The sequence below is a fragment of the Corylus avellana genome, chromosome 1 (assembly GCF_965113065.1).
Source record: "Corylus avellana chromosome 1, dhCorAvel1.hap1.2, whole genome shotgun sequence".
Classification (NCBI taxonomy): Eukaryota; Viridiplantae; Streptophyta; class Magnoliopsida; order Fagales; family Betulaceae; genus Corylus; species Corylus avellana.
In genome coordinates, this window is record NC_142490.1 from 28,658,520 (window position 1) to 28,784,758 (window position 126,239).

At 39.5% G+C, this 126,239-nt stretch overlaps 3 protein-coding genes and 1 pseudogene across 4 annotated transcripts; 3 read left to right on the forward strand and 1 right to left on the reverse strand.

Annotated features, from left to right (window-relative positions):
• Positions 1 to 14,847: 14,847 nt before the first annotated feature.
• Positions 14,848 to 85,575, reverse strand: LOC132172946 (uncharacterized). Of its 2 annotated transcripts, XM_088518924.1 has the most exons (11): positions 83,974 to 84,163; positions 83,426 to 83,506; positions 83,299 to 83,340; positions 83,148 to 83,192; positions 64,974 to 65,060; positions 64,408 to 64,534; positions 64,229 to 64,309; positions 38,152 to 38,277; positions 31,587 to 31,651; positions 30,178 to 30,274; positions 14,848 to 15,742 (listed from the first exon to the last, which is right to left on the reverse strand). In XM_088518924.1, exons 1-11 carry the CDS (start codon positions 84,130 to 84,132, stop codon positions 15,615 to 15,617), a joined length of 1,038 nt encoding a protein of 345 aa, XP_088375050.1. In that variant the 5' UTR covers positions 84,133 to 84,163; the 3' UTR covers positions 14,848 to 15,614. The 2 variants fall into 2 exon arrangements, with proteins under 2 accessions (XP_088375050.1, XP_059440492.1); XM_059584509.2 differs by lacking the exon at positions 30,178 to 30,274 and having other exon boundaries at positions 15,655 to 15,742; positions 83,974 to 85,575.
• Positions 57,759 to 59,411, forward strand: LOC148588214 (uncharacterized). The gene is made up of 2 exons (XM_088512437.1): positions 57,759 to 59,015; positions 59,252 to 59,411. Exons 1-2 carry the CDS (start codon positions 57,926 to 57,928, stop codon positions 59,278 to 59,280), a joined length of 1,119 nt encoding a protein of 372 aa, XP_088368563.1. The 5' UTR covers positions 57,759 to 57,925; the 3' UTR covers positions 59,281 to 59,411.
• On the forward strand, positions 73,235 to 76,765 carry LOC148588215 (uncharacterized). Its single transcript, XM_088512330.1, is given in 3 exon segments — positions 73,235 to 73,711; positions 73,714 to 74,067; positions 76,728 to 76,765. Coding segments are annotated over 3 exon segments (810 nt in total). The 5' UTR covers positions 73,235 to 73,293.
• A 21,025-nt stretch (positions 85,576 to 106,600) lies between the features above and the next one.
• Positions 106,601 to 108,632, forward strand: LOC148588216 (uncharacterized; annotated as a pseudogene).
• Positions 108,633 to 126,239: the final 17,607 nt, after the last annotated feature.

Here is a 126,239-nt window from a genome sequence, read left to right on the forward strand (position 1 = left end):
TTCAACTTTACTCATATATATATATATATATATATATATATATATATATATATATGAGTAAGGGGAGTTTTATGAGTGCGTCAAAGATGAAACCTAGGTAGCTATAGGCTACATGGGCATGGACTATGGTGATGATTATTGCTTCCTCACTATAATTATCTTCCACCTTTGGCGGAAATTCTAAACACGTCTCTCTATTTGGACACCGATATTATGCTCCTTTCTCTTTTCTTTTATAATTATTTCTTCTTTTTTCTTTTTCCATTATATGATGCTATTCGTCTTTGAATTTTCTTCCTGAACCTGGACTACTTCTGGTGTATTAATTAAATGGATTTATCTCTCTTGGGAATAATCTCATTCAACCGACACATGGAATATTAATGAGTAACGCACAAAAATTGTAAGGATTCCGATTCTAGGCTAGGATAATTCCATAGATGAATTCAGAGTTATGTAGGCCCATTAGTATGATCGATTTATCTTAGTTAAATGGATCAAAACAACTTTAGAGTATATAAGGTATATTTTGATCATTTAAAGGTTTTGTCTCAAATGACTTGGTTGGCTTAATAGTTAGTATGGTGTAATTTTCCTAATATTTCATGAGTTTGAACCTCCATATAACAAAATTGTGTTTTTAAAGTGAATTTTTCAATACGGAAACACTACAAAAAAAAAATGAGTTTTTAGTGACGTGGCAACTGTTCACTAGTAATTGCAACGTTACCATTTTGTGACGTGTTAGTGGCCGACACGTTAGTATAGAATTCTTAATAACGTGTCATTTTTCACATGTCACCATTTGGTGACGTGTTAAAACTGCCATGTTACCATAAGATGACGTGTTAAATTGACACATCATCTTATGGTAACGTGTGCAATTAACACGTTATTAAAAAGTAACATGTCATTTTGACACGTTACCATATTGTGACGTGTCAAGTTGACGCATTACCATATTGTGACGTGTTGAGCTAACACACAATATTGTAACGTGTTAACCATATTGTGACGTGCCAAATTGACACGTTATCAAAAATTGTTAAAAATTTTAAAAATAAATTGTTTCAGAAATTTGATGATGAAAAAAATTAAAATTGTTTGAGTCATGCATTCATATATATATATATGTTGAGATAAATAAACATGCATGTTGAACATGCATTCTCAAAAATAAATTGTTTGATAATACATGCAGCTATTTTGGCTATTTACAAAGATCAATTTAACACGTTACCAAAATTGTTAAAAATTAAAAAATAAATTGTTTCAGAAATTTGATGATGAAAAAATTGTTTCAGTAAATAAATTTGAGAATGCATACAACTATTTTAGCTATTTACAAAGATCAAAAAAGTTTAAAAATAAACAAAAAAAATTAACGGTTTGAAACATTACAAAATTAATATTTTCAAATCACCACCTAATTAATGAGAAGCATTTTTTAAAAAGCTAGACATAACAAAAATAATTTCAAATTTTAAGTTCTTTACAATTTATGTTTTGCACATTGAACAATGCATGTATCATCAATTTAATTTGAACAATGCATATTTAAAATTAATTTTCACTCATCTTATAAAATTTATAATGAGCTATAATAAGAAAATTTCTCTTGTATAATTTTCTTATTTTTTAAAAGTCAAATTTAGTCCTTTTCTTTTCTATTTTTGGCAAAGAAAGGTTTGAGAAAAATTAAGCATTATATTATTTTTTATTTTTAAGCATTAATTTAAATATGCATTAAATTATATATATATATATATATATATATATATATATATATATATATATATGTGTGTGTGTGTGTGTGTGTGTGTGCGCGCGCCTTATGTGGCACGTTACTACTAGCCTCGGGAAGGCGCACGCAGCTGGCCATGCCACTGCATGCGCCTTTATTTCTCTTTTTTCCCCCTTCTTTCTCTAGCTTTTCTTCTCCCTCGGCCCACGCGCAGTACTCCTCTGCAATCCAAATTTTTCTCTCTTCTTCTCATATAGCCACCTTCTCTTCACTCACCTGCGAACTCAGCTCCGATTTTGTAGCTGATCCGACAAGACCTAGCTCTGTTCTTCTTCCTCAGGTAGCCACCGTCTTCTCTTTCCGCCAGCGAACTTAGCTCTGGCCGGCGAACTCTAGCATTTTCCGGCCATCTCCCGCCTCATCATCGATCAGGTATATATATATATATATATTGATAGTTTTTTTCTCTACAGTGTATATATATATATGATCAAATTTTTTTGTTAGCTAATTAACTTATTAATTTGTTTGAAATATATGATTTTTAGGGTCCCATGTTTGTATGATAGGTACGTACGTAGGAATGTAGGATTGTTCAATATGAGCATGCATGCAAAATATTTATATCTAGATTTTTAGGTAAGTAGTTTGAAATTAGCTAGATTTTTTTATTTTGTGTAGGTTTTACGAACCTATTATATAAATGATTATATATATATATATATATATATATATATATATATATATATATATAATGCAAAAAAAAAAAAAAAAGCCTAGCTAACTAGCTAGATGAATTTTATTTAGGGTCCCTATATAAAGTTCAAATTATGTAACTGTATTTTTTAAAAAAAAAAATTGAGACAAAAACATAACTTAGATTTATTTTATTTAGGGTCCCCGTAACAAATTATGCTTTTCAATTTGTTTTATATAATTTGGTTTAGGTTTTGCAAATTTAGATTAGAGTACATGTTATTAAATAAACAACGAACGTAGATTTTTTTTATGTACGGTACCCATGACAAATGCTTTTAATTTTGTATTATAATGTAGTTTAAGGTTTGGAAATTTAGATTTCGTAAATTACATAAAATAGATAAGGATAATAAAAAAATGTCTTGAAAAAAAAAAAAACAATTGACCTAGATTTATTTTATTTAGGATCCCCGTAACAAATGCGATATAAAATATGAAAATATAAAATGTAGATTAAGTTTAGGGTTATAAAAAACCTATAGGACACAAACAAAAAACAAATAACGAACCTATATTTATTTTATTTAGGGTCCAAATATATACATAACAAATGCATTTACAAAAATCGGCCACAACATACGTAGATTTAACTTATTTAGGGTCCCCGTACCAAATGCATTTAAGTTTTGGGCTTTAATTTTGTGTTTGGATTACTTGCAAATTTACTTTATGTAAATATTAAGAAAAAAAAAAAAAAAGAATAACAAAAAAGTAATGAACCTAGCTTTACTTATTCATTTTTAGGGTCCCCATGCAAATTTACATACTAATGCATTTATGTTTAAGTTTAGGGTAATTCTTATATATTTATGTTTCTAATGTACGTAGTAACACTATGGACAAGATGATCATGCTAACTATCACGAGAGTGAGCCATTCCTTTTAAACAATAATCAACAGTACGATTCGCATGATGACATTCAATACGTCCGACCTAACTTCGCACCAATCGAAGCGTATGTCATTCTATACAAATTAAATACTGTACATTGATTGGTTTGTTATTTATTTGTACATTGATTGTCAATTTTTCTTCATATAAGCGGTGAATATTTCTTACACTATACACATAACTAATTGGGTGTGTGCTGTATTTCGCAGGTTGATATGAGTACTCGAGGGAAGACAAGAGGACGGAGGACACAATCTTCTGGGTCGAGATTGCATTATAGCCTTACTGACAGTGAGTCACAGGAAGCTGCTATGCTTCTCCAGCAGCAACCAGGGTATCGACCGATACTTCTAGGACATGTGGAAGGATAGACACTTGCGAGAGACGATTATGTATTTGACATTCCCGGCTCTTTGATTGATATAGGCCAAGTACTCCATGACCAATCCCGTCCGACGGGCCTTACCCAGCTAGGGTATCGATATGAGCCTAGTCCTCGCGACCCTGATGACTCCCTGCATTTGCCATCCCCGCCACCCACATTGACCCAGATGGGTGTATTGCCGCACGACTATTTCAATCGGCCGCCACACAGTAGCGCACATGTGGATGATAGTGAAACATAGGCCGACGATGACTTGGATGATGGGACAGGTGACTCGCACAATCAGCAGCACGATGACCCTGCTTGGCCAGTATTGGCTATCAACCAGGTTCGAACGATAGGTATGTATGTATGTTATTTAGAACCATAAATATGTACATATTTACACATGATGGTACATATAGTTAGTACATAAATTCAAATAATATATGTTTCACCATTTGTGTGTTAATTAAACATCATTGCAGATAGCCAGGACAACTTTGAAGTGTTGATCGTAAATAACTCCCACAAGTTGTGGGATATTCCCGGTCGGAAAAGGATCGTCATGGAGTATAATGGTGCGTGGCAGCCCGTAGGACTAAGCACGGGAAAATTTAGACAGATGATGGGCAAGACTGTCAAGAGCAGATCCTTTATCAGGCTATCCGGCGACTGGAATGAGGTACTAAAAAATACAAAGGAGGATTTATTTGAGTCATTGATGGTAAGTGTAGATGAGATGTTCTTAATTTATGATATGTAGCATTTGTATATTAAATTTTGTAAAACAATCAGCGTTTTAATACCCTAGTTTTTAACTGATGCAGAATCACTTCTATATCATGCCTGGGTTAGATATGACCAAAATAAAAAAGAACGCATTCAGAGACATGGGCGAGAAGATGAAGCTTTTGAGGCACAAGTTAAGAAAAAAAGCTCATGATTCAGAGTGGCGATACTCCTACGACAGTGGTGGCAAGGATGTGCCAGACAATTGCAAAGTACAACCCCCCAGACGTGGAAAAATTGTTGATGAAATGGTGTGATCCCGCTTATCAAGTAGGTCACTTCAAACTATTTGTGTTTCGTTAGTTGTAATTGTTTGATGGCTTAGCTATTAATAACGTCTACATGTTATGTTCGTAGGAATATGCTCAGCACATGAAAGACATACGAACACAATATCAAACACCATACTACATCGGCTCGAAGAGCTACACAAGGGTGGCACATGAGGACATACTACTCTAATTTACCATAACTATATGTATATGTCATATATTGCGTAGTACATATACGAATGTTTCATTGATGGTTTGAACTTATTGCAGGTAATTATTTCGGGCAAGGCTCCTACTCGAGCGAGGGCTTACATCAAGACCCAAAGAAAGAAAGATGGAAGTTGCCCAAATCCGGTGGTGGCAGAGAGAATTGTAAGTGCCTTACACCTTGTCATGAATTTTTGTTTATGTATTAACTTATTGAGTCTTAACAATTATATATATAACAATGATCATGTACAGGCGCGAATGGAGGAGTTATTGAAAACTGACCCTGTGGAACTGGTAGATGGGCCCTAGGGGACTATTAGGTGGACACCGAATGCCGCTTATGCCTAAGTGCATGGCAATAAGCCTGAGTATGCGGGTCGTGTTTGAGGGGTCAGTAAGAATATTATGCCTACACGTGGCACCATCCACTCATACTATACACCGTCCCAAGCACGGTCGCAAAACCCTGGTGGCTCGATGGTCTCCCGTGCTGAACTTGAAAGAGCCATTGAAGCTAAAAGGGAGAAGCACAAGGAGCAAATGGATACGATGCTGGCGCAGCAGAGGGAGGAGATTACTATGGCGGTGACTGTGCAAGTGACTCAGTAGATGGCTTCTCAGATAGCGGTGTATGAGACGCTCGATTTCGCAGCCATGAGGGGTCGAGACGTATGAGCTCCGAGCTTGAGGTGACGACTATCAGGACTCCGCAAGACGCGGAGTCCCCAGCCTGAGTGATTGTTAGATCCTCAGTTGATAGCCGATCAAGTAACACTATATTCTTATTGTTTCTATTTTAGTAACATGATTATCTTACGAGATGACTATCATTTTAATGGCTAGTAATTTTGTTCGGTAAATAAACTTTGTTCGTATCTTTATATGACACATGCATGTATATAACACAATTGCAACGTAATATGTGTAGATGACGTAAGAGTAGAAGTTGAGGACGATGATCACAATGAAATCCAACACCAGACGCTGGCTGGACAGAAGTCTCGTTTGTCAAGACATTATACTCGTCGTTCAGTAACCCCATGAGTATATATATAATCGAGTAGCTTATATATATACTTAACTCAAAATAATCTACTTTGTTGTTCTTGGTTGGTTTGGTTGTGGTTGGAGCTTTGCATATTTAATCTTACCAAATTTGTTGAAGCCGCCTCATTGAATAAATGTATGTGTAGATGTATATGTGTTTGTGTATAGGTTGTGCAAATATATATGTTGAGGTTGTTTATGTGACAATCATTCAATTTTTTCTCATTTACTTGGACGTTGCTGATCCCTTAGGACTTGATAAGATTCTATTACAAGTGTCAATTTACTGATTGATTGTTTGTTTTATCATTTGCAGTTAGTGCGGAGAAGTCGGGAGATAATGATCATGATGATGTTCACTCAGATTTCGTCAGACTAGTATTTGTTTGATAGTTTTTTGTGTATAATTTAAGGCTTAAGTTTTTTGTATTCGTGTATAACGTAAGTTGTATTGTATTTTACTATTTTCTACGTTATTGTGTATATATTTAGAGTTGGATTATTTATATATATATAGTTGAATTACTATATTTAGATTGATGTTGGATTGATAGATTATTTATATATAGATTATTGGAATATTGGATTTTGGATTAGTTGGATTATATAATGTAAATCGTATATCAGGTGTCGACCGGAGAAAATGAGAAAAAAAAAAAAAATTCCTGCCACAAATGGTGACGTGTCAATTATGACACGTTACCAAATGGTAACATGTCATTATTCACACGTTACCATTTGGTAACGTTTGAATAATTAACACGTTACAAAAAAATGACAAGTTACTAAATGGTAACGTGTCAGAATATGACACGTTACTAAATTTCAAGTAGTTACGACCAATTTTTTAACCTGTCAAACATGTTACCATAGACACGTTACTAAATTTTAGTAACGTGTTAACACCATATACACATTACTAACGGTTCGTGGCCAAAAAAATATATTCTTGTATTGTAGGCATTTATTTTCAAAAACTTTCTTTTAAAACTAACTTGATTAATTTTGTGAACGCATGAATGGAGTTATATATATATAACCAAAAACAAGAAACCCTAAACAAAGAGTATCAAATTGCCGCCCATCTCTTTATTCTCTCATTTTCTCAGAACTTTTACCTTATCTCAGTTTTCTCTCAAGAACCCTAGCATTGTGAACATTGCACGCAGCCGTCTCTCTATCTCCCCTCTTATTCTATCATTTCATCTTTTCAAGAGCACCAAGAACACGACCCTTGTATTCTTCAAGAAATTGTACAACTCTCTCTCTCTCTCTTTCCCTACATTGCCTCACGGCCACAAAGGATCATCAAATAGATTTTCTCTCCTATCCAACTTTTGTTTTATAACGTAAGTACCTCTTCTTGACTTTCTCTAGCAACTACTTTATATCTCATAAAATTATATGTATGAGATAATAACACACTTTCTTCATTTTAGCCACACTTTCTAGCATGATGAGTTATTTTCATAGTTTCATCTAGTCATGCGTTTTCCTTGCATATTTTCTTAATTTCACGAGTGCATGAGAAAATATCAAAACATCTATATTCATACCAAAAAATTACATTATATATAAATAACACTTCTAAATAAAAGTATCATATTTTCGTAGATCTTGGTTATGGTTTATTGTCTTCAAAATCATGATTTCGTGTATGCACATCTACGTTTTTGCATGAACTGAGTTCATTATTTTCATGACAAGAACATTAGAATGCAAAATCTCCTAAAATAAATATGTTTCATATTCATGGAAAGTTTTAATCACACACTCTCTATATATATATAAAATGCATTTGATCCATTATACTAAAGTCTTGGGCCTATTAGTAGTCTAAGTTAAGTGGGTTAGTTGGTCTATCCTAACTAGGCTAGCACTTGAATATTAATATGACTGAACATTTGGTTTAGGTAGTTAGCAGTCAAGAGTCATCTTATGCAACAGTATCGAGGTAAAGGAAAATCCTTAACCCTTTCCAAACCTTATTTCATTGCATGATTTTATTGTGAAAACTCTTTATTACCTTATGGAAAATGTTATGTTATTCTGATGTTACTTAATAATTATGCTCACATGAAATGATTTTATAAGAGAGTTTTGAATTCCTAATATTTTTATGTTACTCAAATTAAGATGGGTATAATGTTTGATATTCATGAGATTTTTTAAGTGAAAGATATCCCATTTTAATGGGATCCTATTTTGGAAATTCCTATTTTTGGAAATTTCTAAATTTTTAAGTTTCCAAGACTTCTACTTAAAGGTAAGACCTTTCATTTATGGAAAATTCTAAGTAAGGAAATTTATGGTGAAGTAAGAACTATCCCACACGTAGTCTAAGGGACTCATGATGAGTAAAGGATTGAGAATAAAATGTCTATGACAAGGACACGTGTGTGGAGGAGGTAGTTTTGGCTCGAGAGATACTTACAAAGATATGAGCTCGATACCGTTGCTTGAGATGGAAGCACAACCGCTGAAGGACAATGAGAAGGTGGCAATCCATTGCTATGTCACGCTGAGTGCACATTGGTTAATTAGCGGATGGGTAGAGCTGCGGCCACAGTTGCTACCATGGTCACAAGGACCACGCAACCCTAGTACACGAGGCTAATGGTGTACATGGGCCCTACTATGATAAGTTGTTTCATAAGCAATTGTGCATTTGTTTTAAGTGTTTGGATAATGACAAATATTGTTTATATGTCTTAAGCTTATGAAATTTAACAAATGTATTTCAAGAGAAATTTTTAGAAAGAGAAAAGGATTTCTTTTTAACATTGTGTTAAAGAAAATGAATTTTAACTCAACTGTTTTATGGTTGAGGATCTCTTACTGAACACTTTTTTTGGCTCACCCTTACTCATTTTGTTTTCAGGTTTTGAGCAAGCAATCTAGGAGGTCGGGATGGGGATATAGGAAAGGAGTAGGGTCATCCCATTAAATTCCATTTCAATAAGTGCAATAGCACATAGTTTGCATTTTCTTCGAACTTTATTTAAACCATTGGATAATTTATGTTGCTATGACCAAACGTTTCCGCATTAAATAAATTTTGATTATGCATTTATTTTCATATTTAGTTAAATGCTTTGGTAACCTTATAATACTTTGCGAATTTGAGAGAATTTGTTAATAAACCTAGCTCTAATGGGTTGGGGCATTACAAAAATATTGAATGATCCCTTAAAAGGGGAGCCGCGACAGCTCATTGAAGGACTACGTGTGTCCCAAATGTGCTCTGACCGTGTGGGAATTCTGAAACCACCGAGAACTAACCAAAGGATGATTGACACGTGGCAGGGATCAAAGTGACGCCTTGTGCAGTATTTAATAAAAGCTATCATTTCCGAGGCACTCTTTCGACAATCATAATGTGGGCTCTATAACTGCCCTTGTCATTTGAACATCCTACAATAGCTATAATCCAGTTGTCAAAGACCAAGGCACTTGTAAAATTCCTCTTACCCAAGTATCGTGGATAAGGGAATTGGGAGCTAACTGTTGGGAATAATCTCATTCAATTAACTCAATTGATTATGGACCTCAAAACCAGCAATGGGCCCCCGGCCTAGGTAGGAAGACCTCCATCCTTGCACATCACGGGAAGACACGTCAAGTATTCCAAGAACGATCTCCGGGACAAACATCTCTCGAGATCGTCAGGCACTCCCAGGACAAACATCTCTTAGGAGTACCCGTGCTACGCCAACACGGAAGATCACAAGGATATCTTTTATCCCCACGACAGAATTGAATCCCATACAAACTGGATAAAGATCTCATATCCAGCTAAATTAGGAGATAAATCAGAGTCCAAATCAGAGTACAATTCCCAGTCCCAATCAAGTTCCAAGAATCCTAATTTGAGCAAATGTAGAAGATCAACTCTAGGTTGGAATAAACTCCTTAGCCTATAAATAGGCCACGCACTAAGTATAAAACCTAGACTGAATTATTGTGCATTACGCCGATATTACTCATAAATATAACTTAGGCATTGGAGGGAAATCATGCCTACACACAGGGCGAGCTCTCTTGGTTGTCTCTTATTTTGCAGGAAGTAGAAGAAGGAATTGGAGCGCAAAAGGCAAATCGAACGCTTACTTCATACTCGAGGGGCGTGTCAATCACACTAGACCTGAAACTGTACCAACAATCTCAATGCTGGTTGCTTTTTTCTACATTTTCTTTGTTATTTTTCTCTTCTTTCTAATACATTTTGAATACAAATACGTGCTAAAACCATGCACCATTTTGATTTTTCAAATCATTTTGTTGTAAAGATTCACATCACCTTTATTTTTAGGAAATATTGCTAAATTAGTCTTTGTAATTCAAGCTATGACAGATAATTTTCTAGAATTTCAAAAGTGATAGTTTTTATTTTTTGGTATGTGATGTGATCTTTTTGTGTGCAAAAATATCAATAATAAAATACCACTCGCAATAGAACAAATCCTTATATGATAGGGCTAGTCAAACCTTAAGGACTGCACATGTGTTGTTATTAAGCATGTCAAGATTAAATCTAACTTAATTTAAAAGAGATTGTTTTGTTTTTGTTTGAAAAGTAAATGCATAAAAGTAAAAGTAAAGATAAATAGTAATGAGAGAAAGAATAGGGGGTCGATTTCACCGCTAACTGCATAACAATGGTCAATCATAAATTAACAAGAAAAATTAATACTATGCATGATATATGGCTTGTTTCACTCAAGTAGTCAAGAAAATACTATAATTAAGAAATAAGTATAATCCATCTTTGATTGGCACGGACCATCTACCTAACTTCTAGATGCGGAATGGTCCGTCTTCCCTAGGTATGGACTATCAAATCGCTTAATCAGTTACACACAATCAAGGGATAAGCATAACTCATCTTCGGGTCGTACGAATTGTTTACCTAAATTACACTAAGCTAGGGTGTAGAGTAATTCACTTTTCCTAGGCATGACCTATCAAGCTCTCTTGATCATGTGTCAGTTAAAATCGTTATATAACAATCATTCATATAATCATAGAAAATATGAAGGATTGAGTTCAATCAAGATAAAAAAACTTTCTAAGACAGGAGAAGAATTTCATAATAATTAAATATAAACTTTAAAACCAAATCTCTAAGTTATACAACCATCATGCATATAGAAAATTTTTAAATTAAAATACAATCAAATCATTGTTACTTGGAAATAGCTACATCAACACCCCATTATGATTTTAGCCACTCATAGTGGTGCTAGAATGGCCTCTTGCCATGTTTATTTTCTCTTCAACTCTTTAAGCCTCCAAGAAGATATTTTCTATATAAAACTAAGCACCCCTCTCTTCAATGCTCAAAGGCCTATTTATTGGGTGTAAAACAAACCCTAGAAGCCCTAATCCCAAGAAAATTGTACTTCAATCTCATAGTCAAATTACGAAGCAATCCTAGTACAAATCGGAATATGATTCGTCCAGATTTGCAATCTTATATTGCGGGACGATTTTGGCATAGCAGACGTCCGAATTAAGAAAATATTATTTTGTAATGATTTGTATTACTTTTAGTTATATTTCTAATGCCGCTAATTTCACCTCAATCCGATACTTGACCAGAAAGTTACGGTCAAAATACTAAGACGTGTGTAGAATCCAAATTTGAATCCAATCCGATTTTAACTCTAATTAGAGAAATTCCGATTTAATCATTTCTTTGATTTGATTAAATTTAATCACATCATATAGGTTCTCTATTATGATTGGTTAGAGTTAACTACATCTTCTAGGTCTTCTCAAAGTGTGGTTTCAGCCCAAAATCAATGAAATTTATTGCATATTTATTAAAAACTTGAAAACAATAAAACAACATAAAATCAAGGGAAAAATCAACTTTACTCTATGAAATTTCAGGTGTTTTTCAATTTGAATCCTAAAGTTTAAAAATTGGCAATGTACCCCCCTGATGTTTCAAAAATTTTCAATTTAAACATTCCATTACTAATTTCCGTCGAATTGGACGAAAATCTATGAAATTACGTAATTATCGTCAGGCTTTTTTTTTAAAAAAAAAAAAAAAATTTCCGTCCAATTTAACGGAAATTAGTAACGGAAGGTTTAAATTAAAATTTTTTTTGAAACATTAGGGGGGATACATTGCCAATTTTTAAACTTTGGGGTTCAAATTGAAAAACTCATGAAACTTCAAGGGATAAAGTGGATTTTTTCCTAAAATAAACAAATAACAATGCTAAAGAATTAAGATATGCAAGTTAAGGCGTTTGAATGTGCAACATTCAACAGTTATCACATTCCTAAACTTACATATTGCTAGTCCCATAGCAATTCAAAACTGAAAAAAATAGAAAAAAAAAAACAACTAACTAATTCTTTTTTTCGTGGGATGTACGATTGCATTTAGCGTATGCAAAAAATCATTTTAAACCCTAGGCATCCCTAGAGGACGAGTGAAGTCTCGTGAGGGTTTAACATGAATGGTACTCACAGACATTATCAGCATTATGGTATTCAGAAGAATGAAGCATCATAGAAGTAATGGTTTTCATTTATTGGCAAGCTTAAAAAGACAAACTCTGTTTTCAAAATTCCAGGAAATCACAAGTCAAGTCACTTACAAATGGAATTTTTGAGATACAACAAGTTCCAATTAGTGCAAAGTGAACTAACACATAATCTTGAGGCTTCAAAATAATTCAAACATAAATGAATCAGCATCTTAGAATTTATTGGACTTCCTATTAGATGAAACAATCAAGGCATAATTTTTTTTTTCTTTCTTTCGTTCTTTTTCTGCGGGCCGTGCAATGCTTAGCTCTCTTAACCTTTCTAATTGACCCATGTATCAAGTGTTAAGCCAATGAGTCTCAAACCAAATGGTTTTAAGGCATCAGGTATAAAGACATCCCTAAGGACTTACTAACTTGAGTCAAAAAGGCTACGAAGCTAAGCTAGCCATGTTATCAATCAAACCAACTTCTTACTTTTTGATGCGAACATTCACTTCTTAATGAGGTATGAGGTCACTAGTTCAAATCCCCCCTCCCCCTTCCCTTCTGTGGACATGTCAAAAAAAAAAAGAAAGAGGCATGAGGTTCGATTACTTAGTGAAAAACTTAAACTTTATCAAATGTTTTTATTCTTTTATTATTATATATATATATGCCAAGGTTATTCATCTAATAAGTCACCCAACTGTATTCAAGATATTGAAAACAAACATAATTGGTCTCAAATTTTATGCCTCACAAACATGTGCCGGTGTGCTCATTGTAAATCAAATTGAACACGAAGAATGTTGCCAAAAGTAAGTAACAAGACTCAAATTTCCTAGTCAGATGATCATGTGTTCATAACTTTAAGTCCACCAATGAAATTTAAATCAAAATCAAAGCTCAACCACATGCTTAAGAATAACATAACAAAAATTTGGAATAGTGTTGTTCTTCCATACCCCAAACTTGAATTACATAGTATCCCAATGTATGTATAGAACTGAAAAAACAAGAGCAAGAGAATAGAAATATCTAAAGGATGTGGGGCATATTATACCCCCAAACTTGTATGCCAAAACACATGTCCTAAAAATGAAAGTAATACTCCAACCAAATAAATAGTCAAATACAACACATTGTTCTCAAAATATAATCAAACTGTAAAAAGAAAACAACAATGGAAAAGATAAAACCTGGAAGGAGATCATGTACCCTGGTGGAGGACTCAAGCACATAGGGCTTGCGCTCAATCCTATGAATCTAATCAATCCAAATCTGCATTCCAAAGGATCTTCCCTCAATCCTTCATAAGTCTAGTCAGTCCTTTCCAACCCTTTCTCTTTAGCACAACAAGGCACTCCTCAAGAAATAGGACTCCACTCATCACCTCCAAACTTATTTTGTCAACTTGATTTCGGAGTTCCCTATGAGGATTCTTTATATGTCTCTCTCAAAAGGGGTTAGTGATCAACTCTTCTCCTCTAAGGGGGTCCTCCAAAATCTCATCATGTAAGGCGGTGGGAGGTGGGTTTGGTGTCCAGAAGGAAACATTCCTTCTCATCCGGCGGCTGGTGTGCAACATTGAAGATGTTCAACTTGGCTTTCAAAAAAAGCTTACAAAAAATATTCACTTTTTTTTTATGCAGAAAATACTTTCTATTTATAAAAAAAATAAAAAGATGGCGCTTGGCCTCCATGGTTAGTTCCTCCTACCTCCATTATCTACCTTCACCCGCAGGGGAGAGAGGGGGGTGATGGGGGGGAGGTGGGCGTTCTATCTTCCACCTCCGCATGGAGGCGTGTCTTCCACCTCTACTGTTCACATAGAGTCACAAGGATGAATCATCCATCCACTCCCACAGTGGAGCGTGGAGGTATGCCACCACCAACCCTCCGATGAAGGGGTGCCAACTTTCATTCGGCGAAGCCAAACTCCATTTGTCTTTTTATGTTTTTATGATTAGGAAACTCTTTTCAATTTTATTTTTTAAAAATACTTTCCAGTTTATTAAACAAATTTTCACACATGGACCCGACAAACAATTCTTTTTAAAATACAAGCCCCATGGACATTACTTCTCAATTTTCACATTTTCAAACCTAAAATCGAAAAACTCTCTTTGAAAACTTCATCAAACAAGCATACGTGTTCAACTGAATAAACTACAGTTTTCAACGACATTCTTGTGCATTCCGACATTGAGAATAGATTTGCAATAACCTGGAACTGATTTTGTAGAAAGAATACATTCACATAGTATATAAAAACCATCATAATTCTAAGTTGCAGGGTTGAATGGCTGCCCATTAAATTAGATTTCCACAATCCATGCCCCATCATTAGCGTACATCATCCATGACGGCACAGTTGCTGAACATAATAATCACCCTAATTCAATCTCATCAATACGCATGCGTTGACAGGGTTTTGTATGTTATTATTATGAACATTGTTGAAGCAGTTTTCTGAATGATGACGTGGAAAAAGGGGCCAGCACAATATTTGATTACCGAACGTTGAGCTGGGAATGAGATAAGAAAAAGGGATCAAAGCTGCCGGCGTTGTCCGGCCGGTGTAAGCTCCGATGCCTAAGTTAGTCAAGTTGTTCAAAGGGAAGATGAACTGGGAAATTATATATCAAGGAAAAGATAAGCAAGTATTTAAATCTGAGGGTCAAAAAAGTTACCGAAATAGTGAGAGGGGACCCCCCTTTTATAGGCATTGGATTGTACCTGTTCATCTGACACTGTGGACTTTTTCCGAGGGTCCACATGTCAACAATATATCGGGGAACATCAAATAGGATATTTATTCAGATATGTTCATCATTTCCTGAGGGTAACGCTCGGTACCTGCCTCAGGCTCGGCTAACCGAGCCTGATAACCGAGTGTCGATAATATAATCTACATAAGCCTAAGTCTGCCGAACATGAATTTATTCTGAACAGTAAAAATGACCAAGCGTGGGGAATGGGCCGGTAGGTTTGAACTGGGCCCAACCCAGCCGAAATATGACCCAACAAACATATATCTTCCAACTCAAATTTTCTCTGGTCCACAATCCATGTAGCCTTTTGATGCCCCCCCAAATTCTTCTAAAAGGCGTTCAATGGTCTTCCTAGATGTAACCTTGTTGACCTCAAATGCTTTCATCTCGTCTCTAATACCTGTATAAGCACCACGTTAAGGTTTAATTCCATTCCAAATTATTGAGAATAAGCACACAGGCATCTTTGGCAAATATGCCAGTGAGATTTGTTTGTAGCGTCATTTTTGAGATTAAGGAATAGAAAACTGCAATGAATGGTTTATTCAACTGTACTAATGAGATCATTTCAGGTAGGTTGCAATTTGGACTGCCATGTCAATCCGAAAAGTTAACAATTTGTTTCAACTATACAAACTGACATCATCCTCCTTCAGAAAAAAAAAAAAAGGAATAAGAAACACTTAACAATTGGTTAAGCATGTCAAAAGCTCTAGCTGCAAAAGTTTCCAGTCATGCCAAACCCATGATTTAAATTTATATCATCCTGAAGATGTCATTCATTATAGTGTCATTTGGTGACAGACTAGGTCAAACCCAAAATACCATCACACTTTTTACTTTGGGTTATGTATTTGAGGATAATAATCTCGTTGTCTCGGATCTCATTTTAGAATCATTACTTAGGAATTAGAGCTAGGAATATTAAAAAACATGAAGTTTCAGTTCATTATAAATAGAGCTATCATGGATAAATCATTTATTTTATTTATTTTTTAATTTGAATGAATCGTGGATGATTGGAATACATATGCCATGTGTTTGAACAGTTTTCCGAATGATGACGTGGAATGGGCCCTGCAGATGGCTTGATGACCGAGGAATTAATTGGGTATGAAAAACAAAGAAACATGATCAAAGCTGTCGGCGTTGTCCGGCCGGGAAAAGCTCCGATGCCTAAGTTAGTCACAGTGTTGAAGAGAAACATAACTTGGAAGATTATGGAAGGAACAAAGTGTATGCAAAATATTCAGTTCTAGAGGGAAAAAGAAGTTACCCAAAATAGTGAGAGGTGACCCCCCTTTTATAGGCATCAGGTTGTTCCTCTTCATCTAACACTGTGGACTTACCGAGGGTCCACGTGTCAACAATATATTTGAGGAACAGTAAATAGGGCATTTATTCAGATATATCTAATATTCCGAGAGTACTTTTCGGGAATTCATATTCATGTGAGGTTCGGTTTACCAAGCCTTATAATCGAGCATTCTTCACTGGGCTCGGGTGGGCCTAAAGTTGCCGAGTGTAAACATGGTGAACAGTAAAATGATCGAGCCATGGGGATGGGCCGGCAAATTGTTTTACCAAGGCCAACTCAGCTGATCCATGACCCAACAGTTACCCCCAAATTTCCTAATATAACAGATATTTGGAAATTTCATATTTCCTAAAATGGGTCAGCTGTTTTATAGGTTCAGTTTTGTTTTTGGCAAAACAAAACGAATTTGGCTCCTAAATTCCAAACTTTTGAAATTTCAAATTTTCAAAAAATAGTATTTAGAACATTTTAAGGATTTACCTCTGCCTTTTGAGAACCACGCGTCGAATTCTCTGTGGTTTAAGCTTTGTAGTGGCCACGCGTCAGTTTCTGCGCGGAGAATAAGAGATGAAAAGGCGCCCCTTCGACGAACCCTATATCCTAGGGCATTAAATGCGTCGATTCGGTCTTCTCTTTGAAAATCTTTTAAAAACCTCTCTTCCCCTTCGTTCATTCTTCACTTTTTCTTCATTTGAAGCCATTGTTGCCCTTCTGAGCTTTTGTTGACATCCCCTCTTTCCAATCTGGCACTCCTTCACTCGGACCTTTTGGCCGAGTATTACTTTTTAAGAGTAGTATATTTCAGAACCTCGGTCGAGTCTGTTCCTTCGGCCGAGCCTTTTATCCACCCAAACTGCCCCGTACTCCATTACCTTGATTTCCTTCTTCCTTTAATCAAACACTCAGTCAATCGTCTTCGCTTGAGCGTTACCCACATATTGTTTCAACAGGGCCTTACTTCCATCCCTCGTCTTATATTTCCTTACCATCGATACTTGATGAGTCGTAGGGTTGAGGATGTTCCTAGTGTATTGGGTGCTTTACACCCAATCACTTGGGAATCAAAGCTGTCAGAACGTGATGAGCCTGAAATTCGTGAAAGTTGGCACATCCCTGATTTAGTTCAGCTACGCTTTGACACCAACAATGTTGGAGCAATAGTGGATGCTGACAGTAACGAGATTTGTGTCTATTTGGACATGTTCCGAATAGGGCTGAGGCTTCCCCTCCCGAGGATAGTTCAGGAGCTATTGAGCTATATTCGGATGCTATATTCGAATAGCTCCTCATCAGTTAGCTCCGAATGGATGGAGGGTATTCTTTGCCTGCATGGTCGTTTGGCTAAAGATTCTCGGAGTGGAGCATCTACTCACAGTCGTGGAATTTCTAAAAATTTACCTGCTAACAAAGTGTTCCAGAACCGAATTTTTGTTCACCTTCCAACTTCGAAAAAAGATGAAGCTCCTCACCTTCAGTCGTACCTACTCCAGCAACAAGGGGTGGAAAGACGAATTCTTTTTTGTCCAAGGTGATTGGGAATTTTCACCTTCAGAAGTAATCAGGGACCCAAGTGTCCCTCGGGAAACTATTGCTCCCTCAAACCGAGGTAAAAACCGAGCTTCACATTTATTTACTATATCTTTTTGCAGCAAAGCTAATCTTGACATCTGCTTTCAAGTCAACAAGAACCGAGTTTAAATAGGGAGGAGGCGAAGCGTGTAAGGGACGTATTGGATCATGCCGAGCTTCATCCTCTAGAGATGGATTACGATGCCCTCATGGTTGATGAGAACCTGAGGCGATATGTGTGGACTCCTGCACCTGCAAGACTGGTGGAAGCTGCCCCACTGAGAGTTCCAATTTCAGAGGTGTCGAGAAGACCAACTGCTAGGGCTGCCGAGTCTCCCAAACGAAGGACTGTCGGGGTTGGAGGGTCCTCTAAAGGAAAGGGCAAGAGAAAAACCGAGGATGCTTTCCCGAAAAAACCTTCTGCACCAATTGCTACAAGGGTTTCCTTGGTAATTGCCGACGAGCCAGAAGATCCTGAGGTCCCTTCTCTAGAGAAAAAGAAAAAGAAGAAGAAGAAGGGAACTGAGGGTAGTTCGCAAGCAACAAGGCCAACTGTCGAATTGGAGGTAGAGAAGACTGAGGCACACTCGGTCCCTAAAGCAGCAGTAACGGTACCAGATACAACTCCTAATGTTGAATAGCCTGCTCCTCACATCCGAGCGTATTCCTCGGTCCTTAGGGGAGTTAGGGAATTCCTGGGAGGACAAGGCACATCAACCCGAGACGTTCTTCTTGCAAACTGGAGTCCTCCATCTTCTTCTCTCACACTTGTTAGAGCTGAAGTTCCTGCTTCTGAAGTTCTGGATGTTACCCCACTCTCGGCCGTCCCTCTTTCCTCCACTCCTACCGAGGCTATACAGCTAAGCTCTTCTGACTCCGAGGAAGAAATCCCAATTGACGTTGGTCATATCCTTAAGGATCTTGCCTCCAACATGCCACTGGAACAGCCTCTCGTTGTGATTTATCCTGGTCAGACTGAGGCTGAGAGCTTAGTCATGCATCCCGAGTATGCACATACAGAAACCTCAAGTGCTGGAGCTCAGGATGCCGAGGACCTTGTGACTGCTGAACCCTCGACCATCGAGCCTGCTGCTGATGTGCAAACAACCACAGAGCCCATAATTGCTGAGCATAGAGTTGCTGAAGAGGTGGTTGGTGTGTCTGAAGATGCTGAGCAGCCAGATGCAGAACTTGTAGCAGCCGCTGGTGGAATTGCTGGAGCTGATTTCAACTTCCCAGCTGGTGGGGAATTAGTCCCTCTTGGAGAGTCATCTTGGCCACCGAGTGTTCCTATGGAGAATTTTGCTGATGCTTCGCGAGCAGCTGATTCCTTGGCAGAGCGTACACCTGATCCAATCACTTGGTCCTTTGGGGAGCCCCTTTCTCGGTTAAGTGACAACTGGCTCGGGAACCCTTTTGCTGCTCTGGTGAATCTGATTGCAGCTAACAGTTCGCCAGAAGTTAGGGCCCAGCTTCCGAAAGAAGTGATGGAACCCATGCTGTACCACTAGCTGGAGGTAAATTGGGGGATAAATTGCTTTTTGTTTCTCTATTCCCTTTAAAGATAATATTAGTGATTTTAACACTTTTCCTTTTAAAGGGATCAATGCACAGTTTGAACTACTATCTCCACTTCAGAAAGTTTGCAGAGAACTCGGCTCTAGAGACCGAGGATACTAAGAGGAAACTTGTAGATGCTGAAGCTGAAGTAAAACGACTGCAAGAGTTGTCCTCTCGGCAAGGGAATGAGCTCCTTCTCTCGGGTGAGCAGGTTGCCAGTCTGGAGGCTCAAAGTGCTCAAGCTGTTTCTCAGTCTCAAGAATTGGAATCCGAGCTAGCTGTTGAGAAGGTAAAATATGAGAGTTTACTGGCTGATTTTTCGACTCTCGAGGATGGAGCTACCCGGCTTAAGGAGAGTCTTGCTGAGAGCTCGACCCTGGAAATCGAAAATACCAAGAAGAAACTTGAAGAGGCCGAGGCTGAGCTAAAACGAGTTCAAGAGCTGTCCTCTCAGCAAGGCAACGAGCTCCTCCTTGCTAAACAGCAAATTACCAATTTGGAAGCTCGGTGTTCTCAAGCTTATTCTCAGATTCGAAAACAATGAGCCCAGTCGGTAGCTGAGAGAACCAAAAATAGAAAGTTGCTGATTGATTATTCTGCCTTGGAAGATGAAGCTGCTCTTCTTAAAGAAAAACATGCTGAGGCCGAACTCCAATGCCGAGCTACCGAGTCTCGCATTAATCTAGTCTCTGAAGAGCTGGAAGCAGCTCAGAGATACTCGGCTACTCAGTGTACTAGAGCTGAGGTGGCTGAAGGCAAATCGAAGGTAGCCGAAGAGCAACTTCTAGTGGATAGAAAGAAACAAAAATCAGCTGAGAAGAAAACTAAACTTTCAAGGGAAAATTCTCTCGAGCTAAGGAACAAGTGATCAGATACAAGGAGAAAGCTCAGAGTTTTTATAAGCAGCTTTCGTTTGCTTCTTGGGGCCGAGACTATGCTTGGGGCATAGGTTTCATCTCAGGTTTTGAAACTTTCCGCAGTTGATCGAAGAATCTTCCCGAGGGTGTCGACCTTAACACAATCAAACCTGAAGATGTTCCTCCTACTGAAAAGGCCATTTCAAAGATTGCTATAATTGGTCAGGAGCAGATGCCCGACTATAAAGGCATCACAGTTTTTGGCTTCAATCCGTTTGCTTGGCGTCAGACTAGGGAATCTTCTACTGTGGTCGAGCGTGCTGAAGCACCTGATGACTCGGAGAAATCAGTGGCTGCATCTGACGAAGAGTGGGACCATGCACTTGCTTGATTTCCCAATTATAACCACCAAGATGACATATCTCTTTTTGTAACTAACTACTTTAACTTTGATAATAAAAGAAATTTTTGTTTATTCGTCGAGATTCATATCAATTATGTATATTGACTTAGTTATTGATTTTAGCAATTTCATGCTATGTATACCCCCTTGATTCCCATAGGTTATAAATTTAATTTATACTGATGGAAATCTTAATGAGGTGTAAAATCTCGATCCTCTTGTAAGTGTGAATTACAACTTGCTGCATGTTTTACTGAGGATGCATTGCTTGTAAGAACATCGCGTTTTGAACATGATGGTTGAATATTTCGCTTTAGGCTAGTGCTTGGGGAAAAGGTTTTAAACTTGGAAAATGCTGTGGTTTAGTTAGGCCTATGAACTTCTTCCTCGGGAAAGCGCCTTAGTGATGTGTTCGCCGAACAAAGTTCGGGAAATTCTCTAGCTATATTTCTCCGAGGTGGAACCTTTTGGAGTAAAGGCTTATGTTCGGGAAAGCGCCTTAGTGAAACTTCACCAAATGAAATTCAGAAAACTCTCCGGCTATATTTCGCCTTAGTATAGTCTGATTAGATTTATGAACTTCATCTTTGGGGAAGCGCCTTAGTGAAATTTCTCCGAACAAAGGTTGGGAAATTCTCCGGCTATATTCCTCCAAAGTAAAACCTTTGGGGTAAAGGTGATGAGTTCGGAAAATGCTTGTTCAGCTACATTCCCGAATTTTTCCTTGATGAAGGTGCCTTAGAGAGAATATACCGAGTGATGTTCGGGAATTCTCCGGCTATATTTTATTGAAGGGTTGGAAAGTGCTATAGACACCTTTCCAAAGGTGGCTTTTTGGAGAATGCTTTACTCGAATGTTTTCTCCGAACGTTAATTAAAATCATGGTCTGCCACATACTTAAGATTTCTGCATGATTATAACCTCAGAGGATCCTTCATTCATATGCATTTATTCGTTATAACAAGAGTACAACAAAAGTGACGCTCTGAGAATTATAATTTTATACAAAATACTTCTTAAGATGTTCAGCATTCCATGGTCGGTGGAGTTGTTTTCCTTCGGAGTTTGTGAGATGGTATGCTCCTGCTTTGCCACATTTGATCACTTTGTACGGTCCTTCCCAGTTTGGTGCTAGCTTTCCATCAGTTGCATCTTTGGTTGCAAGGATGACTTTTTTCAAAACCAAATCTCTAACTTGGAAACTGCGATGCTTAACCCGTCGGTTGAAATACCGAGCTAACCTCTGCTGGTATGCTGCCATAGTAACCTGGGCCTAATCTTGTTTTTCTTGTAGCAAATCTAAATGCAGCTTCAGACCCTCGCCATTGAAATCGAGGTTGAATGTGTCCACTCGAAAACTCCTCGACCCAACCTCAGCAGGGATGACAGCTTCGGTTCCGTAAGCTAATGCATAAGGGGTTTCTTCAGTAGGAGTTCTTTTGGTGGTTCGGTATGCCCATAGAACCTCGGGAAGGTCTTCCGCCTAGTTTCCTTTGTACTGACCGAGCTTATTTTTCAGGATCTTAAATATGGTTTTGTTCGTTGCTTCTACCTGTCCATTTGCTTGAGGATGTCATGGGGATGAGAAGTATTGCCGAACATGAAGTCCGGCACACCAGCCTTGAAAGGAATCACAGTCAAACTGCTTGCCATTGTCTGTAACAAAGGCATGAGGAATCCCATATCGAGAAATGACACTCTTCCAGAGAAATTTCTCGATGTTTTTTGCTGTAATACTTACCAGAGCTTCCGCTTCTGCACACTTGGTGAAATAATCAACGGCGACCACAGCAAACCGAACTCCCCCCTTTCCTGCAGGTAATGGCCCTACTATATCCACCCCCCACTGTGAGAATGGCCATGGCGAGGAGACCGAACTAAGTTCCTCGGGAGGCTGCTTGATAATGTTGGCAAAGCGTTGACAGCTATCACAAGTTTTGACAATATGTATGGAGTCTTGATTCATACTCGGCCAGAAAAATCCTGCTCTAACTGCTTTGTGTGTTAATATACGGGCCTCTGAGTGACTGCCACAGATTCCTTCATGAATCTCCCTGAGGATATAATCGCCCTCTTCTTTGGAAACACACTTGAGGAGAGGCAACATAAAGCCCCGTTTAAAAAGAGCGTCATTGACCAAGGTGAACTGAGCAGCCTTTCGTTTCAACTGTACCGCCTTCCTCTTATCTCCCAGAAGAATTCCCTTTTCAAGGTAGCCGATAATTTCTTCAGCCCAAACGGGCATGACTTCGATAGTCAAAATCAGAACCTTCTCAATGATGGAAGGTTGTTGCAAAATTTGTATTGGCTGGTCGGATTCTCCCACTTCATCCTTGGTTGAAGAGCCTAACCGAGCTAGATGGTCCGCTTTCTCATTCTCTTCTCTTGGGATTTTAACAATGCAGAATTTCTTGAAAGCTTTTTGCATATCTTGAACTTTAGATAAGTAAAGCTTCATCTTGCTGCCCTTAGCTTTGAATTCACCACGAACGTGGCCGACAATAACCTGAGAATCACTTCGATCTTTTACAAATTCCGCCTCCATCTCTTGGGCTAAGCCGAGTCCGGCTACCACAGCTTCATACTCGGCTTCATTGTTAGTAGTCTTGAACTCTAACTTTAGCGAATTTTTTAACTCCCTTCCCTCCGGTGTGATCATAACCACTCAAGCTCTGCCGCTATTCTTGGTAGAAGAACCATCCACATAAATTACCCACGTCTTCTCTTTCGGCCAATCCTCCAGGTCTTGCATGTTGGTGGATTCTACCACAAAGTCTGCAAGAGCTTAGCCTTTGACAGCACTACGTGAGATAAAATGGATGTCGAATTCGCTAATTTCGATTGCCCAGTTGACTAACCGACCAGACAAGTCCAACTTCCGGAGTACTTTCTTCAATGGATACTCGGTCAAAACATTGATTGTATGAGCTTGAAAGTACGGTTGGAGCTTTCTGGAGGCAATTACCAAGGCGAAAGCAAGTTTCTCCATCTGTACATATCTCTCCTCGGCGCCATGCAATGCTCGGCTGATGAAGTAAACCGGCTTCTGAACTCCCTCTTCTTCTCGAATCAAAGCTGCACTGACCAGATACCTCTTGAGTTGCTTGAATGCTTGTTCGCATTCCTCGGACCATTCGAAATTTACGTAAAATTTTAAAGAATGGGAGACATTTATCTGTGGACCGAGAGATGAATCTATTGAATGCCGCAATTCTACCACTCAACTGCTGAACTTGCTTTGTATTCTTCGGAGATTGCATATCTAATACTGCTTGGATCTTCTCTGGATTGGCCTCAATTCCTCGGCTGGACACCATATAACTGAGGAACTTCCCAGATGAAACTCCAAATGCACACTTTGTGGGATTCAGCTTCATTTTGAAACGCTTCAATGTCTTGAATGCTTCCTACAAGTCTGTCACATGATCTACCCGTAGCTTGGTCTTGACCAGCATGTCATCAACAAAAACCTGCATGTTCTTCTCGATTTGTTCTTGAAACATCTTGTTTACCAACCTTTGATAAGTTGCACCGGCATTTTTCAAACCAAATGGCATGACTTTGTAACAGTACAAGCTCGGTCAGTGATGAATGCTGTCTTTTCTTGATCGGATGGATGCATGAAAATTTGATTATAGCCAGAGAAGGCGTCCATAAAGCTCAGCAACTCATACCTTGCTGTTGTGTCAACCAACGAGCTGATATGGGGTAATGGAAAACTATCCTTTGGGCAAGCCTCGTTAAGATCGGTAAAATCTACGCACATCCTCCATTTCCCAGAGGACTACTTAACCATCACCACATTGGATAACCAATCAGGATAATGTGCTTTCTCGATAAACTGAGCTTTAAGCAGCTTGTCTACCTCCTCAGCAATTGCCATGTTTTTCTCAGGCACCTTTAACCTTGCCTACCCCCTCGGCTGTTGGGAATTTCAACTTTAAGTGATAGGTAGAAGTCACAGCCCTCAGTTGATTCAAAGCTGGACGACCAATGATTATATTGTAAGCTGACGGCCGGTCAATCACCAAAAAGTCCACCATGATAGTGGATTATTTAGGGGCGGTTCCTGCTATGACTGGAAGAGAAATCATTCCGATGGGTTGGACATGCTCACCTGCGAACCCTATCGATGGTGATAGGAAGGGTATCAACTTGTCTCGGCCGATGCCCAATTGTTGAACAACGGTCCAATAAAGGATATCAGCTGAACTTCCATTGTCCACCAAAGCCCAGTGAACAGCATGATTAGCCACCGTTAGAGTTATTACCAAGGCGTCATCATGTGGCATGGAAATATCTTTCGCATCTTCCTCTGAGAATGTCAGGATGCTCGGCTCCTTTTTCTGTACCTTTGAGGGTTTTTCAAGCGCAAATATTTCTTCCATTCTCGCTTGCTTGATGTAGGCTTTCCTTGTCGAACTTGATTCTCCTCCACTTGCAAAGCCTCCTGAGATCGTTCGGATTTCTGCAACTATGGTTTGATTTTGGGGACTTTGTTGCTTGTTCTGAGATACCCTCAATTCATCTAGTCTCTGCCTTTGGTTGCGCAGTCGGCCATTGTGCTGTCCCGATTGTTGACCCTGACCATCCTGATGATCCTTCCTTTTGCCATTTTCCTCAGCTAAGAAGTTTAGCAACTTTCCATTCCTTAGGAACTTTTCAATCTCGAACCGAAGACTAATACAATCCTCAATTTGATGTCCATGATCATTATGATACTCACAGAACTTCTGAGTGCTGCGGTTTTGGGGAAGAGCCTTCATCTTTCCTGGCCATCCGAAACTCGGGTCCTTTCTACCTTCCATGAACACCTTATAAACAGTTGTGTTTAGAGGTGTCCATCCCACATATTGTTGATGCTGACTTGGTCTGGGTGGTAGATCAATCTTCCTTTCCAGAGTCTTCAAATTCTACTGATCTCTTTTCTTCTTATCGACAAAAGTCTTTGGTTTTGTTCTAACTGAGTCAGAGGCAGGCTTACTCTTGGCAGCTTTAGATTTCATCAAAGCTGAGATAGTTTCTTCTTGATTGATGAACTTTTCAGCTTTGTTGTTGAACTGTCGAAGAGTTCCTGTTTTCGGTTTTTTGGCTAATTCGGCCATCAAAGGCCCTTCAGTCTTTATGTCGTGCATCAATGCTGAAAGAATTGTCTGTTCATTTGGACTTTCTACCATTAGTTTCTCCCGATTGAACCGTAACATATAATCTTTCAGAGACTCGTTTTTTCCTTGTACGAGAGATAGTAGATATGCTGGGTTCTTCTTCCTTCTTCGAACGGCAAGGAATTGTCCTAAGAACTGCTGCCCAAGGTAATCAAAACTATCAACAGACTTAGGACTCAGACTTCCAAACCATTCTTTGGCAACCCCCCTTAGAGTTAAAGGGAAAGCTTGGCAAGTGATTTCGTTAGGAGTTTCATGAAGGATGATGTGAGCTCGGAAACTTTCCATATGGTCGGATGAATCTCCACTTCCATCATACTCACCAACCCGAGGAACCTTAAAACTACCAGGCAGCGGAAATCTCATCACCCGATCAGTAAAAGGCAAATTGGTGTGCTACATAAGATCCTCAGTGGCAGACCAGTTTTCTCAATTTTCAATTAAGAAAGCCATTTTTTCGTACTTTTCTTTAAGATCCTCAACATCTTTATTCACAGCCACCTCCGCAGGTTTGACATAATGTGACCGACCATGATGGGAATGGCTACACTGGGAATGACTATGATGGGTTTTGACATGACTAGATTCCCCATGGTGTGATTTGCCACTAGGTTGTGAATCATTGTTGGGCCCTCATTGGTGAGAGTTCTCCTTGGTTCGGGCAGTACGGTGACTTCCTCGTACTGAACTTCCAGCGTCTTGTCGAGTTGATTGTTGTCGGGTTGATGGTGGTGGCTCCCTTAAAGAGTCCTCTTGCCTTCTTTTTAGTGCCGAATCTTCTCTAGGAGGTAATCTAGAGACGATCTCTTCATCTTGTTTCTTCATAGCTTCGATAGATTCGGCTATTCGCTTCATGAAACCTTCCAACAAGGCTGTCTGGGGATTTGGATCGTGTGATGTTCCAGGAATATCTGTTTGGACATTTGGGGTAGGATGTGGAGGTGTATCAGGGTGTGGGGGTGTGTTCACCATATCGGAATATTTGAGATTAGTAAGAACCGATAAAAATCGAATTCCCACAGATGGCGCCAAACTGTTTGAGCAGTTTTCCGAATGATGACGTGGAATGGGCCCTACGGATGGCTTGATGACCGAGGAATTAACTGGGTATGAAAAACAAAGAAAAAGGATCAAAGCTGCCGGCGTTGTCCTGCCGGGAAAAGCTCCGATGCCTAAGTTAGTCACAGTGTTGAAGAGAAATATAACTTGGAAGATTATGGAAGGAACAAAGTGTATGCAAAATATTCAGTTCTGGAGGGAAAAAGAAGTTACCCAAAATAGTGAGAGGGGACCCTCCTTTTATAGACATCGGGTTGTTCCTGTTCATCTAACACTGTGGACTTACCGAGGGTCCACGTGTCAACAATATATTTGAGGAACAGTAAATAGGGCATCTATTCAGATATATCTAATATTCCGAGAGTACTTCTCGGGAATTCATATTCATGTGAGGTTCGGTTTACCGAGCCTTATAACCGAGCATTGTTCACTGGGCTCGAGTGGGCCTAAAGTTGCCGAGTGTAAACATGGTGAACAGTAAAAATTACTGAACCCTGGGGATGGGCTGGCAAATTGTTTTACCTAGCCCAACTCAGCTGATCCATGACCCAACACCATGTATAAACATAAACTAAGAACTTGTAGGTGGGAAGCTTATCAGAGAGCAAGTGGCTTTTAGAATGCTCATAATAATGCTACAAATTCTGATATAGATTGGAAGTTTATCAAGCTAAGCAGCTTTATCGAGATATGAATGCTGGCAGAGGGCCTTAAGAGAAGTTTTGGTAACTCATGTGTGGGTTATATGTTTTATGCTTATGTTCACACTCATAACTCCTATAACAGGTTCTTCACCATGCTGTAGGGGTGGCAATTTTGACACACTTACAAACCCGACATGAGCATGACACAAAGTTACAAGATTTGGGTTTAACCTAAATGGGTTTGAGTCATAATCGAGTCAACCCACTTGACCCACGGGTGACCCATCTGAACCTTTTTTTTTAAAAAAAAAAAAAAAGGAAAAGTGAAAAAATTTAAAAACCTAAACCTGAAGGCCCTGTAGCCTTCTCTCCCTCTCTTCACCAGCACAGCACAACTCTCTCCCCTCTCTCTCGCTCTCTCTAGAGCCCCTCGACAGCTTGACTTCCTCCATGCCCAGCCCTCTCCATCTCCGAGTCTGAGTCTCCCTCTCCAACTTTGCGTCTTTGAGTCGCCGGATTTCACCGCACCCACCGTCTCCAAGTCTCCCTCTTTCTTGCTGTGTATCACGTTCTTAATTTCTTCGAGCTCTTGCTTTCTCTGATTCAAATTCTTTGTCGAATTAGAAGGGGATGTGAAATGTCTGATATACTCGCAAAGGCAGAGGCAAAGATAAAGGTACAGGTAGAGGCTTTGCAATGGACACGTTGGTGGTGGTGGTGGTGTTGACCCAATAACGATGGTTCTGGTGGTTGCTTTGGTGGTGGTTATTCAAGAGATGGTGCTATTGGTTTTGTGGGTACCGGCAGTTTTGGTACAACTTGGTGGCCGTGATTGAACACTGTGGTGGCGTCGAAGCCATTTTAGACACCACTACTCTGCCTCACACAATATAAACAAAAAGCATAGTGTTTTAGAGAGAAATATATACAAAAATGTGATCTTTATCTTTTTCATATTAAACAATGAACAATTAATTAGTAAAAAATGAGAGCCAGACAAGATGGATTTACATGTTGTAGCTGTAAGCCAGAGCTACCAAGATCAAGTTGTAGAATTAGCAAAGCTTCTTCCTTGTACTTTATCTAAGAAACATCACTTTTCCCTTCATTAAAAAAAAAAAAAAAAAAAAAAAAAAAAAAAAAAAAAACTTTTCCTTCAAACGGGTCGTGTTGGGTCCTGTCAACCCGAGATGACCCGTAGCTAAACAGGTCATATTAACCCGTTATGACCCGCAAGTTAAACGAGTCGTGTTAATCCGACACGACCCGTTATTTTAAATAGGTCAGACAGGTAGTATCGGGTTACACGGTAATTTACCGTGTTGTGTCCGGGTTTTACATTTTCACCCGTTTATCTAAACGGATCATATCTGGGTTGAGGCTAAACGGGTGGCAGGTCGACCAGGTTGTGTTCGGGTTGACCCGCCAACCTGTTTTACCACCCCTACCATGCTTTGTCACAAGCTTGTAGGGGCCTTTGTGCTAGCCCATGGCCATCTAGACTAATGACATTCTTGCACTCACCTTGAGAGTAGGAGCCTTAGTGGTAGTCTTGTAACCAAGTGGAGTTTATGAATGCCTACAAGAAATAAGTCTTAGGGCATGTTTCTAATACGTAATAGACCCCTTTGGTTAGAATTTTATTCCCAGGATCTATTTCCATAGAATAGATATTCATTTTCTATGGGAATAATGCATCGATTAAACTTCCCACAAAAGCCCCTACAATACCGTCAACACAGCACGCAAGAAAACCACGACAGAGAAATGGCTCTCATCAACTCGTCAGATTCTCTTTCTTTTGTTTTGTGGCCTTTCTTTGGTGTATTTTCTTTTTCGTCAATGCAAGTTATACTGGGTAACCAAGGTAGAAGATAAACAGGATTATACGACAGCTGAAAATACAAGTAAGTTGATGAGAGAGTCCCTAGGACCTTATAGTTGCTGGGGGTGAACACTAGGTAGACACTAAGCTATCATTTGAAATACTTAATTGTCTAAACTATCTTATAAAGGTTGGCGATTTAAATTCTGGCTGTAGAATTCACAATTTTCATTGAGGTTTTTCAATTCACCAAAAACTTAGCCTTTTTTCTTTTGTTAAAAAAAAAAAAAATCCAACTTGGGATGGTGGACAATATTCAAAAAATAGGTGTGTAATCATGAGGATTAAATAAGCAGAGATTTACAGGTGAACAATTCTACAAGATTTATAGGTGAACAATTCTACAAGATTTATAACTTTGCAACATAAGTTGCCTGGTTGATGGAGAACTTTGAATGGCAGTCGAGACTCGAAGAAACAAATAAGGTTCCTCATAAGCTCTGTAGATTCAGCAGAGACCAGGATCTCTCTCTAAATTACACACAGAATAACATGTAATGTTAGTAATCTTCATGATTAAATAGTGGAAGCAACACAATCATTAAACCATTAGGACAACTATAAAAATATTGAGGAAAATACACTTTGGTTTCTCAAACTCCTGCACTTTTTCATTTACCCCACCAAAATTTTAAAAACTAGCATATGGATATGTCAAACTACCCTCTCTCTTCTTCTTCTTCTTCTTCTTTCTTTCTTTCTTTCTTTCTTTCCTTTTTATTATTATTATTATTTTTTTTTTTTTTTGTTTACGACAAAAAACTCTCCAAGGTAAAACCACTTCGGTAAAACCACTCTTTCCTTGCTGATAGAGTGACATTTTTGATAGGATATGTCAAACTACCATAAACTATCAAAATGCCATTCTATTAGCGTTGAAAGTTAAAATGAATGGAAAAGTGATCACGTGGCACACATGACCATTTTTCTTTCTCCTAAAATACCCATTTTTTTTTTCTTAAAAACCAAAATTTGACTCATTGCTGGGATTAAAACCACATCAAAATCAAAATGTGTTTAGTGGAGTACATCTTTGGGGGTGGGTGTCTGGGGGAGGGTTATAGCTTTAGATGTACCTATGCAGCAATAAGCCATACTGTTAGATAAGTAGATGGTCTTTTTGCCATAGCAGACATGATGCTAAGTCCTCATGATGATACCCGTGTTTTAATTGAAGGTAAAGTTACTAAATCACTCATTGAGTTTTGGACATATATCAAATCGCTCCATGAATTTTTATTTTTATCTTTTAACTCTTTGAGTTTGTCTCTCCTTACAAGCTTAAACTTTTAGGATAAGTGGTGATTTAACATCATATCTTTTTTTAAAATAAAAGAAGAAAAAAAAAAAGAAAAAAAAGAAAAGAAAAATCAAGGGTAGCTCATGGCCAACTCGAAGGAAGACCAACTCCCAGTCAGCCTGTAACAGAGGGGAGTGACTCACTGCAACACCATAACAGAGCGTGGTGGCTCGCAACCACCCTGCTTTTGTAAAAGAGAGGGTGGCCACACGTAACAAAGGGATGGCTTGTGGGCATTTTTATTTTTATTTTCCTTTCTTTTGGAAAATTGTATAATTGTAGATTTATGTGGACTCCGTGAAATAATATTGACAAAATCTGTATAGAAGGATTGATTGGGTAGGAGTTAAAAGATTAAAATAGAAACTAAGGGAGCAATTTGATAACAGTCCAAAACTCAACAAGTGATTCAATAATTTTCCTTTTATTGAAATCCTAACAAAAAGAAAGGAATGCAAAATAGAATACAAGAATGTCTCAAACCTTGAAGTTCTTCTGTGAATCATAATATCCAGAAACGATCATGAATAGCTGCAGTTTCTCCATTTCTAAAATTTAGAAGAAACAAAAGTGCAGTCGTCAATGTTATTTCCAAAACCAGATTATTATTCATTGAGCCACAAATAGAGATGTAAATAAGATAATTGAGAGAAAAAATAAAATAAAAAAAAATAAAAAAACCTGACTAATGTCTCAGTAAACTATGATGGAATTTTTAATTATAAATTCTAAATGAATAGAAGACTTCAAATTCATGACTATCTCTACGGCAAAGATTATTTACAGGTCATGATAAAAGGAGACATACAGGGAAAAAGCATAGGGGCAGAGAGTATGTAACTATGCAAGTGTGAGTGCGCACATGTTTTGTTTTTAGATGTTGACAACGTAATGGATCAATTGAATAAATTCCAATGGAAAACATAATCTTATATGCCTTTTTCTTTTTTTGAGGATCATGTTAATTTTGTCTAGCTGAGAGTGCTACGTTGATATGCAGTAAAGATGCCAAAATATATATGTACAATTAAGAAGAAAAAAAAAAAAAGAAAAAGAAAAAAATTCCTCTACAGGAAACTCCAATTAGTGAATAAGAAAAGATGCCTAGCTAGGTAGCAAAGTACTTAAAAAAAGTTTCTTGAAACCACAAAAAGGCTTTACTAGTAGGAATGTAGAAGCGGTCGGATATTAATCGCAACTAACCACTATCTGTGTAACCGCATGCACGCAGTTAATGTCAATTGTACTGAATACCTCTCAATGTGAGGGTTTCTCATATTATATAGGAATTGTCTAACTAATTACAGGCTGTATCTCAGCGATTATAGCAATCTAGGAGAACAAATAAGGCAACTAAAATCTACCTATTAATTACAAGATACTATAGCTATAATACAAACATATACCATAACTAGAGAGACTAATTATGGCTAAATATATATATCGTATCTAACTGACATCCCCCCTCAAATTAATGCTGGTCAATCAAGAAGCATCAATTTGCCCACAAGGAACTGATGATCTGTCGTGTCATGGCCTTCGTGAATATGTCAACTATCTGGAGATCAGTGGAAACATGAAGAAGAGATATAACACGAGTGTCCAAGGCTTCCCGAATAGAATGACAGTCTACCTCAATATGCTTCGTATGTTTATGGTAAACAGGATTAGCATCTATTTGAATGGCACTAGTATTATCTACATGGAGAGGAGTACAATCAGATTGAGAAAAACCAAGCTCAGCCAGAAGCCCACAAAGCCAGACAATCTCAGAACAAGCAGCAGACATTGCCCAGTATTCAGATTTAGTAGATGATTTAGAAACGCAAGCTTGTTTCTTACTCTTCCAAGAAATCAAAGAATCACAAAGAAACATACACCAACTCGTGACAAACCGCCAAGTATCAGAACATCCGGCCTAATCCGAATCACTATAAGCAACAAGGCGAAGAGGAGAGCCGTTTGGAAAGAACAACCCACAGCCAGGTGACCCCCGAAGATAGCAAATGATACGGCGAACCGCAGCTAAATGAAGATGGCGTGGAGTTTGCATAAATTGGCTAACCTGTTAGACAGCGAAGGAAATGTCAGACCGAGTAATAGTCAAATAGTTCAAGCTGCGTACCAACTGTCGGAACATAGTAGGATCAAAAAGAAGATCACCCTCCTCATTTCGATATTTCACATTAACCTCCATAGGAGTATCCACCAAAGAAGAATCCTGAAAACCAGCCAGGCGAATCAAGTCCTGGGTATATTTGTGTTGATTCAAGAATATACCTGAAGAATCGGTATGCACCTCCAACCCCAAAAAATACATAAAGAGGACCAAGGTCTTTCATTTGAAAAGAAGCCTGAAGATTCTGCTTGAGATGGCCAATCAAACTGGAGTCAGTGCCAGTAATGACAATATCATCCACATACACAAGTAAAAGAACGAGACTAGTTGGAGTCAAGAGCAAAGAAACAAAGAGGAGTCATATTGGCTTTGGACAAAGGAGAAGCGAAGCAGCGTAGACCTGAATTTTTCAAACCATGCCCGGGGAGCTTGTTTTAAGCCATAGAGAGACCGCTTTAACTTACACACAGCTGCAGATGGAGAAGAAAACAAATCCGGAGGAGGAGTCATGTAAATATCCTCTTTGAGATCACCATGAAGAAAAGCATTTTTGACGTCCATCTGGTGAAGTGGCCAGCCTTAGGAGGCGGCAATAGAAATAACCGTACGCACTGTGGTCATCTTCGCTACCGGAGCAAATGTCTCCTCATAGTCCACCCCATATTCTTGCATGTTCTCAAGAGCAACTAATCGTGCCTTATACCGATCCAGAGTCCCATCAGAGCGGAGCTTAATCGAGTAAACCCATTTACAACCGATGGCATTAACATTAGAAGGACAAGGAACCACCTCCCATGTTTGATTGTCCTAGAGAGCCTGAAGTTCCTCATCCATCACTTTTCCCCAACATTCATGTTTAACGGCCTCGGAAAAACATGTAGGGATGGAAATAGAAGTAGCATTAAAAGAAGTGTGAGAAAAACCATACCGATCAGGAGGACGTGATACTCGGGCAGATCGTCAAGGACTAGGCTCAGGAGGCGTGGGAGAACTGATCGGACCTGTCTCGGATGACAAATCAATCTCCGGAGAAGTTGTCAGAACAGTTTCGGATGAAGGGTCAGTCTCAGGAAGAGGCAAAGTTGGTAGAAGTCGAGTATACACAATTCCAAGTTTGAACCGTTCAAGGAGAGGAGTCAATTCATCAAAACACGGTAGAATACTAATTTCAGGCAATGACTCAACATGTGTAGAAATGAAACATTGATTCTCAAAGAAAACAACATTACGAGATATACGAAATTTGTTAGAACAAGAATCATAGCAAACATAACCCTTGTGTGAAATACTATAACCCATAAATGCACATTTAACAAACTGAGCAGAGAGTTTGTGATGTTCATGAGAAGGTAAATGAACAAAACAAACACATCCAAAAGTATGTAGATTAAGATAGCTAGGATGCTGATGATACAAACGATAGTAAGGAGAATCAAAATTCAAGACCCGAGAGGGCAGTCTATTAATTAAGTAAACTGTAGTAGATAATGCCTCAACCCAAAATTTAGATGGAACGGATGACTCAAGCAATAAGGTGCGAACAATGTCCAAGAGATGTCGGTTCTTTCGTTCCGCCACCCCATTTTGTTGTGGAGTATAAGGACAAGAGTGCTGAGAGACAATTCCTTTGTGGTGTAAGAAATCATGAAATTCGTGGGACATGTATTCTCCACCAGAATCAGAACTCAAAATCTTAATACCTGTAGAAAATTGATTCTCAATATATGCTACAAAGGTCTTAAAAACAGACATGACCTTAGATTTAACCCGAAGAAAATAGACCCCAGTATATCAGCTGAAATCATCTATGAATGTCACAAAATATTTATATCAAGCATGAGAAATTACTGGAGAAATGCCCCATACATCACTATGCACAATATCAAAGCATTTTGTAGCACGACTACCATGAGAAGAAAAGTGTCTTACTCTTACCAAGTTTGCAGACAGAACAATCAAATAACAAATTTTTAGAAACTCGTTCTTTATTGCCTAACAAACCAGAATTTAACATATGAGACAAAATAACAGAGTTTGGATGACCCAAACGTTTGTGCCATACTTCGTTTGGAGTGTTAACTGTCATACAAGCCAAAGATAAACAACTAGGAATTGAAAAGTGCAGTGGAAATAGTTTGCCAACTTTAGGTCCCTTCGCGAGTATCTTCCCCGACACCTGATCCTGCACAAGACAACCATCACGAGAGAAATGGACATCACAGTTTTTCTCAACTGACTCGCCAACTGAAATAAGATTATTAGAAAGTCCAGGAGACACAAACATCTCGGAATGAAGGATTGATATCTCCTACTTCATTAATAGCTAAATGACTCCCATTAGCTACTTGAATATCAGATGAACCAAGATATCGACGAACATTGCAAAGAGTATCAGATGATCTGGTCATATGATTGGATGCAGCAGAATCAATAAGCCAAGACTTATACGGAGTAGTACCATTACCTTGGAGCCCTAAGGCGGAAAAGGTTGACATAATCATCTGCTGGACCATTTCAGGAGTAAGAACAGACGATCCGGCAGCAGAAGAAGACGTTGAGGACATCACTGGAGCGGAAGAGGTGTTCACTGCAGTTTGATAGGCGGTAGCTTGGCGATTCTGAGGCCGAATGGGACATTCTTTGATAAAGTGGCCATGTTTCTTACAGTAATTGCAAGATTTCTTTACACAATTGGTGGCAATATGACCATATTCCTTGCAGCCGAAACACTAGACCTTGCGCATATCCTTACCCTTCCCTTTCCCGTAGGCGGCATAGGCTACTGGATTTGGGTTGGAATCATGCTGGAATGTAACTTGTGTGAGAAGACGCTACTCCTCGCAAAGTAATTCTCCAAAACAAACATCCAAAGATGGAGAAGGATCCCGATTCATTAAATTTGAGCGAGTAACCTCAAATTCAGGGCACAATTTCATCAGGAATTGATCTCTCTTGGTTTGCTCATGAACAGCCTGAACAACAGAGCTAGATGCAGCAGGTACCTTCGCATAAATCATATCAGAAAATTCTCCCCACAAATTTTGAAAACCAGAAAAATACTCCTGAATGGAAAGATTGCCTTGAGTGTAACTAGCAATCTCATATTCCAACTGAAAATGACATGCGGTATTATCCTGGTGATAAACCTTCAACAAATACTCCCACATAGTCTTTGCAGACTTATAGGGTCTCAGATTGAGCACAATAAGAGGATCGACAGACCCTAAGATCCACGACATCACACGTGCATCTTTGACCTTCCATTTAGCTAACTCCTTAGGTTTCGTAGGGGCTAGATCACTACCATCAATATGGCCCCACAACTCTTTTCCCATAACAAACAATTGAAACTGGAATTCTCAAGTAGAATAATTTTTTCCAGTAAAACGAACCCTAAAAGACTCGCTAAAAGACATGATGAAACCAAAATAGAATCAGAAATGATAAAACCTGATAAAGGAGTAACAGGCCCACCAGATTTGTTGGACAGCAAGCCCAAAGCTCACCAAACAGCAACCTGCAGCAGTCCACAAGCAAGCCCACAAGCCCACAGATCCGCAGCCCAGTTTGCACTCACACCACACTAGAACCTGCAGTGGCTACGACACAAGCCTAGTCTGCACCCACTCTCAACACCACAATAGAATCTGCAGCAGCTACACCACGCTCACCGCACCACACCTAAACTTGCCGACAGCACCAAAATTCCGACAGCCCAGATCCCCGCAAGCCTAAGTTTGCCTCACCGCACCACACCAAATAAAATCAACCACACCTGAACCTGCCGACAGCGCCAAAGCTCCGACAGCCCAGATCGCCGACAACACCACAGATTGCCGAAAGCCCACATCTGCACAGAATTTGCTGACAACCACCACAGATCGCCGGGAACGCTCCAAGACTGCACAGAACCTACCGACAACCACCACAGACCTTGCCAACAGCCACCAAGGATTCTCCACAAACCAAGAAACTGTCGAATAGTAGTTTAGAACCCACCAGAATGATTAACAACTCCCCTGAAGTTATTGACCGCCACAAAAAACAACAACCCAGTCCCATCCCAAGCTTGACAATTCCTACGCCCCTCAACAGGTAATTGAAAACAACCCTAATTTAGATGATGACTCTGATACCATGTCAATTGTACTGAATACCTCTCAATGTGAGGGTTTCTCATATTATATAGGAATTGTCTAACTAATTATAGGCTGTATCTCAGCGATTACAGCAATCTAGGAGAACAAATAAGGCAACTAAAATCTACCTATTAATTATAAGATACTATAGCTATAATACAAAAATATACCATAACTAGAGAGACGAATTATGGCTAAATATATATATCGTATCTGACTGACAGTTAGCAGTTTTAGGATAGGAAAATACGGTTAATAACCGCATGCCCTTATATATAATATATGTATTTTCTTTGTTATTTTTAAGCTGGAATGTAGACTCAAGATATGGATTTTATCTAAAACATTAAAGCTTAAAAAAAAAAAAAAAACACTAGATCAGGCCCAAAATAGTTTTATATTCGTTTAAATAGGCCCTAAAAAGGCCAAAGATGGTTCAAAACACTAAAATAGGCCCATTACTTAATAAGTGGTTAGTGGTGCAATTTTGCCTTCAATAACCGCAATAATGGCGTGGATACGCCTAGGTGAATGCAATTACCTAAAAGTGAAAACCACATAATGCAATTGCGGATGCAATTAGCGGTTGTGGATGCGGTTATTGCCTATAAACTATAACCGCATCCACATTGGTACAACCCTATTTACCAGTTCAAAGCTACCATGGAGAAACTAAGACAAAAAAGAAAAGAAAAGAAAAGGAAATGATGATTCTATTAGTTTGATTTTTTATTTACAAAATGTCTACAAACTTCTAAATTAGATATTGAATATGCAATTGACTACTCACTCTGGAAATTCTTGATTTCTTGATATGAAGTATCTTCATGAGCAGCAAGTTGTGTAATTGAAATTCCAATAGAACTCATCCCGAGATGTGGTGCCACAAGTTGTGACCCAACAGCATCTAGCTTTCCTGAAATAACAATTTCCATGACAACAAAATGTATTTTAAGGGCTGAATAAAGCCATATGTGTTTTGCACGAATAAGCAGGATATACATAACTAGTAATAGTCAAGCCAAGGTGAAGTGACATTACAAGTGAACGAGTTAAGTATTTGTATGTACAACATAGCTGCACGTGTTCTAGAAGAGCTGAATATTTTTAGATTATTCAAGATCTTGTGGGGTTGAAATGAAGATACATGCATGCAGATATAGAAAAAATGCATACAAATTAGAGTATGAATAAACATGCATTAAGAAACACAAGAAGCAGGCATACAATTGATAACAATTTATAAAGTGAATTCCAAATATTGCTCTTTAGTCACTCTTCAGCTCGTGGACACAATATCTTCCTTTTACATGATGATGGTAAAATATCCAACTTGAAAGATTTAGCCATCAAGTGGAGAGGCCCAACAGGTATAAAACTCATAATTGAACTTACCCAAAGTTAGAAAAGTTTGTTAGAACAATCCTTGCAGCCTCACCAAAACCATTTTTTAATTATTTTGGCAAGCCAATTTAGCAAAAGTGACTAAAATCCTCATTTTTCAGCCTCAACCATTTTAACCCAAAATAAATTGTGAGCAAACAGTACCCACTATCTTTAGTGAGTACAATTCACTCACCAAATGAATAAGAAATAATATAAATTTTATCTCTCCTTCCATATTCTTTAAAAAAAATGAAGTATTTAAATGGAATAATGAAAGTTGATAGTTAAAATAGTAAGGCTGCTAAGTGTGCTTTAAAAAAGTGGATAGTTAAAATAGAGAAATGTGTACTTTTGGTTATTTTGCTGAGGTTACTAGGAATGCTCTTCCAATTTAGAGTAAGTGGATATTTTAGTTATTGTAATTTTCAACCTATATAAAAGTATGTGAGGCTAAGTGAGAATAATGAGCCTCCACCTTCTGTCTAAACCTTGCAAGGAAACTACAACATGGTATCAAAGTAGGTTTAGGGTTTAAGAGCCTTGGTTTAACCCCCCCCCCCCCCCTAAAAGCAAAGCCACTTCGTGTAACTATTATATAGTCTTAGTTTTTCTTCCTTTTGGTTGAACTTCACGTCCTAGTGTTGGTGAGTCCTCCTTTGGTGGCAGCATTGCCAATGTGGGCTTAACCAACACAAGATTGCCTTGATGAAGCTCTAAAGAGTTATTCATTTGTGAATTTCGGTATAGGTATTTTCACTATTTATTTACTGGCATCTTTGTCAATAGTTGTCGAAACTGTGTTGTTTCACCTTGGTTCTCAGTGGTTGGAAGAGTAGTCAATGACATCAACAGGTGCTTTCATGGTGGTCATCAACGGTTTCTGAGCGGTGGTGACATTTTTCGATCGGTAGAGAAAATTGTCACGGTTGGCGTGATGAAAATGGTGGCATGTTTGGGTAGTTTTTGGTTGTATCCATGTTGTGTCCACATTGGCATGGTGGTAGTCGAAGTATTTTGAGTTTCTCCGACGGCGTCGCTGTTTGGGGAGGTTATACCCTGTTTAGTTCTTGGTTGGTTGTTGTTCCCTATCCTGGATAACCAAAGCTGGAGTGTTTCTTGGCTATTCACTATCCTAGATAGGGATAGCTAGGCGTAGTGTATAGGCTCAATTGGTTTGGCCCAACTCTTGGTTGTTTGGGCTCAGTTTTGTATTTGGGCCAAGGTCTTTGGTAAAAGAAAATGGAGGCCCATATTTGATCCAGCCCTACCCGATTTGCTGGTTCTCGACCAGTCCAGCTGGTTTTCATCCGGTCCATTACATATTTTATCTAGTACAGTGTTCTCGTGTTTGGTTCATCAACTTATCTTCTAGTTCAGTGTAGTTTGAGATCGGTTCAGCACCTTTCTCATCCGGTTCAGTGTCTTCTTTGATCAATTCATTGATTTTCTTTCTGTTTCAGAGCATATTCAGACCTGGTCAATGGTTTTTCTTTCAATTTAGTACATTCTTTGGCTAGTTCTTGCTATTTCATGACTAGTTCCAACGGTTTCTCAACCGATTCAATGGTTTTTTGGCCCATTCAAGTGATTTCTTAATCGGTTCAGGTGTTTGATCGCTCAATTGGGCTACATGAAGCAACCATCGGGTTTGTTGCTCAAGAGAAGTACCAAGTAGTGTTTTCAAGTTTCGTTGTTGCTTGTTTTCTATTGTTGGTAGTATGGATGATGATCAATCCAACGTTGGTTTTGGTTGTTCATTGTTGGTTGTGGTTGACTGTTGTTGGTTGTATTGATCACGGGAAATGCGATTGTTGTTGGTTGTTGATCATAATGATCACTGGAATCATGATCATCGTAGATGGTTTTCAAGATCCGACAAGCCTTGATGTTTTGAGGTGTTTGACCGGTTCATTGTGTTTTGCGGCGAGATTTGACTGGCCTTGTTGCAAAGACGCCACGCAGGGGCACGTCGTACCCGCTGCGGAAAATTCTCCTATCAACAACAACGTTAGTTTTGGAGGTACCGAACATGACAGATTAAGGATAATGCTAGAGAAAATACAAGGGGGGAGAGGGTTGTATTTGGATCGTCTGGCTTCAGGGCCATGTCTCTCTTGCAAGTGTGGGCTTTTGCGTAACGGGCCAAAGAATGTAGCTGAGGTTTCTAATAATCAGCCTCACACCAAGTTGAAAGGCAAGGCTATTCTGGTGGGTGCTGGCCTAAGAAATATTTTAAACCCAGGAGAAAGAAGGCTGGGCTTTATCGGCCGAAGAAGTCTTTGGATTGGATCTCGGTCAGGTGGGTGCCCCAAGTGCCTCCTCTTCCACCGGAGGGTTTCAAACTCGTTTGGAAAGCTCACAGTCAGGTTTTCCAGCAATCACGTCGCCTCCTCTAGTGGTCTCGCCGCCAATGAGGGCTAAGGAGTCGATAGTGGGGCTTGGTCTTTGTATAGGAGTCATTCCAAGCATCTTCTTCCCAGGTACAACCATCTCCTTGTCAGTCAGATACGGTCTATATATATCATATATATTTAGCCATAATTAGTCTTTCTAGTTATGGCATGTTCTTGTATTATAGCTATAGTATATTGTAATTAATAGGTAGATTTTAGTTACCTTATTTGTTTCCCTAGATTGCTGTAATCGCTAAGATACAGCCTGTAATTACCTAGACAATTTCTATATAATACGAGCAACCCTCACATTGAGAGGTATTCCGTACAATTGACATGGTATCAGAGCCTAAATCATCTAAATTAGGGTTTTGATTCGAGTTTTTTGAGTTGGGTCGGGACTGAGTTATTGGTCTCTTTGGATGTTGGTAACTTCAGGGAAAGTTGTCGATAATTCTGTTGAGGGTAGGGAATTTATTCTTACCAAAATTTCTGGAGGATTTGGGGTTGTCGGCGTGGAGGTTTCGGGGCAGCCGAAGATTTCTGGAGGAATTGGGCTGTCGGCTTCGATCTCGCTCTCGTCGGTGACGCTCTCGTTGCTGACGTGGTCATCGATGTCTGGTTCCGTTGCCGGCGTGGAGGTTTTGGGACTGCCGGAGATTTCTGGAGCGTGGACTGTCGCTGTTTCTGGTTGGACTGTCGCTGGTTCTTGGTGCGGTTTTGGTGTCAGAAGAGGGATTTGAACCCACGCCCTTGGTTTAGTGCTTGCTGGGTAGGTTGCTGTTTGGATTTGGGCTTGCTGTTCGGTGTGGTCAGCAATCATCAAATTAGGCTTGCTGTTTGGTGAGTGTGGCTTAGTGTTTGCTGGGTGGGTTGCTGTTTGGATTTGGGCTTGCTGTTTGGTGTGGTCAGCAACCATCAAATTAGGATTGTTGTTTGGCTTGCTTGGACTTGGGCTTGGTTGCTGTTTGGGTTGCTACTCTACTGGGCCTGTTACTCATTTATCAGGTTTTATAATTTCTAATTTTTTGATTTCATTATGTCTTCTAGCGAGACTTTTGGGGTCCATTTTACTGGAAAAAATTATTCTGCTTGGGAATTCCAATTTCAATTATTTGTTACGTGAAAAAAGTTGTGGGGCCATATTAACGGTACTGATCCAGCTCCTACAGAAACTAAGGATTTGGCTAAGTGGAAGGTCAAGGATGCACGTGTGATGTCTTGGATCTTAGGGTCTGTTGATCCTCTTATTGTGCTCAATCTGAGGCCCTATAGGACTGTGAAGACTATGTGGGAGTATTTGCTGAAGGTTTATCATCAGGACATTACCACACGCTGTTTTTAGCTGGAATATGCGATTGCTAGTTACACTCAAGGCAATCTCTCAATTCCGGAGTATTTTCCTGGTTTTTAAAATTTGTGGGGAGAATTTTCTAATATGGTTTATGCAAAGGTACCTGCTTCACCTCTCTCTGCTATTCAGGCTGTTCATGAGCAGAGCAAGAGAGATCAATTCCTAATGAAATTACGCTCTGAATTTGAGGTTACTCGCTCAAATTTAATGAATCGGGATCCCACTCCATCTTTGGATGTTTGTTTTGGAGAATTACTTTGTGAGGAGCAGCGTTTTCTCACACAGGCTACGTTCCAGTACGATTCCAACCCGAATCCAGTAGCCTATGCAGCCTATGGGAAAGGGAAGGGTAAGGATATGCGCAAGGTCCAGTGTTTCAGCTGCAAGGAGTATGGTCATATTGCCGCCAATTGTGCAAAGAAATCTTGCAATTACTGTAAGAAACCGGGCCACTTTATCAAAAAATATCCCACTTGGCCTCAGAATCGTCAAGCTGCTGCCTATCAGGCTGCAGTAAACATCTCTTCTGCTCCAGTGATGTCCTCAGCCTCTTCTTCTGCCGCCGGATCAGCTGTTCTTACTCCTGAAATGGTCTAGCAGATGATTATGTCAGCCTTTTTTGCCTTAGGGCTCCAAGGTAATGGTACTATTTCGTCTAAGTCTTGGCTTATTGATTCTACAGCATCCAATCATATGACCAGATCGTCTGATACTCTTTGCAATGTTCGTCCATATCATGGTTCATCTCATATTCAAGTAGCTAATGAGAGTCATTTAGCTATTAATGAAGTAGAAGATATTAATCCTTCATTCAGAGATGTTTATGTCTCTCCTGGACTTTCTAATAGTCTTATTTCAGTTAGCTAGTTAGTTGAAAAAAACTGTGATGTCCATTTCTCTCGTAATGGTTGTCTTGTGCAGGATCAGGTGTCAGGGAAGATACTCGTGAAGGGGCCTAAAGTTGGCAGACTATTTCCACTGAACTTTTCAATTCCTAGTTGTTTATCTTTGGCTTGTAGGACAGTTAACACTCCGAATGAAGTATGGCACAAACGTTTGGGTCATCCAAATTCTGTTATTCTGTCTCATATGTTAAATTCTCATTTGTTAGGCAATAAAGAACGAGTTCCTCAAAATTTGTCATTTGATTGTTCTGTATACAAACTTGGTAAGAGTAAAACTCTTCGTTTTCTTCTCATGGTAGTCGTGCTGCAAAATGCTTTGATATTGTGCATAGTGATGTATGGGACATTTCTCCTGTAATTTCTCATGCTCGATATAAATATTTTGCAACATTCATAGATGATTTCAGTCGGTATACTTGGGTCTATTTTCTTCGGGCCAAATCTGAGGTCCTGTCTGTTTTTCAGACCTTTGTAGCATATATTGAGAATCAATTTTCTACAGGCAGTAAGATTTTGAGGTCTGATTCTGGTGGAGAATACATGTCCCACAAGTTTCATGATTTCTTACACCACAAAGGAATTGTCTCTCAGCACTCTTGTCCTTATACTCCTCAGCAAAATGGGGTGGCGGAACGAAAGAACCGCCATCTCTTGGATGTTGTTCGCACTTTATTGCTTGAGTCCTATGTTCCTTCTAAATTCTGGATTGAGACATTATCTACTGCACTACTTAATTAATCGACTGCCCTCTCAGGTCTTGCAGTTTGATTCTCCTTATTATCATTTGTATCATCAGCATCCTAGCTATCTTAATCTGCATACTTTTGGATGTGTTTGTTTTGTTTATTTACCTGCTCATGAACATCACAAACTTTCTGCTCAGTCTATTAACTGTGCCTTTATGGGTTATAGTATTTCTCACAAAGGTTATGTTTGCTATGATCCTTGTTCTGACAAATTTCATATATCTCGTAATGTTGTGTTCTTTGAGAATCAATGTTTCTTTTCTACACATGTTGAATCATAGCCTGAGATTAGTATCCTACCTTGTTTTGATGAATTGCCTCTTCTGCCTGAGCGGTTCAAATCTGGAATTGTGTATACTCGACGTCTACCAACTTTGCCCTTTCTCGAGACTGACCCTTCATCTGAAACTGTTCCGACAACTCCTTCGATTGACCCGCCATCTGAGACAGTTCATGAGTCTGGTCCTCGACGATTTGCTAGGGTATCACGTCCTCCTAATAGGTATGGTTTTCCCCACACTTCCTTTAATGGTACTTTATCTTCTATTTCCATCCCTACATGTTTTCCGAGGCTGTTAAATATGAATGTTGGCGGAAAGCGATGGATGAGGAACTTTGGGCTCTCCAGGACAATCATACATGAGACCTGGTTCCTTGCCCCTCTCATGTTAAAGCCATTGGTTGTAAATGGGTTTACTCGATTAAGCTTCGCTCTGATGTGACTCTGGATCGGTATAAGGCCTGACTAGTTGCTCTTGGAAACAGGCAAGAATATGGGGTGGACTATGAGGAGACATTTGCTCCGGTCGCGAAGATGACCACAGTGCGTACAATTATTTCTATTGCCGCCTCCCAAGGCTGGCCACTTCACCAGATGGATGTCAAAAATGCTTTTCTTCATGGTGATCTCAAAGAGGATATTTACATGACTCCTCCGGGTTTGTTTTCTTCTCCATCTGCTGCTATGTGTAAGTTAAAGCGGTCCCTCTATGGCTTAAAACAGGCTCCTTGGGCATGGTTTGAAAAATTCAAGTCTACTCTGCTTCGCTTCTCCTTTGTCCAAAGCCAATATGATTCTTCTTTGTTCCTTTGCAAGACTCCGACTGGTCTTGTTCTTTTACATGTGTATGTAGATGATATTGTCATTACGGGAACCGACTCCAGTTTGATTGCACATCTCAAGCGAAATCTTCAAGACTCTTTTCATATGAAAGACCTTGGTCCTCTTACGTATTTTTTGGGGTTGGAGGTGCACATTGATTCTTCCTTTATATTCTTGAATCAACACAAATATACTAGGACTTGATTAGCCTAGCTAGACTTCAGGATTCTTCTTCAGTGGATACTCCTATGGAGGTTAATGTGAAATATCGAAGTGAGGAGGGTGATCTTCTCTCTGATCCTACTGTGTTCCGACAATTTGTAGGCAACTTGAACTATTTGACTATTAGTCGGCCCGGTATTTCCTTCGCTGTCCAGCAGGTTAGCCAGGTTATGCAAACTCCACGCTATCTTCATTTAGCTACTGTTCAACGAATCATTCGATATCTTCGGGGGTCTTCTGGCCGTGGGTTGTTCTTTCCAACTAGCTCTCCTCTTCGCCTTGTTGCTTATAGTGATGCAGATTGGGCAGGATGTCCTGACACTCGGCGGTCTATCACGGGTTGGTGCATGTTTCTTGGTGATTCTTTGATTTCTTGGAAGAGTAAGAAGCAAGCTCGGGTTTGTAAATCATCTACCGAGTCCGAATACCGAGCAATGTCTGCTACTTGTTCTGAAATTGTCTGGCTTCGTGGGCTTTTGGCTGAGCTTAGTTTTTCTCAAACTGATTCTACTCCTGTTCATGCTAATAATACTAGTGCCATTCAAATAGCTGCTAATCTTGTTTACCATGAACATACGAAGCACATTGAGGTAGACTGTCATTCTATTCAGAAAGCCTTGGACACTCGTGTTATCTCTCTTCCTCATGCTTCCACTGATCTCCAGATAGCTGACGTCTTCACAAAGGCTATGACACGACAGCGTCATTAGTTCCTTGTGGGCAAATTGATTCTTCTTGATCGACTAGCATCAATTTGAGAGGGGATGTAAGTCAGATATGGTCTATATATATCATATATATTTAGCCATAATTAGTCTTTCTAGTTATGGCATTTTCTTGTATTATAGCTATAGTATATTGTAATTAATAGGTAGATTTTAGTTACCTTATTAGTTTCCCTAAATTGCTGTAATTGCTGAGATACAGCCTGTAATTACCTAGACAATTTCTATATAATACGAGCAACCCTCACATTGAGAGGTATTCAGTACAATTGACACTCCTTTGGTGGGGCTTGAGGTAGGAGCCGAGGCTTCTATTTTGGGCGTGGTGCTGTCCCAAGCGGGCTGCCCACGTATGGACTCAGCCGGGGTTTCCGGGATAATTCCAGCAAAATTGGTCTCTTTTATCCCCCAGAAAGAGCCTCCGATTTCTGGGCTTGTAGAGGGAGAGGAGGGGATGGTGAATATTGTTTCAGCAGGAGGGGAAGCATTATTTGGAGGGTTCATGTGAGCTGGTCAGTTTCAAGGAAAGTGGGCATGCTCTAGTTAGCATGGAGGGGTTTTATTCTCCTTGTTCTTTGGAGAAATCGGCACCTCTTACTACGGGGACAGAATTGTTTGGGTTGGAGATGGATTTATTCGTGGAGATGGTGGCCATTTTGCTGCTAAGTCCATCTTCGGAGGTTTCGGGAAAGGAGAGGGTGTTGCAGTTAGTAGAGGAGTTCAATCACTATGTGGGTCTCTCATGCGATGGATATGTAGGGAAGCTATCAGCGTCGTTTGCAGCTATTATCGCAAACAATGAAGGGGAGTGGGCTCGGTTTCAACAGTGGTAAAAAAAGGTACACGAGAACTCAACAATTTATTCTCTTCCGTTAATTATGATGTGCATAGTGGAAGTGTATCTCGGGATAGGACCAAGGGGAGGGTTCATAGACACTATTGATGAAGCCTACGATACTTTCATGGAATGTTAAAAGGGTTGAAGAAGGGTGGTAAGCGTTTGAAGGTGAGGAATCTTCTAAGGTAGTGGACGGTAGATATTGTATGCCTCCAAGAGACTAAAATGGAGTTTATTTCCAGCAGTATTGTGAATAATCTATGGGTTGTTCCTTGTGTTGAGTGGTGCTATGTTCCTTCCAAAGGAGCTTCAGGTGGTATTTTGTTGATGTGGGACAGGAGGGTGGTCACAAAGTTAGAGGTTTGCATGGGAGATTTTGTAGCTGCCTACTCTTTTAGAAATGTTGAGGATGATTTTGTTTGGGCTTTTGCGGGGGTCTATGGTCCTAACCTCGATAATGACAAAAGTTTTCTTTGGGAGGAATTGGCTGGTCTTTTTAGCTGGTGGGATTTGCCGTGGTGCATTGGTGGCGATTTCAATGTCACTCGTTTCCCCAGTGAAAGGTTGGGGGGTGTGCGCCTTAGTCTTGCAATGTTAGAGTTTTCAGACTTCATCTCTAAGCACTGGTTGATGGATCTTCCTCTTGCAGGGTGACATTTACATGGTCTAACACCTCCTCTTGGTCTAGGCTTGATCGTTTCCTAGTGTCCCCAACGTGGGAGACTAGATATCCTGGCTTATTACAAAAGAGGCTGCTTAGATTGTGCTATGATCATTTCCCTATCTTGCTTGATTGTGGTTATTCTTTGGGTGGCAAGAGACCTTTCAAGTTTGAGAATATGGGGTTGAGAGAGGATGGGTTTGTGGATAGGGTGAGGCATTGGTGGTCATCTTACCATCAATTCCGTGGTTCTCGTAGCTTTATTTTGGCTAAAAAATTGAAGGCCTTGAAGGAGGATATCAAAAGATGGAATGAACATGAATTTGGTAATGTGTGGTCGCCCTTAACAAAGAGAGAGTCGAAGAATTGAAAGTCATTGATAGATTGGAGGGAGGAAGAGGTTTAACGGCTGAAGAGAAGGAGAGAAAAAAAGTGATTGTTAGTGACTTGGAAGCTTCTCTTTTACAAGAGAAGATCAGCTAGAGACAAAAGTCCAGGATTTGATGGCTCAAGGAGGGTGACAAATGCACTAAGTTTTTTCATCGGATAGCCAACTCGAATAGAAGATTCAATTCCATCAAGTCCTTGTTTGTTAATGGATCACTTTCGTCCAATCAATCGTTTATTAGGAACCATGTTGTTCAGTTCTATGAGTCCTTACTTGTAGAACGATTCAGTTGGAGGCCAAGGTTGGACGACCTTCCTTTTGATTCTCTGAATGTAGAAGAGGCTTCTCGATTGGAAGTTCCGTTTGAGGAAAGGGAGGTGTTAGAAGTGGTCAAAGGTATGGACAAAGACAAGGCTCCAGGTCCAGATGGATTCTCTATAGCCTTCTACCAAGATTGTTGGGAAGTGATCAAGGTTGATCTTATGGGGGTCTTCTCAAACTTCTATGCTCGTGGTAAGTTTGAAAATAGCTTGAATGCCACATTTATTTCTCTCATTCCGAAGGTTTCGGGGGCCTCGAATCTCCAAGATTTTCGTCCTATTAGTCTTGTGAGCGAGATTTACAAGATTATCGCTAACATCCTCACCAATAGGATGAGAAGGTTTGTGGACAAGGCTATCTCAAAGCCGCAAAATGCTTTTGTCAAAGGTAGGCAAATCCTAGGCTCAATTCTTATTGTTAACAAATGCTTGGATAAAAATCCTAAACCCCACGACCTGCATTTGCTTTTTTCAAAAAAAAAAAAAGGCTCTCCTCTCTCTTCTTTTCCTTCCTGAAGGTGTGGGAGGAATAGTTTTTTGTTTCAGGCGAGCTGCCGGTGGTGGTGAGATGGGTTTATCAAGAAGTTGGTCGGTGGAATCCAAAGATTTTCAAATGATGGTGATGGATGGTGATACTAGTTTGATATTCAAGGAGAGAAGCAAGGGTTTAGTGAGGTTCATAAGGCTGGGAAGTAGTGAAGCAGTATGGCTGTTGCACATTTTTGAGGAGTTGATTTTAGTGAAGGATTATAGGGTCTTCAGAGATCAATCTAAACCAGGGTACCCTCAAGTGCTAGCCCAGAAATGTTCTAGTACGTATGGCAGTTTTTTGGTGATTGAAGAATGTGAGGGGAGGGAGAAGCGTAAGGCAGTCATGGTGCTAGAAGGAAAAAATCAGATAGGTTGGAACAAACTTGAGTCTGAACTGCAAATAGCCATAAGGTTCCTTCAACCTTATTTGAATCAAAGAAACGATGCAAGGAAGAAGAGGAGAAGCTATACTGAGGTGTTACAATCCACAATGCGCTCGAATGAGGAATTATTTGAGCCATCGTCTGAACCTGTCGCTAGGGTGCCCAAATGGCTGTCAGAAGGAAATGCAGGTTCAGGTGAGTTACAGACGAAGAAGTGTAGACAAGTTTCTGTTCCAGTTAGCTCAGGTCCAGTGACCATCCTCAAGTCTCCAGTGGATTGTCCGGCGATATCAGTTCCAGTAACCATTCTCAAGTCTTCGGTGGGATGTCCAGCAAAATCAAAGGGCAAAGAGAAAGATATGGATAGTTTGGTGGAAGAAGAAGAGAAACAGAGGTACGCCAAAGATTTTCCAGGGATTCTGTCACTGTTGCAATATAGTTCTCCGGCCAACCCAGCTTCGGCAACAGCTGTTTTGTTGGGTAGCAAAGCTTTGTCTCATGCGATGGCGGTTATGAAGGACTGTATTGGAAGGAAAGAATGTTCTGATAATGGATACGTGGTATTTGGAGGTAGCAAATATGACAATCTAAGAAATTCGTTGGAGAAATTACAGCTGGAGATTGGATGTTGCTTGGAGCGACTGGCAGTGGGCAAATGGGCTTAATACGTCAATGGGCCTTCAGAGCTTGGGCTGCGCAAACCGATACTACAATATCGGAAGAAGTGAGCGTTCAGCCCAACCAGAAGATGGGCGTGAATCATGCAGTAAGGGCTGGGCTCAGAAGATTTGGTAAGAAATACAGGAGACTAAGGCCGAGAAGAGTGAAACAGATTCAAAGGACAAGAAAGATGACCAAACCAGGTGACCAAGGAGCTTCCTCGTCTATCGCCAAGCATTGTTGTATGATGGGTCAACCTCAAGTAGCTTCATCGGCAATATCTAAGTTGGGTATATTGGGAAAAGCTCCGATCAGTGTGGGTATGGGGCTGACCGGCATGTTGAATGGCGTGTTACATCTGGGCCGGCAACAAAGGGCGCCGATGAAGCCTTTTGAGGAAGTGGTGAGGTGGGGAGCGGCAATAGGGGCTCAAAGCTTCTGGAAACTCCAACGGCAGGCGCTTCCGCTGTCTCTGAGTATCGGGAGGTGCTAACAGGGGCTGTTCCTGGGTATTCCGGCAGCGAGGGGATAATCCTGGGGTTGTAGAATCATCGAGAGCAAAGATTGCCGCTAGCCCATCATCTTTGACAGTGTGCGAGATTGAAACTAGAATAGTGGATTTATCTTCAACTGAGGCAGAGGTGGAGGATGGGTTGACAAAAGGGATGGAAAATATGATAGGAGATTGTGTGGATGTTCCTTTAGAAAACCAGAAGGACAGGAACAGTGGATCCCCTAATGCCAGCATGGAGGTGTCTATTGTTCCTCATTTGATGGAGAATTCTATTAGTCTCAGGGAGTCCAGGTTGACAGGTCCGAAATTGGAAGAATGAGGTGGAAGAGCACAGTCCACTGGCGTGCTGTCCAGCTAGGGGTTTCCGGTGAAAAAGGGGTCTAATTCTGCTGATATATCTTTGAAGCTTGTGGAGGAGTTTAGTCATTATGTGGGGATCTCGTGTGATGGGTATGAAAGGAAGCTTTCAGAGCTGTTCTCAACTATTATTGCAAGTAATGAAGGAATGGGAATGGGAATGGCCTCAAATACGAGGAAAAAAGGTATGAGAGAACTCAATAACCTTGCATGCTCCATTAATTATGACGGCAATGCTGGTAGGGGGAGGGCTAAGGGAAGAACTCTTAGAGATTTGTCATGAAGCCTAGGATTATTTCTTAGAATGTGAGGGGTTTGAATGAGGGCAATAAGTGCTTGAGGGTGAGGAATATGCTTAGGCAATGGAAGGTAGACATTGTGTGCTTACAGGAGACGAAGATGGATTTGATTTCCAGCAGTTTTGTGAATAATTTGTGGAGTCGTGCTTACGTTGATTGGTGCTTTGTTGCTTCGGATGGAGCTTCTCGTGGCATTTTGGTGATATGGGATAGAAGGGTGGTTTCAAAGATCGAGGTCTATGTGGGGGAGTTCGTTGCAGCCTGTTTATTCAAGAATGTAGAGGATGATTTTACATGGGCTTTTGCGGGGGTTTATGGCCCAAATTTGGATTACTTGAGACGTTTTCTTTGGGAAGAGTTGGCTGGCCTTTCTAGTTGGTGGGAGGTGCCATGGGTTATTAGAGGTGATTTTAATGTTACGCACTATCCTAGTGAAAGGTCGGGGGGAGCGTGGTTCACTAACGCGATGTTAGAGTTCTCGGACTTCATCTCCGAACAGGGGCTTATGGACATTCCACTTGCAGGAGGGACATTTACTTGGTCCAATGCTCATTCGCGGTCTAGGATTGATCGTTTTTTAATCTCCACAGAATGGGAAGCCAAATATCCTAGCCTGCTTCAAAAGAGGTTGCTTAGATTGTGCTCGGATCATTTTCCCATCTTGCTTGATTGTGACGGTATGATCGAGGGTAAGAGGCCTTTCAAATTTGAGAATATGTGGTTAAAAACTGATGGTTTTGTGGAAAAGGTGCGAGCTTGGTGGTCTTCTTACAATTTGTTTGGCACTCCGAGTTTTATTTTGGCACGAAAGCTTAAGATGTTAAAGATGGATATCATAAGATGGAATGAGAATGAATTTGGAAATGTGAATGTTATTTGCAAAGAGAAAGTGGAAGAATTGAAGGCCATGGATAGATTGAAGGAAGAGAGAGAATTGGATGAAGAAGAGAAGAATAGAAAAAGGGTGATTGTTAGGGAATTGGAGATTGCTCTTTTATAAGAAGAAATTAGTTGGAGACAAAAATCTAGGATCCGTTGGCTCAAGGAGGGTGATAAGTGCACTAAGTTCTTTCATCGGATTGCCAACTCTAATAGAAGATGCAACTCCATTGAATCCTTGTCCATTAATGGTGTCCCTTCTTCTAATCAAGACAACATTAGGGATCATGCGGTACATTTCTACAAGTCTTTATTCGCTGAACAATGCAATTGGAGGCCTAGGTTGGACAACCTTAACTTTGATTGTTTGGGAGCGGGAGAGGCTGATCAGCTAGAATGTTCTTTTGAGGAAAAGGAAGTGTTGGAGGTAGTGAAAGGTATGGATAGAGACAAGGCGTCGGGGCCGGATGGTTTCTCAATGGCGTTCTTCCAAGATTGTTTGGAAGTGATCAAGGAAGACATTATGGCAATTTTTTCATAATTTCATACTAGGGGTAAGTTCGAAAAAAGCCTTAATGCTACTTTTATTTCTCTTATTCCAAAGATTCCTGGAGCTTCCGAGCTTAAGGAGTTTCGCCCTATTACCCTTATTAGTGGGATGTATAAGATTATTGCCAAAGTTCTTGCTAATAGAATGAGGAGGGTGTTGGATAGGGTGATATCAAAGCCTCAGAATGCATTCATTAAAGGAGGACAAATCACGGATTCGGTTCTTATAGCAAGTGAATGCCTGGATAGTCGTATCAATTCTGGGGAACCGGGTTTGCTTTGTAAATTGAATGTAGAGAAGGCTTATGATCATATCGACTGGAAATTTCTCTTGTATTTATTGAGGAGATGTGGATTCGGGGAGAAGTGGTGCTCTTGGATTGAGCAATGTATCTCGACCGCTCGCTTCTCCGTTTTGATCAGTGGCACTCCTGCCGGTTTCTTTAGTAGCCCCTGAGGGGTGAGGCAGGTTTAGTAGGATGGATGCTGCTGCCACCGAGAGTGGTTTCATTTCGGGCTTTTCAGTGGGAAACAGGCTATCGGAGAGGGTCAACATTTCCCATCTTTTGTTTGCAGATGACACGTTGGTATTTTGTGGGGCGAATCTTGATCAAATTCGTTCTCTTAAAGCCCTTCTTGTTTGTTTCAAAGCTGTTTCGGGTCTAAAGGTGAATATGGCTAAATCAGCTTTGATCCCAGTAGGTGATGTGGATAATATGGAAGAATTATGTTTTGGGTTGTGAGACGGAGTCATTGCCTTTGAAATACCTGGGACTCCCCTTGGGTGCTCACTTTAAGACAAAATCTATCTGAGATGACATTTTGGAAAAGATTGATCGGAGGTTTGCGAGCTAGAAAAGAATGTATCTTTCCAAGGGAGGTAGGGTCACTCTTATAAAGAGCACTCTCTCTAACCTTCCTACTTATTTCCTTTCCCTCTTCCCTATTCCTGTCTCGGTGGCTAAACGTATAGAGAAGCTCCAACGTGATTTTCTATGGGGAGGTTTAAATGATGAATTCAAATATCATTTGGGTAAATGGGATAAGATTTGCTCTCCTATTTCCAAAGGAGGTTTAGGGATCAGGAAATTGAGATTGTTCAACCAACCTTTGTTAGGGAAGTGGCTATGGTGTTATGCGCATGAGAGAAGGGCTTGGTGGCGAATGGTCGTGGATGCCAAATATGGGCCCGAATGGGGGGGTTGGCATTCTATTAATATATCGGGGTCTCATGGGGTGGGCATTTGGAGGTATATTAGTAGGGTGTGGCGGATGTTGTCTAGCCATACAAGATTTGATCCAGGAGATGGTTCCAAAATCAAATTTTGGGGTGATGTTTGGTGCGGAGAAGCGTGTCTTAAGGTTGTTTTGCCAGGCCTTTACATCATTGCTAATGCTAAAGACGCATCTATTGCTGACAACTTGGATCTCACGGGGGGAGCTCTTCAATGGAATGTTAGCCTTTCTCGGTTGATTCATGATTGGGAGTTGGAAGTGCTAGCCTCATTCTATACTTTGTTATACTCTCATAAAATGAATATGGAAGGAGAGGATAAAATGTGGTGAATTCCGTCCAGTAAAGGGAAGTTCGATGTTCGCTCCTACTATAGTGGCTTGGCTAGTACTGAGGCTAGTCATTTCCCTTGGAAGAGTATTTGGCGCACCAAGGCACCTTCGAGAGTGGCCTTCTTTACTTGGACGACGGTGTTAGGGAAGATCCTCACAATCGATAATCTTCAAAAAAGGAATCTCATTGTGATCAATAGATGTTGTTTGTGCAAATCGGATGGGGAAACGATTGATCATCTTCTTCTCCATTGTGAGATTGCTCACTCTCTATGGGATGCTATCTTTAGCCGATTTGGATTGTCATGGGTCATGCCTCAAAAGGTGGTGGATTTGTTCGCTTGTTGGTGGTTGGGAGGGCGTTCACGAAGTGCCGTTGTGTGGAAAATGGCTCCCCTTTGCATAGTATCGTGTTTATGGTTAGAAAGGAATACGAGATGCTTTGAGGATTCTGAGAGATCTTTGGAGGACCTCAAGGCGTTTTTCTTCTACACTCTTTTCACTTGGGCAGCAGCTTGGCTTACTCCTTTAGTGATTAGCTATCTTGACTTCCTTGTTCTTTTTTCTTCCCCTAATTAGGCGTTTTCTCTTGTATACTCCCTGTGTACTTGGGTTGCACCTCCTCTGCGCTTTTGATATATAAATTTTACTTATAAAAAAAAAACAAATGCTTGGATAGTCGTATCAAATCTGGTGAACCGGGATTGCTTTGCAAATTGGATATGGAGAAGGCTTTTGATCATATCAATTAGAAGTTCCTCTTATATTTACTTAGGAGGTGCGGTTTTGGGGAGAAATGGCGTTCTTGCATAGAGCATTGCATTTTGACGGTGCGTTTTTCTATGTTGATAAACAGCTCTCCTTCTAGATTATTCAATAGCTATCATGGGGTGACGCAAGGGGACCCCTTGTCTCCTTGTTTGTTTGTCATTGTTATGAAGGCGCTTAGCAGAATTATCACTGCAGCTATCGACAATGGTCTGCTATCGGGCTTCGCAATGGGATCGAGACTGTCTGAGTTGGTTAACACTTCTCATTTTCATTTATTGTTTGCAGACGACACCTTGGTCTTTTGTGGAGCGAACTCTGATCAGATTCGATCTATTCGTGCTTTACTCATACGCTTTGAAGCTGTCTCGAGCCTAAAGGTGAATATGGCCAAATCTATCTTGGTTCTAGTGGGCACCATGGGTAATGTGGGAGATTTGGTTAGTATTTTGGGTTGCAGGACATCCTTTCTTCCTTTGAAATATCTTGGCCTCCCCCTAGCGGCTTGCTGAAAGGCTAAATCCATTTGGGATGATATTGTGGAAAAAATTGAACGCAAACTGCCCAGTTGGAAAATGATGTATCCTTCTAAGGGTGGTAGGGTCACCCTTATTAAGAGCACACTTTCCAATCTACCTACATATTTCTTGTCTCTCTTCCCCATTCCTGTTTCTGTGGCTAATAGTATTGAGAAGCTTCAATGGGATTTTTTAAGGGGTGAGATAGGCGAAGAGTTCAAGTATCACCTGGTAAGTTGGTCCAAGGTTTGCTCTCCTATCTCTGAGGTTGGCCTAGGGATTCGAAATTTGAGAGTGTTCAATCGAGCATTGTTAGGGAAGTGGTTGTGGCGCTATGCGTATGAGAGGGAGGCTTGGTGGAGAACTGTGTTCGATGCCAAATTTGGCTTTGAGTGGGGTGGGTGGCGCTCCATGGATACTTCAGGGCCGCATGGGGTGGGGCTTTGGAAGTACATTAGCAGGGAGTGGAGGTTATTCTCTAGTCATACAAGATTTGATCCAGGGGATGGGTCCAAGATTAGATTCTGAGATGGTGTGGTGTGGAGGTTCGAGCCTTGAGGAAGCTTTCCTAGGATTATATAACATGGCTAGTGCGAAGGATGCGTCTATTGATGCAAATATGGATCTTTTGACTAGCTCCCTTATTGTGATCAACAGATGTTGCCTATACAAATCGAATGGGGAGACAGTCGATCATCTCTTTCTTCATTGTGATGTTGCCAAGGCATTATGGTATGCCACTTTCAGCCATTTTGGACTGCATTGGGTTATGCGTGGCAGATTTGTCTGCCTGTTGGTGGATGGGAGGTTGTTCTCGGAGCGCTACGGTGTGGAAAATGGTCCCTCTTTGTCTTATGTGGTGTTTGTAGAGGGAGAGAAATGCGAGATGCTTTGAGGATCTAGAGAGGACTCTAGAGGAGCTCAAGTCCTTTTTCTTCATTTCCCTTTTCACTTGGACAACTGCTTACTTAGCTCCGCTAGTGATTAGCTTTCCTGTGTTTCTTGTTCTATTTTCTTCTTCTTTATAGGCATTCTCTTGTATACGTCTTGTATACTTGGATTGCGCCCCTCTACGCTTTTTGGTATATACAACATTACTTATCAAAAAAATAATAATATGGAGGTTGCTTAAAATCCATATCGCTATTTTCTTTCTATATATTTGTGTGTGTGAGCATGTACACACACGCATACATGCACACATATATTGCTGATTACATGTCTTCTATATTCTACAGATACTTGTACTAATTCGTATCAAGGGTCTATCTAGATAAATACAATTAAAGGTGAAATTTGGTACAAGTACAGACACTTTTATGAAACCAATCAGAAAATCTAAGTGCAAATCTGGTAGGATAATCACCTAAAAATGAGTTAGAAGTTGGACAATAAAATCGCATCAAGAATCTTGAAAATACTAAAACTTCAATGAATTCTAATAGATCCAAGATCAACAAAAGATAGTTTTCCAATTCCCTTGTGCCTTTGTATCGTTTTTCTTTGAAAATAATACGTCCCTCATACAAAAAGAAAAAAGAAACAAAGAACTGTTTTCCAATTGCCTTGGATTCTTCAGAACCAATCTAACAAAAGCACATCATTTAAATTTTTATTTTTTATTTTTTATATAGGTAATCAAGCAGCTTTATTAAAAAGCGTGAGGTGCCCCTAAGTATATTGTTAGAAAAATATATTGTATGGGTATTTTTGTGTATGGGTATTTTTGTCTTTGTACTCTATGTTGGTTTGTATATATATGCAGTATGAGGGGAGTGTGGGTGTGTGATGTTTGACAGCCCCATATTCTATTCTGTCCACATGGTATCAGAGCAGTAGTAACAATTCTCTCGTAGCTGCTCCATATTTGCCATTTTTTTTTCTTCTCTTTTCTCAACAAAAAAAAAAAAACACAGTTGAATCCAGGAATACAGGATTCTGGTTGGGCTTCATGCCCATGAACGGGGGTAGATGACGTCGATATCATCGTCCTTAAGGATGTGATGTCGTCGTCATCGCCGCCGTCAAGCTTTTCGTCGTCTGTGTTGGGGTGTTCGTTCTGCCAGGAAGTATGAGTGTGAGTCTCGGCGTGGTCTGTGCTGGTTGGTGATGCGCAAGGTGGCCGGTGTACATGGTGGTCATCGGAAAAAAATTTCTTGGAGATGAAAAACAAAAAAAAAGGTTACTTTTTGTCATCAATTCATTCTGTGAGTTCAGTTTTAGTATTTTCGGAGTTGTCTGCTGCTTCCGGTGAGTGTGGACCGTCTCCGGCGAGGCTCCGGCGAAGCTCCAGCGAAGTTTTTTTTTTTGCCGTATTTACACTGGTTCCCCTCTCTTTCTCCCTATTTTACTGATTGGCATTGGTTGAGCTGGTTTTTGCCATTTTCCAGCATTGTTGCAGTGTTGCATTGAGGTCTTTCAATTAGTTTTGAGTGGTTGTTCTCCTACTTATTTGTTGTGTTACTGTGGTGGAGTCTTTGCTCCTTTGTTGATTGATATTATGGCTGCTAAACCTGAGACTACCTTAGTTAATACCCCTATGACTTATGTGAAGCTCAATGGGAAGAATTATAGTTATTGGGCAAGGTCTGTTGAAGTTTTTCTCAAAGGCAAGGGCTTGTTTACTCACTTAACCTCGGGTATACCCAAGGACTATACTCCTAGCCTTTGGGAGCAAGAAGATAATCAAATTATCTCTCTTATGTTGAACAGTATTGAGCCTCACCTTGGATCCTCATGCATCTACTTACCCACTGCCAAGGACATTTGGGATCATCTCAGTCACATGTACTCTGGAACTGGGAATATTACTCGGATTTATGAAGTGTGTAAACAATATTTTGGGCTTGAACAAGGTACTCAAACTGTGGATGAGTATTACAACCATGTTGTGGCCATTTGTGAGGAGAGAAACTTGTACCAACCACTCTCTACGGACCTGAAGAAAATGGAAAAGCAACGTCAAGATGTGGATGTGGTTCGGTTCCTTCTTGGTTTGAAACCCGAGTTTGAGTTGGTTCGTGCGCAGATTTTGGGTGGTTCTGAACTTCCCTCACTTCCAGAAGTCTTTTCTCGGATTCAGCGTGCTACTCTCACTGACCATGGCTCTCGGATGAGTTCTGAGCGTACTGGTGAGCGCGTTGCTTTTGTTGCTACCCGTGGCAGTTTTGGTGGGTATCGTGGTGGTCGAGGTGGTCGTGGTGGTCGTGGTGTTCGTGGTGGCCATGACTCTCGAGGCGGTGGTCGACTTGGTAGTCGTGAGCATCGCAAATGTACTCATTGTGGCCGTCCTAATCATTCGGTGAATTCTTGTTGGGATTTACATGGCAAACCACCCGGTTTTGCCAATCAGGCTGTTTCTTTCGAGGATTCTCCAGCTATTTCTGGACCACCTGCTAGTTCAAGTTCAACTCCGGATTATGATCTCATCTCCATTCCGAAAGATGAGTATGTTCAGTTTTTGGCTCATAAGCGGGCCACCTCCACTTCCACTGCTACTCTTGCTCAGTCAGGTACTGCATCTCACTGTCTCTTATCCTCCACTTGCAACCCATTGATTATTGATTCCGGTGCCAATGAACATATGACTGGTTCGTCTACTTCTCTCTCTGATTATCATCCTGTTACTGCACCCCACAGTGTCACTCTAGCTAATGGTTCCCTTTCTACTGTAGCCGGCTCTGGCCATACACATCTGAGTCCAGATATTGAGCTGTTGTCCGTTTTACATGTTCCCGGTTTTCCGTTTAATTTATTATCCATTAGTAAAATTACCAAAGCTCTTAACTGTTCTGTTAGTTTTTATCCTTCTGTGTGCATTTTTCAGGATCTCAAGACGCGGAGGATGATTGGTAGTGGGCATGAAGTTGGTGGCCTATATTATCTGGATCTCTCACCTTCATTTCCCTCTCGTGCTTTGCAGTCGCCAAGTTCAGCTCTTCAGTGGCATTGTCGCCTTGGTCATCCTTCCCTTCCTGCATTGAAGCATCAAGTCCCAAGTCTCCGTCATGAGTTGTCTGTGTCGTGCGAAGCGTGTCAGCTTGGCAAACACCATCATGTTTCTTTTCCGTCAAGAGTTGTTAGTCGAGTTTCTCGTCCTTTTGAGTTAGTTCATTCTGATGTATGGGGTCCTATGAAGATCGAGTCCAATAAATTTCATTATTTTGTAACATTCGTGAATGATTTTTCCCGTATGACTTGGTTATTTTTAATGAAAAATCGTTCCGAGTTATTTTCTGTCTTCCAAATGTTTCGTAATATGATTAAGACTCAATTTTCTCAAAAAATTCGTATCTTGCGTTCTGATAATGCCAAAGAATACACATCTAGTTCTTTTGCCACTTATTTGTCTGATAAAGGCATTATCCATCAAACCTCATGTGCTCACACTCCACAACAAAATGGTGTGGCTGAACGTAAGAATCGTCATTTATTAGATGTTGCACGTTGTCTCTTGTTTCATATGCATGTCCCCAAACATTTTTGGAGTGAGGCAGTCCTCACTGCTTGTTATCTCATTAATCGGATGCCATCCTCAGTCTTAGATGGTGTTTCTCCTCATTCACTCTTGTACTCTTCTTCACCTCCATTTGCCTTGCCACTAAAGATTTTTGGGTGTGTTTGCTATGTTCATAACTTGGGTCCTGGCTATGATAAACTTGATCCTCGCTCTACTAAATGTGTCTTCCTTGGTTATTCCACAACTCAGAAGGGATATCGTTGTTATAGTTCTGTTCTTCGTCGCTACTTTACTAGCGCTGATGTCACATTTGTTGAGTCTCTTGCCTATTTTCCTGTTGATGCGTCTTTCGAAGCGTCTACCCTTGAGCCCAATGTCACGTCTGTTCCGCTGCCTGTTCCATATCTCTCTGAGTCTGTCGTGTTGCCTCCATGCTCTTCTGCTCCTCTCCAGGTTTATACACGTAGGCCACGTCCATCCGCTCCTGCACCTCCACCATCATCCATCCCGTCTTCGGATCCGCTGCCACCTGCATCTGATTCCTTGCCCATTGCCCTAAGGAAAGGTACACGTTCTTGCACTACTGCACATCCTATCAGTCAATTTGTATCTACTAGTTCTTTGTCTCCTTCCTATTCTTGCTTTATTTCCCATCTTTCTACTGTTTCCACCCCAAAGACAGTGCATGATGCTTTATCTGACTCTGGTTGGAGGCAAGCTATGGAATTGGAAATGAAGGCCTTGCATCAAAATGGTACGTGGGAGCTTGTTCGATTACCACCTGCTAAGAAGCCTGTTGGTTGCAAATGGGTCTACACGGTTAAGTTTAATCCTGATGGTTCAGTTGAACGGTTGAAAGCTCGTTTGGTTGCTAAGGGTTATACCCAGACATATGGTATTGATTATGATGAGACATTTTCTCCAGTTGCCAAAATCTCCTCCGTCCGTATTCTTATTTCTTTGGCTTCTAATTTGGCTTGGCCCTTATTTCAATTGGATGTCAAAAATGCCTTTTTACATGGGGATCTGCACGAGGAAGTTTATATGGAGCAACCACCTGGGTTTGTTGCTCAGGGGGAGTATCAGGGTTGTGTCTGTAAATTGAAAAAGGCTTTGTACGGCCTCAAGCAATCTCCACGGGCATGGTTTGGGAAGTTCTCAGCGGCAGTTATGGAGTTTGGTCTTCAGCAATGTCAGACAGATCATTCAGTATTTCACTTGCATACAAGTGCTGGTCATATTCTCCTTGTGGTATATGTGGATGACATCGTGATTACAGGTAATGATTCAGGAGGCATTGCTCGGTTGAAATTGTTTTTACAACAGAAGTTTCAGACAAAAGATTTGGGAAAACTAAGATATTTTTTGGGGATTGAAGTTGCTAGATCCCAAACAGGTATCAATTTATCTCAAAGAAAATATGTACTTGATTTGTTAGAAGAGACGGGTCTTCTGGGTGCTCGTCCTGTTGACACTCCAATGGATCCTATTCAGAAATTAGTAAAAGATGAAGGGGAATTGTTTGAAGATCCTGGTAGGTATCGTCGCTTAGTTGGAAAGTTGAATTACCTGACCATTACTAGACCAGACATCTCATATGCAGTTGGTGTTGTCAGTCAGTTTTTGGAGGCTCCTAGGGTTTCACATTGGGAAGCTGTTACTCGTATTATTCGATATTTGAAAAGAGCTCCTGGCCTTGGGATATTGTATAGACCGAATGGACACCTTCGGGTAGAAGGGTTTACTGATGCAGATTGGGCTGGTTCTCCCTCAGATAGGCGATCTACTACAGGATATTGTACTTTCTTGGGTGGTAATCTAGTAACTTGGAAAAGCAAGAAACAGACGGTGGTGGCACGGTCCAGTGCCGAGGCAGAATACAGGGCAATGTCTAACACTACTAGTGAATTGACATGGTTACAACTCTTTCTCCAAGAGATCGGATTTGCCGCTCCTACTCCTATCCCATTATTTTGTGATAATCAAGCTGCAATACATATTGCATCTAACTCTGTCTTTCATGAAAGAACCAAGCATATTGAGGTTGATTGTCACTTTGTTCGAGATAAGATACTCAATGGCGATATATCTACACCGTTCGTGAAGTCTGGAGATCAGTTAGCTGATATGTTTACAAAACCCTTGTGTCGGAAGCAGTTAGAGTTTATTTGTTCCAAGCTGGACTTATATGATATATATGCTCCAGCTTGAGGGGGAGTGTTAGAAAAATATATTGTATGGGTATTTTTGTGTATGGGTATTTTTGTCTTTGTACTCTATGTTGGTTTGTATATATATGCAGTATGAGGGGAGTGTGGGTGTGTGATGTTTGACAGCCCCATATTCTATTATGTCCACATACATCAAAAGTATACACAAAGACACCAAGAAACAAAAGCAAAAAAAAAAAAAAGAAAAAAGAGAGAGCCCAGAAACCCACAAAACGAACCCGAAGCCCCACCACAGAAATCCTACACTCTCTTGCCCTTGCCACGACTAAAACCCTCACAATTGATAGAACTCTCCAAGTTCTTCAATTCCCTCATTCCTTTTGACTTAGAAGCACATTCCAATTCCACTAGTAAAATCCAAATATTTTGTCTTAGCCCTACCTATCCTAAGTTTATTTATTTCAAAAGCATATTAAAATAAATGAGAACTTATTAAAACTTCTTATTGGCTAAATCTTATCAGTTAACGACACGCATCACTGGAACTTGTGGATATTCTTGATCATTTGATCATAAAGCATAAAAATATCAAGGCCCTCCTTGATGTGACCTCATTGTGATATTTCAACTTACTTATACCTCTGCTAACTGGACTCATTCCAGCGTATAAGTCTTAAAATAGGTCATCACATATATAAATGATACTCAGTCGTTATATAGTAGTATCCACCTGAGTATCTAAAAGAACATAAATGTTTTATATATATATATATATATATATATATATATATATATATATATATATATATTCTTCTCTACAAGCCTTTTGGTCACTCATCTTAGAAAAAATATAGCTCTTCTGATCAATCTGTTTATCCTAAATAGTTAATCCTCTAAAACTACAGCGCACACTTCACTCCAGATCTTATCACTACTACTAGAAGTAAACTTACCAAAGTGAGAATGAACCTGCAGATTTTATCTAAATCCTTACAAAGAAGCTAATGTACAAAAGTTTCGAAATTATTAGCCACAGATAAATCTCCAGCATATATAAGCCTAACTATTCTAGTAATTGAGCTCAGATCACCCTTATTTGTACTTTTCTCTAGTAAATATGTCGGACGCGATCCAGTTAGGGGGTCACCTTTAAATATGGAGAACTCATGTTTAAAATAATCAATATTGGAAGTTGAGGTTTTTAACATAACTTTGCTGCAACATAGGAATAACTTTCCCTTGTTTAGTCAAGGTACAAAGAATCGTGGGTGAAGGATAATTTTATGTAGAGGAATGGGGTTGTTGATGAGTGGAATGTCATCTTTGTGCGTTCCGTCCAGGATTGGGAGTTGGATGTGATATCATCTTTCTTTGAACTGATGTACTCTTGTAAAATTTCTCATGGTAATGTAGATCGAATTCGTTGGTCCCCATCTAAAAAAGGTATGTTTGAGGTGAAGTCGTTCTATAAGGCCTTGTCCATTCCAGCTTATGAGGTGTTTCCGTGGAAGAGTATTTGGTGCTCTAAGGTACCGACGCAAGTGGCATTTTTTGGGTGGACTACGGCTCTCGGCAAAATTCTGACATATGACAATTTGCGAAAGAGGAGTATTGTGGTAGTGGAATGGTGTTGTATGTGTAAGAAGAATGGGGAATTCGTAGATCATTTATTTATTGATCCATTGTGAAGTGGCCACTCGGCTAAGGCACTATATCTTTACTTTGTTTGGTATTGAGTGGGTTATGCTGCAAAGGTTCCTCGACTTGCTCGCTTGCTGGAATCAGGTGGGGGGTAGGGATCTCTCTAAAGTTATTTGAAGGATGGTTCCTTTGTGTGTCACTTGGTGTATATGGTGGGAGAGGAATGCACGAACTTTTGAGGATAAGGAGTGTTCAGTGGATGGGGTGAGGAAGAATATGATCTCTATGCTATGCTTGTGGGCGTTGGCTCGCCACCGTATTGATGTCCTGACTATAGAAGAGTTCTTGAATATGTGCTCTTTGTATATTCCGTAGGGGTTCTCTTGTATATATATTTGCACTAGGATTGCGCTCATCTGCACTTTTTCAATAATATTCACATTAATTATAAAAAAAAAAAAAAAAAAAAAAACATAGGAATAACTTAGTTCTAATATTAGGTAGCAAATCAAGGGCTAGCACGAGTCCAGACCTACTCTTGTCCACTTCTTGAAATCCTTGTGCAAGATGTCGACTATTTTGAGATCAGACACATCATACATTTTGTACTTCACTGCAAATGATATATTATATTTCTCAGGTAAGCTGTAGAAGATATGAGGAAAAAAATCCATAAAAGTCCATACAGAATGTAGAGGACAATGAACATACATATGTGGTAGAGACCATTGCATCCAAAGCGACCGGCACCACTGATTAATAGTGAAGCCATGTACTTATCTTTTGAGGTACAGTGGGGGCTGGTTAGATTTCCAGTATCTATGAGGATGCCGGCTAACTACAAGCAAATAGGAAGACCAGAAAACAATAAAAGAAAAAAAAAAAATGGTAATGGAAGGCAAAAGGGTATATACCAAAAAATTAAATAAAAAATATTGATAAGGGGAAATATTGCTTCAAGTAGGTAAAAATAATTAACTGAGTCATTTATGTACAAGATCTCTTGGTTCCAGGGTTTTTATATAGGTGCTGTATAAGGACAAGTCTACGACATGAGGGAAGTTAAGGGAAAAACAAATATTGGTAGTTGTTTCAAGGAATACCTAATCGAAACAAAATCTGTCCTAGATAATGTAGAATATATCAAAAAAAAAAAAAAAATGAAAGAAGAAAAAACGAGAAAAATGAGAAGTTAAATTATTAAAAGATGATATTGTATGAAGGAAAACTTAAAAAACAAAAATTGGAAACTTCAAAGATAAAATGACATCAAGTACCAAAAGTCTACTAAATCCTTGCCCAGTCAAAATCTCAGGGGAAGTCAGTGCAAACTTCTCAGCAATAAGTGTAGAGCATGAACAATCCTGTATATAAGTAAAGGGAACACCCTAAGATAGAATTAAAATAATAACTATAGAGTTGAAATGAACAATAACCTGCAGACATCCATACAAATATCTGTGTTTATGCGTAAAATGTTTCAACATATGCTTACACGTATGTGAGGATGTACGTATATGTATACAAACATATTTGTATGCATGAATTTGACTGTCAAAGGAAGAAATCATCTGGAAAGAGAAGGGCATCAGAAAACCTCCATTACCTCAACCTTAATTTTACATCTTTTTAATAATAATCAAGAAAGAAATACACAGAGAAGGTCTTAGTTCTTCCCCTTATAACCATTTTGCATGGATGGGTGATGTCTACCTCAATTGTTTTTATCCCTTATAGAAGTAATATATTCTCACTTTCAGAATTGATGCTTTATATGCTTCTCTTGGAACGAATTGCATTAGTTTTCCAATCAAAGCAGATGTTGGAAGACAAGCTTTCAGTTTGATTTTGAAATTGTACATGCACTTATTGGGAAGATGCAGTTAAAATACAAGAAGGAAAACTTGGAAAAAGAAGAAGGGAGAATCTGTAGAGAATATGGTCTTATTTTCCTTGATAATCTTACTGATACAATCATATTGTTTATAAAGAGAAGCAATACTGTCTAATATGGACAGACAAGAAATGGGAAATAAATGAAAATCAAATCATATCAGAATCAAATTAGCCGCATATCTTCAACACTCCCTCTCAAATTGAGGTAAAGATGTCTCGCTTGACCAGCTTGCACAAAACTGAATGAAAAATACTACTAGACACTCCCTACATCAAAATATCCGCAAGTCGCTCCTCAATCCTCACATGAGGTGCACAAATCAACACTTCACAAAATTTTTCCTTGATAAAATGTATATCAATTTCAATGTATTTAGTTTGATCAAGTTGAACTAGATTAAGAGCAATATTAATCAAGGCCTTGTTGTTGTAGTGTAATCTCATAAGCTCCTTACAATCATATCCAAGTTAGCTCAGTAGAATCTTCAACCAAAATAACTCCCATATCTGATGAGCCATAGTTCAAAATTCATCTTCTCCACTAGATCTAGTAACCATTGACTATTTCTTACTATGCTAAGTAACTAGATTTCCTCCTACAAGAGAGCAGTATCCCAAAGTAGATATTGTATCCATGACTGACCCAGCCAATCTGCAACTGTATAAGCTTCTACTTTCAGGTGATCATGTCGAGCAAACAACAATGCCTTCGTAAAGATTTCAAATAGCGAAGTATTCTGTAAATGCTTCCATTCCCAATGCATAAATTGACTCACTATACTAACTGCATAGGCAACATCTAGACGAGTGTGTGACAAATATATTAACCTCCCAATTGTGCGTCGATAGCAAGCCTTATTGTAATGCCTAAGAAAATTAGATGGAAAAGCTGTTCATTCTAAATTTCGCTAAGCATGAAAAATAAATTTATCTTCTATTGATATTTTCAAAATAATTTTCGCCGCCTTTTGTTCGTCGTACATTGAATAGCCAAATGTGATTTTATGGGATTTTATTATAAAATGTACATGGATGAACATTGATGAATCACTTGTCAATAAACTGTCGGAACTCGTATTTTGTACTAAAACTGGATGTTGACATTTTGATCTAGTGGGAATTTGATTTTTTAGTATTTTTTATTGAATCCAAATGGGGATATTTCCTTATATACATTATAAATTAAATTACTTAAATGTTTTCAAAGGAAATAAGTGTTGCTGAATTGAAGGCTGCTGCTGAACTGGATTTCTAATTTCTGTCTTGCCGACCAAACAGTTGTTCCCCCTTCCAAATGAGGCTCTTCCAGAGAGTCTCATCTGAAAACCCTTCGGACAAGGGTATACAATGATTGTCACAGAACGCCTCGTCTTCAACCTCGTCCGAACGAGTTGCATCCGAGCTCACTTATCCCATCCGAATGAGTGACCTCTCGTTCAGACGAGCTGCGCTAGTATAAATACCTAGCACATGTGAGAAAACTCATTTCTCACTTTTTCTCCTCTCTTTCTCTGATTTTCTCTCTCCTCTCTCCTAAGGTTTGGGTATTGATTTGTAGAGGTTTCCAAAGCCAAATTTAACCCCAGGAACGCATTTCTTGGTGTTAGATCAATGCTTCTACCTATTAATTTGAGGTAAATCCACAAACCCTAAGTTTTCATGATTTGAGTTAGATTTTTGGGGGTTTTGCTTAATCTCTCAAATTTCTTGGGGGTTTTTCTGTCGAGAGGACTTTTAAACCATCCTAGAACAACGGGTTGCAATCTTGTGGTTCGGAAAATCCAGATTCACAAGAAATCGAGGTAAGACCCAAAATCCTAATTTTTGTCTCAGTGTTGAGTTTTGGTGTTTTGAGTGTCTAACCCTAGAGATTCTCTATAGGTTTAGTGTTATAAGTTAAAATGGTGTCAAATGGAAACCCTAGAATGCTATGGGTTACCTTGTTGAGTGAGATACTCATGTGGTTCAAGTATCTTTGCAAAGTTTTTTGTTTTTTTTTTTTTTTTTTTTTTTTAATAAGTAATGTTGTATATATCAAAAAGCGCAGAGGAGCGCAATCCTAGTACACAAGAAGTATACAAGAAAACGCTTAAATAGTAGAAGAAAAAAGAACAAGAAAATCAGAATAACTAATCACTAAGGAGCAAGCCAAGCAGCTGTCCAAGTGAAGAGAGTATAGGAGAAGAAGGCCATCAGATCCTACGAGGGGTCTCTCAAAGTCCTCAAAGCATCTTGCATTCCTCTCTAACCATAAACACCACATGAGGCAAAGAGGAACCATTTTCCACACAATAGCACTCCGAGAACAACCTCTCGTCTACCAACAAGCAAACAAATCCACCACACTACAAGGCATGACCCACGACTACTCAAAACAACTGAAAATAGCATACCATAAAGAACAGGTAATCTCACAATGAAGAAGAAGGTGATTGATAGTCTCTCCATCCAATTTGCAAAAACAACATCTATTGATTAGAATAATATTTTTGTTTCGAAGATTGCCAAAGGTAAGAATCTTCCCCAGCACCCCTGTCCATACGAAGAAAGCCACTCTCAAAGGGGCCTTTGTACGCCAAATACTCTTCCAAGGGAAAAGACTAGCCTCTTTAAATGCAAGAACATTATAGAATGATCTAACATCGAATTTCCCCTTACAAGAAGGAACCCACCAAATTTTGTCCTCCCCTTCCCTTCTCATTCTATGGGAATACAACAAAGTGTAGAAAGAGGTTAGCACTTCCGCTTCCCAATAGTGAACCAACCGAATGAAACTAACATTCCATTGAAGGGACCCACTTGTAAGATCCATGTTAACTGCAATATGCACATCCTTCACACTAGCTATGTTCTATAAGCCGGAAAAACTTCCTTGAGAGTCAAGGCTCCACACCACACATCATACCAAAATCTAATTTTGGACCCATCTCCTGGATCAAATCTGGTGGGGCTAGAAAACAACTGTCACCCCCTACTAATATACTTCCAGAGCCTGACCCCATGTGGCCTAGATGTGTCAATGGAGTGCCACCCACCCCACTCAGAACCAAACTTGGCGTCCAAAACTATTCTCCACTAGGCCTCTCTCTCATACGCATAATGCCACAACCACTTCCCTAACAGAGCTCGATTGAACACTCTCAGGTTCTTGATCCCTAAACCACCCTCAGAGATATGGGAACAAACCATGGCCCAGTTGACCAAATGATACTTGAACTCTTCGCTTATCCCACCCCATAAAAAATCACATTGAAGCTTCTCAATTCGCTTGGCCACAGAAGCAAGGATAGGAAAGAGAGACAAAAAATAAGTAGGAAGATTAGAAAGAGTACTCTTAATAAGAGTGACCCTACCCCCTTAGAAAGATACATCATTTTCCAACTAGCCAAAGTGCGATCAATCTTTTCCATAATGTCATCCCAAATGGACTTGGCCTCAAAGCAAGCCACCAAAGGGAGACCCAGATATTTCAAAGGTAATGAGGTTGTTCCACAACCCAAGACACCAGCCAAATCACCCACATTATCTACTACGCCTACCGAAACAGCTTCAAACCAGAAACAACTTCAAAGCATACAAGTAAAGCTCGAATGGATCAAATGTGATCAAAGTTTGCCCCACAGAATACCAAGGTATCATCTGCAAACAAAAGGTGAAAAATGTTAACCCACTCAAACAATCTAGCTCCCATTGAGAAACTCGAGATAAAACCACTATCAATAGAAGCAGCAATCATTCTGCTAAACGTTTCCATAACAATGACAAAAAGAAAAAAGAGACAAAGGATCACCATGCCTCGCCCCTTGAGAGCTGCTAAAGAATCCAGAAGGAGTGTCGTTAATCAACATGAAAAAGCGAACATACAATATACAATGCTCTATCCAAGAACATCATTTCTCCCCAAACCCAAACCTCCTAAGTAAATACAAAAGAAACTTCCAATCAATATGATCATAGGCCTTCGCCATGTCCAGTTTACAAAGCAGCCCTAATTCACCAGATTTGCTATGACTATCCAAGCATTCATTCGCAATAAGAACTGAATCCAGGATTTGCCTACCTTGAACAAAGGCATTTTGAGGCTTTGAGATAACCCCATCAACAACCCTTCTCATCCGATTCGCGAGAACTTTCACAATAATCTTATAGATCCCACTCACAAGACTAATAGGATGGAACTCCTTAAGCTCAGAAGCCCCAGGAACCTTCGGAATAAGAGAGATAAATGTAGCATTAAGGCTTTTTTCAAACTTACCACGAACATAGAAATCTGAAAAAACTGCCATAATGTCATTCTTAATCACTTCCCAACAATTTTGGAAGAAAGCCATAGAGAAACCATATGGACCTACAGCCTTATCTCTACCATGCCTTTCACCACCTCCAACACCTCCATTTCCTCAAAAGGAACTTCTAGCCAAGAGACCTGACCCGCCTCTAAAGAATTAAAAGTAAGATCATCCAACCTAGGCCTCCAACTACAACGTTCAGAGAACAAGGACTCATAGAAATGAACAACATGGTCGCGAATGACGGCTTGATTGGATGAAAGAGAGCCATTAATAGATAAAGACTCAATGAAATTGAATCATCTATTCAAATTGGCAATCCGATGGAAAAACATACTACACTTATCACCCTCCTTAAGCCAGCGGATCCTGGATTTTTGCCTCAAACTGATTTCCTCTTGTAAAAGAGAAGTCTCCAACTCACTAATAATCAACCTTTTCCTTTCCTTCTCTTCTTCTACTAAGCCTCTCCCTTCCTCCAATCTATCCATAGCCTCCAGTTCTTCAACTCTCTCCTTATTAAGAGAGTTCACGTTGCCAAATTCATGCTCATTCCAGCTTTTGATATCCACTTTAAGGCCTTAAACTTCTGAGCCAGAATATAACTCGGGGTGTCATGGAAGTGATAAGACAACCACCAAGACCTCACCCTATCCACACACCCATCAGCTTCCAGCCACATATTCTCAAACTTGAAAGGCCTCTTGGCCCCTAGGAAGCAACCATAGTCAAGCAAGATGGGAAAATGATCCGAACACAATCTAAGCATCCTCTTCTGGGATATATGACTTCCCATTCCGTAGAAACTAAAAAGCGGTCAACCCTAGACCAAGAGGAAGTGTTGGACCATGTAAACGTCCCCCCCCCCGCAAGGGGAATATCCATAAGGCCCTGCTCAGAGATGAAGTCCGAGCACTCTGACATCGCAAGATTAGGGCGCACACCACCCGACCTTTCGCTTGGGAAATAGGTGACATTAAAATCACCACCCATACACCACTGCATATCCCACTAGCTAATAAGCCCAACCAATTCCTTCCAAAGAAAACATATGACATTATCAAGATTCAGACCATAGAGCCCCGCAAAGCCCAAACAAAATCGTCCTCCACATTTCTAAACGAATAGGCCGCAACAAACTCTCCCACACAAACCTCTGGCTTTATGACCACCCTTATATCCCACATCAGCAAGATGCCACCTAAAGCCCCTCTGGATGCAACATAACACCACTCGACATAAGGGCAACCCCACAAGTTTCTCACAAAACTGCTGGAAATGTACTTCATTTTAGTCTCTTGAAGACACAGAATGTCCACCTTCCACTACCTAAGTAGATTTCTCACCCTCAAACACTTACCACCCTCATTCAACCCTCTCACATTCCCAGAAATAATCTTAGGCTTCATGAATAATCTCTACGAGCCCTCCCCTTAATTCTGTCCCGAGTAACACTTCCACTGTGAACATCATAATTAATGGAAGAAAAAAGATTATTGAGTTCTCTTGTACCTTTCTTTCCCGCATTTGAGGCCGCAACAGCTCCCTTCTCTTCATTATTTGCAATAATATCCACAAACAAAGCCGATAACTTCCCTACATACCCTTCACACAAATGGCCTACATAATGGCTAAACTCCTCTACTAGTTTCATGGCCCTCTCAGAGGATTGAGGCCCCTCCTTCCCCAAAAACTCCGATGCTGGACAACACAACAATGGGGTATGCTCCTCCATCACATACAACTCCAACTCCAACTCCAACTCCAATCCCACCAAATTAGTCTCCGTAACAAGTGGAGCTGATTTCTCCATAAAATGTGGAGAGTTAAACACCTCAAAACTGGCCTGGATACTCTCACTATCCGTAGCATTGCTGAGGTCCAAAGGAACTTCCAAAAAATCCTCTACCATCCCCTCCACCCCCTCTACCATCCCAACATCCAAAACTGCCAAAGGAAAACTAGGACCCAAACTAACTACCTCTTTCTTGCAAGCTCCCATGGGAATGGAGTCTGCCGGCCCACAAGCCTAGGCGCCTCACCCCTAACCACATTTGAAACTACACCCTCATATTCAACCCCCTCACTAACAGCCAAGGACGATTGTGCCTGGGGAATAACCCCCACTGTCGACACACCTAACGGCTATGACAAGATTCCAGGAACACTACCGCCACCCAATACTCCAGCCGAAGTTGAACCCACCCTCATCGGCGCCTTCATCAACAATACTAGAGATCTATGGCCAACTCTAGACGGCCCCTTCCCCAGCAAACCCAGCCTTGTCCTAGCTGAAACTGTCAATCAGATACCGTCCATATATATTTAGCCATAATTAGTCTTTCTATTTATGGCATGTTCTTTGTATTATAGCTATAGTATATTGTAATTAATAGGTAGATTTTAGTTACCTTATTTGTTTCCCTAGATTGCTGTAATCGCTGAGATACAGCCTGTAATTACCTAGATAATTTCTATATAATATGAGCAACCCTCACATTGAGAGGTATTCAGTACAATTGATATGGTATCAGAGCCTAAATCATCTAAATTAGGGTTTTGATTCGAGTTTTTTTTTTGAGTTGGGTCGGGATTGAGTTATCGGTCTCTTTGGCTGTCGGTAACTTCAAGGGAAGTTGTCGATAATTCAGTTGAGGGTAGGGAATTTATTCTTACCTAAATTTCTGGAGGATTTGGGGCTGTCAGCGTGGAGGTTTTGGGGCTGCCGGAGATTTCTGGAGGATTTGGGGCTGTCGGCGTGGAGGTTTTGGGGCTGCCGAAGATTTCTGGAGGATTTGGGGCGGTCGGCGTGAGGTTTTGGGGCTGCCGGAGATTTTTGGAGTGGGGCTGCCGGAGATTTCTGGAGGAGTTGGGCTGTCGGCGTCGATCTCGCTCTCGTCGGTGACGCTCTCGTTGCTGACGTTGTCATCACTGGCTGGTTCCGTTGCCGGGGTGGACTGTCGCTGGTTCTTGCCTTCTTGGTGCGATTTTGGTGTTGAGGAGCGTGGACTGTCGCTGGTTCTTGATTTCTAGAGAAGCGTGGACCGTGGTTTAGTGGGTTGCTGTTTTGGGTTGATTTCTGGAGGAGCGTGCACCGTGGTTTAGTGGGTTGCTGTTTTGGCTTGCTGTTTCGGCTTGGGCTTGCTGTTTGGGCTTGGTTGCTGTTTTGGGTTGCTGTTCTGGTGGGCCTGTTACTCATTTATCAGGTTTTATAATTTCTAATTTTTATTTCATTATGTCTTCTAGCGAGACTTTTGGGGTTCGTTTTACTGGAAAAAATTATTCTGCTTGGGAATTTCAATTTCAATTATTTGTTACGGGCAAAGAGTTGTGGGACCATATTGACGATAATGATCCAGCTCCTACGGAAGCTAAGGATTTGGCTAAGTGGAAGGTCAAGGATGCACGTGTGATGTCTTGGATCTTAGGGTCTGTTGATCCTCTTATTGTGCTCAATCTGAGGCCCTATAAGACTGCAAAGACTATGTGGGAGTATTTGCTGAAGGTTTATCATCAGGACAATACTGCATGCCGCTTTCAGCTAGAATATGAGATTGCTAATTACACTCAAGGCAATCTCTGCATTCCGGAGTATTTTTCTGGTTTTCAGAATTTGTGGGGAGAATTTTCTGATATGGTTTATGCGAAGGTACCTGCTGCATCTCTCTCGGTTGTTCAGGCTATTCATGAGCAGAGCAAGAGAGATCAATTCCTGATGAAATTACGCCCTGAATTTGAGGTTACTCGCACAAATTTAATGAATCGGGATCCTTCGCCATCTTTGGATGTTTGTTTTGGAGAATTAGTTCGTGAGGAGCAGCGTCTTCTCACTAGGCTACGTTTTAGCACGATTCCAATCCAAATCCAGTAGCCTATGCAGCCTATGGGAAAGGAAAAGGTAAGGATATGCGCAAGGTCCAGTGTTTTAGTTGTAAGGAGTATGGTCATATTGCCGCCAATTGTGCAAAGAAATCTTGCAATTACTGTAAGAAATCGGGCCACTTTATCAAAGAATGTCCCACTCGGCCTCAGAATCATCAAGCTACTGTTTATCAGGCTACAGTAAACACCTCTGCTGCTCCAGTGATGTCCTCAGCCTCTTCTTCTGCGGCCGGATCAGCTGTTCTTACTCCTGAAATGGTCCAGCAGATGATTATGTCAGCCTTTTCTGCCTTAGGGCTCCAAGGTAATGGTACTATTTTGTCTAAGTCTTGGCTTATTGATTCTGCAGCATCCAATCATATGACCAGATCGTCTGATACTCAATGTTCGTCCATATCATGGTTCATCTCATATTCTTTTTTTTTTTATAAGTAATGTATTATAAATCAAAAAAAGCGCAAAGCGCCTCTAAGTACACAATAAATGTACAAAGGAACCCAACCAATCACCCTAACAAACCAAAAACCCAGAAAAACCCCATCAAACCAAACACCCCACCAACAAGGTATACAAGAGACCCAACCAAAACCCAATAAAAGCCCTAGTGCATCTCAGGTGGAACCCTAGTGCACCTCAGGGGGAAATGAAAAAGCATTTTTCGACCCCAAAAATCCCCGCCGACGCCGGCCCTTCACCGGAGAGATGGAGCAATCCAGATTATTGAGCTCCCTCAACCCTTTAACCTTAGAAGCAGAAGCTTCAACCTTAGGAGCAGAGACTTCAACCTCAGCAAGCAGGGCCTTGTTCTTATGCAGCTGTTTTGCGACCTTTTCCTTCACCCTCCGAGTATAAAACAGTTGAGACGTGGATATAGAGGAGTAAATGGGAGTACCACTCTCTGTCATGCGAGGAAACGGACGGCTAAGACTCCTCCCCATCTCCGCCGCCCCATCGAGAACGGAAGTAGTCGAGAGAGAAGTGCAGCACTGTGACGAGAGCAAGAAGGTAGCAGCAGGGGAATGAAGACCCAGCTCAGCCACCCCAAAGGAAGGCGAGACAGTAGAACCTACTTGGACCTCCACCGGCACAGAGGGAACCGGAACAGGGTCCTTTCCCTTAGAGGACAAAGAAGAGTCCTTCAACACCACCGGAGAGGGAGAGACAGCTCTCGGACCAAAAAACCCACGACGAAACAAACCTTTCGCCGGAGAAGAAGGACGAACAACCAGAACCTCCCCCCCCGAAAAAGGAACCTCCCTATCCCTGCAAAGAGGGCTCGCCGGAGAGTCCACCTCCCAAGGAACAGAGAAGGCCTCCTTGAGAATAGAAAGACGAGCCGAATCAGACATCTCCGAAGACACAGTCGCACCCAGGCAGGCTTCAGGCATCGCAGAAAGAGCACCCTCCCAGTCCCTGCGCACCGAGCTCGCTGATAAATCCTCCGCAGAAAGGAAAGAAACAGCCCCCTGAGAGGACCCGTTATCGGCAGACCCATCAATCTCGCCCAAAACTCGCACCGGAGAGAGAGAGACCTCCGCCGGGGAAGACCCATCGCCGGAATCCAAACCGGTAACCTGCAAACTCAAAGAAGACCTAGCCAACGGCTCCAACAACTCGTCAGAGACCAGAGGAATCCCCGGAGAAGGCACCAAGAGCGACGCACACGCAGAAACAGACTCCCGAGGTAAAGAAAACGAGACTAAGCCCAGCTCCGAACCCGGAACCGAGTTTTGGTTTGGATCCGAGTAATCCGGATCCAAAAATTGAACCGTATCCAAATTTTGACCTAATCCCACTTCAGAGACCGACCCGGAAACACAACCCAAAGCAGAGTTTGATAGGCCCAAAAAACGAGCCCGTTTACTCCTGCGAATGGGCTTTGAGACAACCCCAGCACGGACCCGGTCCAACTTACGTTGGATTTGCCCTAGAAGCCTCAACAACCCACTAATGCCGATCTTGCCCTTCTTCTTCTTCCTCAAACTCACTGACCCAGCCGCCTCCGCCAGAGGAGAAGGCAAGCTCTCCAACGCAGAGCAATCCACGGCAGAACGCAACCCCATACCGTCATACTCCGAATCCCAGCAAAACGACCCCGGAAGCAAATCGAGAGACCTCGGGTACTCAACTGCTCTCGCCTCGACGCTCGGAGAAGATCGAAGGACATCCACGAAAGACCTCCCGGAGTCGACCCCCAAAGAAGGAACATCCATGAGAAACCCCGCCGAAGATGGAACCCCAAACTCCGCCGTACCATCCAACTTGATCTGGGCCGCCAACAGTTGCCGAAGCTCTCCCGCAAAACGCCGCCAGCCCCTCCCAAAGCGTCCCTCCGGAAGCCAGATGACTCCCTTACGACCCCCCTCAGCCAACACCGATACCTCCAAGAACCTACCGGCCTTATTACCTCCCCCGTGGACCATCGTGGCCTTATCACCCTCACGGTAAGATTTGGCAATTTCTTCCTTCACCTGAACCTGAATCGCCGCTTCCACCGTTTCCACCAACCACGACGAACACCGAATGCTTGCAAAAATATACCCCACGAATCCTTTTCTCCTTTCCTCCAGACGAAGGTTAGGACACCCAACTTTTGCCGAGAGACAGAAGGTCTTAGCTTCAAAAGAGAAGCTGCGTTCCATAACTAGTGCGACGAACCCTAACGCGCAGCACCAGCCGCGCCACCGTTCACAGAAATTCAACTTTCAAAAATTCAAATTTTGAAAATCATCCGAGTCTAGAGAGAGAGAGAGAGACATTCTGACCGAGAGATGTCTTTCTCATTCATCTCATATTCAAGTAGCTAATGGAAGTCATTTAGCTATTAATGAAGTAGGAGATATTAATCCTTCATTCAGAGATGTTTATGTCTCTCCTGCCCTTTCTAATAGTCTTATTTTAGTTGGCCAGTTAGTTGAAAAAAACTATGATGTCCATATCTCTCGTGATGGTTGTCTTGTGCAGGATCAGGTGTCGGGGAAGACAATCGCGAAGGGGCCTAAAGTTGGCAAACTATTTCCACTGCACTTTTCAATTCCAAGTTGTTTATCTTTGGCTTGTAGGACAATTAATACTCCGAACGAAGTATGGCACAAACGTTTGGGTCATCCAAATTCTGTTATTCTGTCTCATATGTTAAATTCTGGTTTGTTAGGCAATAAAGAACGAGTTTCTCAAAATTTGTCATTTGATTGTTCTGTATGCAAACTTGGTAAGAGTAAAACTCTTTCGTTTTCTTCTCATGGTAGTCATGCTACAAAATGCTTTGATGTTGTGCATAGTGATGTATGGGACATTTCTCCTGTAATTTCTCATGCTCGATATAAATATTTTGTAACATTCAAAGATGATTTCAGTCGATATACTTGGGTCTATTTTCTTCGGGCCAAATCCGAGGTTCTGTCTATTTTCCAGACCTTTGTAACATATATAGAGAATCAATTTTCTACAGGCATTAAGATTTTGAGGTCTGATTCTGGTGGAGAATACATGTCGCACGAGTTTCATGATTTCTTACGCCACAAAGGAATTGTCTCTCAGCGCTCTTGTCCTTATACTCCTCAGCAAAATGGGGTGGCGGAACGAAAGAACCGCCATCTCTTGGATGTTGTTCGTACTTTATTACTTGAGTCCTCTGTTGCTTCTAAATTCTGGGTTGAGGCATTATCTACTGCCGTTTACTTAATTAATCGACTGCCCTCTCAGGTCTTGCAATTTGATTCTCCTTATTATCGTTTGTATCATCAGCATCCTAGCTATCTTAATCTGCATACTTTCGGATGTGTTTGTTTTGTTCATTTACCTGCTCATGAACGTTACAAACTTTCTGCTCAGTCTGTTAAATGTGCTTTTATGGGTTATAGTGTTTCTCACAAAGGTTATGTTTGCTATGATTCTTGTTCTGACAAATTTCGTATATCTCGTAATGTTGTGTTCTTTGAGCATCAATGTTTCTTTTCTACACATGTTGAATCATTGCCTGAGATTAGTATTCTACCTTGTTTTGATGAATTGCCTCTTCTGCCTGAGCGGTTCAAACCTGGAATTGTGTATACTCGACGTCTACCAACTTTGCCCCTTCCCGAGACTGACCCTTCATCTGAAATTGTTCCGAAAACTTCTCCGATTGACCCGCCATCTGAGACAGTTCATGAGTCTGGTCCTCGACGATCTGCTAGGGTATCACGTCCTCCTGATAGGTATGGTTTTCCCCACACTTCCTTTACTACTACTTTATCTTCTATTTCCATCCCTACATGTTTTTCCGAGGCTGTTAAATATGAATGTTGGCGGAAAGCGATGGATGAGGAACTTCGGGCTCTCCAAGACAATCATACATGGGACATGGTTCCTTGCCCCTCTCATGTTAAAGCCATTGGTTGTAAATGGGTTTACTCGATTAAGCTTCGCTCTGATGGGACTCTGGATCGGTATAAGGCCCGATTAGTTGCTCTTGGGAATAGGCAAGAATATGGGGTGGACTATGAGGAGACATTTGCTCCGGTCGCAAAGATGACTACAGTGCGTACAATTATTTCTATTGCCACCTCCCAAGGCTGGCACTTCACCAGATGGATGTCAAAAATGCTTTTCTTCATGGTGATCTCAAAGAAAATATTTACATGACTCCTCCTCCGGGGTTGTTTTCTTCTCCATCTGCCGCTATGTGTAAATTGAAGCGATCTCTCTATGGCTTCAAATAGGCTCCCCGGGCATGGTTTGAAAAATTCAGGTCTACTCTGCTTCGCTTCTCCTTTGTCCAAAGCCAATATGATTCTTCTTTGTTCCTTTGCAAGACTCCGACTGGTCTTGTTCTTTTACTTGTGTATATGGATGATATTGTCATTACGGGAACCGACTCCAGTTTGATTGCACATCTCAAGCGGAATCTTCAAGACTCTTTTCATATGAAAGACCTTGGTCCTCTTACGTATTTTTTGGGGTTGGAGGTGCACACTGACTCTTCCGGTATATTCTTTAATCAACACAAATATACCCAGGACTTGATTAGTCTAGCTGGTCTTCAGGATTCTTCTTCGGTGGATACTCCTATGGAGGTTAATGTGAAATATCGAAGTGAGGAGGGTGATCTTCTCTCTGATCCTACTGTGTTCCAACAGTTGGTAGGCAGCTTGAATTATTTGACTATTACTTGGCCCGATATTTCCTTCACTGTCCAGCAAGTTAGCCAATTTATGCAAACTCCCCGCCATCTCCATTTAGCTGCTGTTCGGCGTATCATTCGATATCTTCGGGGCTCTTCTGGCCGTGGATTGTTATTTCCAACTGGCTCTTCTCTTCGCCTTGTTGCTTATAGTGATGCGGATTGGGCAGCATGTCCTAACACTCGGCGGTCTGTCACGGGTTGGTGCATGTTTCTTGGTGATTCTTTGATTTCTTGGAAGAGTAAGAAGCAAGCTCGCGTTTCTAAATCATCTACTGAATCCGAATACGGGGCAATGTCTGCTGCTTGTTCTGAGATTGTCTGGCTTCGTGGGCTTTTGGCTGAGCTTGGTTTTTCTCAAACTGATTCTACTCCTCTTCATGCTGATAATACTAGTGCCATTCAAATAGCTGTTAATCCTGTTTACCATGAACGTACGAAGCATATTGAGGTAGACTGCCATTCTATTCGGGAAGCCTTGGACACTCGTGTTATCTCTCTTCCTCATGTTTCCACTGATCTCCAAATAGCTGACGTCTTCACGAAGGCTATGACACGACAACGTCATCAGTTTCTTGTGGGCAAATTGATGCTTCTTGATCGACCAGCATCAATTTGAGGGAGGATGTCAATCAGATACGGTCCATATATATTTAGCCATAATTAGTCTTTCTAGTTATGGCATGTTCTTGTATTATAGCTATAGTATATTGTAATTAATAGGTAGATTTTAGTTACCTTATTTGTTTCCCTAGATTGTTGTAATCGCTGAGATACAGCCGTAGAGGATGCCGGAGGGACTGCTAGCGACTGACTCTGAGAAGCTTGAGACTCAACAGCAGAGGATGAGGCTCCTAGGTCGCTTGCCTTACTTGCAACCCAACCCTGCTGGACCTTTTTGCGCCGTGAAAACGGCCCAGCTAATCTCTTCCCAGACTTCAAGGCTCTTCTAGGCCTTGCACCCACCAATGAAGCCTTGTCCTTCAAAGTCTTACTGTCTGAGCTTTAGGGACTTCCTCAAGAGCACTAGGGCTGACTTGCAAAGGGCCACAACCTGAAGTTGGTATTGGAACAGTTCTTAGTCAAGGAGAGAAGCCGGTGGCATATTATAGTGAGAAGTTGAGCTGTTCCAAGCTTCACTACAATACTTATGATGTGGAGTTCTATGCATTAGTGCAAGCCTTGATGCATTGGAGTTCATATTTAGCCTACAATGAGTTTATCATGTACTCTTGTGGTCGTGGGTTCGAGCCCCACGGTGGGTGTAAGTATTGATTTGTTTACTTATCAAAAAAAAAAAATCATGTACTCGGACCATGAAGAATTGAAGTGCATCTTCATAGTCAAGATAAGCTGTCATCTAGACATGTTGATTGGTCAGAATATATCCAGCAGTTTTCTTTCGTCACAAGCATAAATCTAAAGAGTTGAATAAGGTGGTGGATTTGCTTAGTTACAAGGCGACCTAACTACAATGACGACAAAGGTACTTGGATTTGATCTAATGATTCTCTGTCTACTGATCCATTATTTGGTCATATTGTTAGTAAGGTGGCACCTGAACTACGGGATGATTTTCTCTTACATGATGGGTTCCTTCTCAAAGTAAATCAATTATGTATTCCTAAGATTAGTTTGAGATTGAAGATTATATAAGAACTGCATAATGAGAGTCACATAGGACGTGACAAGACATTCAAGTTAGCATTGGGCAAATTTTATTGTCCAAGCATGTGGAAGGAGGTTCCAAGGTTTGTGGAGGGCCTTCAGATTCACCAAGTTTCAAAAGGTACACCTACTAATGCTGCCAATTTGTACATGCCACTTCAAATTCCAGAGCAACCATATACTAATGTGAGCTTGGATTTTGTGTTGGGGACCAAGGGCACAAGTTAATGATTCCATCTTTGTTGTGGTTGATCAATTTTCTAAGATGACTCACTTTATAAGCTTGCTAGAAAACTTCTAATGTTGTGAATATAGCTCAATTGTATTTCCAAGAGGTTTATCAACTCCATGGGTTGCCATCGTCTATAGTTTCTAATCGAGATACTCAATTCCTACTTTCGGAAGTGTTTGTAGAATTTATCCAACACCAAGCTTGATTTTAGCAGTGCCTATCACCCTCAAACCAATGGGTAAACGTAGGTGGTAAATTGATCTTTGGGAGGTTTGCTTAGAAGCTTGGTGGTTTATTGTCTAAAATATGGGATCAGAAGCTATTCGAAGCTGATTTTGCCTATAAGAGGTCTACCAATCAGAGTACTGGTTTTAGTTCGTTCTTTATTGTCTATGGAACTAATCCTCGTGCTCCATTGGATTTAGCACCTATTCCTAATTTGAAGTGGGTGAATACTAAGGCTGAAGATCCTTGCTCAGATTCAAGAAGTTCACAAAGCTACGGTTCAAAGTTTACAAGACTTTGTGGCTAAATACAAGTGCTGACAAGAAGCAGCTCGCTGTGGAATTTGATGAAGAAGATTTTGTATGTGTATGGCATCTCACATCGCCTAGGGATGGAGATGTGCTTATATGTATATTTGCACCCTTCTTAACACCAACGCATTTTAAAGCCGTGATGGTCATAAACTCATCGGAACTATGCAATTAAGCGTGCTTCTGCGAGAGTAGTACCGGGATGGGTAACCTCTTGAGAAGTCTAGTGCGGGGGAGCCAAAAGCGGACAATATTGTGTATCATTAGGGGTGGGACATTACATATGGGCTGTTTTGACTAAGAACAGGTTTCCTTTCGGGGAGTGTAGCAAGCTTGCTGCACGGAAGATTGAATACATGGAGATCATTGAGAACATTAGTCTTGGTTGAAGTTTACAACCCATCAAAACATCCGACATGTTCAATATCAAGCATCTTGTTTCGTACACGGGAGAATCTTCTGATGAGAATGCGAATTCTCTCCAACCCGGGGAAGTTGATCCAAATTAAGTTGTGTGTTGTGTTCTATTTCATGAATAAATCAGAAGAAGGCAACGTCATCTGAACTAGGTCTAACATTCGTCTGAATGAGCCTTTAGGCTGAGCTTTAGGAGCGACTCCAGGGAGTATCGATCAAAATGGCGTTCAATCAATGTCTGAACGAGCACAATGCAATAGCATCTAGTTGTAAACTTGGACGGAACTTATCTAAATTAGTAGTAAATCTAAGACGTTTGGTTGGTAGGCCGTTCAATCCTTGTTCAAACAGGAGTATACATAGAAGCTTCATTTTGATGATCGTCCGAACGAGTTAGTACCCTCTTCCGAACGAGATCGTGACCTGATCGTTTTAGTAGGGTTACAACTCTAGTTTTAAAAGAAACCTAATAAGGACGGTTTAGCGGTTTAGACTGCAGTTTATGTTATATTTTTCATTAGTTTTCAGAAGAAATACTCAAAGGTTAAGTTTTCTTCTATTTTGCCTCAATTCCTTGATTTTAATCTTGGTTTTGGGAAGAGTTGTTAATCTTATGTTGTTTGGTTTTGGATCCACCACAACCATGTTGCATCATAATGCATATCAAGTGCAGCTTCTACCCCACCTCAACATTTCTAATGTCTCCAATGTGAAGATCTTATCACCTTACTTTGCGGCTGAAGAAGATGTTTCTGTAACTGTTCCAACTTGAGGACAAGTTTTTTTTAAGAAGGGAAGTTCGATGCAGGGTATTTTCAATAATGTTTGAGTGTTGTTGATTGTTAGCTGTTTTGGGCTGTCCTTTGCTTAAGTAACCAGGATGTAAGGGTAGTATAGCATATTATTAGTCATAGAAGAGTATAAATAACAGAATTCCAACTCATGTAATCAGTTTTTCAATTGTAACATAATTTCATTACCAATAACCAACATATGCCCAATTATCTCTGATTTCCAGACAGGCTATTCTTCTCCAAACCCTCCCAGATCCACTATACAAAAAATAATAATTTCTAATTACATTAACGAGATAACCCATAAGATCATGAGATTCACTTTATTTGACTTATGAGAATAGGTGAAACAATTATAACAAACTACTAAGCTAAGCATTGAATCTAAGCAGTAAGTAGAATCTCAACACAAGATAGCTTTCCCGCAAGAGTAAAGTCAAAAAGGATATCCCTGAAAACCTAAAAGATTAATATCAGTGTTTTCTATTTTGGTGCCATGAATAAATTTTAATTGCAAATAGATAACTAACGGCTAAAAACTAGAGATGCATACTCTTGATTACAACATTATACCTGTCCCGCAGTAACAGTCTCAACCCATGGATATGTCGACTCACCCTGCAAATGAGATAAAACTTCATGAGGGTATACTCTCATTCCAAAGCTGTTTGGACATATCAAGCTAAAACAAGAAAGTCAACCACACTGAAGCAACTAAGTACACCTTTCTGCAACTGAAGATTTCAACTACCGCCTCCTTTAATGCCTGTTTCAGGAACACACTAACAAATATACCTCATTTCCAATGGTTAAGAGTAAAAGTACAGCTAGATTTTCTAATAAAATGTTACCTCTTGTTTAATTGGAAGCTTGTTGCTGTTAACTAGAACTAGTTTAAGACTCCCGAATAGGTCATAATATGACAGATCAATCTGCTCAATATTTGAGAATTCAGGAACAACGAAATTTCAGTTGGACAGGCAAGCTAGAATTGAAAACAACAATTTCAGGACCTTACCTTCAATGGCAAGAGAAAGGAAAAATAAATAAATTCCAGAATGAGTTAACTGCATTATTATTAAATTGAAAGAATCTGACAGAACATCAGGATCATTATTATTATTATTATTCGGGGGGAGGGGGGTGGGGGTGTTTGAGGCAGCCAATGGATCAACTTACAAGGTACACAGACCGCATGAAAGGTTATATCTAACTGCTTCCAATTTTTTTACTATTTTTTTTTTTTTTTTTTGATATAGATATTTTATTCCATTTAGCAAATCAAATAATTAACACCAAGTTTAAATATATAAATTATTCTTAGTCCACATTCAAACATGCAGAATAAGTTACTCAATGCAATACCTTAACAATTGAGAATTTAAAACATAGAACACACCTCATCTACAAAAATTAAGGATGACTGATCAATTTGACATGATTCAATCAACCATCTTATTTCAGCATGAGAAGTTAGCTCTGCCCTCTTCATGTTGATGACAGGCACAGTGCACAACTGGTTGCTCTTGCATGTTTCATTCAAGTAGAAGGCGTACATGATGGTCGAAGCAACTACTCCAACATCTGTAAATAGTCAGATTATGTTAAGTTGGACTAACAAGACCTTTTACAATTTGCTTACATACTGGTTGCCTATCACAACGTATTCATAAGCACCATACACTGCATATATTCTTGATTTCACTTCTTTCCTTCTCAAAATCTTTTCATTTTAAAGTAATAGGATAAATTTGCCCTTTCCATCAGTATATGATGATATAAAGAACCTTAAATTGCCTTGTGATTGAGAAATCTCAGTAAAGTATCACACTTGCTAATATCAGGTACAAAAGGAACTCATAATATATATTTCTTTCGAAAGATAAACAGAGAAGTTTTATAAAAAGATAACGGATGCGAAAAAAAAACAGAAAAAACAAAGAAAATAAGAACCCCCAAACACCAAACAACCCAACCAAAACCAGCCCACAAACCCTGAACAAGATTACATCACAACAAGAGCCTTCTTGCTTTTGCCCCGACTAGATCCACGACTCCTAGCATCAAAGTTGATCGAGCACTCTAAATTCTTCAACTCCCTGCTCCATCTAAGCTTGGGAGAGGGAGGAATGGGATCTGGGACCTCATGACGCAGACCCTGATCCACTTGAGCCAAGAGGTTCAAAAATTGCATCGTCTCCCATCAAAAGAAATCCCCACGGCTTGAAGAAACAGCGCTGCAGCAAGAGAGAAAATAGCTCCAACAGAATCACCTCCACACGAAGAACCTCCCACTTCACAGGAAGAAGACAGACTCCAAGGCAAGTCCAGCAAAAGCCTAGGCGGGGGACCTAAGTCTAGCTGCTTCTCACCCAAAATCCCTCTCTCCGAAGATTCACCCACCTCATAGACACAAGAAGACTGACTCATCCCTCCAAAACCAGACCCAACTCCCCATATGTCTGGGCAACCGTGGGTCTCTGGATCACACTAGAAGCGCTCGGGAGAAGAAAACCTTGCCAAAGTAAACTAGTCAGGAGTGGATTGGACTACAGTCTCGACCAATGGCTTAGAGAGAGCACCCATAGACTTTTCGACCGCTCCCTTCCCTGGTGCCGACGTGGGCCGGACTACGGTCCCGACCAACGACTGAGAAAGAGCACCCAAAGACTTTTTAAGTGCTCCCCTCCCTCTAATTTCCTTCGCTCTCCGATAATATCTTAGCTCCAAAGTGGAAACCGAGGGGAGGATAAGAGTCCCACTATCCGACATCTCAGAAAGAGACACCCAGAGCCTTTCCCCCAACGCAGCCGCCCCTACAGAAGAGGCACCTACAGGAGACCCATCAAAAGAGAAGGGCAACGAGACAGCATCTGACAAGCAGGAAACCTCCGGCGACGAAGAAGCGGCATCAACAGCAGAACTCTGCAAGCTGGAAAGAGCCGAAGGGGAGAGGAGAGAAAACGCTTTCTTTGAAGGAGTCATAGAAACTCATAATATACAAAAGTTGTATATCGAAGTAGTAAAATTACACAGTAAAATATATAATTAATATCCCATATATTTACTAGTTTCCTCTAATGCTGAAAATTGTATTTGTATATATCAAAAGAAAATCAATTACTATTACTGAATTCCCTACAAATTAATAAAGGTTAACCCAACTATTAAAGCACTACATGCAACACTATCTGCAGAGAGGTTATCAGGATATTCATTGATGCAGGAGCATCTTTAGCCCAAAGCAAGGAAGGCTCCCTAGTCTATTTAATCCAGTTCATTAGTTATCTCAAGACCAGTCTTTCACTATTATGTTATGCTTTATATTATTATGTTTTAGTATTTTAAAAAGGTCATCTGACTAGCATGTGACTTTTCATGAAGTTGGATGATTAAGATTTATTTGTTTTATGAAAGATGAAGGGTTAGGATTCTAGGGTTACAAAAGCCTATTATAAATAGCCTCGTTTGAGTCATAGGCAATACCGGACGTTCCACAATGATAGTCGGCACGTGAGGGCACGTCCCAACCTAATTGTCATATGATTTTTTGCAGTTTTGCCTTTTGGTTAGTTAGCAATGGGTTACTTGGGTTATTTCTACGTTGAAGCAAAATCTTTCGAGCTTCTATCAAAAGAGGGGGGGGGGAACTGTAATACACTGATTACGTTTCTAGTGTTTAGGAGGGAAAAGTGTTTGAATTGGATGTGATTCAATAGAAAAAATGGATGAGAAATGGAGTTTGAATTATGAAGTATTATTGAATCAAGCCCTAAAAGTAGTCACAAAGATTATTTCGAGTATGATCACACTCCTGGCTACAGATTAAGCTAGCTAAAGTAAATGCTTTCGTCAGATTTGAAAGCTTGAATGAATTACTGAATAATAGTATTGGGCTTTTATACTAAACTGACCGAGATACAATAGGCCTATCCATAGGATAACAAAACCCAAAAACTGTTACAACTAAAATGGTCAGAATATGCTCTGAACCGGTCGGAAAACCACTAAACTGGTCAGAAAAGTCACCAAACCGGATGAAAAAGATGCTGAACCGGATAAAATATGTACTAGATCGGACGAAAACCATCTAAACCGGCTGAGAACCAGCCAAACACCACTCCAGCAATCTTTATCCAGGATAGAGAACAACAACCAACTGAGAACCAAACAGGGTCATCGTTGTTGGGTCATGAACTAGCTTACCATTTATTGAGCAGTCCTTGGGCCCAGCCATAAGAGGCCCAAATCCGAGACCTACTCAAAAGGCCCAAGTCCGAGACCTACTCAAGTGATCCGAGACGAGGCCTACTCATGTGATCCGAGACCACCAATCCGAGGCAACCCCTAGCCGAGACCATAAAGTCCGAGAATAACTCAGGACATTTAAGTCTCAGTAAAGGGAATAACTCTAATATCTTAAAAGATTACGAAGTTGATCCTCTGATCTCAAGTCGCTTAAATCGTGGAAGAGCTAACAAACATGATCTTCTCATTCAAATGTTTGTTTAGCCGATATCAAGGGATAAGATTCCTTAATAGGTGGGAAATCAAATTTCCTCCAATGCCTATAAATACAAGTCATATGATCAAAGCAAAGGTAATCACAACTCTCATAACTTGAGCTCTGTAGTTGTTACTGTTATCCTTTCCCATTCTCACTTAGGCATCGGAGTGCTCACGCCGGCTCACCCCCGGTCACTTCGATCCTTCTTTCTTCTTTGTTGTGCAGTCAAATTGTTCGGGTGTTGGTCCAACTCAAGCTCGGCAAGCGTGCCACGTCATCTTTTGGAAAACTATGTATCAACAATCGTCTCCATCAACTTGCCGGAAACATGCTGAGAACGACCAGACCTCCCTGGAAACAACCAGATCTCGCCGGTGACACCAAATAAAACCTCCGTACACCTTGGAGCACCTCATACATCGCTGGAGAGCACAAAAGATGCCATTAAACGCCACAAAGCCGCTGGAAACTTGCTGGAGACAATTAAATGGCACCATGCAACACAACGCACAACACAACAACAACCAACTCGAACGAACCTTCGTGAAAACGCATGGTAAGCGAGATTTTTTTTTTTTTGTCTTTTCCACCGGAGATGTTCCAGTTCACTATGAACAGCTCTTTTTAGAGCTCTATCAAGGCACTGCCTGTGTGTGCTGTAGCCTAAAGCCCACACTGGCGGTGCCGCCACCAAAAGTAGAAAAACCAACCGAGGGGTTTAGAATAGGATCCACACGCTCTCAAATACCAAGTAGAAAAATAGATAATAAGAACCAAGGAGGAGAGGAAGAGAGAATCAAAGAATGGTATTCTTATTCCTTGATTATTTCCATACTATTTACATATGTTTAAATAGAAAATAATACAAAGGTTAATATGGAAAGCAAATATTAGGAGATTACACTCAGAATAAAAGAGTAAATAAAATCATAATAAAATTTGGGAGAGAATAGTTTCTATCTTCAACATTCTATAGGACTCATAAGTTTGGTAGCATAGTGTATGTTGCATAGAGGTGTGCGAACAGTCATGAAAGGTTCTTGGAGTTATCGGAATACAGTGTAGTAGGGTTTTTGATCTTCTCGTAAACCTTCGGAATAATCTTGTGGTTGTGCAACCCAAGGTCCTTTCTCAATTGTACAGCAAAGTTGCCCCACCCTCTACCTTCTTGGCCCTTCGGAATGGTGGTCAATTATCTCAAGCCTCATGCCATTGTGGGAGTAGGGACAGTAAGGCGTATGGTGGTAATCCACCGATGTCATAGATGGTGGATCATGGTTGACCTCAGATGTGGATGCTTTGGTAGAGGAAGGGGCATTATCACGAAAATAAAGTCTTCGAGCGCAGGTGGATTGGGTAATTTGGAGATTCAAACAATGAGGAGTATTGATGGTTATGGTGAGAAGGTTCGTTCGTTACCCGGAAATTTTGGTGTACAAACTGGCCGTGATAGCTTGAAATTTCCTTCGACGATTATGAGGGATTTACTTGATTTACGGTCTATCATGTTAAGGAAACAAATATGTGCAACGGTCATAACTTAATTGAGAAAGGAAAATCCTCAATCAGCAACGTTAACATTCCCTCTAAATAAACAACTTCCATGTATAGAAGATTACACCATTAATTTACAACGGCTATGTAGCCTAAGCATTCTGTATAAATACCCTATTGTGTAAATCAATTATCATCAAGTAATACATACTAAATTCCTTCTCATTCATATTTCAGTAGCTATATTTAGTATTTCTCATGGTATCAGAGCATAACGTTGATCCTGAGAGAAGAAAAAAACTCTGTTTTTTCAATTGAAAAACAGAGTCTTGTATTTTTTTTCATACCTGCTGCACTTTGCTGCTTTTCTGTTGCAATATCTCAGCAATATCTTGTCCGATTACTTTGGGTACCAGCCCCACACGTCTTCGCCGGTCAGAAAACGTGCAGGCTATTCTCCACCCATCACAGTGGTCCTCGTTGGTCAGAGGCCACCATTTGCATCTTCATCAGTGCACGCCACTAGTTCTTGTTTGGTCAGAAACCACCACCTATCAGCCTCCACCAGATTCCACGCCCAAAATAGCTGCCAGCTCCGATTTGTGCTCAGATTTTTAGTCGTTGGTGCTGCAGCGGCCAGTTTCATCCCCACCATCACACTTCCAAGGCTGTTGTGCTCCGGTGGTTCCATCCCCACCGTCGTTCCAGGCTGTTCCGGTGGTGCTCCGGTGGTTCCAGGCTGTTGTGCTCTTGTGATTCCTTTGAACACAGCCAGCTGTCAAGCCCCCTTTGTGTTTTCCATCATCGCACCAGATGAAGAAGATGATATCCTTTTATTTTTAGGGTACGGTCAGCCCCTTTCTTCCACTTTTTTTTTCCAAGCCTTTCTTTTGTTTTGGCTTAAGTTTTGTTTTAAGTTTGGGCCCACTTCAATTTTTTTTTTGTCTCCTAAAACCCATTTAGCTCACCCTTCAGTAGCCCACAATCTTAATTTTTTTTTTTTTTTTTTTTTTTTTATCTTTTCTCCCACACGCATATAGGCATCTGCAACACACCCATTTAGCCTTTTGTTATACTACTACAAGTCGTGTAGAGTCCCATTTAAAAAAAAAAAAAAAAAATCACCATTGTTGAAACTACAACTCCCACATCTTCCACACCTCCTTACCATGATCCGGATCATCATTTATACCTCCATCATTCTGACCATCCTGGCGTAGTATTGGCATCTCAGCCTCTCATTGGAGACAATTATCAAACATGGAGTCGGGCAATCAATATGGCTCTCAGTGCCAAAAACAAGCTCGGATTCATTGACGGAACCATCACCCCACCGGCAAACTCCTCCAAAGATTTTCCACAATGGAGTCGGTGCAACAATATGGTAAAATCTTGGTTATTAAATTCAATTTCTACTGACATTTGCACTAGTGTCATTTATTGCAACCTTGCTCGTGACATCTGGTTGGACCTTAAAGAGCGATTCTCTCAAGTGAATGGTCCTCGCATGTTTCAACTTGAGCAAGATGTTAGCACTCTCGTTCAAGGCACCATGCCTATCGCCACATATTTCACAAAATTAAAAGGGTTATGGGATGAACTATCCGCACTTCAGCCCAACCCATCTTGCACATGTGGCGCACTAAAGGAAGGTCTCCAACTACAGCAATGTCAACGTACCATTAAGTTCCTCATGGGTCTCAATGAGTCATATGCAACAGTTCGAGGACAACTCCTCTTGATGGAACCATTACCTTCAGTCAATCGTGCATATGCTTTAATCCTTCAAGAGGAACGCCAACGCAGCATTACCACTCCACCTATCATTGAGGGCATTGCCTTGGCTGCAAAAGGCAACCTACCACCACGAAAGGACAACCGACATGGTTTTCAAAAGAAGGAACGACCAAAGTGCACTTATTGCGGTCGTGACGGTCATACTACTGAGCGGTGCTACCACCTTCACGGATTCCCTCCTGCTCGTCGCAAGACTGACTCTGCCTTTATATCTAGCTCAAGCTTTGGTCCTAAGCCCCGTGCTCATCAAGTTTCCACTACCAACAGTTTCCCTTTCACACCTGATCAATGCCAACAGCTCCTTGCAATTCTGAATAACGTCAGTCCACAACAATCCATGGCCCACCAAGCAGGTAGTACCGAATCATCTCTCTCAGGTACGCCTTATGTCTTCTCTAATGATTCATTATGGATTCTTGACTGTGGTGCAACTGACCATATGGTCAGTTCTCCCACTTCCTTGACCAAATCATATCCTGTTCATGGCCGTACAGTCCAATTACCTAATGGCTCATATGCTTCCGTAACTCACATTGGATCTGTGATTTTTTCTCCATCACTTGTTCTTCATAATGTCCTTTGTGTTCCTACTTTTCACTTTAACCTGATCTCTGTGTGTACACTATGTCGAACATTGAATTGTCTTATTATTTTTTCTTCTAACTTCTGCTTCATCCAGGACCTTCGCTCGATGAAGATGATTGGTCTGGGCACTGAACGGGATGGCCTGTATTACTTCACCAGCACAAGACCCGCACGGTGTCAGGTGGCAAAGTCAACCTCACAGCTTTGGCATCGTCGATTAGGTCACCTCTCCAATAAAATCTTGTCATTTCTTTCCAATAATGTATCTGGCATTTGTAGTTCTGATTTAGAACAATGTCTTGTTTGCCCTCTGGCTAAGCAAACACGTATTCCATTTCCAACTAGTCAAATTTCTTCTACTGCACCTTTTGAATTACTACACATTGACATTTGGGGTGGTTATCGCACACCTTCCATTAATGGGGCATGTTATTTTCTTACTATTGTTGATGACTACACCCGATGTACATGGGTCTATTTGATGCAACACAAATCTGAAGCTCGCTCTCTTCTACAATCCTTCATTAATCTTGTCGAGAACCAATTCTCAACTACCATCAAAATAATTCGTAGTGACAATGGCCCTGAATTCAATATTCCATCCTTTTATTCTGATAAAGGAATCATCCATCAAACCAGTTGTGTCTCTACTCCACAACAAAATGGAGTTGTTGAACGCAAGCATCGTCACCTTCTTAATATGTCTCGAGCCTTGCTCTTTCAAGCCCACTTACCCACACGTTTTTGGGGAGATGCCATCTTCACCGCTGCCTATTTAATCAATAGAACTCCTACTCCCCTCTTATCTGGCAAAACTCCATATGAGATGTTACACAACTCCAAACCTCAATACAATCACTTACGAGTTTTCGGCTGTTTGTGCTTTGCTTCCACTCATTCACAAAATCCATCAAAATTTTCCCCACGTGCTATACGATGTGTCTTCCTAGGTTATCCTTATAGTCAAAAGGGTTATCGTCTATATGATCTTGATCACCACAAAACCTTCATCTCTCGTGATGTTCTTTTTTATGAAGATCATTTCCCTTTTGCCCAAACCACCCCTAAGCCATCTTCCCCAGTCTTACCAATCCCTTTTGACCTCCCTGATGATGTCCCTACCCACTTGTCACCTATTGTCGAAGCTCTGGTTGACCCTTCCACCACTCCGACTACCCATTCCCATCTCCGATCACTCGGCGATCCACTCGGTCGACCCAGCCACCTGCATACTTGCGTGATTTTCATCTTACACATGCTTTCCCTTCTCGTACCACTCAATCATCTGAATCAGCGTTGGTGCGTTCCTCAGGTACCCCTTACCCCCTTGATGCTTTTTTATCATACAAATGTCTCTCTAACCACCATCGTGCATTTGCTACTGCCATTTCCTTTGCACAAGAACCCAAGTCTTTTTTGCAGGCCATGCAGGATTCCAAATGGCGTGATGCAATGCGTGCTGAGGTGGATGCTCTAGAGTCAACTCAGACATGGACTCTGACTCCTCTTCCTCTTGGAAAGAAACCCATTGGTTGTAAATGGGTTTATAAAATAAAATATCACCCAGATGGTTCTGTGGAACGCTACAAAGCTCGCTTAGTGGCTAAGGGTTACAACCAACAGGCTGGCCTTGACTATACGGAGACATTTGCTCCTGTCGCTAAGATGGTCACTGTCCGCTCTTTCCACGCGCTTGCCGCCTCATGCGGATGGCATTTGCATCAACTTGATGTCAACAATGCCTTCTTTCATGGTGACCTTGACGAAGAAGTCTACATGCACCTTCCTCCTGGTTTCGGACGAAAGGGGGAGACCAGAGTTTGCAAACTCAACAAATCCTTGTATGGGCTTAAACAAGCTTCGAGACAATGGTATGCAAAACTCTCTTCCACTCTCATTAATGCAGGATATAAACAATCCAAGGCAGACTACTCACTATTCGTCCGATCCCACGAAGGTAACTTCACAGCCATTCTTGTATATGTAGATGATATTATATTGGCAGGCAATAACTTGGAGCAGATTCAGAAATTGAAGAAACACTTAGGTGACCATTTGAAACTCAAAGATTTGGGCAACCTGAAGTATTTTCTAGGTATTGAAGTGGCTCGTTCAAAGAAAGGTATCTTCCTATCACAAAGAAAGTATGCTCTTGAAATACTTGAAGATACAGGCTTTCTTGGTGCCAAGCCTAGCACTTTTCCCATGGAGCAAAATTTGGCACTCAGTAAAAATGATGGAGACCTCATTGCAAATCCCTTGTCATATCGTCAATTAGTTGGTAAATTGATTTATTTAACCATTACCAGACCAGATTTGGCCTATGCAGTACAGGTGTTGAGTCAGTTTATGGACAAGCCATGCACATCCCATTTAGATGCTGCACATAGAGTGTTACGCTACATCAAGCAATCTCCAGGCCAAGGAATTCTCTTATCAGCCACAAGCAACATTCAATTACATGCATTTTGTGATGCGGATTGGGCACGATGCAGAGATACTCGACGTTCAGTCACTGGATATTGTATACTCCTTGGAAGCTCACCAATATCTTGGAAAACAAAGAAGCAAACAACAGTATCTCATTCTTCAGCTGAAGCAGAATATAGAGCTATGGCCTCAACCTGTTGTGAAATTACCTGGTTGAAGCAACTGTTGGTATACCTCCATATCTCACATCCACAACCAGTGAAATTATATTGCGACAACAAGGCGGCCATCCACATCGCCTCGAATCCTGTCTTTCATGAAAGAACAAAACATATAGAGATTGACTGTCACCTTATTCGGGAAAAGCTACAAGATGGCATAATTCAAACCTTCCACACACCGACCACTCAACAGCCCGCTGATCTATTTACTAAGGCTCTGGGTTCAACACAATTCCATTATCTACTTGGCAAGTTGGGTGTCATGAATATCCACTCCAACTTGAGGGGGAGTGTTAAGGAAACAAATATGTGCAACGGTCATAACTTAATTGAGAAAGGAAAATCCTCAATCAGCAACGTTAACATTCCCTCTAAATAAACAACTTCCATGTATAGAAGATTACACCATTAATTTACAACGGCTATGTAGCCTAAGCATTCTGTATAAATACCCTATTGTGTAAATCAATTATCATCAAGTAATACATACTAAATTCCTTCTCATTCATATTTCAGTAGCTATATTTAGTATTTCTCATATCAAAAAATTGATGGTATCCCTTATAAGGAAATGATGAAACCAAGTTTAAGCCCAACTTGCAAGGTAAGGTTTTGGCTGCTGCGACTGGAGGAGTGGATTATAAAGGTTTGGGCTCATGTGTTTCAAGGGTTAATGTGGGCTTCTGTTTAAATAAGTCTGAAAGGTCAGCAAGAAAGAAGCTCAATGACGTCTTAAACCAGCATAAACAGTTAAATTGAGAGTGAAGGAAGGTGTGGTGGGCTTCGCAGCAGGATCAGGTCTAGTAAGATGGAAGTTTCTCTGGCAATACCACGACAAGCTACAATGAGCACAGTCAAGTGGGATGTGATGATGGAGTTCCAACAAGGCTGGTGAGCGCTCAGACAAAGGCGGCAAAAGCTACCAAAATTTTCAGTTCTTATACAAACAAGGCCGAAGGAAGCATGGGTGCCAGTGATGAGGGAGTTAGACGACAGGAGAGTGGGTTTTTGATAGAGGATTTCTTGGGGCTTCGATCATAATGATGGTTCAGGAATTAGTAATGAAGGGTCAAGGTTGCGAGGGATTGGGTGTTTGAAAGTGGGCATGTCATCAAAGAAAGTGCATCAGAATAGAGGGTAGATTCTTGTTCAGTTGAGAAATTTAAAGTGGGTGATCAAATTTGCAACATGTGTTAGATTATCAAGAAGGGGATAGAGGGCCTCTTGTGAATTGTTGTCCAGGAACCCCCTAGTTCCTTTGGAGAAGAAGGTGGAGAAAGGGAAAATAGAGGATCAGAATTTAAAGGGTGGTGCCGGCAAGTTCTTCGAATGGAGATGATACTGCACAATTTTACAATCAATTGTATTCCAAACAGTGATGGCCTTTCTTCCCTTTCATGATGCCAAACCCATAGAACATGTGGCACGAGGCAGATTGGAGGATCAGTTGGTGCATGTGCTTAACTTAAATGATGGAGGAATCAAGATAGAAATTGTAGATATTTTTGGAAAGATGCATGTGGATGATTATCTAGATTGGGAAGCTAGTTTGGAGAGTTACTTTGAGTGGAAGCCCATAAGTGAAGACAAAAAGGATTTGTTTGTGAAGCTTAAATTGAAAGGTATTGCGCTTCAATGGTAGAAGAGAGTTGAAGGAACAACGCGCTCAACAAGACAAGCCAAAAATCAACAGGTGGGAGAGCACATGAAAGTGTAGTTGCAGAAGCAATTTTTGTCAGCTAATTATGTAATGGAATTGTATGAAAGATTCTGCTCAATGAGACATAGAGGGATGTACCCAGGAAAAAACTCAAATCCTTGATCTCAAGCAAGGAGGGTATGTTAGAGGAATGAATGTCTTTTTCCCCAAAAAGGAAAATTTTATTTGTTAAAACAAGCCCTAATTGGATGTGTTGCCCTAATTGGATGTCAACACATCCCTATTTTGTAGGAGCTGATTTCCTAAGTTATTTCAAAAAGGAAAAGAAGTTTAGTTTTAGAAGGAAACTAAATCTGTTGCAGCTAGCTTTATTGTACCAAATTAAGGAAAGGAAAAGTGGTTTTTTTTAAAACCGAGTTTTTATGCATCCTAAAACCCTAGTTGCACTAAAACCCTAAAGCCTTGCAGCCGTCAGTTTTATATACCTGCCAACAGCTTATAGATTTCAACTTTAAAACCCTAAAAGTCACCCTTTTCAGCCATCAAATACAACCCAAAAACACCCAACGTCAGTTTTCAAAAGTTAGCCTCTTTCTCTTCAAGCTAAGTCTGAAAAGTTTACAAACCAAATAGCCCAAGGCTGCAACCAAAACAGGTGATTTCTCCATGTTCTTCTCAAAGTTATCAATTGAAAACTGAAATCCAGATTCGATATAGCCTATCTAAAGTCTCTGTGTCTCTCTTATGCAAAATCAGGGGTAAGTTAAGCCCTAAAACTGTCTCCTAGAAGCTGCCAACTGCTGTCCAGTTTCTAATCAAGTATTTTGTACGTATTTTCAATGATTCTTCAAGTTTTTGAGAGTACCTTTTCAACAAATTTGAGAAAAATATCTCCTTTGTGTTTTTCTTAAACCCAATATCTTAAATTTTGCAAAATCAGTGCAAGAGTGTTTCCTGCACAGAACAGTGTTGCTGCCCAAAAGAACAGATTTTTTTTTTCATTTCGTTTTCTCCTAAGTAACGGCTGGATTTTGCTTAGGTATAAGTTCTAATGATCCTTATCATTGATGTTTAGTTTTATTATTGTCATAATCATAACAAAAACCTATTAATACATTAATAAGTGAATTAAAATTGACATTTGATCTTCTTATACTTGCTGCCAGCACCAAAGGAAACATGTGGGATCTGATTTCTTCTCTTAAACGGCATTAATATGTTTTGTATAGCATTATTTGCATGATTTCCTAAGTGTTTTTCATTAGCGTAACATGTTGTATGAGTGATTGAGTGTGTTGGATTGTGTAAGGACTAAACATTAACATTAGGTTGCTGATGAAAATTCTACAGCACTGCAGTCACCAAGAAACGTGTCTGTATGTCATTTTTGGAAAGATATTTTGCAATAATTGGACCCTGGAATAACCCATGTTTGAGCTGTCTTCCAAATGGTTCAAACCATGTGATCCTTGGACACTTGTACGGTTTACAGAGAAGTAATCTTTGCTAATATGTTGCTGGAATTACAACACACAAACACACTAGTTGAATCTTGCGGCCCTAAAAACCTATATTTTGCCCAAGATCAAAATGTTTAGGGAACCTTATGGTGACCTAAGAGTACTAGTAGCACATGTCCTATATGCCATTCTCTTCCTTATATTTAGGGAAAATTTCAAAAAAATCACAAAAAATAATGTGTAGGGAATCACAAAAAGTGGTTCCCTACACATTATTTTAATATAAACATTTATCTTTCCTCTCCCCTCTTTCATCTTTTTGTCTTTAATTGAGGATTGTATTGGAATTTTGTTAAAAAAGTGAGGGAAAGTAGGGAACTTGTATTTTGTAAAGAAATAATATTTTAATGGTATAGGAAAAGGTATGGGAAGCTATTATGAATTTTCTTTTTTTTTTGATAAGTAATGTAGTATATATCAAAAAAGCGCAATGCGCCTCTAAGTACACAATAAAGTATACAAAGGAACCTAACCAAACACCCTAACAAACCAAAAACCCATAAAAACCTCTAAGTACACAAACGAGTATACAAGAAACCCAACCAAACACCCAAGAAAAACCCTAGTGCACCTCAGAGGGAAAGGAAAATGCATTTTTCGACCCCAAAAATCCCCGCTGACACTGGCCCTTCGTCGGAGAGATGGAGCAATCCAAATTTTTGAGCTCCCTCATCCCCTTAACCTTAGGAGCAGAAGCTTCAACCACGAGCTCCCTCTTTTCAATGACAGAAAAAGGTCCCGAAGTTTTTTGTCTTCACCTCCCCAAGACAACCCCATAACAGGAGCGAGGTTCATTGCATCAAGCACCCTATCGGAATAGCCCTCCTCCCCTTCCACCGAAGTATCAACCACAACCTCGGCAAGCAAGTCCTTGTTCTTATGCAGCTGCTTTGCGACTTTTTCCTTCACCCTCCGGGTATACCACAATTGGGACGTGGAAATAGAGGAATAAATGGGAGTACCACTCTCTGACATGCGAGGAAAAGGACAGCTAAGAATCCTACCCATCTCAGCCACCCCATTGGAAAGAGAGGTAGTCGAGAGAGAAGTGTAGACCTGAGACAAGAGCAAAGAGGCAGCCGCAGGGGAATAAAGACCCAGCTCAGCCACCCCAAAGGTAGGCGAGATAGTAGAGCCTACATGAACCTCTACCGGCAAAGTAGGAGAGACTTCCGAACTAGGGTCCTCTCCCTTAGAAGACAAGGAAGATTCATTCAACACCACCGGAGAGGGAGAGACAGCTCTCAGACCAAAGAACCCACAACGAATCAAACCTTTCGCTGGAGATGAAGGACGAACAACCTGAGTTTCCTCCCCCCCAGCAAAAGGAACCTCCCTATCCCTGCAAAGAGGGCTCGCCGGAAAGTCCACCTCCAAAGGAACAGAGAAGGCCTCTTTGAGAACAAAGAGACACACCGAATCAGAAAGCTCCGAAGACACAGGCGTACCTAGGCGGGCTTCAGGCACCAAAGAAAAAGAATCCTCCCAATCCCTGCGCTAGTGCTCAAAGTAGTTTTATTATGAAATATATTAGTTTTATATTTTGAAATATATTATGAAATATATTTTAATAGAGAAGCAAAAAGTAGTTTTATTCCCTAAACTTAGGAAAAATCAAAGGGAAGCCGCTGCTAGTGCTCAAAGAACCCTATGAAGTCTAGAAATATGTGGTGTTGAGACCTACACTCTAGAGAGCACAAGAATAAACTCATTCTTCATGATCCATGTGTAGCAATTGAGCATACATGCATACCATGATCGTTCAAAGAATATAATTGAACTAGAAATATGAAATAAATGTCTTAAGAAGAGAAATCAGATCTACCCCTTAGTATGGAAAGCAATGTTTAGGAGGATCAAACAATGGAAAAGAATGAATGATTTACGAGAGCGTAAACTATAGTAATTGTTGTGAATGTTTTGCTTAGGTTGCTAACAGAAGAGTGGTACTTTTGAAGCTAAGGAGTGAGGTAGGTAAGTAGATATGATCAAACCTCCGCTTTCTTCTAAATGTCAATGTCATGTTTTTTAAAGTTTTTTTCAAGGTATATGATATAATGTTAGCCTTCTATATGTTGAAAAAGAGTTTTAATGTAAATGACTTTATGTGCATGCTTCCACTACGTTATATACATGTTATAAATAATTATGATGTTTGACAAAAAGTGAATGAAAAGAAAGCAAGGAAAGAAAATGAAGCGATTGTATGAATGCATGAAATGTTTTTTTTTTTTGATAAGTATGAATGCATGAAATGTTTAAAATGTTTTTCTTGGCAATATGAATGATGTGCAATGGCACCGGAGCTAATGGGCGGAGCAGCCAGCTTGTATGTTCCACCGAGAATGGCTCATTTGAGTGCACCATCATTTAACAAGTGTTGTTCATATCCTAGATGTGGCTCTACCTGTGGCCATGGGAATGGAGCCAACATCCTCGTGATCACCAACCCTTACAAACAGGGCGTAATTGCGTGTCGGCCACTCAAGAGTTTAAAGGAAAGAAAGATTTATGATTATGAATGTATTATTTGTATTTTTTTTTATGTTTTGAAACTTAAAATTGTTTTGAACATTATTTATTGTGTTGTATCTACTTACTGAGTATTCGACTCACCTTTTGTTTTTTTCTTTATGTTTTAAAACAACCAAATGATGTCATGGATAATTCTACAGGCCAAGAAAACTAGAGGAAGACGCCTTCACATGGAAGAGGAATGGAATAACTGCACCTAGCGCATTAGTTGTTTGTTTCCACACCCCAACACCAGCCCTACTACCTCTTTGCTGCTTGATGTACACCCTGCTCTCCTTTTTGCCCCCTGAGTATTGTCTTGCTCTCCTCCTCTTTGCTTACCCCCTGTTAACCTTTTTCTGTGTCGAGATCCTAGCTGTTGGTCGGTAGTTCACCACCCCGTCAGTGCAGATTGTAGCCACCCTCCGTCTACTACAGTTGTCGAGGTACCTGTAAGTCCCGCTTGAGCCTGGGTTTGGCGTTTAGGGCGTGAAGAAGAGACTGTAGAGTATAGCCTAGGGTATGTGCAGCATTGTTCGCGGCCAAGGGTATGTGTGAATAGTCCAGTGTCTAGGAAGGAGATCCTTAGAGAGTTTACCCAGTGAGTGAGTACCTAGGATGAGATCCTTTAAGACTCTACTGAGTGTGTGACTTTGAGTTTAGTTTGTGTGTCAATATGTGGAGATCTAATTCTTCTGTTAGCTCTAATTCCAGTTTGCCACCGGACGTGGTTAACTATGAAAATTTTTCTGTTGATTCTGATAATGATTTATGTGTTGATAAATGGAACATCCCTAAGCTGGACGCTAAGGATGTTTACACTACTTCTTGGTTTAAATCTTCTTTTAAATCTCAATATTCTGTCAAAACTGTTGAACAAACCTTTGCTATTACTAGCAAAGATCAAACTATAACCCTGTTTAACAAGAGGTTCATTAACGATTCTCTTGCTAAAGGTTATAAGTTTTTGCATGTTGGTTGTGTTCAAGTTGCAGTCAAGCCATTGACTCGACTTGGTATTAATGCTTCTATTTTGCTTTGCTTGCGTGACGCAAGATTTCTTGATTTTAAGACCAGTATACTTGGAATGATTCAATCGTCCTTGTTTGTTGGTCCTGTCCATTTTGATGTTTTTCCCAATCTCTCTCTTGCTTTGTCTGATATACATATTTTGAAAGCTCTGACGCTTAATATTCTGTCTTCTGGTTATAACATGGAAGAAGGTAGCAGACCCCTTGCTATCATCTATCGTGTTTATTATAAATTGATGAAGACAAATCTAAATCCACAAGCTGTGATCAAGAATCCAGGTGAATCAACTTTGTTAATTCAAAGTTCTACTCAGAATGCAAATATCAAAACTCCAAAAATGATTCGCTGGGATGAGATTGACCTCCCCAACGAGTGGCTTTTGGAAGGTGTTGCAAAACCTTCTCGAGTAGTAAACGATGCCTCTAATCTTGATTACATCCAACAATATATGGATGGATCTGTCAAAATCAATTTTTCTGATTTATGACTTTCCAGCAGGATTGAACATCCGCTGTTTGAAAGGCCTCTGTTGGTTAACGAACGAAGGAATTCTTTTGCGGGTTCAACGACCTCAGAAGGATTTCGTCGTCGTGATAAAGATGTGGACGAGTCACTTAACACCTCTCCTCCTCTTTGTCATGTTAACCCAGATTTGAAACTCAAAGGAATTTCTACCGATTCCCAATTTTCCTCTGCTTTTTACTCTACTAGAAATCATCCCCTAACGGATGACGAAGGTAGATCTACTTCTCCTTCTGCTTCTGATTTTGATGCTCCTCTTCCCACTGCTCCTCATCAGTGTAATGTCATCACCTCTACCTCCCCAATCAAAGATTTCTTTTCTGTCATTGATTGGCCTGCTTTGTCAAAAGATTTTTTGTCAAAAGAAAATCGTGCTGTTCGGCATGCTTTTCAAAAGAAATATTCTTCCAAGGAATAAGATCTCATCAAGGTCAAATGGACTGAGATGATGATTGAGTCCCAAAAACATATTTTGTTTTTTGATTATCTTCAAAAACATTTCCCTGTCGATAATGTTTTGAATGTTGTCAAAAAGAATTTTGTCAAAGAAGATAAGACCATTGTCAAATCTTCTCATCCCCCTCTTGAAAATACTCTTCTTGATGTCAACAAAACAATTGTCAAATGTTCCCCTTTCAAAACTCATGATAAAGATCCTGTCACTAACGATAGGAGAATTATCGAACAAAACAATTTTTGTGCCCAATCTTTGCATATTTTAGGACAACAATTGGATCGTATCGAAGAGAAACTTCCCTCTCTCTCTTCTGATTCAAAAGTTTCCTCTGATCCTCCAAAGATTGAAAAACCCCTAATTTCTCTCCCTGATTTGTCAAAGTCTTCTGGTTTGAAAACGACCTCTCAAATGAACGTTGAGAAAGTCAACAAATTGCTTTCTGAATTAACCCATGCTCGTGCTAGTTCTTCTGGACAAAATTTTGTCATCAAAAAAGTTTCTTCTTCTGATTCTGAAACTTCTCCTCAAGAATCCACTGATTCTGACATCAGAATTCTTGAGCAAAACTTTGGAAAGATTGAAATGGAGCCAAAACTCCAAAGGATCTATGACGGGTCCAAACCCTTCAATCTTACAAAGAATTTTTATTCCAAACCTACTCCTCCTGATTTACAATTCGAGGAAAGGTTTCTCCAATCCCAATTCTCTGTGTCTGCTGATAAATTGTATGAATGGAATATTGACGGTTTGTCTGAGCAAGAACTGCTCAATAAGATGAATCATATGTCCATGGTTGCTAATGCCTATCTCACGAATCACAATAAAAGCCAAGCTGATATTGTGGATTTACTTGCTACTGGTTTTTCTGGTACTTTGAGAAATTGGTGGGATAATTATCTCACTGAAGATCGAAGAGATCAGATCAGGAAAGCAGTAAAGAGTGATGAAGAAGGATTACCTATTTTCGATGAGAAAATCAGAATGGGTGAACCTGATGGCGTTAACTCTTTGATTTATACAATTATCAAACATTTTGTCGGAACTCCTTCCAATATCACCTCCCGAATTTCTGATTATTTGAACAATCTTCGATGCCCTACTATGTCTGACTATAGATGGTATCAAGATGTCTTTCTTTCCCGTGTCATGGTTAGACCTGATAGTCAAAAACCTTATTGGAAAGAAAAGTTCATTGACGGATTGCCTTCATTATTTGCTCACAAAGTCAAAGATGAATTGATCAGTACTGACACTGGTCTCATCGATTTTGAAAATTTAACTTTTGGTGATTTGTTTTCAACTGTCAAAAAACTTGGCATTAAGATGTGCATCGATCAAAAGATGATCAGACAGCAGCTTAAAAACGCCAAGAAAGCTAAGTATGAAATGGGAAATTTCTGTGAACAGTTTGGATTACCTCCTATGGCTCCCTCCAAAATGCATAGGAAAAAATCTAAAGCTCTCATGAAATCATCCCCTCCATATTACAATAGTAACAAGAGAAGAAAATTTAATAAACCTAAATTTTCTAAGCCTCCTCCTAAACGGAGACAACAATCCAAATTTGAAAAATATTTTTCAAAAAACAAATGTTTTAATTGCGGAGAAGAAGGTCACTATGCTGAGAAGTGCCCAAAACCTCCCAAAAAGATTAAAAAAGAGATTAATGCTTTAAACATCAATAACGATGAAAAGCAAAAAATCTTTAGAATCTTTCAAAACAATGCCTTTTCAGATTATTCCTCTGATAATGATTTTCTAGAATCCTCTGATTCTGATTATCGATCTGCATCAGAAATATCTGAAAATTGTTTTCAAATTGGTTGCACTGATGCCTGCTGCAATTCAAAAACCTGCTCTGTTTTGTCGAAATCAGAAGAACAAGAAGACTTGCTCCTAACCCTGATTTCAAAAATTGAAAACCTTGACTTGAAAGAAGAGTATCTTAAAAAACTTAAGAAACTCATGACACAAGATGTTGTTGAAAAACCTGTCGGCACTATATCTCTTGAGGATACCTTAAAACGATTTTCAAAACAAAAATCCAAGGTAGTTACTATCTCAGATTTGCAGCATGAGATTAGTACCATCAAGAAAGATATTGTCAACTTGCAAATTGCTTTGCAAAATGTCAATCATGAAAACAAAGATTTACAACAAAAGCTTTTGCTTTTAAATCTTAAACAAATTTTTCCTGGAAGTATTTCAGATAACGAAATTACTTCTGAGCATGATGATGAAGAATCCTGTCATAAATCTTTGTCCAATGATGTTAAGATTGTCAGTATGCTTACCAAATTTGTTCCTCCGAGATGGTATTCAAATGTCAGAATTACCATTTCTCCCGATTATTCTTTTGATGTTTTTGCTTTGATTGATTCCGGTTCTGATTTGAATTGCATTCAAGAAGGTTTCATTCCCAGCAAATATTTTGAAAAATCCACACAACGGTTGCATTCAGCCAGTGGAAGCAAATTGCACATTGATTTTGAATTAAAAAATGCATATGTCTATTTTGATAATATTCATTTTCATATTCCTACTGTGCTTGTCAAAAACATGGGTGAAAGGGTAATTCTTGGGATGCCTTTTCTTGCTTTGCTTTATCCATTTTCTGTTAACGAAATTGGTGTTTCAACTATTAAATTTGATGTTAATATTCAAATACCTTTTGCGTCAAAATTTGAAATTGATGTTAATAGGTTGGATATTAAGTTTAGGCAGTCCTTAGATCTAGATGAGGACCCTATTACCATCAGAATTTTGTCTTGTCTAAACACCCCCCTAACGGTCGTGTTTACCCATAATTCTTTGATCATACCTTTCCCTGTCATATGGCGCATATTATTATTTCTGCTTTACAAAGAATAATTTTAACGTTATTCTGCATTTATTTTATAAAGGTTTTTTACCTTTTTGATTTTAATTATCTTCATTTTGAATTTTTGCAGTGCCACCATGGCCAGCAAAAAAGATAAAGAGAAAATTGTTTCAAAAGCCCTGACTATAAAGTCAGAATCTTCCCCCCTTGCTTCTTCCTTGCCAATTTCATTTGTTGCCATAACCAACTGATTTGCTCCCTTTGCTCCCTCTTATGATTCTCAAATGACGTACTCCAGTACGCTTGCTTCCTCCTATGATCCTTTTGCCGATAAACCCAGACCTCCCTTCATAAGACATGATAAAACAACTGTCTTTAAATCTGAATACATGATTCTTCCCTATTTCCAGAACTTGTTCTTTGTCGAACTAAATCGTTCTGCTTCTTCTTCTAAATCTCCCGGAGATATTGCCGTCTCCTATTTCCCTCCAAATTTCTATTGGATTCCTGAACATCCACAAAAGAATTTAGCTTTCTATTCTGCTGTTCTAAAGCAGACTGATTCTGTCTCTTTCAAATCTATTCCCGACAGGCTTAATCCTAATATGATACTTTATCATAGTGTCTATTTCAAACGGATTATTTCTGAAAAGGAATGGGGCACCCATCCCTCTGTCACGAGATCCCTTAACGGATTCTTGATTCCTTGTACCTATTATGACTATGTCGATGCCTGGTTTAAATTCTTACTTTACCAAACCTCTATCTTTGATCATTCTTGGTTTGTTAATTTCGATAAGAATTTTACCGGTATCCTTCACCTCTGGTTTGCCAGATGGTGGAACCAATTTGGCTTGATTCCTGATATCCTCCCCCTCCAGCTAGTTGAAGCTTTCCAACTATTTAAGAACAGCTACAAAGTTGATTCTTATGGTGCTAAGTTTCCAACTATTCTTTATTTTGTCAATAAATATAAGATTCCATGGATTCTAAAATGGAATTACCATCTGGCCGATGACAAGATTCAACGGCAATGGTTTATCAAATGGTGGGATAAATGCTCACTAACTGATGACATTGTCCTCTCTGTCAAAAGCATGTCTCAGGCCCTCAAGGCCCAGCCACTAACGGCAAAACCCCCTCTCCTTATTACCCCCAACATATTTTCTTCTCCAAAAGAAGAAAAAGAAGCTTCTCCTGTTTCTTCCCCTTCCTCTACTTCCAGTTCTTCCAAGAAGATATCTTCCTCTAAAAAAGAGATGTTAAAAGCCCTTCTTGCTGCTCTTGATGATGTTTCTGACGAAGAAGACGAAAGTCCGCAACGTCCCAGAAACCTGTCCAGAAGCCTGTCCAGAATTCTCTCCTAAATCCCCTCCAGAATCCCTACTATGAGGATACTCAAGAATACTATCCTTATCCAGGGATTGAAGATATGTGATGATGCCCTTAACGGCTGTTTTGATTGGTCCCTAACGACCACCCAAGAAAAAGAACTGCTACAATTCCGCTGACGGTTTGTTTCCAGTTCACTGTCGCTAACGACCGCAAAAGGAAAATTGTGATCTCAAACGGGTCACTATTCAAATTGTTTTGAAGTTACTGTGCAAAAACACTGTTCACTTTTACTGTTCATTGTACGGACGACACTGCGCAGAATCACTGTTCAAATGCACTGTTCACTTCACTGTTCATGTTTTGTCTGCCGACACTACAGTGCCGACAGCTACTGTTCAATCAGACGTCTTTCACTGTTCAAGATTGGCATCGAACGTGCCTCTACTGTTCACATGTGACCGTTCTGACGCGGCGCCTGCTTTTACTGTTTTGTAATTGATTGTATTTTATTTTATGCTTTATGCTCAGCCTATATAACGGGCTCCCCTCTCCCATTGTAAAGCAGAGTTTTTCAGAGAGCTTTCTGAGAGTTTACCTCAGAGCTCGAAATCCTCTTGCTATTCCCCTGTCTTTGCTCCCTTACTTTAGTAAGCACTAACGCTTTCTTTTGTAAGACTGTCTTTAATCTGTAACGATTTTAAACTCTTTAACGAGTTTTTTATCAAGATTTGTTTATCTTATCTCCTGTCTTTTACCTCTGATTTATCAACTGTCATACCGCCTTCTTGGACGGTTTTACTTGCTTTGATCTATATCTATACTGCATGTACATCACTCTCCCCTATCCCCTGCATCTATATGCATACTGCGCTTCCACTTCCCCCCCCCCCCCCCCCCCCATCTTGCTCTCCTCCACTTTCCCCCCCCCCCCCCATCTTGGTATATATATATATATATATATATATATATATATATATATATTATATTTTATTGAGTTGTTAATTTTCTTTAGTTCTTTTATTTTGTAGGATGACTATATGGGAGCTTGTGTTTGAGGTGCATTACGGTGGTAAGATTAATAAGGGGTTTACATGCACATAGGTGGGGGGTGACGTAGATGTGCATGATGAGATGTATGACGATGATAAGTTGTCAATTTTTGAGATTGAGGGTATAGTAAAAAAATATGGATACAAGTCAGGGGATTTGGTGTATTACTTAGAGCCAGATTGTAGTTTTCAAGGTGGTTTGAAATTAATTTCATCATATCATAATGTCTTGGAAATGGTTGCTGCACATAAAGGGGTACCGGTTATTGAGTTGTACCTTGTTTCATTTGATGAGCCTGCAGTTAATGATGATGAATATGAAGACGATAATGATGATGATGGTGAACATGGTGAAAATAGTAGGATTGATCGAGATGATCCTTATTGGGAAGAAGTTTTCACACCGGACTTGTTTGATGAAGATAACAACCTCCCTGGGCCATCCATGGCAGGAGGAAATGTTGAGGAGGGTGGTGTTGAGGGTGATGATGGGGATGAGGATAATGATGAGGAGGATGAGAGTGATGAGGTAGCGGAGGATGATAACCAAAATGCAAATGCAAGGGGAGTTGAAAAAGAGAGTGGAGGGGGTAAGTGCTATGGTGATGAGGTTGAAGATGATGATGCAAACTCTACCATGGCCCGAAGTGACATTCTTGTATCCTCTCCTATAAGTGACAAGGAGAATGAGGTTTCATCTGCTGCCAGATTTGTAACTAGGCGAACAGAGTTTCAACAAATTGACATGTCGAATCCACATTTGAGTAATGGGCAGATGTTTCCCTCAATCAAAGTCTTTAGACAAGCAATTAGGGAGAACAATTTGAAGAAAGGTAAGAATATAAGGTTTTAAAAAAATTACCTAGCCAAATGTATTGTCGTATTTAGGGATCCAGGTTGTAGGTATCGGGTTTACGGTCGTAAATGCAAGGATCAAGATTCATTTGAAATTAGATCGATACAAGACAAACACACTTGTACATGCCGCATAGGAATTCGATTGTGAAATTTAGATGGATTGCTGATAAACTTATTGATAAGTTTAGAGTGCAACCTAACATGCCGTTGAAGGCAATTCTTGGGGGAGTGAAGGACAAGTCGGGTGTTGATGTTAATAAATGGCAATTGTATAGGGCTAGAAGAATTGCAAAGGAAATGCTTCATGGCAAAGACAAGCTGCAGTACAAGAAGCTTTGGAATTATTGTGAAACCATTAGACAAACAAATTGGGGTAGTTGTGTCATGATGAAGGTTGATAGACCTTTACCTGACCATCCAGCATGTTTCCAAAGGTTGTATTTCTCATTGGCTGCCATAAAGAAAGGTTTTTGAGCTGGTTGTAAGTTTATCATTGGGTTGGATGGATGCTTTTTGAAGGGGACTTATAAGGGACAGCTTTTGTCGGCCATTTCGAGAGATGGCAATAATAACATGTACCCAGTGGCTCTTGCAGTTGTTGAGGCAGAAACCAAAGACAGTTGGATATGGTTTTTGAGACTTTGGTCTCAGATCTTGGCACCCCTCCTGCACAAGGATGGACATTTATTTCTGATCGTCAAAAGTTAACTATATTATAAGTTCATGAGGTTCATTTGTTTTTGTTTTTCATTGTTTTCATCAAAAGATAACCAAGTGTTGTTTATTACTCATTGTGGCTGTAGGGGCTGCAACCAGCATTTGACGTGGTGCTTCCTAGAGGTGACCAACGGTTCTGTGTGAGGCATATGTATGCGAACTACAGAGATGCAGGTCATCGTGGTCTTGCATTGAAAGACAAGTTATGGGCTGTGGTTGTAGCATACACTGAAGCTGAATTCCATAAGGAAATGGATGAATTGAAGCATATAAGTGAGGATGCATACAACTACTTGTCAAATGTTGACCCAAGTTCATGGTCCATGGCTTGGTTCAATACATTCCCAAGGTGTGATCTACTTGTCAACAACCTCTATGAGTGCTTCAATGCTTACATCCTGAATGCGCATGACCTGCTGATCATATCGATGCTGAAATTCATAAGGAAGAAGTTGATGAAGAAATATCAAACGAAGAGGGATGGCATCCGCACCATGACTGAGGGGGCTATGTCCAAGGGTTGTTGCCAAATTGGATGAAATTGGACAGCTTGCTGGGCATTGCTACAACACATATGCAGGGGCTGGGTTATATGAAGTAACACACAATAATAAACAGTATGTTGTGAATGTGTTGAGGAAAACTTGTGGCTGTAGGCAGTGGGACATGACAGGAATCCCATGTGCACATGCAATGTCAGAAATTTGGTTTTTTAATGCAAACCCCGAAGATTATGTAGATGATTGGTATAGTGTTGAGATGTATAAAAAAGCCTATGATGACATTGTGTATCCAATGCCTAGAGAGGACCAATGGGTGAAGACTAACTACGACCAAGTGGACTCTCCCATAAGTAGAATACAACCAGGGAGGCCGAGAAAAGTAAGGGCAATGGGTCCAGAAGAGCCGGTTAACCAATACCGTATGAGGAAGGGTGAAGTGAGGATGAGATGCGGCAAATGCAGAGGGATTGGACACAATAGCAGAACATGTCCACGGAACAGAATAGAGGCAATGAATTACAATAGAAGAAGCAGTAGTGCAAGACAACATGAGGTGAGTTACTACATGTTTGTCTTTTTTTTTCTTTTTTTTTTTCTTCTCAAATACTCCTGTTCATTATATTGTATTATGTTAATATTTGATAAGTTTATTATCATAGGTACAAGATGGTAGTGGTCGAAGTGTACATGGTCAGAACCCAACTCCCCAGCCAACCATTGAGGCTGAAACAGTAAGTGATAAACTGTTTACATGTCATTACTTATTGCAATTAGTTCATTACATTTGATTTACCAAGTTTACATCATATTTGCAAATTTCGCAAGATATTGGTGCATCTTCTAGAGGTAGAGGGAGTATTAGGGGTAGAGGTAGAGGTCAGTTTCAACCTACCCCAGAAGAGTCTACTGGACTGCAAAGGGGTGGACCAAGGACTAGGGGAGGGCCTACTGGACTACATATTAGTGGACCAAGGGCTAGGGGTGGAGGTAGAGGTCAGTTTCAAGGTATTGTCCACACAGTGAGATTGTATGAGCCTTCTCAACATCAAACACCACAGTCTCAGGGCAATGCTAGTGTGAGCAAACTATTTATAATATTATTTCATTGTGGTGCATTTTACTTTTGGATGACACAATAAAATGTTATTTCAATTATAATGTTATTTCAATTATAATAGTATTTCAACTATTTAATATTGTAAAATGTTACATAATTTCAGGGTACTATTAACACCGTAAGGTTGTATGGACCTAATACACAGTCCGCACAGTTAGAGAGGAATGCTAGTGTTAATGTGAGTACTTCAACCCACTAAGTGTTTCTTTTGTTAAATTATTATACACTTCAATTTAAATTGACGAATGATGTTAATTAAATGATATTATTTATGTTTAGAAGAATCGATACACTACTCCATCGATTCATTTGGCACGTGGATTATTACAGTTTGGGTTAGATTTATTTTTTTTGTTTCAAAGAGTATGAATGAAGTTAATGAAAGCTCACAACAAATGATTAGCTTGAATATATCGTTTAAAGCCTGTCAGTTTAATAGGTAATAGGAAAATTAGGTGGTTAATGTGGTTAATATGGTAGGAGGTTGTTTGTGTGATTTATACATGTGATTACCGATGATGTAATTATTAATAGGGACTTTGATATCAAGTTGGAAATTTTCAGATTTTGCCTATATTTTTTTATGTGATTTTTCAATTTTGATAATTAGATCTTACAGTTTTGTTTTGTTTTTTTTTTTTTTTCTTCTTCTTTTCAAATAGTTCCTGCATGTACCTTTATGGTATTAATTAATGGCATGACACGCCATACTAATATCTGTGGTCATCCAGAGTAGCTTCACTTTCTAAACAATTTAAAAATGATAGCTGACTCCATGTGGGTGCTTACGCTTTGATTCCTTTGAATTTAATGGTTGGTTAATGTGAGCCCATACTTGTTGACGCAGGAACATGAAACATCGCAACCAGAATGGTCTGCTCAACCAAGTGGATCTTCTCAGCCTTCTCAACCACAGTTGGGGCGTACTACTGCCTGTACATCAACGCTTGTAAGAAGAGGTAAAACTATTATACATATCGTGCAGAAGGCAATTGCAGTAATGGAGGCTAACAAGAGAAAAAGGAAGAAGCCAGATTGACAAAAATATTAGATCCAAGGAAAGGGATTACTACAAAAACAATTGGTCATTTTGGATGTGTAAATATATATATATATATATGGTTGATGCTACAATTTGATCATTTTGGACGTGTAATATATATATGGGTAATGGTAGACACATTTACCTTGTCAATGCTACAATTTTGTCATTTTGGATGTGTAATATATATATATGGGTAATGGTAGATACATTTACCGTGTGAATGCTACAATTTGGTCATTTTGGATGTGTAATATATATATATATATATATATATATATATATATATATATATATATATATAGTTAATGTTTAGACACATTTACAAAACCATTATTATATTATTTGTGATAGAAAATTGAACTTGAACTTAATTTTCCAAAATCATTTCCTTATATCATGAACATACTCTTAACTACAGTTGCACTAGAAAAACGCCAATTAGACCAGGATTACGTGTAAACGCTGCTTTATAGTACACAAGCAATTCAATTCAGCTGGAATAGGTGAATGTACAAACAATTGAAACTCCTCAAATTGTCATATCAGGAAATTGAAATTGAAACATCTCAAACATTTACCTACTAACACATAGGTTTCGCACTTCAATACAACCCACTAAATAATATTCCTTAAACTACATAGGTTTCTCCCTCTCACAGTAACATTGCCCTACTAATAGTGCAATGACGTTTCTCCCTATCATTAACAAAACAAGACAACAACAAAAAAGCTAAGATTAAACAAGTGGCCAATGACATCCTTAAGTTTTTTTCGATGCTAGTGTTTTTGCACTTTTCAGCAGCAATCTGCAATGTCAACTTCGCCAGTTCAGTTTCAAAACCTTTCTTCTGATCAGCTATCTGGGCATTGAATTGTGACACAGAGAGCATAGCTTCTTCGTCAACCCACATAAAATAATCACAACCACAATCACCTTCGCTTTGCATATTTCATAAATGAGAATTACTAACCAATTCACAAACATAGTGTAATATAATTTAGTGCTAACTGAAAAAATAATGGAGTTTTTCAAAGTCATCTAGTAATAATTACGAACTCAAATTAATTGAAACAAGCCAAAACTCGTTGGATAGGAAAAAGCATGCAAGAATTATGATTGTCATGGGAGTGTAAATTAAAGCACATACAAGTTGGATTCAGGAGCATTACTTGGCACTGCTCATGTGGCACGCTCTCACTGGTGAGAGTAGCAAGTTGATGCACTCAGTTTTTTGCAAAATTAATCATCTGTCAATAAATTTTCCTTCTCTTTTTTGCTTGACACAAATTAGGAAACTACTAGCCTGTTTTTTTTTTTTTTTTTTCAAAGTTAATAATTTGAACATTTCTTTTCAAATAGTTTATATTACTTCATTTAAATATGCAGATAAGTTCAATATAAATTCTCACCCATTAATAAATATTCCAATAGGTTCACATTTGATGGGTGACACTCATATAATTGTTGATATTCTAATCTTTTTTCTCCTCGCGGCCACAGAACTAAAAAAACATTAAATATGTCACCTCAACTAATAACATTTAGGATGAGGAATTCTAACGTAAGATTAATTAGAAATTTGAAGTCAGAAGAAAAAGCAGTGGAAAAAAACCAATTTATATTATTTGTCTTATTTGGTAAAATATATATTTTTTACTTGATTAATGAATGATGATCCTTACAAAAAAAAAAAAATTAAAAAAAAATTAATGGCTCCTCAAACAATGGAGTTCTTCATGTACTATTTTAGCACTCCATTTCCATTTCGGAAATAGCCTACTTGTGACATCAAGGCATAAGGACAGGAAACAAACTGTCATGTAGTAATAATTATCAACTCAAATTTTCAAGTAATTTACATTTCCCACAGAGGGCTAACAAAAGGGGTAGGTCCAATTCATTTTTGCAGCAACTTGCATAGCCCCAACATCGAAATTAATCAAACTCAGATGACCTAAATTTTAAAATTGACAATCCAACATACCAATTCTACAACCACAAAACACACACAGAAAGTGAGTGAAAGTGACTTAAAATTTAAGCAAATGCAATGTTTTAATTAAGCTCCCACGTCACTTTTCTCGTTGCCAAAGGGATATAACATGGCAGTGAAATTTACTATTTAATTTTGCATTAATTTCTCTTATACAAAATGGTACATTGCATTTGCATTTTCCATTTCGGAAATAGCCTACTTCTTGTGACATCAAGTCATAAAGACAGGAAACAAACTGTCATATAGTAATAATTATTAACTCAAATTTTCAAGTAATTTACATTTCCCACAGAGGGCTAACAAAAGGGGTAGCTCCAATTCATTTTTGCAGCAACTTGCATAGCTCCGACATCAAAATTAATTAAACTCAGATGACCTAAAATTTAAAATTGACAATCCAACATACCAATTCTACAACCACAAAACACGCACAGAAAGTGAGTCTTGAAAGAGTATAAGTCATTATTTTTTGTATCAAACTTAAATAATCAAATTTTCCATTCCACTTAGAGGCAAACAGGTGGGACAGTTCCGATTCATTTTTTAGCCACACAAAAAAAAAAAAAAAATCCAATTGAAATACCTAGCAGCCCTAAATCAAAAACATCAACGTCGAACACATCTCGTAGAAGAGACCCACAAATCCAAACCAACAATCACTATACAAAATTCAAACAAACGGAGAAACTAAGAAAGAAAGAAATCGAAAACCCCTAATTTTTAAATCCCTAAATTCGCACCTTGTATTTACCGCATCCAATAAACCTTCTACCAAGATTTTTCTGCGTGCGAGAAGTCATCACTGGTGATTCAATTCCGCATAGGCATTTCATACATGCAAAGGTAGACTTCGGCGGTGAACTTTCCATCGATAGTACACAGCCACTCGCATCATTGTCAACGAACTCACTTCCAATCTTCTCCATTGTTGATGAGCTATTGGCCGAAATCTTCAAAGTCAGACTTCTTTCCCCCTACGATTTCTGTGTTTAATAGGTTGGGTAAGAAAACCCTAAAATCATTACAGGATTTGAATGATATGGGAGGCGATCTGATTGGGCTGTTTGGACGGAATTATTTGTGGCTTTTTCGATTTTGCAGGTTTTGCGGGACAACGGGATGATCGGCGTGAGGGGGACAATCGGCGCGATCGGCTCGATGATCGGAGCTGCGTGTGTGGAGAAGAGGATCGGCGAAGGCTATGCGTGAGGGGGAGGACCTGTGCGTGGGTTGGCAGCATTGTGGTTTTGTTCACTTAACCTAAGTAAAACGACGCTGTTTTGCTCCTCCTTTCAAAAAAAAAAAACATATGAGGGTATTTTTGTAACTTACCCGTAACCAAACGACGTTTTTTTGTAGTTTCCGTCTAGACTGACGGTTTTGACTAACGAAGTGGCCAAAATGCGACAGTTTGGTAGTTTGGGGGGCTACTTTATGACTTTTGGAACATCATGGGGCTAAATCGAAAACGGTTGATAGTTTGGAGGGCTTTTTTATATTTTTCCCATAAATAAATTCAATTGAAAATTCAAACATATTGCTTTATGGTATCACACATGCACACTAAAAATGTTACCTCAAAAATAAAAGATAAAAAAATAATTGTCTAATTGAAAAAAAAAAAAAAAAAAAAAAAAAAAAAAAACATGTGACTCAAATCTAGCATGAATTTATGGACAACAGTTTATTTCTTATAGAATTTTTTCGTGTTTTTTTGCTTAGTTAGCTTTCATGTTTTTACGTGAAAATCAATTTTCACATCTCTGATACTAGATTTTTTTTTTCTTCATTGACACACTATAGAAGAAAGAAAAATCTAGTTTTTATGTTTTAAACTTCTTTGAAATTCTTTTCCAATCACTTTTCCCGAGATCTTTCTTTGAAAAATCTAGTTTTTATATTATTTTTCATAGAAGAAAAAAAAGCAATATATTTCTAATGCACAAACTAACACACGCATACTATCACTAATGCACAAAGTGACACACACATGCTATTAGAGGCTTATATCTTTGACTTGTCCTTAGACGAAAAATAGAAAGATAAGACATTTACTTTCATAAAAAGTGTGCAGCAAGTTAATGCACTCCAACAAAAAAAATAGCGTGAAGTCCACTTAACCCCCTCAAACTACTACTACATTGACAATTTCCCTCCCAAACTATTAATTACGACAATGTTCTCCCCAAACTACCAAAAATTGACAATATGCCCCCCAATACTAGCAAAATGACAAAATTACCCTTATAGAAATTTCAATAAGACAAAAATATTCCTATAAATTTAAAAAGAAAAAAATTTAAAAGAAAAATTTTAATTTAAGAAAAAAATTGAAAAAAAATAGTAAATATATATATATATATATATATATATATATATATAAAATTAAAAAATTGAAAAAAAAAAAAAAAAAACCGAATTGTTCTTTCAAAAAGTTAAAATAAATTTTATTAAAAAAAAAAAAAACATTGCTAGCAATTGCAAGCAGCTCGGCGAAGATGTTGAGGGACGGGATAATTCCGGTGGTCAGGTTCAGCTTCATGACGATGAAGGTGAAGAGAACCCCAAGCATAGAGCTCGCCACAAAGGCCCGAAAAGTCAGTTGCCTCTGCCATGAGGGGCACCTCCTTGCTGGAGAATATTTCCTCAATAGATTCCTCGAATATTTCATCCTTCTCATCTGCATCTTCCGCATGAGTAGCCTTTTTGGTGTACTTGTCTTCTTTGTCAAACACGGCCACCGCATTCGGCCCTGCATGGGAAGCCATCTGATCCAATTCTTCTCCTGCCCACAGGTCTCCTCCGCCATGGCAATCTCAGGCATAGATCAATCAATGAGTAGAAATAAAAAAGCCCTAAATCAGACATACATCAAAGTGAACAATTGAGAAGTTGATTAAATTGCTTGAGAAAAAAAAAAAAAAAAAAGGTTGATTAAACGAGCCACCTGAAAAAAACATTTTAGGAGTGGCCAGCCACCCCATTAATGAGACGGGGGTGACCGAGCCACCTCCGAAATGGCTCGGGGGTGGCCGGACCATCCCCAGGTACCTAGGAGTGGTTCGGCCACTTTCCAGGGGTGGTTCGGCACCCCTTATGTTTTTCATTTTTTTTTCCAAAAAAAAAAAAATTTTATTTTTATTTATTTATTAGTTTTTTCTTTATTTTTTATAAATTTTAGTATTTTTTGTTTTTATTTTAATAAGGGTAATTTTGTCATTTTGTTAACATTGGGGGGCATATTGTCAATTTTTGGTAATTTGAGGGGGACATTGTCGCAATTGATAGTTTAGGGATGAGATTGTCAATGTGGTGGTAGTTTGAGGGGGTTAAGCAGACTTTACCCAAAAAAATAAAGACCAAAAAATAAAATTAGTTACTATTTTAAACTCACTTGGGCAAGAAAGACTAAGAGAGAACGTGAGTTTCGGAGATTGAGAGAACATCGGCAACTACGAGATACTAAGAGAGAATTTGGACTTTCTTACTGCATTTACTGAATGGCAATGACAATAGCCAAAGGAAGTGGGTTTCAACCTTTCTAGTTAAGTTAGGGTTTTATTTTTTTTTTATTTTTTTGTTTTAACAAATGTAGAATCTAGAGTCCGTTTGTTTAACACAAAACGGTGTCATTTTGATTATATATATATATATATATATATATATAAATTACAATACTAGAGATTCAATTCGGTTCGAAACCCAATTTCAAAAAATTAACTTCGCCTATCGCCTATCGGATGTCAGCAGGGAGATTTCTTGTCATCTACCGGCTGCTGATTGTCGGTGGCGGCTCAGTGTCGGTGCAATGACTAATTATAAGACAAAAGCCAACGCAGTCAATTCTATATCAATATATCATAATTAGAATTCAGCAACTTCATGTCCTAAAAGTTAAAAGGATATATTTATGTGGTTAAACGAGCAACTTCAAAAGCCTTAATAATCAATAGTCACCACCATTCAGCAACTTCAAATTTTATGAATAACCTAATACACACTAAATAAAAGTTTCATTCTCTTTTACACCCTTGCATTACGTAATCAATGTGAAGAATCTTCGATTGATAAATATGTCAAGAAATGTATGATTTAAATGAAAATTTTAATTTGTCACACCATTCTATAGGAATTGGGAAATCATTCATTACCTCAAGTTTTCAAGACTTCTTGTATTCAACAAAATTATATTGCCAACATGATCTCTCAAACAAAATATGCATTTTAGCAGTCATATTAAAACACTTCCAATAAAGGCTTGAGTAGTTCAACAGTCATATTAAAACATAAAATATACAGATCAGTAGCCATATTAAAATATGTAGTTCAGCAGCCATCAATCATATTACATCGGTAAGGGCCAAGCAATCTCCACTTCAAATTGATAGAGAACCTACCTCATAGCAACTCAAGCCCGTGATTGCAACAATCAAACTCCAGCTCATGACTACAGCAATCCAACTCCAGCTCATGACTACAGCAATCCAACTCCAGCTTGTAGCATTCATTCCATTGATCATGGAATCAGACAAATCAACACACATCATGCCAATATCAATCCATGCAATCCATTCCTAAGTAGATTATGTGCACCAACAAGATCACAAGAATCAAGCTTAACCTTCCTTTCATAGAAGATATTGCATTACTCTCTTTGTCCACATAAGGAAACATCATTATCTTCTTTATCTATAATTCCTTGTACATAATTTGTTTTCAATTCTATTAATATATAAACCTTGTAACATTTCGTGTATATAATGCCTTGTGCATTCTTTTGTAATTCATTGAGAAGGATAATAAAACTTTCTTAGTATTTTCATGGTATCAGAGTATTAAGGCAAACGCCATATTCAAACACTCTAATTTCTTGTTCTTCTCTCAATGGCTGCATCCTCTTCAATTGCTCCACTTGTCCGTTCCAACTACAATCAAATGGGAGGAGTGAAACTAGAAGGGCCTGGCAGCTACCTTCAATGGTTGTCCATATTCATGCCTATCCTACGCAACAATGAGCTAGTAGGCATAATCGATGGGACTGAAGAATGTCCTCCAAAGTTTCTGACAAATGAGGAAGGTCAGTCCACTCCCAATCCAGAATTCTCTACTTGGATCAAGAAGGACCAACATTTACTAAGTTGGATCAATGCCTCTCTCTCTGTGAGAAAGTGATGGCCATTGTATGGACTCAATACCTCCAAGCAGGTATGGGTTGCACTAGCCAATGGATTCACTAGTGAGTCTAGATCCTACATCTCCACCATCAAGCAGCAATTACAGAACCTACGTCAAAGCTCCAACTCATGCTCAGATTACCTATAATCTGCCAAAAATTTGGCTGATCAATTAGCAGTAATTGGCAAACCATTGAATGATGAAGATCTGATATCTTCTATCATCAATGGTCTTAATCCAAGTTTCATTAATTTTGTGACTAACTTTGCTTTTGCAACTAGGGAAAAATCCCTCAGTTTTGTTTGAATTTCAGGATATGTTACTGAATCACGAAATGCTACTTAACAAAGTAGCTACTCCTGATGTCTCAACCTTTGCCTTGTTTGCTCAAAAGGCATGCCCTCGTAATTTCAATTAGAAACGTAGAGGACCACATCAACTCAATAGACAGCAGCCACACCATTTCTCCAAGCCAAATGGATACCTTGCATTCATATCACAGCAGTAAAGAAGTCACCCTTCTGGTTTTTTCAGATTTAGCAACTCATCCCCAGCATTCCCTAATAACAGAAATATGCAGCATCAATAGCAGCCTCAAAATACCACATTTGCCCTCTCCACCTCAACGTGTGTTCCTTGTCAAATCTGTGAAAATCAAGCCATCAAGCACTTGATTGTTTCCACAGGTTGAACTACTCTTATCAGGGAAGACACCTTCCACCTTAGCTAGCAGCAATGGCAACTCAAACAAATGCTCTATATGATGAAGATTAGGAATAGTTGGCTAACAATGGTGTAAATGCACATATCACCAATGAATTGAAAAATCTCACTGTACAACAACCATTTGAAGGTAATGAAATGGTTGTTGTGGGAAATGGAGCTAGACTTAAGAATGACAATGCTGGTGCAACCTTTTTCCATAATCCTAACTCATCCTCTAAATTTCATCTTAAGAATGTTCTTCACTGCTCAAATGCTTCTGCTAACCTGTTATCCATTCAAAATTTTGCGCTGATAATGATTGCCACTTTATATTCACTTCATCTCATTTTTTTGTGAAGGACAACCTCACCAAGGCAACTCTCCTGGAAAACAAGAGTAAGAATGGATTATATCCTTTTCTGTTCAAAGGAAACTCACACAAATCCAGTCATGCATTTGTAGCTTTGTTAGGAATAAGAACTTCAGCATTGATTTGGCATTTCAAATTAGTTCATCCTGCTAATGATGTTGTTTCCAAAGATGTTAAAGCTTTTGATCTCCTTGTTTCTTCTTAGAATTTGAATAAAATTGATTTTTATGACTCTTGTCAATTGGGAAAGAGCAAAAAGTAGCCCTTTAATTCCTCCACTAGACAAACTTCTTGTCCATTAAACTTAATCCACATAGATGTATGGACTTCTCCCATCACCTCCAATAGTGGATTTAAGCACTATGTCATCTTTATTGATGATCAGTTAAGATATACATGACTTTACCCTCTTCACACCAAATATAAAGTGTATGAATGTTTCATCAAATTCAAATTGCTAGTTGAAAAACAATTTTCCTCTTCCATAAAACAACTCCAATCTGATAGAGGAGGTGAATATACCTCACTCTACTTCCAAGCCTTCCTCACCAAACATGGCATTCTTCACTGAAAGTCCTGCCCTTATACATCCCAACAAAATAGTCTAGCAAAAAGGAAACTTAGATACATTCTAGAAACAGGTCTTACTCTACTTGCTCACTCTCACCTTTCCAATATTTATTGGGTTGATGCTTTCCTTACACCAACCTTGAACAATGTGTCTCCTTACTTCCAACTCTACAAAAAAGAACTTGAATATCACAAACTCAAGGTCTTTGGATGTAAATGTTATCCTCTTCTGCGCCCTCTTGGTTTACACAAGCTTGAATATCGCTCAAAGCCTTGCATTTTTCTTGGCTATAACTATGCTAGATACAAGTGTCTAGATCCTATTACTAACAAAGTTTATTTGTCAGGACATGTGGTTTTTTATGAGCAAACTTTTTCTAGCAAAGGATCAAACCTCATTTCACTTGCCTTCCAAGATTAATGTTGTTGATGACTCATCCTTCACACTGCCCGTAAGTTTTCTTCCTCTACCATCTCCTTTTTCTACTAATTCTAGTTCTAGTAACTCTCATATTGTTCCAAACAGTGCCTCTATTTCTCAATCATTTGTCTCTGCCTCATCTCCACCACCTACACATTCCTCACCAACATCCCAACTTGATCTGCCTACCCTTACTTTACCATCATCACAATTATCTTCCAACCTGCCCTCAACTTCAGCAACTTCTAGCAACTCCTCCGCCACTACTCCTCTCACCATCCAACCTATCTCTCCATTTCCAAGTCTTATTCCCCCATCCATCCCCATACATCCCATGCTCACTCGATCCCAAACCAGAACCCTTTCCACCAATGCTACCCCCAATCCTCCACCACCAATAGCCCTGTATCCGATGGTCATTAGATCCCAAACACATTCCACCAAACCTAAACAATTCCCTAATTTTCAAGCCCATCACACATCCAAATACCCTCTGCAAATGCTTCACATTACCCTCTTCGACTCTGCACCATCATGTTATCGAAAGGCAGCTTCTAATCCTAAGTGGGTTTCAAGCCATGACAGAATAATTTGAGGCCCTCTTAAATAACAGAACTTGGACCCTTTGTCCTCATCCACCTCATCACAATATAATCACCAACAAGTGGGTCTATCGCATCAAACACAAGTCTGATGGCACCATAGAGAGGTTTAAAGCCAGGTTGGTTGCAAAAGGCTTTGAGCAGCAGAATGGCATTGATGACATAGAGGCTTTCAGTCTTGTCATCAAGCCTGCTACAATTCGTTTCATTCTCTCCCTAGCTATTTAGTTTAATTGGTCCATCAGGCGATTTGACATATCCAATGCTTTCCTTCATGGTCATCTTCTTGAGAATGTCTTTATGGAGCAGCCCCAGGCTTCTTTGACTCTGCTCATCCAGAATATGTGTGCAAGCTTCACAAAGCTCTCTATGGCCTCAAGCAGGTACCTTGAGCTTGGTTTAAGACTCTCCTCCTTTCTATTGCATATTGGTTTCACTGCCTCCCTGCTGGATTCTTCCTTATTTTCTCTACATTTTGGTTCAACTCACATTTTCATGTTAGTTTATGTAGATGATATCATCCCCACAAGAACTGATGACAAGCTATTGCACTCCATCATTGCTTAGCTTCAACAAGAATTCCTATTGAAGGACCTTGGCTCTCTGTACTTCTTTTTGGGCATTCATGTCACTTGCACTGATCAAGGCTTATATCTTTGTCAAGAAAAGTACATTGTTGACTTACTCCATTGTACACACATGCATGATGCTAAACCCTCCAAATGCCCTTCATCCTTAGGTCTGAAACTCTCCAAGTATTATGGTGATCCATTGCCTAATCCTACAGAATACATGCAGGTGGTTGGTGCTCTCCAATACTGCACCTTAACTTTTCATGAAATTGCCTTCTCAATTAATCAACTCTGTCAGCATATGCATGCTCCCTCAACCACTCATTGGACAGCTGTGAAATGAGTTCTAAGATACCTCAGAGACTCAGTTCACCATGATCCTTTCTATACCAAAGGTTCTCTTCATCTGACTGCTTATTGTGATTAGTTGATCTTTGATTTGAATTCTTTTCTCCATAGAAAGCAAAAGCCCAATATTTATCATCTATATTGATATTTTGACTGCGTCACCTATACTCAAAGCCTAGTATTTGATTCAACTAAATAAAAATAATCAATTAAAAAATAAAATGAACAAACCAGAAAAAGAAACATCAGAGAAAAAACATAAAATCCATAAGAAATCCAAAATCTACTCCAACATCTTTGTACCTTAATCTATGTCAATAATAATCAATTTTCATCTATCAATTGCAACCACATACAAAATATAGAATGCTAATTACATGATCACATGATTTAATTAGATCATATTAAATTGACATATTCAACCATTAAGCGATAAAAAATGTTAGTTACCAAAAACTCAATCAATCACTTTCATTATTAGTTTTTATTTGATTTTTGAAAGTATTTTATATGAAGCTGGCCCTTTGTGATTTGTATGATCTCATTAAATTAGAACATATGATTAATGATTTAAATTATTATCATATTAACTTATTATCTTTTATTTTGAATTGGACTTATAATCTAATGGTAATTCTCAAACTCTAAGTCCTAAATTCCTCAAGATCTAATGGCCATATACTCATACTTCAATTATATGATCATATTATCTAACAATTCATATTAATATTATCTTAGATTTAAGATCCTGTGATATAAGTTTTCTAAGAATAAAGTATCTAATTATAATGCATTCATTAAATAACACAATAACTTATGCAGATATACCATATGATTATATAATGATATACGGTTATGTGATATACAATTCCAATTTCCAAAGTTTAAACTATCTAATGATAATACTTTATTAAATGACACAATAACTTGTACCATATGATTATATCATATGATAAAATGATTAATGATAATATCAAATATTATTTATTATTTACTATATATATTGTATATTTCTTATATGTGTTTATATAGTACATAAATATATATAATATATATACACACATATGTATAAATAACAAAAAAAAAGGGTATATAATATATTTATTATTATTGAGTAATGTTGACTATATATTGTTATTTGTTACTTAATAAAAAATATACAAGTCAAGCCTAATAAGCAAGTCGAACCTTATACGAAACAAAGGTATAATATATTTATTATTATTGAGTAATGTTGACTATATATTGTTATTTGTTACTTAATAAAAAATATACGAGTCAAGCCTAATAAGCAAGTCGAGCCTTATACGAGTTTGCTCACGATCTTAATCGAGTCGAGTCGAGTTTACTTCGTTTATTATTCGAGTCAGGATTTGTGTTCACAAAACGTTTCGTTTAATAATCGAGTCAAGCACGAGCACGAGCCGAGCTTATATGAGCTGATCCCGAGCTCGCTTGTGAGTGGCTTGCTCACTTAACACCCCTAGCCAAGAAAGCAATATGTTGTCTCTCGAAGCAGCACTGAAGCTGAGTACAGGGCTCTTGCCATCACCACTGCTAAAGTCTATTGGTTAAGGATGCTTTTATGAAATTCAGTTTGCCCTCAATCGTGCTCCTACAATCTGGTGTGACAATGTTAGTGCCTTAGCATTAGCCTCCAACCATATGTACCATGTTCGCACTAAACATATTGAAATTGATTACTACTTTGTCAGGGAAAAAGTACTCAATCAAGACATTCATCTTCAATTCATATCCACCAATGACCAGATTGCTGATATCTTTACCAAAGGCTTGTCCTCTCCTAGGTTTGTTCTTCTAAGGTCCAAGCTAATGGTGGTTTCCTCCCCCATCAGCTTAAGGGGGGTTGATAGAGAACCTGCCTCAATAACAGCTCAAGCCCGTGACTGCAGCAATCAAACTCCAGCTCATGATTGCAGCAATCCAACTCCAGCTCACAACATTCATTCCATTGATCATGGAATCAGACAGCTCAACACACATCATGCCGATATCAATCCATGCAATCCATTCCTAAGCAGATTATGTGCACCAACAAGATTACAAGAATCAATTTCAACCTTCATTTCATAGAAGATACTGCATTACTCTCTTTGTCCACTTAAGGAAACATCATTATCTTCTTTATCTGTAATTCCTTGTACATAATTTGTTTTCAATTCTATCATTGTATAAACCTTGTAACATTTCGTGTATATAATGCCTTGTGCATTCTTTTGTAATTCATTGAGAAAGATAATAAAACTTTCTTAGTATTTTCACAAATTCCACTAAGTTTAGACAAATATAAAATTAAAAATAGTTAGTTCTTTGTAAATGCAAAAGAAAGTTGTAATCATTAATGTGGAAGTCATAAATTACCTTAGACTATGGACCTCTAGTCTTCATGTCTTTAAGACTTCAACAAAAATTATGAAATGATATTCTCCAACAAATTTCACAAACAAAATATACTATTAAAGTACAGGAGTTCTACATGACTACAAGTTAAATGCAAAAGGCCATTGGTAGTCTGCTAGCTACAGTATCATTGGTAAGGCGAAGGCGATCTCCACTTCAGATTTCTCCTAAGGATAAAAAAAGAATACAAAATAATAAATATTTAGAATATTGTAAATGAAAAAGTCCATAAAAAATACTAAATTGCTAATTGTTAAACAAAAACTTACTATGCACTTCTTTTTAAGTTCATGTAGTGCTCTGACACAATCACCCTCCACATAATAACATCTTCACAGGTCCCCAAGAGGTAGCTCAATCGGTTGGGGACTACGCCTCATGAAGCGGAAGTTACTAGTTTGAATCCCTCCTCTCCCCTCTTGTGTGGATATGTCAAAAGAAAAAAAAAAAATCTTAACAGTTTCTGTAGATAATGAAGTTCTATGAGGATCAATAGCCCTTTCACCAGCATTGAATGTGGACTTTGAAGGGGATCAATAACCCTTCTACTAGCATTAAATGTGGACTTTGAAGTCACTGTAGTAATTGGTGTTGATAATATATTCTTAGCCTTTTTAGACAAAATGCGATACTTAAGGGTATTTACCTTCCACCAATCAAAGGCATTCAATTCCACACCATTGTCAACAATTAGTACATTCTCCTCCAAATATGCTTGCAAATTTGATTTAGCTGACTACAGCAACGTGTCAACATTTCTGATGAATGAGTCATAGAGTTCCTTACCACTATGAAGGTTCTTCGCAACCTCATTGACTGAACTGCTTGAAGAGCATCCAGGAGCACTACTTTGCAGCTATCAAAGTACAAAGACACTACATTCTTGAAATTCTGCAAAATAGAAGGCATATTACTTGTCACTTCACAATGAGAGAGACTCCACAATAGAACGGAGTTGCCGAAAAGATGAACAGAATACTGTTGAAAAAGGCATATGTATGAGGTTGGGTGCAGGATTGCCAAAGAGTTTTTAGGCTAAGGTAGTTAATTATGCATGCTTCATTAACAAATTGATCTCTAGCCGTAGGGATTGACTTCAAGGTTTCAGAGGAAGTATGGTTAGGTAAACTAGTTGATTATTCTATGTTAAAAATATTTGGTTGCCTGACAAACATTGATATGCAAAGTGGCCGACCCCCAACAAAGTCTTTTAAAGCTTTGCCGAGGGGGTGGTACTCCTCAGGAGAAGACTTTAAAAGGTCTTTTTAAAAGATCTCTCGATGAGGTCCGTAGATGCTAGAAGGGCACCACTAAGCAAGGACATAGTTTTTCACATGTGGCCTTAAAAGTCTTCGTCAAGCAGGATTTATTCTCCAGGTGAAGCTTTTAAAGGAACTCTTTTAACAGTCTAAAGTATATTTTAGGGGACATTGAGTAGTTGATTTAGGAAGAAACCGTTAATTAAGAGAAATATGGAGAAAGGGAGAATTCTTTCTTCTCTCAGATTTACATAAGAACTAAAGATGAAATTGCTCATCAACAAAGAAATGCAGCGTAATTGAAACAAGCATTTGATGACAAGCGTGAAAATTGTTTTTGAGTTGCATTGCTGCACAAAGAAATGCAGCGTAGATTTCAAAACATTAATCTTTTTCCAAAAAAGAAGAGACTTTGCTACACTTACATACAAGTTTTACGGAGAGATGTTTACGCACTGAGCTGGATCCAACGTGGCTTTTGCCACGTCTGTTTAAGAAGAAAAAAATTCAACCTTTTTGATGGGAAAATGCTACAATGCAATAAATTTCTCACAATTGGCCCATCTAATTCCTATGTGGCAAAAGGCACATGACCATTTGCAATTTTTTATTATTTAATTTTTTATTTTAATTTTAAAATTAAAATCCGAATATAGAAAGATTAATAAAAAAATAAAAAAATTAAAAAAATTAAAAAAGGTGGCCTAGACTCACATTTTTATTTGATTTTATATTTTTTTTATTTGATTTTAATTTTTATTTTCTTTCTAAAAATTAATTAATATTTTATTATTTAATTTAATTGGGACATGTGACATTGTATAGGCCGTTGAATAAAAATGAATGGCTAGGATTAAAAATTGAAAAATCTCCGATTCTCCCAATAATGGGAGGGGGGATCCAAGCATGCAAATCCTCCATTTCTTTCGTTTTTTACAGGGTAGAATATGACATACAAAACCCATTTTCCTTTTTTACGGGCAAAACTCTTTTGTCTCTGTAAATATGGTGACCAAAACACTCTTCTCTGAAATAGGTAAG

Coding starts and splice junctions, on each gene's coding strand:
- LOC148588214 (XM_088512437.1), top strand. CDS start 57,926: ATGGCTGCTAAACCTGAGACTACCTTAGTTAATACCCCTATGACTTAT. Junction 59,016..59,251: donor TGCCAATGAACATATGACTG/GTTCGTCTACTT, acceptor TGCATTTTTCAG/GATCTCAAGACGCGGAGGAT.
- LOC132172946 (XM_088518924.1), bottom strand. CDS start 84,132: ATGTACGCCTTCTACTTGAATGAAACATGCAAGAGCAACCAGTTGTGC. Junction 65,061..83,147: donor AGACTGTTACTGCGGGACAG/GTATAATGTTGT, acceptor ACTTATATACAG/GATTGTTCATGCTCTACACT. Junction 64,535..64,973: donor AAGGATTTAGTAGACTTTTG/GTACTTGATGTC, acceptor ATTTGCTTGTAG/TTAGCCGGCATCCTCATAGA.